General features: G+C 30.4%; 19 protein-coding genes and 1 non-coding gene across 32 annotated transcripts in view; 7 read left to right on the top strand and 13 right to left on the bottom strand.

Moving 5' to 3' along the window:
* Positions 1 to 1,180, bottom strand: part of LOC119609814 (nedd8-activating enzyme E1 regulatory subunit) — a 7,631-nt gene extending 6,451 nt beyond the window's left edge. The window contains exons 1-3 of the mRNA XM_037964767.1: positions 941 to 1,180; positions 721 to 885; positions 287 to 659 (exon numbers count right to left, since the gene is read on the bottom strand). Of these exons, the coding sequence (XP_037820695.1) occupies positions 287 to 659; positions 721 to 885; positions 941 to 1,008 (606 nt within the window). The 5' untranslated portion in view covers positions 1,009 to 1,180. The remainder of the gene's footprint in view (positions 1 to 286; positions 660 to 720; positions 886 to 940) is intronic.
* Positions 1,181 to 1,434: 254 nt separating this feature from the next.
* LOC119609815 (probable cytosolic Fe-S cluster assembly factor GI11683) lies at positions 1,435 to 3,413 on the bottom strand. The gene is made up of 6 exons (XM_037964768.1): positions 3,226 to 3,413; positions 2,960 to 3,052; positions 2,234 to 2,903; positions 1,957 to 2,170; positions 1,744 to 1,901; positions 1,435 to 1,684 (listed from the first exon to the last, which is right to left on the bottom strand). Exons 1-6 carry the CDS (start codon positions 3,286 to 3,288, stop codon positions 1,446 to 1,448), a joined length of 1,437 nt encoding a protein of 478 aa, XP_037820696.1. The 5' UTR covers positions 3,289 to 3,413; the 3' UTR covers positions 1,435 to 1,445.
* A 111-nt stretch (positions 3,414 to 3,524) lies between these two features.
* LOC119609812 lies at positions 3,525 to 7,581 on the top strand. 2 transcript variants are annotated; one of them, XM_037964766.1, is made up of 4 exons: positions 3,525 to 3,820; positions 3,875 to 4,446; positions 4,505 to 6,027; positions 7,290 to 7,581. In XM_037964766.1, the coding sequence occupies exons 1-4, from the start codon at positions 3,624 to 3,626 to the stop codon at positions 7,437 to 7,439; spliced, it is 2,442 nt and encodes an 813-aa protein (XP_037820694.1). In that variant the 5' UTR covers positions 3,525 to 3,623; the 3' UTR covers positions 7,440 to 7,581. The 2 variants fall into 2 exon arrangements, with proteins under 2 accessions (XP_037820694.1, XP_037820693.1); XM_037964765.1 differs by having other exon boundaries at positions 3,525 to 4,446.
* A 4,676-nt stretch (positions 7,582 to 12,257) lies between these two features.
* On the top strand, positions 12,258 to 21,566 carry LOC119609796 (CCR4-NOT transcription complex subunit 3). 6 transcript variants are annotated; one of them, XM_037964739.1, is made up of 14 exons: positions 12,258 to 12,506; positions 13,577 to 13,851; positions 15,452 to 15,549; positions 15,615 to 15,749; positions 15,837 to 16,172; positions 16,246 to 16,372; positions 17,454 to 17,743; positions 18,504 to 18,564; positions 18,794 to 19,216; positions 19,284 to 19,394; positions 19,459 to 19,701; positions 19,916 to 20,592; positions 20,656 to 20,865; positions 20,933 to 21,566. In XM_037964739.1, the coding sequence occupies exons 2-14, from the start codon at positions 13,827 to 13,829 to the stop codon at positions 21,029 to 21,031; spliced, it is 2,835 nt and encodes a 944-aa protein (XP_037820667.1). In that variant the 5' UTR covers positions 12,258 to 12,506; positions 13,577 to 13,826; the 3' UTR covers positions 21,032 to 21,566. The 6 variants fall into 6 exon arrangements, with proteins under 6 accessions (XP_037820667.1, XP_037820668.1, XP_037820662.1 ...); XM_037964740.1 differs by having other exon boundaries at positions 15,452 to 15,555; positions 17,481 to 17,743; XM_037964734.1 differs by having other exon boundaries at positions 15,452 to 15,555.
* Positions 21,567 to 25,020: 3,454 nt separating this feature from the next.
* LOC119609792 (protein-associating with the carboxyl-terminal domain of ezrin) lies at positions 25,021 to 27,980 on the bottom strand. The gene is made up of 3 exons (XM_037964730.1): positions 27,557 to 27,980; positions 27,309 to 27,494; positions 25,021 to 27,145 (listed from the first exon to the last, which is right to left on the bottom strand). The coding sequence occupies exons 1-3, from the start codon at positions 27,758 to 27,760 to the stop codon at positions 25,220 to 25,222; spliced, it is 2,316 nt and encodes a 771-aa protein (XP_037820658.1). The 5' UTR covers positions 27,761 to 27,980; the 3' UTR covers positions 25,021 to 25,219.
* Positions 27,981 to 28,186: 206 nt separating this feature from the next.
* Positions 28,187 to 30,276, top strand: LOC119609793 (60S ribosomal protein L5). Its single transcript, XM_037964731.1, has 4 exons — positions 28,187 to 28,367; positions 28,607 to 28,870; positions 28,957 to 29,394; positions 29,959 to 30,276. The coding sequence occupies exons 1-4, from the start codon at positions 28,365 to 28,367 to the stop codon at positions 30,145 to 30,147; spliced, it is 894 nt and encodes a 297-aa protein (XP_037820659.1). The 5' UTR covers positions 28,187 to 28,364; the 3' UTR covers positions 30,148 to 30,276.
* A 53-nt stretch (positions 30,277 to 30,329) lies between these two features.
* LOC119609794 lies at positions 30,330 to 33,401 on the bottom strand. Its single transcript, XM_037964732.1, has 6 exons — positions 33,141 to 33,401; positions 32,772 to 32,934; positions 32,537 to 32,686; positions 31,474 to 31,551; positions 31,316 to 31,402; positions 30,330 to 30,614 (listed from the first exon to the last, which is right to left on the bottom strand). Exons 1-6 carry the CDS (start codon positions 33,288 to 33,290, stop codon positions 30,424 to 30,426), a joined length of 819 nt encoding a protein of 272 aa, XP_037820660.1. The 5' UTR covers positions 33,291 to 33,401; the 3' UTR covers positions 30,330 to 30,423.
* A 2,345-nt stretch (positions 33,402 to 35,746) lies between these two features.
* Positions 35,747 to 41,069, bottom strand: LOC119609803. Of its 4 annotated transcripts, none has more exons than XM_037964755.1 (5): positions 40,894 to 41,069; positions 36,605 to 36,833; positions 36,343 to 36,498; positions 36,211 to 36,288; positions 35,747 to 36,151 (listed from the first exon to the last, which is right to left on the bottom strand). In XM_037964755.1, the coding sequence occupies exons 1-5, from the start codon at positions 41,038 to 41,040 to the stop codon at positions 35,859 to 35,861; spliced, it is 903 nt and encodes a 300-aa protein (XP_037820683.1). In that variant the 5' UTR covers positions 41,041 to 41,069; the 3' UTR covers positions 35,747 to 35,858. The 4 variants fall into 4 exon arrangements, with proteins under 4 accessions (XP_037820683.1, XP_037820681.1, XP_037820680.1 ...); XM_037964753.1 differs by lacking the exon at positions 40,894 to 41,069 and adding an exon at positions 40,363 to 40,618; XM_037964752.1 differs by lacking the exon at positions 40,894 to 41,069 and adding an exon at positions 37,839 to 38,078.
* An 890-nt stretch (positions 41,070 to 41,959) lies between these two features.
* On the top strand, positions 41,960 to 47,866 carry LOC119609798 (vacuolar protein sorting-associated protein 41 homolog). Its single transcript, XM_037964744.1, is given in 14 exon segments — positions 41,960 to 42,119; positions 42,202 to 42,321; positions 42,386 to 42,680; positions 42,757 to 42,955; positions 43,012 to 43,166; positions 43,222 to 43,408; positions 43,472 to 43,612; positions 45,995 to 46,057; positions 46,114 to 46,517; positions 46,520 to 46,701; positions 46,759 to 46,992; positions 47,122 to 47,248; positions 47,386 to 47,489; positions 47,547 to 47,866. Coding segments are annotated over 14 exon segments (2,514 nt in total). The 5' UTR covers positions 41,960 to 42,092; the 3' UTR covers positions 47,823 to 47,866.
* Positions 44,111 to 45,724, bottom strand: LOC119609799 (beta-1,3-galactosyltransferase 6). The gene is given in 2 exon segments (XM_037964746.1): positions 44,111 to 45,298; positions 45,300 to 45,724. Coding segments are annotated over 2 exon segments (1,161 nt in total). The 5' UTR covers positions 45,432 to 45,724; the 3' UTR covers positions 44,111 to 44,269.
* Positions 47,867 to 53,608: 5,742 nt separating the features above from the next.
* Positions 53,609 to 96,662, bottom strand: LOC119609797 (serine/threonine-protein kinase GL21140). 3 transcript variants are annotated; one of them, XM_037964741.1, is made up of 8 exons: positions 96,482 to 96,662; positions 95,691 to 95,899; positions 59,961 to 60,572; positions 59,786 to 59,885; positions 58,175 to 59,165; positions 57,957 to 58,102; positions 57,655 to 57,804; positions 53,609 to 54,794 (listed from the first exon to the last, which is right to left on the bottom strand). In XM_037964741.1, exons 2-8 carry the CDS (start codon positions 95,693 to 95,695, stop codon positions 54,519 to 54,521), a joined length of 2,280 nt encoding a protein of 759 aa, XP_037820669.1. In that variant the 5' UTR covers positions 95,696 to 95,899; positions 96,482 to 96,662; the 3' UTR covers positions 53,609 to 54,518. The 3 variants fall into 3 exon arrangements, with proteins under 3 accessions (XP_037820669.1, XP_037820670.1, XP_037820671.1); XM_037964742.1 differs by having other exon boundaries at positions 96,362 to 96,659; XM_037964743.1 differs by having other exon boundaries at positions 96,493 to 96,659.
* Positions 96,663 to 99,910: 3,248 nt separating this feature from the next.
* LOC119609791 (sarcolemmal membrane-associated protein) lies at positions 99,911 to 116,168 on the bottom strand. Of its 2 annotated transcripts, XM_037964728.1 has the most exons (5): positions 116,152 to 116,168; positions 115,921 to 115,939; positions 105,313 to 107,162; positions 104,077 to 104,787; positions 99,911 to 103,590 (listed from the first exon to the last, which is right to left on the bottom strand). In XM_037964728.1, the coding sequence occupies exons 3-5, from the start codon at positions 107,158 to 107,160 to the stop codon at positions 102,139 to 102,141; spliced, it is 4,011 nt and encodes a 1,336-aa protein (XP_037820656.1). In that variant the 5' UTR covers positions 107,161 to 107,162; positions 115,921 to 115,939; positions 116,152 to 116,168; the 3' UTR covers positions 99,911 to 102,138. The 2 variants fall into 2 exon arrangements, with proteins under 2 accessions (XP_037820656.1, XP_037820657.1); XM_037964729.1 differs by lacking the exons at positions 115,921 to 115,939; positions 116,152 to 116,168 and adding an exon at positions 114,688 to 114,982.
* A 3,860-nt stretch (positions 116,169 to 120,028) lies between these two features.
* On the top strand, positions 120,029 to 121,093 carry LOC119609809 (iron-sulfur protein NUBPL). Its single transcript, XM_037964761.1, has 2 exons — positions 120,029 to 120,127; positions 120,184 to 121,093. Exons 1-2 carry the CDS (start codon positions 120,095 to 120,097, stop codon positions 121,030 to 121,032), a joined length of 882 nt encoding a protein of 293 aa, XP_037820689.1. The 5' UTR covers positions 120,029 to 120,094; the 3' UTR covers positions 121,033 to 121,093.
* On the bottom strand, positions 121,037 to 122,715 carry LOC119609808 (deoxynucleotidyltransferase terminal-interacting protein 2). The gene is made up of 4 exons (XM_037964760.1): positions 122,384 to 122,715; positions 121,993 to 122,327; positions 121,326 to 121,490; positions 121,037 to 121,260 (listed from the first exon to the last, which is right to left on the bottom strand). The coding sequence occupies exons 1-4, from the start codon at positions 122,574 to 122,576 to the stop codon at positions 121,048 to 121,050; spliced, it is 906 nt and encodes a 301-aa protein (XP_037820688.1). The 5' UTR covers positions 122,577 to 122,715; the 3' UTR covers positions 121,037 to 121,047.
* LOC119609816 lies at positions 121,562 to 121,887 on the bottom strand. The gene has a single exon (XR_005231954.1). It is a non-coding gene; the product is annotated as a small nucleolar RNA U85 (small nucleolar RNA).
* Positions 122,716 to 123,489: 774 nt separating the features above from the next.
* Positions 123,490 to 127,207, top strand: LOC119609801 (RNA polymerase I-specific transcription initiation factor RRN3). Its single transcript, XM_037964749.1, has 8 exons — positions 123,490 to 124,151; positions 124,273 to 124,754; positions 124,825 to 124,946; positions 125,014 to 125,267; positions 125,327 to 125,460; positions 126,101 to 126,276; positions 126,341 to 126,590; positions 126,657 to 127,207. The coding sequence occupies exons 1-8, from the start codon at positions 123,909 to 123,911 to the stop codon at positions 126,889 to 126,891; spliced, it is 1,896 nt and encodes a 631-aa protein (XP_037820677.1). The 5' UTR covers positions 123,490 to 123,908; the 3' UTR covers positions 126,892 to 127,207.
* Positions 127,110 to 129,365, bottom strand: LOC119609802 (zinc finger protein 43-like). The gene is made up of 4 exons (XM_037964750.1): positions 128,966 to 129,365; positions 128,431 to 128,895; positions 128,175 to 128,372; positions 127,110 to 128,115 (listed from the first exon to the last, which is right to left on the bottom strand). Exons 1-4 carry the CDS (start codon positions 129,100 to 129,102, stop codon positions 127,212 to 127,214), a joined length of 1,704 nt encoding a protein of 567 aa, XP_037820678.1. The 5' UTR covers positions 129,103 to 129,365; the 3' UTR covers positions 127,110 to 127,211.
* Positions 129,366 to 131,221: 1,856 nt separating this feature from the next.
* On the bottom strand, positions 131,222 to 132,160 carry LOC119609805 (60S ribosomal protein L21). The gene is made up of 2 exons (XM_037964757.1): positions 132,069 to 132,160; positions 131,222 to 131,915 (listed from the first exon to the last, which is right to left on the bottom strand). The coding sequence occupies exon 2, from the start codon at positions 131,889 to 131,891 to the stop codon at positions 131,412 to 131,414; it is 480 nt and encodes a 159-aa protein (XP_037820685.1). The 5' UTR covers positions 131,892 to 131,915; positions 132,069 to 132,160; the 3' UTR covers positions 131,222 to 131,411.
* An 81-nt stretch (positions 132,161 to 132,241) lies between these two features.
* Positions 132,242 to 133,443, top strand: LOC119609804 (anamorsin homolog). The gene is made up of 4 exons (XM_037964756.1): positions 132,242 to 132,501; positions 132,582 to 132,965; positions 133,028 to 133,152; positions 133,227 to 133,443. The coding sequence occupies exons 1-4, from the start codon at positions 132,366 to 132,368 to the stop codon at positions 133,338 to 133,340; spliced, it is 759 nt and encodes a 252-aa protein (XP_037820684.1). The 5' UTR covers positions 132,242 to 132,365; the 3' UTR covers positions 133,341 to 133,443.
* Positions 133,444 to 137,545: 4,102 nt separating this feature from the next.
* On the bottom strand, positions 137,546 to 138,740 carry LOC119609795 (L-dopachrome tautomerase yellow-f2; the record flags this gene model as incomplete). Its single annotated transcript, XM_037964733.1, has 2 exons — positions 137,546 to 138,298; positions 138,358 to 138,740. Coding segments are annotated over 2 exons (1,061 nt in total), but the record flags the coding sequence as incomplete, so codon positions are not given.
* Between the last annotated feature and the right edge of the window lie 2,529 nt (positions 138,741 to 141,269).

Raw genomic sequence — 141,269 nt, 5'->3', positions numbered from 1 at the left:
TAATGTTGATAGGACTCCTCAACATTTGATTTTTGAATGTTCAAAATTTGACAACATTAGGAATAAATTTTCCATCTTCAAATCTTATGGCAATTTGCAAGTATTGCTCAAGACCAGGAATCTTGAAATTTTCAAACTGTTAATATCGTTTATAGATGAAGCTAAAATTGAGCTATGAATTTCTTACAGTGTGACAACCTGGCAATTTGAGTATCTACTCGCCAACCATCAGCAGAACCAAAAAAAAAAAAAAAAAAAAAAAAAAAAAAAAAAATCCGATTATTACCTCTAAATGTTTGCGTAGCGTGTCAAAAGGCTGTTCCAATCTTAAATCGTATTGTGCATTGTCTGGATGAGACTCTACTACACAATGCTCCTTAATTTGCAATCTAATTGAACCAAAAAATCCCAATGAACGACAGTAGACTAAGGGAACATTAGCTTCCCATAAACAATTGGATAATTGTAAAAGAGAATTTTCATTTAAATTTGAGGCAATAACCACATCAAAATTATCAAAAAAGGCAGGACGATTGGCTAATATATAGTCCACACTCTCCTCTACACAATCACCATTAACATCGCTATTTAATTCCTGTAACAACTGCATACAGGAGGCAGCACGCGATTGACCCACATTGCTGGCTTCCACAAAAAAGCTAAAAACAATACAATGCTATTAATGAACCCCATATGGTTATTACAAAAACAAAACCTTACTTTATACCCAAATCTTCTTCGGTTACCACATTGCCATCAACAATAGTAAAGCTGCCTATACCAGGCAGTACTAAACCTTTAAGCACTTCACAGCCCAAACCAGTGGCATTAACTAGGCATATTTTGGCACTCTCCAACAAGGACTGGCCATGTTCACCCCATAAACTAAAGAAATTTCAATTTATTAACTTGTTTTTCTACGAAATTTTCCATTAATTACCGTATCTGACGATCATATTTTTTATTTTTATCCGATTGTTCGGGAGATTTTGGCGCCGGTGATGACATGTTTTTAAAATCGTCTAAAATTTTGCTTTAAGCTGAAGTTATATGAGTAACGAAACCACTTTTTTAAGTAAAATTAACTTATTTGTATAAATATAACTTATGGCAAATAAAACATTAATGCACTCACAGCCGGCGAACTAAAAAACACAAATATTTCACAGCTGTGGTGAAATATAATAACAACATTTTGACATCTCTGACTAATCATTAATATGGGGAAGCATAGAAAACAAACAGATTCCAAAACTAAATAAAATATCCTGGCAAAATACCATTTTTGTTAAAAATATAGAATTTTTATTAAAAAAATAGTTTTTACCAAACAAATTCTACCAAAAATCTAAAATTTTAAACGAAAAATTATTAATTTCGAACAAATTAACCCAATTTTTTAATATTTTATTAAAACTTACAAAAAATAAAAACTATAAACAATTTCACCATTTAATATTTAAAGCAGTATTCATTTTTTCCACAGCATGATAATTTGTATGTAATAACATTTTTGCTTTATCAGTATGTGAGCCATCAAAGAAATTATTATATATTGACTTTGTACAAGCATTATTTGGATTTGACTGAGGCAATTGACGATAAAGTTGTTCCAATTGTACGGTTAAGTCTCTAACATGTTGGCCATTGGGTGGTCTAATTTGGGCGCCACCATTAATGCAACCTATAAAATTAAATTATTTTAGTCTATACGAAAAATAATTTAAAAAAATGTATACTCACCAGAAGGACAAGCCATAACTTCTACGAAATGATATTGTACCTTACCACGTTTAAGTTTTTGCACTAAATTTTGTATATTACGAAAACCATTGGCTATAGCAAATTTAAGCACACATTTTCCATCAATTTCTAAAGAGGCTTCACGAAAATCTGGATTCCTGGAAAAAAATTATTCATTTCTTTTCCTAATCTTTTTTCTAACACTTAAAATACCTTAAATTTTTATATTCCACTGTTATTAAATCCTGTTCAAATAATTCTTTTGCTGCATATTTAAAAATGTGTTCCGAGTAGCCACCAGAAGTACTACTTTCATGAGCCCATATATTAGTATCTGCCATTTCATTTGCTTCAGACCAAGGCCAGTCAAAATTAGAAATAGGAAAGCTTTGCAAAGGATCTTCATTTAGCATTTGTTCAATTTCAACTGAAGAAAATTTGATTTTTTTTTGTTTAGTAATAAATATAATATAAAATTAATATTACTTACTTGAAGTAATAACACAATCCACATCCCGGCAATTTAAAGCTTCATTATAGAAATCTTCTCTTGAGGCCTCCAATTTTTTATCATAACAGGGCATAATGGTGACATGATAAATTTTATCCGAAGAAATATTCAACTTTTCAGCCAACATTTGCTTAACCAAAACACCCATAATTTGTTGAGGTGAACGTGTTGTAGCTATATAGGGTAATATAAAAGTTCCATGTGTTTTTTCGGCATAACAAACCCAACCCGGGCAGGAGGATGACAACATAGGAAATGGTTTACTGGGGTCATTATCACGAAAACGTTCAATAAATTCATTACGACATTCTAGTAAAGCCATATCATCAGCTACTTTTGTGGTAAGAACATAATCAGCTCCCAATTGTCTTAGATAACCGCTTAAATGTTCGGCCGCCTTTTCCACTGTTAAGCCATAACGTTGTGCCAGACTTATTATAGGTTGTTGAGAAACAGTAAAAACTATTTTGCGTGCTTGTTCAATAGTAGTTTCATTTGCCTTTAACTCTTTATTTTCTTGTAATACTTTGAAAACCTCTTCCTGACTTTGTTGTGTGATCAGTACTCCTTCGGCTGAGGTTATACAACCAGAACATGCCAAACAATCTTGTAAAGTGATTTCTACTTTTTGCAATTTTTGTTTTCCTGCCTGTAATATTATATATCTTATATAGATTTAATGATTTTAATCTAATAATAACTTACTGCCGTTTCTTCATAGTAACCGTCTTCCTGGATTGATATTTTTGCCCCCGTCTTAGTTTTAGTTTTTTCGATAGTGACGGGTTTTATACATTCCTTAAAAAGATAAATTTATTGAATTAAAACATTGTATAGAATACTAGGTTTACCCAGTCCACTTTGCTGAAGTAACATTTTCATTAGGGAAACATTCCCTTAGTTAATACTATGCTGTATGTGCGTATAAAAAGTTAAATCCTTTAATAATCTTTAACTAAATTAAGTCTCACCTGCGAAGGTGTTATAAAATCATCAAGATCTGTTAGTTGTAATGCTCCACTAAAACGCGACATATTATACTTCTAATTCACAAATTTATTAAAAATTCTTAAATTATTAGAAAAACAAAATTTTTTTAACACTGTGTTTATAAAAACAACCAACACTTATCGATATTAAACTGACTGTCATATGGTCAAGAGAAAATGTTGCCAGCTTATTTTTAAACCATAGAGGTGAATATGTCAAACATAAGCGATGACACTTTTAGAAAAGTGGCTATCTTTGCATATCGATTAACAAACAATTATACAATTACCATCACTATGCCGCAAAAATGTAAACAAACTTTGTTTTTTTTTTTTGCAATTTTTAAGTAAATTTGTAGGTTTTTTAAATTTTATTAGAAATGTTAGAAACAACAGAACCTTGTACATCCAAAGCAGCTAGATTAAATACTTTAAGCAGTAATGTAGCGGATAATGACGTGGAAATGCAGGAATTGGAAGATAACCAAGATAGTTCCTCTTTGTGGTGCATAGAAGATGACAGCATGTTTTATGCCCAAGGTTTAAAACATCACAGTGCCGGCAAAGGAAAATCGGTGTATGTAACATGGAATGAAAATTATTTACTTAATTTTGTGTTCAAAACTTCCAGTAAATCGGGCGCTACTACACTAACAAAAGTACGTATTGCACTGCCAGAGCATGAGCAAGAATTGGAAGAAATAGCTAATATGTTAATATTAGAAATGAATACTTTACTTTGTATGAAAAGTGGTCGTGTCTACTATTTTAGTTCTGTTAAATCTATGCATAAAGTTGATTGGTTAACAGGGGTACGTTGTATGTCACCCTGTCCGGGCACACAGTTCAGTGTTATACGTTTAATAAAACAGGGAGAGGAAGCGGATGTTAAACAGCAAAGTCTACTTTGTTTAGAGGTTTATAAGGATGTGCCACAATTGGGTAAATGTTGCAGTGATCAACAGGTTTTATGCCATAGTTATGATATTAGTTTTGATGTGGACAATCTCTTCAATTGTGATTGGAGACAAGAAACCTATACCTTAACCTCTTTAATAACAGATAAAAGAAATATAGAATTCCTAAAACAGCTGGTATCTATTGGAAATATATTTCGTTCGAAAGAGGAAGTGATAGAATTGGAAATTAATCAAGAAGTGCATATTTTTACTGTATCTGGTAATCTGTTACTTTTGGCAGGAGGTAAGAGTTAATAAATTTAATAAAAACAGAATTAAATTGTAATAAAAATTTTCTTTAGCTTTAGTGGCAGAAAGTGATTCCTTGGAAGGCCATGCACAAGTGGAAGATTTTGGTATACGTCTGCTTAATACTTATGCTTGTCATATCGAATGTATACGTATTGATTGTGAAAAGAATTTGCTCATAGTTCTTTTACAATCAGGTCATCTGGATATATGGTACAAAAGCCAGCGAATGTTAGGAGCCATTTATCATCAACAACATCAACTGACACAGTTTTTATATTACGACTACTGGCCTGCAAAAAATATTTTCTACTTTACCACTCCTGATGAGGTAATACAATTGAAAATTCTAACCTCTCCACAAGAGACCAAAGAACAGGAGTGTATTATTAAAGAAACACGCAAGTCTATAGCTGGCATGATTGCTTGTACCTGGGTGGAAAGTTTACAACAATTAATATGTTTAAGTTTTAATAACATCTTTTATCGCATACATTTTACCTCAACCCCCGAAAGATTGGAGTATTCCGAAGCTAATGAAACAAACTATGAAAATTTAAATAATTTATATGCCTTAAATACAAAACGCGTTAAGGAACTTACTGCCAAAGCACAAATTGTTAATGACTTAATAGAACAACCCAAACAGCTGCACAATGGCATAGAAAAAGAATTTGAAAAACAACAACTTTTATCACTTTCCACAAAAAGTGAAATTTTTCAAAAATTATTTCAAACACATTTGGAATATCATGTGAATATACCGCATATTAGCTATTTCGGCAAAGACTGTATAACTATAAGAACTAACAGACATTACACACATCACTCGAATGAAAAAGCCACCATTTATAGCTTAATTTTTCTATCCTTAAAAAATAAACATAAATTTCTCTCTTCCATATTTATCTCTACCATATGGTATTTGCACATTACCAATTCACAGCAAAGTTTACAATTACATTTGCCCTTTGAACTAATAAACAAAAATCTTTGTTTTATACTCGACACACCTTCAAATCATCTCGATAAACCTATATTAACAAATTATTCTTTAAATCTCTTGTGTTTTGTTAGTCATCAGTCTCAACATATGGCTTTGAAATTTAAATTATGTTTGGAAACCAATGAGAGAACTTACATAAATTTATTTAGCTTTAACATACAAAATTTGCCAATATTTCATAATTTTTATGAAGATATTGAGAGATTACTTAAAAAACACTCTGATAACGCAAATAAAACGAATGCTGTAGAAGAAGAGTCTGGGAAAAATGTGTACAAACTTAAACATTTCTTTAAAATATCTAAAAATGTTTTACTAACTACTATGGAAAAACTTGAAGCTCAATGGACGTCTTTAGTCGGAGTGGCTTTTGAAATATACTATCTTCATGAACATTTAATTGAGTTGAATTATGATGATTCGAAGGAAATTTTACAAATATCTTCTAATTATCCGTTAGCAATATTTTATATTAAAATGTTGCTACTACATGCCCAACAGCAGCAGGAGTCTGCTAAGGACTTGGTTATGGTGGACACTTCTTTGCCAAAAATGCTAGAAATGATTATGGTGAGTTTTGAAACTGAATTTAAAACAAAAATATTTTTGGGGAGTATTCCAAAATTTTGGAGAAAATTTGAAATTTTTGTTAAAATTTTAATTTTAGTAAAAATTATTTTTTTATTTTTTTTTTTATTTATAAATTTATTATAAATTTATTTATTTTATTGATTGAAATTTGAAATTGTAGTGAAAATTCGACATTTTTGGTAAAATTTAAATTTTAGTAAAAATTATTTTTTTTTTTTATTGATAATTGATAAATTTTTAAGGAAAATTTGAGTTTTTTGTAAAATCTTAAATTTTCAGTGAAAACATGAATTTAAAAAAAAAATAAAAAATTAAGTGAAACATGAGTTTTTACTAAAAATTGGATTTTTTAGTGAAAAATTGAATTTTTAATGAATGTTTTGAAATTTTAATTTTTAATGAAAAATTTAATTTTTAATGAAAATTTTAATTTTTAATGAAAATTTTAATTTTTAATGAAAATTTTAATTTTTAACGAAAATTTTAATTTTTAATGAAAATTTTAATTTTCATTAAAAATTAAAATTTTTAGTGAAAATTTTAATTTTTAATGAAAATTTAAATTTTTGGAGAAAATTTTAATTTATAGAGAACATTTACAGTTAAAAATTTGAATTCTTATGAAAATTTTAATTTCTTGTTGAACATTTGAATTTTTGGTGAAAATATAAATTTTTAACGAAAATTTGAATTTTTGGTGAAAATTTGAATTGATTTGGGAAAAAATTCAGTTTTTGAAAAATTTCAATTTAATTTTTTTTTTTAGATTTAACCATTTTAAGTTTCTTAAAGAAAAGCTTATAGGAATATTGTTTTCTTATATAAATTTTATACAAATAAAGTTTTCTTACAGAAAAGTTTATTTAGATTATGTTTTCCTATAGGAAAGTTTATCCGGATAAAGTTTTATTATGGAAAAGGTTATCCGGATGAAGTTTTATTATGTACAAATTTATCTAGATAAAGTAAATATAGAAAGTATATGTATAGTGTTGAAAAGCTTATTGGGATAAAGTTTTCTTATGCGGATAAAGATTTCTTATACAAAATCTACGGATAAGGTTCAATTGTAGAAAAGTTTATCCATTAGATACATTTATACGGATAAAGGTTTTTATAGAAAAGCTTATAAAGATAAAAGGTTTTCTAGATAAAATTTTCTTATAGCGTAATATATCCGCATTTCCAACTTCTCTGTTCTAATTCTTAATTAACGTGTATTATTTAATTTTTATTTACAGAGTTACCAAAGCGATATAGAACAATTATATGGTTCATTAGTATCGCCAGAATCGGAGGAAATGAATTCCAATACGATTTCTATGCACTTAGAAAATTTACAAAATATTTATGCCAAAATACGTCAAGAATTTTACGATATATTTAGATAGCTAAAGTTAAGTTTATTATACCTAATGTTTAAGTGTAAATATAGTTATATTATTAGTTGCAAAAATCTTGTGAGATTATACATATATGTATTTATTAGATATTTAAGTTTATGTTTAGAATAAATTAATACGATTGGGTTAAGAGTTATTTGAAATACAATACTATTTTTATATTAACTTTTTAATTGTTTATTTTATTTTTTTTTATTATTAATCAGCCACAACCCTAATAAAGATTTGTAATGTTTTTAAAATTCCAAATATTTTAAAAAATATATATGAAGAGTTTAGACGGATAAAGTTTTTCTATAGAAAAGTTTAGTTTTTAGTTTGAGAAATCTCAATTTTCACGTTCCCTACTTAATTTACCAAAGAAACCCTATTTATAGTTACACATAAATACAACCCTGCACTGTTTGATATCACCAGCAGAGACTTGCGCCGATTCGGCTTAAGCCGACTAAGCCTAGCCGCCGAACAAAATGTCAAAGCCGCCGCCGCCGAAAATTTTTCAGCTTAATACGGCTTGAAAATTTCGCCATATTTTGTACAATTTACAGAATACTTTCGCTAAATTTGTGGAATTTTACAATATAAAATTAATTTGTTTTCATTTAAGCAAGTTTTCTTTTATCTAATAATAAGCCGCTCATTGAAATTTGGCCGGTGTAGAACTTTGCTCAACGTTCGATGTATATGCTTCGCCTCAGATATTTTCGTGTTTTCGCGCCTAATTCGAGTCGCTGCTTTGACTTCAAACCAGTTTCGTTGACGTCAACGGAGCTACACCTTTTTACATTGCTGGTATGTCATACCGTAAAGGGCTAGGGTATCGAACATGTGTAATTCAAATGGGAAGTGCAGTTGATGTCAATTCTGCCGACTGCGAAAAGAAATTCTGCTAGAATTTTTCGCGCCAAGCTGTTTTCTGCATTTTTTATTTGCCACAAAAAATCTGTTGTTGTGTGTGTGCGAAAATCTAAAATGACAGAAATGATATTCTTTAAATAAAAAATAATAATTGTGGGCTTTATGTCGACTTTAGATCCCTTATAGTTGTCACACTATACCAAATAAGCATTCTTGCTGGAATTAAAGTTTAAAACAAGTTTAATTCCAGTCAAACATTCAAATTTCAAGTGTTGAAATTCACTTTCATTACACTTTAATTCAATAGCATTCTCCAGTGAAAACGAAACTTGAATTCAAGTCGAACATTAGAATGTTTTTACAGTATAATTCAATGCACGAAATCTATATACATACATACGTACATATATAAAATTCTAACGTTACTGACTGACTGACTGATTCATCATCGTAGAGCCTAAACGGTTTTAGCTAAAGAGCTTGGTCTCCCACCAAATAGATCCACTTAGACGGGATTTTTGGAAATTCGAATGATTAGGGGGTTAAAAATGGTAAAAACGGGTAAATTCGGTAACCTCATATCTCCTAAACTATAAAAGATACAAAAACAGTTTAAAGCTTATCGTCGTTCATTTAAAAAATAAGCGGGCAGGTGTCTGGTACTTTTTTCAAATTCGGCCCCTTTGGGGAATTAACGGGTAGAAACTGTAATTTGGTACTTCTTTTGCACCCCATGTATCTTTTAAACCAGAGAACATTCAAAAAATATTTTTGAATCCTTCATAACTTGACGAACAAATAAAAATATAAATTTAGTACTTTTTGGATATTCGGACGTTTAAGGGGTGAAAATTGTACCTATTTTTGATACTTTTTTATAAAACATTGTTTTTGGTTTATTAACTTATACATATGAATACATAATAACGGGCTCCCAATACGATGTTGCAACTGGTACTTTTTTGACTTAGAACTTAGAAACATGTAATTAAGCACTTGAGAATCTATAAAAGTGGACTTTTTGGTACTTTTTCGTTCTTCAAAAGGTACTTTTTGAGTTTTCTATTTTTCGTTCTTCGACTGGTACTTTTTGAATTTTTTATAATATTGAACCTAGAAACATGAATTTAGGAATGTACAGCCCGGATTAAGTAATAACATATAAAAGGGAACTTTTTGGTACTTTTTCGTTCTTCAAAAGGTATTTTTTGAATTTTCTATAATATTGAACATGGAGTAAGTGAGAACATATAAAACGGGACTTTTTGGTACTTTTTCGTTCTTCAACTTGTACTATTTGGATTTTCTTTTATAATGAACCTAAAAACATAAAACTAAGCAATCAGGGACTTGAGTGAATGAAAATTTAAACTGGAGTATTTCTGGTAATTTTTCGTTCTTTAACTGGTACTTTTTGAATTTTCTAAAATATTGAATATATAAACATAAAATTAAACACGCAGTATCCTAATTGAACGAAAATTTATCTCGCTTACGTCCATTTTGCAAAAAGGGCTCGATATCAATCGAAATCTCTATAGGCCATAGTTGACCCTGCCCCCTTCAATAATTGATTTTAACGTTTTCTACGTACTTAATAATACCATAATAAAACAATTTTTGTTGGAACGTAAATATGTAATGAAATCTTCTTCAGAAAATGACTTAAACGCACATAAATGGCTTTCAAATGTCGATGTCGACGAAATAAACATTTTTAGGAACCGAAACCCACATTTATGAAAAATAAAATTATGAGGATCGGTCCGCCAATATAACCCTCTGACAGAAAATCAGTTTATAGCTAATACATCATTCCAAAAGTTATCATTATGATAGAATTATGGTAGAATTAAAAAAAAAATACTTTAGATTATATATATTATTGATCCAATTCCACATTTAAGTCCCTAATCCGAAAATCACGGTGACGTTCTTATTAATCTAATGATCGGACCACTTCCGAAATTTGCTTTTTTACGACATATGATTTGCCTTACTTATTTTAATCATAAAATACCACTAAAATAGGAATAGTCTTCCTTTAGAGTTGCGAGTTTTCATACATTCTAATAATGTTTTCAAAGTGAAACTTTTGGAATATTTTTCAATCTCTTTGTGATCCCTTTAAATGATGTTGTTCTCCCATATGAATTGAATACAAAAATTCGTTTATCTGGGAAACTAATATAACTAAATTCTTCAAATTTTGCACGAACAACTTTAATATTCATCTGAACATTTTGGAGAAAAAAGGGCGGACTTTCATCTGGGGGGCTTGGAGCTCCCATATGAATTAAATAGAAAAATTCGTATATCTGAGAAACTATTAGAGCTAGAATCTTCAAATTTTACTGAAGAACATTTAGAGAATAACGGGCGGACTTTCAATGGGGGGCTTGGCACTTCCCATATGAATTAAATACAAAATTTTGTATATCTGGAAACTATTAGATTATACAAATTTTTTATAGATTAAATTAAAATCTTAATTAACGTTCGGAATAATTGGCGAAATTGCAATAATTTGCGTGGAATCTCCCATATGTAACAAATTGTATATCTGGAAAACCATTGTAGTTAGAATCATCAAAATTATTAAGTAGGTTTCTTATTTATATTGCTTTTAGGGTAGCACAGCACACTGGGTATAGCTAGTAAATAAACAAATAAAATATCTTTGTTTTTACGTTATTGATCATTTTCTTAATGCAACATTTTTTAGAAACTGATTTTCTGCAAGATGTTTTATATGGAAGATAGGGTTAAATATCGGCAGATCCTAGTAAAACTTGGAGAAAGGATTTGTTTTTAATTTTTAAGAATTTTTTATTCATCCCTGCATAATTTCTCATGCAACTTTTGAGTTTGCTCTGTTTTGTTGTTATAAACAATATATTTGCTTCCAAAATCCTACTTTCTGATCTCTCGGATTCCGTTTTTATTTAAAATCGTTGAAAAATTAAAAACTAAACGTAGTTGAAAACAAAGCCGGCTTACAGTCGATTTTAAGCCGCCGCCGACATATTCAGTGTCAGTCGCCGCCGCCGTTAATATTTGTCGGCGCAGGGCTCTGATCACCAGTACATAACAGGATTACCAATATTAAGTAAAAGAAAAAATATAGCGGGAAATATGCTATAGTAGGGTTCTATAGTTGAAACGAAAAGTCGACTTTTCGACTTTTTCCGACTTTTCGACTTTTTCTGACTTTTCGATTTTTTTCGACTGTTCGACTTTTTTCGACTGTTCGACTTTTTTCGACTTTTCACCTTTTTTCGACTTCGAATTTTTTCGACTCTCCGATTTTTTGACTTTTCGACTATTTTCGACTTTTATTTACAAAGTCGACTTTTCTACTTTTTTCATAGACGATAGTCGAGTTATCGACTTTTTTGGAACAAAATAGTCGACTTCGACTTTTTTCGACAAAAAGTCGATTATTCGAAAGTCGATTTATAGAACCCTATGCTATAAGCAGCGCAAGTGGTTAATGCAGTTGTATGCATCAAAGTGGCGATTCACACAGAGAAACTTTTTTGGAAAACTTTTGATTTTGTTTGTGGGAGAAAGAAATGGTTGTTATTTCGTTCACAAAAGTTTTCCTGTGTGAATCTTTGTATATATCTCATTTTAAAACAAAGGGGACTCTATAAAATTTATTACATATTTATATGTATTAATTATCGTTGTATTTTGTTCTTTCTTAATTAGAAATTAAATTCATTTTTTCGATGAAAACATTCAACATGAATTAATAGCCAATAGTCGTATTTCTGTGTCCTAGACACTACGCAGTGTTGCATAAGAAAATCTTGATAGAAAATTGCATTTTTGACATATTTCAAGTTAAATCTAGTAGATTAAATAGATTTGGATCTATAAAAAATATATAGAAAATCTGATTTCAATTATTTTTGCCTAAACCAACTAGATTTGCCCAAAAAACGCCTCAGTTGAAACATAGCATTAGCCGTCTTACAATTGATTTTAAGACGCCGCCAACATTTATATTGTCAGACATCGTCATCGCCGTCGTAAATGTTTATCGGCACAGCTCTTTGACAGTCGCTTTGTAAGCGGAAAAGAAAATCGCTGAAAAATACAAGTTTTAATAAATATTTTCTACAAAATTTATTAAAAACATTAACAGTAAACATAAATCTTTAGCAGGAATATAAAAGTTCAATAGAAAAAGTGAGTTTTCAACAAAAATAAGAACGGGTAAAAAATACCTAATGGAAAAATAAAGAAATTGTGAATATAAGAAGAAGAAGAAGCAAAACGAACAGCAAGGAATAAAAAAGAAAGAAAAAGTAGCAAAAAAGTGGATTTTTTTCTTGTACATACCAAGAAAAAAAAATCGAAACAATTGACAGTCGCTGTAAGCGGAAAAGAAAATCACTGGAAAAAATACAAGTTTTAATAAATATTATCCATAAAATTTATTAAAAACATTAACAGTAAACAAAAATCTTTAGGCGAATTATAAAAGTTTAATAGAAAAAGTGAGTTTTTAACAAAAATATGAACGAGCAAAAAAATACCTAATGGAAAAATAAAGAATTTGTGAATATAAGAAGAAGAAGCAATACGAATGCAACCAAAAAGAAGAACAACGAAACGAACAACAAGGAATAAAAAAAATTAAAGAAAAAGTAGCAAAAAAGTGTATGGAAAAGAGCAAAGAAAGTTTAGTGATTGATTTGTTAAATGCCTTTTTGTGAGATTTCTTTTTTTTTTCTTTCTGGTGGTAAAATAAATTATAAAATATACAACATAAATATTTTGTGGGTAAATAATAATAAATGATTAAATTGTTAAAAATATATTTAACAAAAGGCAAATTATTTACTAAATTTGCTACTTCTGTATTAACTTTATTAATCGTTAAATAAACAAATCTACATGGGAAAGATTATACGCATATGTATGTAGTATATTTAATGCAGCTTTCCAAACTTTGTGTAAATCGTTAAATATTGCGGCCTTTTTTATTACTTTTTCAACTTGTATGCTTTGGGCTTTTTTGGATTTTTTTTCTTAACATTCGTGACGTTTTGTTTCTTTTTTTTTTGCCACCGATTACATTAGTAACAGTAACATAAAAAACAACACCATCAATAGCAACAAAAACAAAAGATGATGATCATCAGCATCATGATCACATTTGTTATTGTTGTTAATATTTAATTTTTAAAACTACTAACAAAGAATAAAATATACATATTTTAAAACAAATGTTTAAATTTTGTATATATTTACAGCAACAAAATAAACAAATAATCAGAGGAGTTTTACTGTAAAACAGTGTCAACTACTTGTTACCAGGAAGTTAAAAGGACATACAGACGAAGGAAAGGAAGGATAGAGGACCTAACTCGCTGCCTGGCTGCCTGCGTATTTGTGTGCGTGTGTACTAGAGAGTTTCGTCAGGAATTTTTTTTATTTGCTTTAGTTCCACTGGACTATGTCTAAGCATTTGTATCAACAGAATAAACTACAGTTAACATAGCCATGGCTGCGACGAGAAAGTTGCAAGGTTAGAATGAAAGAAAGGATATTACGAAAAAAAATCTGTAGAGCAAAACATTGTCAAAATTTTCTTCCAATTTTAAGCCTTTAATACTTTTCTTCTTCAAGTAACTACTTCAAATAGTATTTCTCTTTTTCACCTTTTTATTGAGATGTTTAAGGTGTTTTTTGTTTGTTTTGGGTTGAGATTTGTTTAGATTTTTATAATTTAGCTTAAAAATTAGTTTCTAACAAACAGCTAATTTGTTTTTCTAAGGGCGGGTTTTTCAGATAAAGATAATCTACATTCTTTGTTTAAACCTAGTTTAATATATGTTTTGTGTTTTTCAGTAAACAGTAACGTTACTTATTATCTTAGTTTAACTGAGTGTTATTGGCCAATTAAACTTAAGTTATAAGTGAGAAGACACAATTAACAAAAACAATAAAACAATGATTTCGGAAGAACAAAAACTTAATATTTTAAGTAAATTGCAATTTTCCGATTCGTTTTGTTTTATTTACTATTGTTTTAAATGTTTATTTAACATTTTTCCAAAAATTTTCATTTTACAAAAGTATTATTTGCAAAAAACAGCTGTTCATTGTTTATATTTTTGAGTGAAAAGTTGGCAATACTAACAAAGTTAACTGAACTTAAATCCATAACTGAAAAACACAATCATCGGTTAAAGTTCGCCTACATTTGTTCCGAGTTTAATCTAACAGCAAGTTAAGCCTAGTTTAACTGAGTAGTAAGAAACCCGCCCTAAATGATTTTGACAATCTTTGTTATTATGCACAACAAAAAAGCTTTATTTCGTATTATCAATAAAAAATATAGTGTATGTATGACCTTTTCGTTGAAAACTTTGCTGCAGTCATATTTTAAAAGTATAAATATTTATAGCTTCTAACAGCTAGGCATCAATGCATTCTGTTTATAATGAATGTTATATATATTTTTAAATTCAATATCGATCGTCTTTGGTCTATAACACATAACAGTACGAATAGGTACCAGCACCACTTTTAAGTTCAATTATTCTCTCTGTTGTCTTTGAAAATAAACCTTAGAATTCAAACTCGATTAAATGTAAACTGGACCTAACAGGTGACTGAACTAAAATTGAACTAGAACTGATCTATAACTAAACATTATCTGAACTAAAGCTTAACTAAAACTAAATTAGAATTGATCTAGAATATGATTAAAACTGGAATAGAAATGAATTAGGACAGAACAAGAATTTCAATAGAACTGATCTATAATTAAATTTGAACTGAATCCGCACTGACTTAAAACTGAATTATGATTGGACTACATTTGAACTATATCATAACTAGAATTAAACTAGAACTGAATTAGAATTATCTTAGAACTGAAGTAGACATGAAATTGAACAGTAAACTGCAGCATTGCCGAACTCAGACTTATTAAATAGAACTGAACCAAATAGAACTAAAAATTTACGAAAACTTAACATTTATATGAATTTCTAATAACCGCATAAAAAATTTTTACGATGAGGTCAAATATACATGAATATTTTCATTGATACTATTAGAATCCAACAGTAGCTTTTTCAGCAGATCAGTTTTATACATATTTTATAATTATTTCATAGGAGAAATTGATCGATGTCTGAAAAAAGTAGCTGAGGGAGTGGAAACGTTTGAGGATATATGGAAAAAAGTACACAATGCCACAAATAGCAATCAGAAAGTAATTGTACTTAATTTTTAACATTAACAATTAGACAGTTTTAATTACATTGCCCCTTTTGATAGGAAAAATATGAGGCCGATCTCAAAAAGGAAATCAAAAAGTTGCAACGGCTTCGCGATCAGATTAAATCATGGATTGCATCGGCAGAAATAAAAGATAAAAGTGCACTCTTGGAAAATCGCAGACTAATAGAAACGGTATTAAAAAGGGTTTTATTTAAAATTAATAGAAATCTATATACATATAAACTTTTTGGTTGTAATTGTTTTTTTTTTTATTTTTAGCAAATGGAACGCTTTAAAATAGTTGAACGAGAAACAAAAACTAAAGCGTATTCCAAAGAAGGTTTGGGTGCTGCACAAAAAATGGATCCTGCTCAACGTATTAAAGATGAAGCTAGCAATTGGTTAACGAACTCCATTAGTTCGCTGAAAATACAAATTGATCAGTATGAAAGTGAAATTGAATCACTGCTGGCGGGTAAGAAAAAACGTTTAGATCGTGATAAACAGGATCGTATGGATGAATTACGATCAAAATTGGATCGTCATAAATTCCATGTTACCAAACTAGAAACATTATTACGTCTACTCTACAACGATAATGTTGAGGCCGAACAAGTGAGTGCAAAATAGAATTATTTTGTAGCTTTTTTTTTTTTATTTTTTTTTATTTTAAACAAAATTTCTTAAGGTAAATAAAATCAAAGATGATGTTGAATATTATATTGATTCATCACAAGAGCCGGACTTTGAAGAAAATGAATTCATCTATGATGACATTATTGGCATTGATGTCGATGTCGAATATTCGGGTACAGGTAAGTTTTCGTTTATATTTACAATATTTATATTATATATTATTGTTTTTGCTTGTTAAATGTGTAGAATATGGCTTAAAATGGCTTTTTTTATATATATTTGTGTTACCCCGAATATCCCTTTATATAATAAATCGAAACAAAATAGTTTAGTTTATTTATAATTTTTGGTAAAACACACTCCCAAAATTTTTCAATCTAAACTTTCTCAATTCAATTAATGTTACCACAAAATTCCTCTCCAAATCCCAGTAACTGCATTTACAAGAATATTTGAGTGAAAAAATAGTTGGAAACTTTTAAGTAAAACTTAGTAAAACAAATTTCAATATAAAAAAAGTTAAAAATAATGTAAAGTTAGCACTTTTTGGAAAAATAACAATTCCTTTTTCTGCTCAAAAATTCTCTTCTAAATGTTTTCATTTTATACTTTTTTTTAAATAACTTATTTTCTATAACTTGCACTTACAACACACACTCTTTATAATGCTTACAATATTTACTATATAAATAAAAAAAAAAGACTGAAATAAATTCCCCTCTAATCGTACAAACTTTCTTCCACCAATTCCATACACCTCTCCCTCTATTAGTAAACATTCTTTTTTTTTTAAATTATCCATTTAAACAATAAAAAAACATAGATATTTACAAAAAATATTGGTTTAGAGAAATACTCTATGTGTGTTTTTATGTTTTTCTCTTTTTTGTTTTTTCTCTTTTCTCGAAATAATTTTCATAAATGTGCATATTATTTTTAAAAACAAATTAAATAATAAAAAACCAAAACAAACTATTGTTATATATCTGGTCCTGTTGTAACGAAAATAAAATCCCTGTGTCTTAAACAAAACAAACAAACAAATCTATATGTATGTGTGTACTTCAAAAAAAAAAAAAAAAAACTGATTTGACTTGAATTAAACTTTCTAAACCACCAATTAATCCAAAACAATTGAATTGAAATGATCAAATGAAACAAACTATCATTAAAAAAAAAAATAAAAACATTACCATAATTATACACGTACATGTAAAAAACAAACAAACAAACAAATTTGTATTGCCATCAATGGTAAAGGTGTCTCACTTGGTATTCCATCATCAGCAACTACAGACAGTAATAATAGTAATGAAACCAGCGGCTCACCAAGTAGTATAACATCAGGCGGTAGTCCTGTACAATCCCCATTGCCGGCTCAGCAACAACAAATGCAGCAGCAGCAGCAAGCCTCAAATACTAGTGGCAGTGGATCGGCAACACAGCAACAGCAAATTAATTTGAATTATTCAAGCGATTCTACAGCAGCAGATGGCACGGCCAAGGATAAGCATAATAAGAATGAAAGTAATGCCAATAGTAAAACAAAGGTAATAATTATAATTATAAGAACTCTAATATGAGATACTAGCATACCCTGGGTGCTTCGCTACCCTAACCAAAATTACATACATACTAAATTTTGTTTACTTTTAAAGAAAATTAAAATTGATTTAAACATTTTTTAATGTCTCAGTTTTTACGTTCATTATTACGTTTTACAGAATAAAGTCAAGACCTTGTATGTTAAAATGTATGTTCCTAGGTAGAATATTTTAGAAAATCCAAAAAGTACCATTTATGACATAAAAAGTACTAAAAAGTTCTCACTTAAAGAATCTTATTTAATGAGGAACGTGTATATTTAATAACCAGCAAGAAAAAGTATGGAAAAAGATGTAGAATTTTCATCACAACTAGTAACCGGAAGTGCTTCAAATTCAGATGAAAAACTTATGATGTTGTTCATTTTTGACAACTTTGAACTACATCTAATCTTATCTTTAGAAGCTGTAAAAATCCGATATTTGTATGTCAAAAATAAACCACATTCTTTCAAACGCATATGTCAATTTCATTGGTTTTTCATCAAAATTTGAAGTACTTTGAATATGTTGTTTGCAGTGACTTTTCTACATCTCTTTCCCCATTTTTAACTGTGTTTTCATTTGTAAAGATATGTTTGGTTTATAAAAGCGAAAAGTATGCAATCGCATTTTTAGATTTGATTAAGATGTCGTTTGTAAAGTATGACATCAATTACTTTTTTGCTGGATAGATTAAATAATATATTTGCTTTTGTTTGTCTAGCAACCTGTAAAGCCTACAGCGGTACGAGCGAATAATAAATCATCTAGTGGTTCAACTGAAGGTAAATTTTTTGTTCTAATGCATTTGCTTACTTACTTACTTACTTACTTACTTACTTACTTACTTACTTACTTACTTACTTACTTACTTACTTACTTACTTACTTACTTACTTACTTACTTACTTACTTACTTACTTACTTACTTACTTACTTACTTACTTACTTACTTACTTACTTACTTACTTACTTACTTACTTACTTACATTTAATTTTGTTTTATATGTTCTAGCGCCCACGAGTAAAATTATTAGCTCAACACCTAGTAAAAATAACCATCAGCCCCAAACGCAGCATCAACATCATCCTACACAACAGCAACAACAGACCGCAGCAGCAGTTGTGGCAGCCGCAACAGCTTCTTCTGCTGCTACTGGTAATCATACCTCGAACAACATTAATACATCGGGAGCGCCGACATTAGCAGCAGCAGTGGCGGCGGCAGCAGCGGCGGCATCTACAGTTACAGTTCACAACAATCCTGCCGTACAGCAACATGCACCAGCGCCTACGTTACAAGGTAATCCAACAATAGCATCCGTTACAGCGTCCTCAGCAAATTCCACCAACAATTCAACACAACAAATACAAGGCCAATCTGTGATTCAAGCTACACCGACAATTGCATTTTCAGCAGTTGCAAAACATAATACATGTAAGTTGAAAAACATATTTGATTTACTTCAAAGTTTGCTTTAATTTTTCTATATTTTCCTTTAAAGCACATCTTGAAAATGGCCCTGTGCATGGTGGCGCTTCTTATGCTATAGTTGGCGGCTCTCAGCAGCAACAATTATCAAATCTTCAAGCGAATTCCTCTCATTTACAAAATGGTATGATATTGTTTTTTTTTATTAACATTAAATTTTCAATAATTTTAAGATTGTATTTCTACAGCCCATAATACTTCCAATAACTCTACAGTAGGTAGCATTGCAAATGTAGTACAACAAGGAGCAAATCCTGCTAATGTTAATAATTTGGCAGCATCTGCGGTCAATTGCATTTCACCAAATGGTATTGCCGATTTACAACAAGCTCTGAACGCACAGCAACAAGTACTGGGTATGGGAGCAAACAATAATAATAATAACAATGCCCGTGCATCGCCAGGACTGCTATCACCTAAACATATGAATGGTAAGTGAGAAAAAACATTAGTTAAAAGTTTGAAAAAAGTTTTCTCGGTTTTTTATAATTTACTATTTTGTGGCAAATTTATGAAGTGGTGAACAAATATAATGTTTTTTTTTAAATTTCCAAAAAAAAATCGAAATTAATGCCAAACCTTGTAACTTAAAATTTTAATTAAAAAGTATTATAACAAAATGAAACTTCCCTTTTCCCCTCTTAGGTTTGCCTGTTACGAGTGTAGCTAATAATACCTCATCTGTAGATGCTATCTCATTGAAAACAATGGCACAAGAAGCCATTAATCGATCTGTGATCGATACGAATAATCTTTCACAACAACAACAACAACAAGCGTCTAGCCTCGATAACAGACAACAACAGCAGCAGCAGCAACAACAACAGCAACAAGTACTCCAACAGCATTTTTCATCAGATACAACTGCCAATACACATCAACAACAACAGCAGCAGCAACAAACAAATACCACAGCAGGTCTAGTTGCCGCCGTGACAGCATCCACAAATGGACCTACAACACTTGGTGGCAATTCGGCTGGTAATAATGGTGGCAATGTTGGTCCCATTGGTAGTAATATAAATGCATCAGCTTTAACAAATGCTGCCGGTCAGCAGCCCATAGGAGCAGGTGCATCATCTGCAGCAAATAAGCAACAACAACAATTATCGCAACAACAGCAGCAGCCAACAAATGAAGCCCACATACCACCACTGCTGGGAGTGGCTCCATTGGGTCCCTCGCCTCTGCAAAAGGATCATCAATTACAATTCCAAATGATGGAAGCAGCTTATTATCATTTACCAACACCTAGTGACTCGGAAAAACTAACAACATATTTTCATCGAACACCAGTGCAAACGCCAGCGCACTATCCTCAGGTAATTAACAAAAATTTCTCAACAATTACATTATTATTTATAGCATAAATTCCATTTCCATAGCAACAACTTCCAATTTACGATACAGTTGAATTTTATCAACGTCTCTCAACCGAAACACTATTCTTTGTGTTCTACTATATGGAAGGTTCAAAAGCTCAATACTTGGCAGCAAAGGCTCTGAAAAAACAAAGCTGGCGTTTTCACACAAAGTATATGATGTGGTTCCAAAGACATGAAGAACCAAAAATTATTAACGATGATTACGAACAAGTAGGCATTTTCACAATAATTTAGCTATATATTTTTTTTTGTTATTACTTAAATTTCCTTTCCCCAGGGTACGTACATCTATTTTGATTATGAGAAATGGAGTCAACGAAAAAAGGAAGGATTCACATTTGAATACAAGTACTTAGAAGATAAAGAATTGAATTGAACAAATCAATACGCGCTGTTGATATTGTCCTGGAACGATCTTCAACAACAACTACAACAATTGCATAAAAAACCAAGCGACTCCACCCCAAAACTCCCCATGTATAAAAAAGAAAATTGCTTAAACATACAATTTGCATACAATTTGCTTTTTTTCTTGTTTATTACTTCCACACAACCAATACCCCCCTTTACTTTTTTTTTGTTTCTTCCTAATTTTTATTATAACTTTATATATATATATTTGCGACTTTAAATGAAAAAGATATGAAAACATTAAAAAACTACATTTTTAAAAATGAAATCCGCCGAACCTTGTTCATAATTTTATTTTATTTTTGCTCTTTTATTTTGTTTCTGTAAACACACATACACACACAACTTTGTTGCATATAGGAACGAAGCAGTTTGTAAACAAAATTACTGCTTCTTGATTTTTTTTTCATTGTTCTCTTTAAACTCTCTTATTACTGAAGTAAGCAAAAACTTGAGAAAAGTTGAATTTTTATAAAAAAAAAAAAAAAAAAAAAAAATTACAAAAAAAAACTACTGAAATTTTTTGCAAATTCATATAATGTTAGTTGTACTCATTTTTCTTATTATTTTATTTTTCATTTTTTATTTTCTTAAAATTAAAAAAATTATATTATAAATATGATAAATTCGAAAAAAATTTAAACAAAAATGGGTTTTATTTTATAAACAAAAAACAATATAAACAATTTTAAATTAAGGGTCTTCTGGTGATTTCGAAATTATACACTAGGCCACAAAAGTGGTAAAAAATTAAAATCGGTAGCTTTTATATTCTCAATCTTCATTTAACCCCCAATTACATATTGAATTATTACATTATTCGCCATACAAAATTTCAGCTGCGAATTACCTACGGATTACGAATGTATGAGTGTCATCTCTAATTTATATCGGGTATTTATCATAATCAGCTGTTTGTTTTTATTGGTGGTAGACAAATTAAGAATATAATTACAAAAAAATACAGATAAATATAAAATATATTACTTAATCTGTTAAAATAATATAACAAACGTATTTTTGTATCATACACACACACACACAAATATTTCAAAAAATGACAAAATAATGAATAAAAAAAACAACATGGCGATGAACTATCAAAACGAATTACGAATGTGTCGTAGAAACGGTTTAATTGGCTATTGTCATTCAGAGGCCGAATTAAGTAATTCAACTGTGCGTGTGAACTTGTTAATGGTTGTTCAATATTTTTTAAAGATGTGTATTTTGGCGACGGCATTTCTGTTAGAGATGTGACAAAAACTTAACACATCAGTGTGGTAAAAAATTTTACCGTCAGTTTTTCAAAGTATTATTTGATAAGTTTGGACTTGAATTATGGTACAAATGAAATTTAAAAAGTTGTTTCTGTTAAATTTACTTATTCCGTTGACATTTTTTAAGGGGAAAGCTTTTTCTGCAGATATATTTTTCGTTGAAAATTTATTCCAAAGACAATTTTCGATAGAAAAGTTAATTTCTAATGAATTGTTGTTTCTGCAGATAATATTATTTATAACTTTTTATAAATTATTTATAGTTTTTTTATAACTTTGTTTTTCGTTTTATTTTATTTCTGTTTTTATAGAAAGAATTTCATCTGTTATATATTTTTGTAGAAAATTTATTCTAGAGATAATATTATAAAAAAAAATTCCTAAATACACAATTTTAGAACAATTTATTCTAGGGAAGATTTTCTATATAAATGTTTAAAACATCTCAAAGTGTATTCCAATCGTAAGAATTAGCATTACAATCGTAACTACTTTTTTTTTTAGTTCTTATTTAAGTTGTCAAAAGGAAAAAGTTTCGGTACGAATTAGGGATTTCGAATAGGGGATGATTTAAATAATATTGCACAATGCAAGCAAATCCAGCTATAGAAGAAGAATATACAGAGATACATACATATATGTATATGTAAAGAATTCATTGCATCTAGATTTATATTCCTGCTCAACTTTTGTGGATTAGTGTATAGAACTTATTATATATGTATGTATATATACCAGAATAGGATCGAAAACAAACATTTAAAAGAAAAATCTATGAATATAGTAGCTAAATACAGTTATTTTGTGATGATCTTCGAAAGTAAATACAAAATAACGGTCGGTCGTATTAAAAAAATAATTAATAAATAACCAAATAGTGGACTACTAACTATACTAACTTTTTGTTATATTGCCATACTAGCAATTTTTGTACAGGTTAGCTAGGTCCCAATTGTTGGTTCCCAAAACGGCTAATAAATAATATTTTTATTAGATTTCATAAACAAATAGCACATACCCCATCATATAAATAAATTAAAAGTTTTCTAAAAGATGCTTCAACTTTTCTTTTGTTTTCATTTTATAAAAAAAAAAAAACATTCCTACCACTCACTCTATATTCATAAACATAAATGTAATTACAGGCGTTATAAATTTATCTTAAATTTAAATAAAAACACACATAATATATTTCGCATAGTTTCTAAAAAAACACTCGTTATTTATAACTTATAATATTAGATACAATTTTCCAACAAAACATAAAAATAGTGTATGTATCTTCAGTTCTTTCGGTAAAATAGAAAATATTAAATATCTTCATTTTTAAGTTAAAAATCGTTAAAATATTGCTAAATACACAAAATTTTTTAATTTAACTTCACTTACAGTTTAAATTTAATAATAAATTTAATATATTACATATTAATTAATAAATACAAAATATTAATGTGTATTTAAAACGCTTTTAGCGTTTTTTGCTAAATCGTAAAATAATTATATATAAAAAAAATAATAATGGAAATCATGAAAAGTTATAGCGTGAAAATAAATAATATAATACATAATAATAATTAAAATATTATATTCCAGTGAATTAATATTTAATGAAAATTTTTAAAAAATATACACCCAACAAGAATAAAAAATAAAGTTTTTAAAAAAGTATATCATTAAAAAATTATAAAATATATACTTTAAATTATTATGTAATTATAAGGTAAGTAGAAAGTATTCTGTTTGTCTGTGCTTGGATTTATTTAACAATTGATTTGTTATATATGTATATATACATATAAACAATTCATTAAAAAGATATCGTTAAAAGGAAAACACTGCATTAGCATCATTGCGTTTACTTGTTGTTCAATATTTTTTAGAGATGTGTAGTTTGGCAAATCCATTTCTGTTAGAGATGTGACAAAAAAACATCAAACATCAGTATAATTAAAATTTTTACCGCAAGTTTTTCAAGGAATTACTTGTAAAATAAATTTGGAAGTAAAAAGCATAAATTTTGAATTAATATGATTGAAATTGCATTATTTATTGTGAAGTTACATTGCAAAGATAAAATAAATATTGGAATTAAAAAAAACTCTAGTATGAAATTAGTTTGACTTACCTTTTCGGCAGTGTTTTTTTTTTTTTGGATAAAAGCAACATCATTGTTCAAGTGTTAAAATGTGCTTAAGCTTTATGTGGAAAAGAATAAGAGCAATAATTTGCCATATTACATCTTGTAACCTTCACTTCATTTGAAGAAATATAATAATTTGGAATCTTTACAAAATCTAGTTTACGATTCAGATCCTAAATTGTACAATCCTTTTTTAGGTAAGTAAATGATCCATATTATATATAATCTGAAGCGGGTTAATACGGATATATGAATAAATAAAGAGATGAATAGCTATATAAAACAGGAGTACTCTTGTCAGATTATTAGCTCCTATCCCAAAATTTTAATGTTCATCTCTCCTATTAAATATAAAGATTTTAACCAGTATTTTAAAATATTTCTCATTGATTAGTGTTTGCTCCCAAAAACAAAATAAAGACACAATCAATTCTAAATACATACATTATATTATAGAATTTATTTAAAAGTATATAATAAATGAAATATTAAAAAATATTTTTATTTATTATAATAAATTTTGTTATATGTATGTTTGTTTCTAAACTCAATAAAGTAAATATTATTAAGTATCATTAACACTAAAATGCACATAATAATACAATACAATATAGTACATAATAAAAATGAAAGACTTTTAGTCTTAATAATTTGTATGATAAACGTTATTATTAATAACATAATGGAAATTCTAACTATTTAAAAAAAGAACGTACGAACAAACAAACAATTACTAAACATTATTAGAAGCGGAAGTTATAGATGAAGTTTTTAACAAATCGTCTAGTTTGGAGATATCAACATCATCGTCGTCTACTTGCCAACCATTATCGTCACCCAAGACATTTACATCTAGCTCATTGTCATTTACAGCTGTGGCAGCAAATCTTGCCGAATTCACTACAATATTTTCGGGTTCTAGCCAGTTAACGGTATTTGTAGTTATTTCATTTAGTTTTTGTTGTTTACTGCTGGTTTCTATGACCGGCTCCATATCCTTAAAGAAATCAAATTCTGATGATTCAGGATTTGTTAAAGATGCGGACGTTGTGGTTTGCACTTGTATATCCAGGCAAGATAAATCATCGTTTACGGTTATTAAAGCCGAAGGCTTTAAGGAGGAATGTGAGGAGGAATTGGTCGATTGTGCTGTGCGATAAGAATCTGTTAGGGATATTTGTGAAGGTAAGGTATTGGTAATGTTGTTGGTGGTGGGATAAGAAAGTTTATCCCTTAAATCATCAGTTAAAGTGTTGGTTTTTGCCATAAATTCGTTATTTACTGTGGTGTTTTCGACATTATTATCATCATTGTTGTCCCAATCAGACCAGGCATCATCATCATCATCCATGTTCTCTTCAACATCTGCCACATTGTTGTCGGTATCTGATATAACTATACTGTTGTCTTCTGGTACTAGTTCTTTCTTAATAAAATCCTGATTTTCCATTATTTTATTTTCATCTGGACTTTTATCCTCATCCTCATCATTATCGTTTGAATCTTGTATAGCCGTACATTTGACATCCTCACCACCATCTGGACTTAAACGTGGCGGCATATGATGTTCAAATATTTCTGAATTTATGGCTTGTGACAATGAAGAATAACTATTGCTTTTGCTAAGCAAATTTTCCGGTATGGGACTACCCGATACCATGGGACAATCATTACTTTCCCCTAAAACTGGAGTAATGGAACGGGGTTCCACCCAATGGGTATTGGTGTCTGAGACAGCAGCTTGAGGTCTGCCATCTGAAAATAAACGAGTTCTTTGTCCTCCCAAAACTGTAGTAGCCCCCAAAATAGGTATTAAATCGGCCATACATCTCAAAGTCTTGGCCACTAAAACATCATTTGTATCCTGCATGCCAGTCACCAAATAAGGTAATATATTTTCCTCTAATTCTTCTTTTGTCAAAAGTCTTACAAACTCCATAAAATACTCCAACAAAATCAAACGTATTTGAGCATCTCTTAAGCGAAACATTTTTAAAATATGAGGCATCAAATACTTGCAATAAGTGGGACTAGAAAATAGGGCAGACGAATGATCTGTTTTAGTTCTCAGCACATAGGGAGTAACACACAACTGAGCTGTGGGATCTAGCAAGACCATGCGCGACAGCAGATCACCAGCAAACTGTGACCCCACCACCTCTTCTTCGAAATAACGTAAACGATCTATAAGGGCGGTAAAAAATTCCTGCTTCTCCTGATTACTTTTCAACGGCAATTCGAACAGAAATGAGTGTATTAAAACAAATTCATGATTAAAGTACGGATGCAGTAGTACCGCCGATAGTTTCGGACGCATTTGGGCATTTTTATGTTTCAAATGTGTAGCACAATACTCGCGAAACTCTTGCACATGTGGTATGGGTGCGGAGGATATTGTTTGCTTTCTATTGTTTGTACATTTCGTTAAAATCTCTTCACATAAATTAGCAAAGGCATATTGTTCGATAGTTTCTATATTTAGTTCCTTTGATTCTTCAGGATCGACGGCAGCTTGATAACGATAGGCATTAGCGTAATCTAGCAAGGTTTTTGTTACCTCCTTTTGCTTCCAAACATATTCGAAACCCGCCAAACGCCAACTACCCGAATCGGTGATGTAAATTGATTGTGTACAAATGTTTAAATGACGAGCCATGGCCTAAAAAGAAACAAAATTATAATTAAAAGAGAGAAAGTTGAAAAATGAATTCTATAGAAGATTTCTATAAAACACTTTTTATTGAAAATTTAACTTTTATAAGCAAAAATCGCCTACGGATTTCTAGAAAACATTTCTTTTTGCCCAAAAAATTAAAAATTACCTTTTCTATTAAAAATATTAAACTGCATAAAATGGTGCGTAGACCCAAACAAACTTGTATATCGGACTGTTGACTTAAAACATTTTGTAAAGGACGTACTCTTTCGGTAGCCAAATGCTTTTGCCCACCCTGCTCCCAAGTGCAGACATATTTCAAGATATAGGGGTGTCTATAAATCATCAAATTCTAAAACAAATTAAACGTTAGCAGCTTCGAACATGTCATAATAAAAAAAGTGCAACTCTTACTCTAATGGCTCTTTCCATGGGACCTTGAGCCACCCATAGCTGGCCGGTGACGACAGGTTCTCCCTGGAATACTGATAAATATTGTTTACCCTCCTCATTAGTAGTAGTGGCAGCCACGGAATTAAATAAAGCCCAGAAATCATTGGCCTCTACAGCATTTTTATCGATTTCCAAACCTTTAAGTTTACTGCCTTCATTACCCATTTGTTGTTTAAATCTTTTAGTTTCTTAAAGTTCAATTAAGTTTATTTAAATAATGTTTATTTGTTATTAAGGCTTTTTGTTTAATTAATAATTTTCATAACTTTTGCTACAAATTGAGATCGTTTTTAATAATTTTCTTTAAAAATTTTTCTACAAATTTTTAATTCGTGTCATAATTTTTTTATTTTGTTTTTATTATCTGACAACTACAAGGCGTAAAGAGTTGTCATTATTTTGACGTTTGTTTTGCAAACATTTTCTTAAAATTTTAAAAGCCCGCTAAAGGTAGATATTAACATTTTTAAGGGTATATAATAAAACTAGCATAATTATTTGTTAGAAATTGAAATAATTATTAAAAAAAAAATATTATTTTTCTTTATTTTGTATGATAAACTTGTTTTTATTTTTAATAATACAAGTATCATCACTGTTTGTTTATTATTTATAGTGAAGTTGGCTGCAGTTGTTTTCGAGTCTCGAAATATTTCCTTTCAACTGTCAAAAGTCAAACAACTCCATCTTTCTTTTCTTTTTTCACCTACGTGTGAAGAACATCGCGTATTTTTTTAACGTCGGTGTTTTATAACTGAAATTGTGAAAAATGGTAATAATAAAAAGAAAATTTCAAAAATATCAAATGCCTAAACAATATCCAAACAAAAATAAACGATTTAACACAAGTTTCCATAAAAGATGTTAAAGAAACTTGATGATTTGTGAGGTGCAAAAATAAAACTAAATATTTTCGAAGTGTTACAAAAACAATGAAAAATGTGTGCAAATTGTGAGGAAATGAATAAAGTTTTTAATTGGAAATTTGTTTCTTTTTTTTGAAAATTTTAGGGTTTCGTTAAAGTAGTCAAGAACAAGCAGTACTTCAAGCGTTATCAAGTTAAGTTCCGCAGGCGTCGTGAGGGTAAAACCGATTACTATGCCCGTAAACGCTTGATCTTCCAAGACAAGAACAAGTACAACACACCCAAATACCGTTTGATTGTACGTTTGTCCAACAAGGACATCACCGTACAAATTGCCTTCTCCCGCATTGAAGGTGATCGCATTGTATGCGCTGCCTACTCCCATGAATTGCCCAAATACGGTGTTAAGGTAGGTTTGGAAACAAAAATGTGTTTGTTTTTTTTCTGTCATACTATTGGAGGTTATGTTTTATATTCATGTTTTTTTATTTTTAGGTTGGTTTGACCAACTACGCTGCCGCTTACTGTACTGGTTTGTTGGTTGCCCGCCGTATCTTGAACAAATTGGGCTTGGACTCTTTGTATAGTGGTTGCACTGAAGTCACCGGTGAAGAATACAACGTTGAACCCGTCAATGACGGTCCCGGTGCTTTCCGTTGTTACTTGGATGTTGGTTTGGCTCGTACCACCACTGGTGCCCGTGTTTTCGGTGCCATGAAGGGTGCGGTCGATGGTGGTTTGAACATCCCTCACTCTGTTAAGCGTTTCCCCGGTTACTCCGCTGAAACCAAGAGCTTCAACGCTGATGTTCACCGTGCCCATATCTTCGGTCAACATGTAGCCGATTACATGCGCACTTTGGAGGAGGATGATGAAGAAAGCTTCAAACGCCAATTCAGCCGTTACATCAAGTTGGGAATCCGTGCTGATGATGTAAGTATATAACTGAAAACTTTAAGTCATTTGTTAGTGACGTCCATTTCTAAAATTACCGCTGTGTCTTGAACCCATGATACTGGCTGTGCCAAAAGTGGACCACATTATATTCAGAACCTACTATGTTCGTAACTTAAGGCCTTTTCAATGGTTTACGTTGCCTGTTTGAGGTTGTACAATAACTTTTATTATTAATTTTAATGGTTTAATGTAGACGTCCATTTCTAAAATTACCGCTGTGTCTTGTACCCATGACGCTGGCTGTGCCAAAAGTGGACCACATTAAATTTACAACCTATGTTCGTAATTTAATCTCTTTTCAATGGATTACATTGTCTGTTTACGGTTGAACATTAACACATAAGGAAGATATTGAATGTTTTGTTTACATTGGGAATGCATATAAACAAAACATTTATATGGTCATATAATGATTTCTCATTGAGAGTGGGGGGAATGTGCTTTGTTTTTGTATAACATATGTGGCACTATTTTTCTTTTGTAAACAAATATATCTGTTTAAATTGTACTAATGTTTATTTTTTTCTTGTTTAATTTTAGCTTGAAGAAATCTACAAAAAAGCCCACCAATCTATTCGTGCCGATCCTACCCACAAGAAGGTAGCTAAGAGCGGTATCTCCAAGAAGAGGTGGAATGCTAAGAAACTCACAAATGAGCAACGTAAAACTAAGGTTGCCGAACACAAGGCTGCCTATGTTGCTAAACTTCAAGCTGAAGCTGATGCTTAAGTCATCCTTTGAAGTTTACGGTGTAACAACAACCATTTATTGCTGCTATCTAATAATGAAGATGGTTGAAAAAGAATTACTATTATTTTATTATAAAAATAATATAAACTTTAAAATAATAATATAAAATAAGATGTTTTTATTTTTTATCTAATGAAAAACAAAACAAGTTTCAATTCAATTTTTGTTTTTTTAATAATTTTGTTTTCAAACTCAAATAGAAAAAAAATACTATTTTATTAATATTAAGGGAATATTTGTATGTTTATCAGCTGCTCATTGAATTCCTCGTATATCTCGGGTGAATTTTGAAGAAGCTACCTTTAACAGTTGCTCCTTTTCATACAATTCCAATTTGTGTTTATAGTTACGCATTTCAAGTAATTCAATTTCCAATAGTTGAATTTTCTTTTTAGCCCATTGTACGAAATGATCGTTGTTAGTAGAGTTAGATTCGTCTAGGGGATCTGAAATGATTTGAATAAATAGGGAGGGGTGGTTGTTTGTTTGTTTAAACTACTGCAGGAGAAGTCTGGTTGGTATTATGTTTATTTTAAAAAATTTTGAATTTTTACTAAAAATTTCAATTTTTTTTTTTTCGAAAATTTTGAATTTTAACTAAAATTTCCAATTTAATGAAAAATTTTAATATCTTCGAATTGCACAAAAATTTAGAATTTTTACTAAATATTCGTTATAATTAAATATTTCACAAAAATTTCGAATTTTTATATGAAATCAAAATTTTTATTAAAAATTAAATTTTTTCAAATTTGAAAGTCTTAAAATTTCGATAAATTAAATTTTGAATTTTTATTAAAAATGCAAAATTTTACTAAAAACTTAAAACAATATATCGAAATTTTCACTAAAAATCAGATTTTTTGTCAAAAATTCAAATTTGTATTAAATTTTGAAGTTAAATTGACGAATTGTGATAAAACATTAACAATGTCGAATCTTTAATAAAAATGTAAAATTTTTTACAAAAATTTCAACATTTTTATAAAAATTTTATGCAAATTTTTTCAAAAATTTAAAATTTTTTGAAAATTAAATTGAAAATATTTACCAAAAATTCTTATTAACAATTAGAATTCGAATGTGTTAACTAAATATTTTTACTAAAAATTCGAATATTTACTAAAACTAATCAAACTCTGCTTACCATCGGCTATTACGTTGTCCCTTTTCTTCTTTAATTGTGGCTCAAATTTTGGTGTTTTCTTTGGGAGTATAGGTTCATTTAAGGGATCTGTAATCGAAGAAAAATTCAATATTAACATAAAAAAGTAAAAATATCATTTCATAAGATCATTAACATACCGCTCAAGACACGTTTGAGTTTGTTTAACTTTGGCAAAGGTATGGGTTCAACAAAAGTATCAGTTTGTAGAGCTTGTTCTGAAATTTTACAATAAAAAAGTTCAATATTAAACTTAAATCATGTAAAGGTTTTGTTTAAAAATTGTTTCCTTTATAGTAGGGTTCTATAAATCGACTTTCGAATAATCGAACAATCGACTTTTTGTCGAAAAAAGTCGAAAAGTCGAAGTCGACTATTTTGTTCCAAAAAAGTCGATAACTCGACTATCGTCTATTAAAAAGGTCGAAAAGTTGACTTTGTAAATAAAAGTCGAAAAAAGTCTAAAAATCGGAAAGTCGAAAAAAGTTGAAAAGTCGAAAAAAGTCGATAAGTCGAAAAAAGTCGAAAAGTCGAAAAAAGTCGAGAAGTCGGAAAAAGTCGAAAAAAGTCGAAAAGTCGAAAAGAGTCGAACATTTTAAAAAAGTGGAAAAGAGGTCAAAAACTCTAAAATAGTCGGAAAAACTCGAAAAAAGTAAAAAAAAAGTCGAAATAAATCGAAAATAGTCAAAAGTCGTAAAAAATCAAAAAGTCGAAAAGTCGGAAAAAGTCGAAAAATCGAAAAAAGTCGAAAAGTCGGAAAAAGTCGAAAATTTTAAAAAAGTGGAAAAGAGGTCAAAAACTCTAAAATAGTCGGAAAAACTCGAAAAAAGTAAAAAAAAAGTCGAAATAAATCGAAAATAGTCAAAAAGTCGTAAAAAATCAAAAAGTCGAAAAGTCGCAAAAAGTCGAAAAGTCGGAAAAAGTCGAAAAATCGAAAAAGTCGAAAAAAAGTCGAAAAGTCGAAAAAAGTCGGAAAAAGTCGAAAAGTCGGAAAAAGTCGAAAAGTCGACCATTTATAAAATACTAAAAGTCGAAAAGTCGACTTTTAAATAAATGAAAAAGGTCGAAAAGTCGAAAAATCGACTTTTCATAAAATGGAAAAAGTCGAAAGGTCGAAAAGTCGAATTTTAACTAAATGCAAAAAGTCGAAAAGTCGACTTTTCGTTTCAACTATAGAACCCTACTTTATAGTTTAACACTTACCGGAAACGTTTTGTGTAGAAGTTTCTGCATTATTCTCATCAAGATTTTCAATTTCATATGTTACACCCTGTTCCACGACTTCATTATTTGCTTTACCTTTTAAACGCATTTCTTGTACACGTACGGTTTTTACTTCTATACCCGAAGGAACTGTAAATAATATTATTTATATAGAAATATAACGAACACACCTATTATTTAGTCTTTTAGCAATAACTTGTTGTAATTAACATACGTGCTAAAGTATCTGAATCATTTGAGTCCATGGATTGAGAATTCATATCAAAGAAATTATCAGCATTATCCTCCGTACGACTTTCATCGATATCCGATGGTGCAATTTTTTTGGATTTTCTATCAACAGAACCATGTTTAACTTTACTGTTACCTGAACTAACCTAATAATTAATAAAACAAAAAATAATTATAGTTTTTTATTAAACTTGTAAGGGGGAAAAACACTCTTTACTTTTTGGGCTATATTAGTAGAATCTGCAATATTTTTCTTTTACACAGGGTACAAAAATTTCTACGCAAAATAAGTGCTTTCTATTTATAGCCCAACATTTGATAGTACTATCGTTTTTGTCATATTTTAGCTTACCTCTATTTTATGTGTTTGCTTTAAATGCTGTTTTAGGTTAAAACGTCTATTAGCCATAAGACTTTTATTGCAAAGTTTACAGCGTACTCGTTCACTATCATCGGTAGTGGTAAAATAAACAAAAAAATTTGCACCCACTAATGTTGCCATTGTAATAAAATATTGTAGTTATTTGTTGTTTTTTAATATTTAAATAATAATAAATATATTAGCTTAGCAATAATTAGTCCAATTTAGTGTTTGTGTTCTTATAGATCTGCTGCTGCTGCTGCTATAGTAGTTGTAATAAATACATACATATGTTGTTGTCGTGTTACATATTTAGAAAACGTAATATTTTGTTACGTTGACTACGTTATTTACTAAAACAGAGATGTTAAATAGTAGATAACGTTATCGGTAATATATGTATGTAATTTTAAACAAATTAAACTGAATTTTATACCTATTACTCTTTTGTTATTGCATATTAACAAATATAAAGTATTTGAATTAAATTTTCAATGACCTTAATAACACAAGCCAACAAAATTTGAAAAAAAAAACTATATATAAAAACAAGTAAGAAAGTATAGTCGGGCGAGGCCGACCATATGATACCCTACACCAGTTATGAATATTAAATGTGATTTATTTTTCATAGTAAAGCATTTATTTTCAATATTCCCTTGTTCCGATACATCTAAGCAATTTATGGATGAAAACTAATTTTCTGAAAGAGGCTTTATATGGGGGCTAGGGGCAAATATGGACCAAGCCCGATAAAATTTTGTGAATATATTTATATTTACATAATATTTTATTGTGCTGAATTTCATCGTAATATTTGTGTTTATAAGTTAATTTGGGACATTCAAGTAATTTTCTGAAGGGGACTTTATATGGGAGCTAGGGTCAAATGGGGCCCGATCTTTATGAAATTTGGCAGGGTCATCAAGAATTCTATAAAACTTAGTTGTGCCGTATTTTATCGATATATCTGTATATTTAATATAATTATGAGCTCAGAAGCCCTTTTCGGGGGGTTCTGTTCTATGGGGGCTAGGTGAAATAATGGACCGATTTTAACCATTTTCAATAGGCTTCGTCCTTGGGTCAAATAAAACGTGCATGCCAAATTTTATCCAATTATCTTGAAAATTGCGACCTGTACCTTGCGCACAAGGTTTACATGGACAGCCAGCCAGACGGACGGACGGACGGACATAGCTTAATCGACTCAGAAAACGATTCTAAGCCGATTGGTATACTTTAAGGTGGGTCTAGGACGAATATTTTTGTATGTTACAAACATCAGCACAAATCCAATATACCCTCCCCACTAAAGTGGTGTAGGGTATAAATATTATGCCAGGGTTAAATTCGAAGGGCAGATTCGGATTCAGCACTGCTCTATCCTTTAGTCAAGTATACATATGTATGTATATTGGTCTCAGTGTATGGACTTTTTTCATGCTTACTGTTCAGTCAATAATACTTTATTTTGACCAACGATGGAAGCATCTTGTTGTTCAGCTTCGTGGTAAGAGTGTACACAAGTTTGTCATTCCGTTTTTATTTTCTACTATATAATATTCCGACATTATAAATTACATATGTATATTACAAGTCCTTATAAATAGCGGAGTTGATTTAGCCATATCCGTCTGTCCGTTCGCATGTACATATAAGTCGAAGTGTTTTAGGTGAACATCCGCCATGACCTCCTTAGATGACTCACCGCTGACACCCTTACAAGCAGGTGGCAATTTTTGGAATGTTGTTCTCAATAAAGCAAGTTTGGCAATCGTTTCGAAGCGGTAAAAAGGTACCGTTATCGGTATTTGAACTTATTTCCGCAAAGGTTTTTTAGCGGTATCGATATTTTGGCTTAATTCGGTAAAGGAAAGGATGTTTTAACGGTAAAGGGTATTTTAACGGTAACTATAGCTTAGCGTTATCGGTATTTTTACTTTTTTCGGTAGCGGTATTTTAGCGGTAACGGAAGTAGTACTGATAAGGTATTTTAACGGTAACAGTTTGCCAATCTTGCATTTAAAACGGTTATTTAATGAAGTTGCAAGTTTGGCAACCGTTTAGAAGCGGTGAAAAGGTACCGGTATCGTTATTGAAACTTATTTCTGTAACGATATTTTAGCGTTATCGATATTTTGGCTTAATTCGGTAACGGTATCTTAGCATTATCGGTATTTTGACTTATTTCGGTATCGGTAACAGTATTGGTGCTGAAATGATATTTTAACGGTAGATATAGCTTAGCGGTAACGGTCTTTTATAAAAAACAATAACACCAAACAGCTGATAATGTATGTAGATAAATCAACATAAATCGGGTAAGGAAAAGTAGTCGCAGAATGAGTTCTTGTGACCAGATATTTATTAAAAGCTTCTTATTACCATACCAGAAGCATGTTTTCAAACTCAAGTCTTTCCTAATTCTTTTGGACTACAGCAAATTTGAAAATATGTAGATTTAAATCATCATTAAATAAAACATTTACATTACAAAAATCTGATATCTTTATTTTAAAGTTTAAAATACTAAAACTTATATATAACTTAAATAAATATAAAGAGTCAAATTAACAGCTTTCACAATGTGATTATCTCAATTTTTGGGATAATAAGTCAATTACAGCAAGAAATCATTTTTCTATTGTTAATTTCAACACTATGAAGCTTTTTTATATAAAAAGATACAATTTTTTTTTTTTAAATTTACTCTTCAGCACTTTTCAGTTTAATATCCTTGGTGAATTTTGAATTAGCGACCGTCAATTGTTGCTCCTTTTCCCATAGCTCTAATTTAAATTTATAATTTCTCATTTCAAGCATTTCTATTTCCAATAATTGTTTTTTCTTATTTGCCCACTGTTCAAAGTAATCAGTTTTACTTGAAGAGGTATTATCATCTAGAGGATCTAACGGCATTGTTTGCCTATTATCCGTTGAAGATATTGCAGTCTTTTTCTTCTTGCGGCGTGGTTCTTTAAATGTAAAGGGATAAGAATCTGAAATATTTAAATAATATTGTATTTTAGGTTTAAAATTAAAGATTTGTGGAATATACCATTAAAGCTGCTGCTGGCTAGTTTATTTGGTCTTATTGATGAAGGCTCAGCAAAGTTGTCCGTTTGTAAATGTTGAGCTGAAATGTTAATTTAAATTTTCTCTTTAAATTTTTATAATTTTTTTCGCTTACTTGAAAGATTTTGTAAAGCTGCATTCTGTGCAATGTTGTAAATAGTTTCATCGTCTGAATTATTGCCTTCAAACGTAGTTCCTGCTTCTTTCTCTGTAGTCATGTCATGTTCAAAATCTTCTTCCTCTACTTTTACTTTAATAGTATCGGGAACAACTATAATTAAAGTATAATTTTAAATAGTTTATATCAAAGTTTATCTTTAAAAATTGATGTTTAAATTAAAACGTTTTCTGTTCTCGTTTATGATCATCGTACTTACTCGTTGTTGTTGGTAGTATTGAAAATGAGTCCCTGCTTAAGGTTTCGTTTGAACCCAATGTTGTTGCATTTAGATCGGAAAAATTATTTCCACTTTCTGCTGTCCTATTCTCCAATGTAGTATGTTCGTCATATTTGAAAGAAGACGAGGCATTCTCAAGATCAATTGAAGGGACTGGTGGAGGTGGTTTTCTTGGGGTTTTTGTATATATGCGTTTTGTTGGACGAAACTGAAAGAATAAAAGAATAATCCATTATTTGTTTTAAAATCATGACTAATAGTTTTACGGCCAGAGATTTCTATTGCAAACGATAGTCTAACTATTTCAAAATTTTGACATATTTTTAGAATACAAAGATCTTTTCCTAGTAATATGGTATATGTGTACAAATTTGTAGAACTTCTTGTTGACATAGTTCTCTCTACTGTGAGAAATTAAAGCTTCCCTCAAAGATTGCCTTCTTTTTTTTCAGGCAAAAAGCTACCTACATTTTCATTTATGGCCCTGCGTCTTTGTTGTCGAATACGATCTTTTATTCTCTTTTCTTCAAGAACTTTGATGTCTTTTTTAGCAGCATCTGCCAACTTTCTACGATAAATACGCTGTCTTTCCGCCTCTTTTTTTCGATACTCCTTTAGTTTTGCCTCATCCTTTTTCAATTCCTCTCTCCATTTCTTAGTAGTATCATATTTACTTTTACCCATCTTAATAAAAAATCTATAATTATCAAGTGGACGCTATTAATCTGGTTTAGTTTGTACTAAGTACTTACTATGTCGTACGTGACAAATGTTAAATCTTTTAAATTAAAAGTTTATATAAATTTTTTTTAAATTTAGATATATTTTTTTGCGACAAATAACTATTTTGCTCTGAAATTGTATTTAAAAAACTTGCGTCTAATTAAATACAAGTAACGTTTGTAGATACATAATGTTTTTACAGCACGTACGTGACATTAGAATAGCATCCTAAATACTGCAAAAATTGCGTGCGGAGCTTGTTTTGTTTTATAAAAGTTTATTGCCCTAATATTCTTAAACAGAGTTGTCTATTAACCGTTATATTTTAAAACACAAAATATACAACCCTGAAAATTATCTACATTTAGTCTGAACAAAAAGATGTTCATCGTTACCCACTACTCGAATACTTTCGTCAACACTAAAATTGCTACCGTATTTTTGTAGTCAAACTCATAAATATTTCCAAAAAATTTGTTTTTTTGTTTACCTCTAGTTGATGCAACATTTTTAAATGTTTTCTCAAATTAAAAGAACGTTTCGATATGAGTGTGCTATTACAAAGTTTACATTTAACTTTGTTAGGTTCCGGCGTACTAGCGAAATAAATCCAAAAATTTTGACCTTTAATCGTAGTCATAGTAGTGGTGGTTGGAGTCCAAATTAATTTTAAGCTTGTTGTTGTGTGTAGTTTAAATTTTTGTTAACACTTATTAAAATTTATGAGAGGGAAGCAGGGAACGGAAGAGGGGGGCGGAAGAAAAAGGGAGCAAACAAGCGGGCGGGGGGGGGGGGGAGGAGAACCGCACAAGGGAGGGGGGGGACGGCGACAAACGACGACGACGGGGACGAGGGGGAAAAGGGGCAGGGAAGGGGGGAGAAACGGGCGAGAAGGAAAGAGAGAACGGGGAGACAAAAGCCAGGGGGACAAGAGGGGGAGGGAAGGGAGGGCAAAAGGCGCACAAGGGGAGGCAAACAAAAGGAGGGAAACAAAAACGAACGGGCGGAAGGCCGGGACGGCACCCAACGGACAAACGAAGGAGGGAGGGAGGAGGAGGGGGGAAAAGGGGAAGACCGACGGACGGAAGGACGGACGACGGACGGACGGACGGACGGACGGACGGACGGACGGACGGACGGACGGACGGACGGACGGACGGACGGACGGACGGACGGACGGACGGACGGACGGACGGACGGACGGACGGACGGAGACGACGGACGGACGGACGGGACGGACGGACGGAGGACGGACGGACGGACGGACGACGGAAGGACGGACGGACGGACGGACGACGGACGGACGGACGGACGGACGGACGGACGGACGGACGGACGGACGGACGGACGACGGACGGACGGACGGACGGGACGGACGGACGGAGGACGGACGACGGACGGACGGACGGAGGACGGACGGACGGACGGACGGACGACGGACGGACGGACGGACGGACGGACGGACGGACGGACGGACGGACGGACGACGGACGGACGGACGGACGGACGGACGGACGGACGGACGACGGACGGACGGACGGACGGACGGACGGACGGACGGACGGACGGACGGACGGACGGACGGACGGACGAGGACGGACGACGGACGGACGGACGGACGGACGGACGGACGGAGGACGGACGGACGGAGGACGGACGGACGGACGGACGGACGGACGGACGGAGGACGGACGGACGGACGGACGGACGGACGGACGGACGGACGGACGGACGGACGGACGGACGGACGGACGGACGGACGGACGGACGGACGGACGGACGGACGGACGGACGGACGGACGGACGACGGACGGACTGGACGGACGGACGGACGGACGGACGGACGGACGGACGGACGGACGGACGGACGGACGGACGGACGGACGGACGGACGGACGGACGGACGGACGGACGGACGGACGGACGGACGGACGGACGGACGGACGACGGACGGACGGACGGACGGACGACGGACGGACGGACGGACGGACGGACGACGGACGGACGGACGGACGGACGGACGGACGGACGGACGGACGGACGGACGGACGGACGGACGGACGGACGGACGGACGGACGGACGGACGGACGGACGGACGGACGGACGGACGGACGGACGGACGGACGGACGACGGACGGACGGACGGACGGACGGACGGACGGACGGACGGACGGACGGACGGACGGACGGACGGACGGACGGACGGACGGACGGACGGACGGACGGACGGACGGACGGACGGACGGACGGACGACGGACGGACGGACGGACGGACGGACGGAGGACGGAAGGACGGACGGACGGACGACGGACGGACGGAGGACGGACGGACGACGGACGGACGACGGACGGACGGACGGACGGACGGACGGGTACGTAAGGACGACTGACGGATACGAACGGACGGACGGACGGACGGACGGACGGACGAAAGACGGACGGACGGACGGACGGACGGACGGACGGACGGAACGACGTACGGACGACTGGACGACGACGGAACGACGACGGACGGACGGACGGACTACTGACGGAACGACGGACGGACTGACTACGGACTTACTTACTACGACTACTACGGACTTACGTACGACTACTTACTTACCTACTTACTTACTAACTACTACTTACTTACTTACTTACTTACTACTTACTTACTTACTACTTACTTACTACTACTTACTTACTTACTTACTTACTTACTTACTTACTTACGTACTTACTTACTTACTTACTACTTACTTACTTACTTACTTACTTACTTAACTTTCTATTTTTCTGTTGAAAATTTTCTTTTTTTTTAAAATACATTACTTACCCAGTCGTTTATGTTTACACCAAACTAAATTTTCCAATTGGACCTTTCACATTTTATCTGAGTATCTACGAATCTATACACGATTACCAACTATTACTACATATTATGACAGCACTAAAAACTAAGCATTTTTTGCTTGCTGAAAACAAAAATATAGTCGAACTATATACGATTTTCAACAGATATCTTATTTACCTCTAATTGATGTCTAACTAGTAAATGCTGCTTTAAATTGAAGAGTCGTTTTGACTTTAACTCTCTATTGCAAAGTTTACACTTGACTCTGTCTACTTCGGTAGTTTTAAGAAAATAAACCATAAAATTCGGTTTATTCAGAGTAGCCATTTTTGCCACTTTCTTGGTAGTTTTTCCACTTGCAAGTCAAATGTTTGTATGTATAACAATTTAATTTTTCCTTCGTTCGCTTACTATGACAGTTTTAGTTTCCAGTTTCACGAGTAGTTGATAACTAAATGCATATAGTAGTAAAAATGTTGCTGTTGCAGTCAAACCATACAAAACGTAGTGTGTGTTTTCATTTACTGCGTTATTAAAAGACGTAATTGTTTACGTTTTATATTAATGATAATTACTATGGGTATTATAAAAATGTATACACATTTACCAACCACTATTGCATACGCACTTTTACAACACTTTAAATTAATAATTGTTTTTTATTGAAAAATTCGTCGAACTGCTTCCGTTTAAAAAAAACATACATACCTCCAATTTATGTTTAAGTTGTAAATGTTGCCTTAAATTATAATTTCTTCCCGTCTTTATGAATCTGTTGCATAGTCTACACCTGAGTTTATCGGCTTCGGCAGTTTTAAGAAAATAAACCATAAAATTTGGTTGTAAAGTAGTCATTTTTTCAGCAGTCAGTTGGTAACAATAGTTTCATTAACCAGTTTCACAAGCTGTTGATAAATAACTAAATATTATTTTGTATAAAAGTTGCTGTTGCAGTCAAAGTATACAAAACGTAGCGTGTGTTTGCATTTACTGCGTTGTAAAAAGACGTAAGAATATGGAGTTATATTATTAATGATCTTTAGCAAAGAAAGCTAGAAGTGAAATTAAATTGTATTTCTGTACTTTTTATTCCTCTCAAATCAATGTTCAATATCGTGGTCTTAGGCTGAGGTTCCCAAATTGGGATTAAGGGTGCCTGAACAAAATTATGTATGTATAAGAATTTATTAATATAAGTTAAAATATTTATTTTATCCCCATTTTCACAATTATCAGCAACTGAATTAAGTTTAAACTTCGAATATTGCTTTTGATTTTATTTCTCATTTTATGCTAAAGTAAGTTCTATAAAGGTGGTTTAAACTTGGTCAAGAAACATCTGAGTTTGGACAGCTAATAAAACAAATTACATATCTACTTACTTCCCGACTGTCAAATGTTATGTCCATATTTGACCCTAAACCTCATTTTTGGCCTCTTTCAGAAAATCAGAAAATTCCTTTAATATACATTTTCGAAAAAATTATAAAAAATTTTAATATATGTACTACAAATTTTAAACTTCTACAAGTAAATTTTTAGATACCATTTCTAGCAATTTTTTTTTTTTGCCGAACATTTCTCTGGTAAAAAGTTGTCATAAAAAAGTTCAAAATCTAAATTATTTTGAATTTTTATCAATTAAACATAAAAGTAAGTGTTTTGTCGTCGGTGGTATCAATTGTAAACAAATCATAAGTTAAACATGTTTGACATTTTCCTTTTATTAAAAATTTTCTAAACAATGTACAAAAAAAACTGTCATCAAACAGCTGATGATGATAAATAATCAATCGAACAAAAACAATAAAAACATTCAGTCGTATTTATTGTATTTTTTTGTTTAGAGTTATTCTAACAGATAAAAAATCTTATATTAAACAGTATTTAGGAAAATATAAAAGATAATGGCTGAAAATGAGACATTGTGTAGTGTAAGTAGCAAAAAGTCATAAAATTGATACATGACATGTGTAATTGTTGTAAACGTTTGTGTGTGTGTGTGTGCTTTTCTAGGAGACAGAAGATAGCACAGAAGAGGAGATTGAACCAAAATTTAAGTATCAACGTTTAGCCCATGATCTAAAGGACATACTGAATAAGGATGTAGTCACGGCATGTGCTGTACACTCCAAGGTTTTTCAACTTTATTATGAAGTACTTTATGTTGAAAGGTTATTAATTGGAATTAAATTTTTAGTTTTTAATTTTTGGCACATTTTTGGGCGGTGTCTATCTTTTGGATCATCAAGGTAATACCGTAAATTCTCATTTAACTGGTGACCGCAAGGAATTTGCGCATACGGTAGCGGTAAATGAAGTGGATATAGATACCAAGGGTGAACATATCGTAACGTGTTCAGATGATGGCAGAGTTAATATTATTGGTCTATTTAGTGATGAACAAAATCAAACTATTAGCTTTGGCCATTCCATAAGATCGGTGGTATTGGATCCAGATCCTAAAGTTACGGAAGGTCGAAGATTTATAGTCGGTATGTTGAAAACAAAACGTTTATCTTTGGCAATTTGATAAATCTTGAGTTGTAAATGTTGTAACAATTTCTGTAGGCGATGATAAACTAACAATTTATGAGAAAAATTTTCTTAAGAAGCTAAAACCAAATGTTTTATCAACTGCCGAGGGCCATGTTATATCGGTGTGTTGGAATGGTCCCTTCGTGGCCTGGGCTAGTTGTTTAGGTGTTCGAGTGTATGATTTAAATGAGAAATGCTCATTGGGTCTTATGAAATGGGAGGAACCACCTAAGTATTAAACTTATTAATAAGTAATAAAAACATGTAAATAACTTTTTACATCTCCAGTGCGCGTCTAGAAAACTTTCGCTGCAATTTTCGTTGGGCTAATGCAAATACTCTACTAATTGGCTGGGTTGATACGATACGAATTTGTGTCATACGTAAACGTAATGCAGTGGAGGCCACCTTAAGAGCATTACCTGGTTTTATAGTAGATCCTAGTAAGTATTTAGTTCTATATGTTATAGATTTACTTTATTATTTCCTATTTTTTAGTATCTACATTTCAGACCACTTTTTATATAAGTGGTTTGGCTGCTTTAACTTCCAATCAATTGGTGGTTTTGGGCTATCCGAAGGAAAAGGATTCTGAACGCAAAGCTTTACGACCCGTCTTATCAGTGCTGGAATATAAGTTAAATAGCAGTGAGGAAATTTGCACTGATAGTTTATCTTTAAGAGGGTAACTATATTTATTGCAATTTGCTTTTATTACTGCAACTTATTGATTTTATTTTTATTACAGTTTTAAGGAATATTCCGTTAATGATTATATATTGGGTTGTTTACCAGAAGAGAATCGTTATTATCTTATTGCACCAAAGGATATTGTTGTGGCAACTTTACTTGATACTGAGGATCGTGTACAATGGTTGATAGAACACAAGTAAGAGAGAAAGTTTTTTATATACTAATCAAATGAATAGATAGATAGATAGATAGAGATAGATAGATAGATAGATAGATAGATAGATAGATAGATAGATAGATAGATAGATAGATAGATAGATAGATAGATAGATAGATAGATAGATAGATAGATAGATAGATAGATAGATAGATAGATAGATAGATAGATAGATAGATAGATAGATAGCTAGATAGATAGATAGCTAGATAGATAGATACATAGATAGATATATAGATAGATAGATAGATAGATAGATAGATAGATAGATAGATAGATAGATAGATAGATAGATATATAGATAGATAGATAGATAGATAGATAGATAGATAGATAGATAGATAGATAGATAGATAGATAGATAGATACATGGATATAGAGATAGATAAATAGCTATATAGAATTCGACTTTGGCAGTTATCCCCCGTTTCTTTTTACCTTACAGTTTATTAAAAAAAAACTTCTATTTTCGTTTTATATTTGACTAACTAGTTTATTTATTAATTTATTTGAGCTTTGGTTTTAATATCATATATTTTTTGACTAAATTTTAAGGCATTTTAAGATTTAATATTGCTACTAACTTTTGCTTAGTAGATTATCAACATAAACTAATCTGGCACATTAATAAAAGATTTATACGACTAAATTATCGCAACACTTATCGGCTGTTTTGCGCCAGTCGTAATAATACTCTGGTGGACGTTGCAACTGTTGTTCATTGACCACTTCAAAAGAGCAAAGTTTATTATTGTATAAATCTCGCATTAAAGTCTCATTACGTTTGTGCAATACCAAATGGTACTTTTTACATTTTCTAGCCATATAGGCGGTATCAAAGCGAGGATCATGACGACGATAAACATTTCTAAAGGGTGCCAACCAAGTGCCCATTGAAACATCTTCACTCACATATGTTGAGAGGGTGTGCGAGTTATTGGCCACATATTCACAAAGTTTACGTGAAATTATATAACCGCCACCCAAAGCATAAGTATTATAACGATAGGAGAGATAATAGTTGGGTTCACTCCATTGTCCTTTGGTCTTGATATTAGCTCTACCATTAAAGTAACCCCAATATAGATTCGGTAAAGGGTGTCCTTTATATTCGTGACTCTTGCGTATTAACTTGCGATCATAGGATACCAATTCATTTAATAGCAAATCTAATTTCACATAAGTGTCATCATCCACTTTAAGCAAATAACTAAAATAATAATGATGGGTTAAAGCATCCAAGGAATGTAGAAGTTTTTCGGTTAAATTAGCATAGGTATCCGTTAAACGTGGTAGTAATAATAAATCTAAATGTTTTTTCTGCTCCTTTTCCAATTGCGATCTAAGGGCGGCATCCAAACCTTGAGTGCCTATGGCAAAGAAATGTTTAACCTTTATATTTCTTACAGCATTAACAGCTTTTCTATGATTTTGATCTTCTAACCAATCTATAAAAATACGCAAACGATTGGCCTGCTCTGCTGGACCTTCTACTTCTAAATGTCCTCTTGCCCCATAATAGGGCAAATAAACAAATTCTTCGGGATAATAAGGCAACTGTAATGGTCGTCCTAATTTTAGCCAAGTCTCACGTATAGCATTACGTTTCTCCTCATAGCGGGGTGCACTTAAAACAAGCACCATTAAAAACAGTTCTGGATGCGGTTTCCAACTTATGAACTCCACTTTTTTGAGTGGGACATTTGTCTACGGTAGTCAAAAGTTTGGTAATAAAAAAGCCAAAGAAAAAGGCCACCATGGCCGTAAATAAAGTTAATAAGTTATTCATACGTCTCATGATGAGGGCTTATTGTTGTTAATATATCGCTGTACCAGAAAAGATGACCAAACTTTAATCAATAACTCATGTTAGCGGAGTATGATGACATACATAGCTTCAAGTTGTAGTTTTTCACTTAAAATTTAATGCTAGTTTAATTAATTTATATAATTATTAATTTATTTAATTTTTATCATTTAAAAATTATGTTTTTTGTGTCGATTTTATTAAATTTAAAGTATTATTTGTTACTTTTTAATTTATTCCTCCGGTGTAAACAAATTGTGAATTTTGACAGATGTTTTGATGCATTTTAATAGTGTTGGAAAATGTGGTAAAATATATCTTTTTACAAGGTAGTGATTTTTGTTCTAGTAAAAGCACTTATTTAGCAGCACTGTCATATGCTAGCAAGTTAAAGAGATGCCAGTATTAGAATTTTTAAGCGTTTTAGCAATTTCTTTAAATTATAATTTTGAAATATATTATGTTAAAGATATTTTTTATGAAAAAAAAATATCACTACTGGATGCCTGGGAAATTTTTTTTAAAAAAAATTAAAATTTTCATTACATTTTTAGAAAATTTGAGGAAGCTATGGAAATAACATCTTTACATGGTGGTAATATATTACCAGTTGCCAGGTAAGTTTTCTCTTAATATATAGTACATATATACCTAATCGTACGATTCCTTTTAGAACTTATATAAATTATTTAATAACAAAAAAAGATTTCGATACCGCTGGCAAGCTATGTCTACGTGTCTTGGGTAATAACAAATCCCTTTGGGAGGAAGAAGTCTTTAAGTTTGTCAAACACAATCAATTACGTTCGGTTAGTGCCTATTTACCCACATCGGATGATTGTAAACTAGATCCTCATGTTTACGAAATGGTTTTATACGAATATTTAAAATTCGATGTTAAAGGATTTTTAAATCTAATCAAAGAGTGGCCCTCAAATTTATACGATTGTTCCGCCGTTATAAATGCCATACATGATAATTTTCGCAAACAATATGCCAATGAATTACTCGAATCGTTAGCTTTGCTCTATACCTACCAGAGGGACTACGAGAATGCCTTGAGAATGTATTTGAAATTGGAAATAAAGATGTTTTCGATTTAATTAGACGTTATGATCTCTATAGTGTTATACACAAAATGATTGTACCGCTCATACAGCTGGATCAGGAACGTGCCTTTCAGATACTTTTGAATAAAAGTAAAATACCACCAGAGATAGTTGTTCAACAATTGGAGCCGTATCAGGAGTTTTTATATTTGGTATGAAAACTTTTTAAAATGTAAAATCATTTGTTTTGTAATTTACTATAATTTTAGTATTTGGATGCCTTAGATAAGGTGGATAATAGTGGTACATTCCATTGGAAGTTAGTGGGTTTATATGCAATATACAATCGTTCCAAATTGTTGCCATTTCTTAGACGTTCAAAACATTATCATATACAGGAAGCTTTGAATATATGCAAAAGTAAATCATTTCATCCGGAAATGGTGTATTTACTGGGGCAAATGGGTAATGTAACGGAAGCTTTAAATATCATAATACACAAGGTAAAGTGGAAAATATGCGATTATTTAGAGAAAGAAAATCCATTTCTCGATTTCCATCACATTCCAACCGGCTTAATATGATATTAACACTTATATAAATCTTAATACTTTTCCATTTAACATCTCCAGATAGAAGATATTGAAATGGCTATAGAGTTTTGTAAAGAACATGACGATTCCGATCTGTGGAACTTATTAATAGAAGAATCTGTAAAAAATCCCGAAATATTAACTAAACTTTTGGATGGTATAATAGGTAAGGAAAACAAAACAAAAGTCTATATTTAATTTTATCAATCATACATATATTTAAAGGTTAAAACTTAAAATCACAACAGAAATCAAATAAATTATCTTAAAATTTTAAATTATTTACTATTTATGCTCTTATAGGTTACATAAATCCTGAAAGATTAGTGAACAAAATAAAATTAGGACAAAAAATACCAGGTTTAAGAAAATCCTTATATAAAATGTTATGGGACTATCGTTTACAGGTAAGAGTCAATCAAATATAAACAAAAATTATTAATAATCACTTCTATTCTTTTCAGGTCGAAATCCAAAAAGGTTTCAATAAAATCCAATTAATTGATTACTTTGAGACACACTCACAGGTGGTGCGTCAACAGAATCGTGCATTAAGTATTAGCTATGATAATAAATGTTGCGAATGTAAGCGTAATATTTTATGTAAAGCCACTACTATACCGCTTAATAATGTCGTAGCATTCCGATGTGGTCATGTCTATCATGAAGATTGTGTTCCCGGTCGTTCGACAAATAAACATTGTGGTGTTTGCTCTGTTACCGATTCGGATGATGAATAAGACTTAGTTTTTAATCTCACTTACAAGAAAAATGATATATTTTATTTGTTTGTTTTTTATTTATAAAACATTTTTTTTTAATTTAATTTAAGGGTCTTGAGTTTAAGGTGGTTTAGAAAGGAAATTTTATTTTTAAAATATTTTATAAGAGAGAAATAGTTAAATACTTTTTTTGTTATAAAATATATAAAAATAATTTTCCTTTTTTAAATCGGCGTCGGGCCGGGCCCTAAGTTTTCATTTTATATTAAAAGGCAATTTATTTTTGATTACTGATAAAGTTTTTAGGTTTTAAACAATTTTAAGCTTAAACTATGTATGTAAATGTTTTTTTATACTTATGTATAATAAAGAATGATTATTATTTAGCTATATATAACTGAAATTATGTAAAGTTGAAAAATAGGATGTTTCCAACTTCCATCACCCTGAAAAACCCGTTAAAATAGCATTACAATAGCGTAAATCTTTACGTTATAAAATATATACTTGACATCACTAATTTATGACAAAACATTTTAATGACAGTGATGCCATATACTCAATATTAATAGTAAACAAACTGCAAAACTGTTCTTTAGCATAATTTACGGTTTTCTTAAAACAACGTTGCTTTTAAATAAAAAAAATATATTTGGTTTTTAGTAAAATATGATTCGTCGGCAAATTTGGTGCTGATTTCGAATTTAAAACGAAACCTTATTAATAAAGTAAGATTCCAGGGCTATACACCCCCAAAATTCACAGAAAAACTGTTAATACAAATTTTTAAAAATGTGCAGCCCCCAAAGTATGCTGTAGAAACAAAATGCAATAAAAAATCAAGCCAATTTCTATGAATTTTTAATTTTATTAATTATTTCCTTAATTATGCATAAAATTAAGCTAGAAAGTTACCCCCGCAGTAATTTTGCCTGCTGAATCTAAAAATGACCACCATTTTTTGATAGAACTTACCAATCGCCCACAAAACATCTGGTCTTTATATACAGCAAACTATAAGTCCTAGCTTAAAATAGTGCTGATTTTCGGATTCAGCACACGGAATTACTAAAAAGGTAAGTTTTCAGCTCATTTCCTCCAACAAATTCCGAGATAAAAGCTAAAAAATATAAAATTTTGTAAAATTTCTAACACGTATATGTCTGTTGGTATGTATGTGTATGTGCAAAAACAAATGAGCCCCCTAAATTAGGCTATAGAAACTATTTGCGAAAAATTTTGCCAAATTTCCTTGATTTTAAGTTTTTTTACGTTTTAACTTCTACATTAGTGGACGAATTTGGCTGGAAAGTGTGCTTTCTGGTAATTTCAACAGCTGAATCCAAAAATCTAGTCCAAAATTGTCTCCGACCTATATTTTGCGAGTTATTAGTTAGAGGTAAATTTCATGTATGTTTCTTAATGTGTTGTTTCTAGATAACGAGCGAGTAGTTTGAGCACAAATTTTACTTGTATTTTGTTATTGTAACAATAACAAAATACAAATAAAATTTTAACTCAAAGTGCTCGCATGCTATCTAGAAACAGCACATAAGTCTTTTGTGCTCAGAAATTGTAAGAGAAATCAAGTTTGTGACTTAAGTCTTTTGTTTTTAATGCAATTTTAGGCAGAATAAATTATAGAATACACTAGTTTATAAACTAGACTTTAGACAAGATTAATGACTAAACTATAGACTAGACTGTAGATAGCGTTATAGACTCCAATAAAGACTAGACTATATTATAAACTAAACTATATACCAGACTGTAGACTAAACAGTAGACTAGACTATAGACTAAATTATTGACTAGACTATAAGCTCTTGTGTAGAAGAGCTGAGGAGGCTCTGAATACGGCCTTGAGCTGGGCTCAACCGAGAGGCCTCAATGTTAACCCGGCGAAGACGGAAATCTGTCTTTTCACAAGAAAGACAAAAATTTCTACATATACTGAACGTTGCTTCTTGGGCAAGAAGATACCGGTGACAGACAAAGTTAAGTACTTAGGTGTAATACTTGACCGGAAATTAAAATGGAGACACCACATAGAGGATAGGATCAACAAGGCACATCGGTGCTGGGCGATATGTAGGAGAACCATAGGCATGAAATGGGGTCTTAGTCCTACTATGACAAATTGGCTTTATAAAAGTGTAATTAGACCAATTCTAGCTTATGCTTCAATAATTTGGTGGAGTGCTTTGGACAAAAAGTGTAATATCAAACTACTGCAGGGAGTTCAGCGTACATGCTGCTTGGGTATAAGTGGTGCCATGTGTACTACTTCAACCAAGGCTCTGGAAACGTTGCTAGATATTCCACCCATTGAAACATATATAAGATATGAGGCGGCGCTTACAGCCGAACGGCTCTTTACTTTAGGCGAACTGGCCAAAAACGGTTATAGGACACGTCATCAATGTATACTGGACACATTGGAAGGTTATACACATTCATCGGACGTGCCTGATCGCATACCAGACACTGAATATGTCGGAAACTTTGAAACGCTAATCCCAGATAGAATGTCTTGGTCAAGCGGAACATTAGAGCAAATACCAGTAGGAATCCGTTGCTACACGGATGGCTCTAAATTAGGGGACAAAGTGGGTCTGGGGTTCTATATTGAAGACCCAGAAACAGAAATATACCACCGTTTACCTAATCATAACACAAGCTTCCAGGCAGAAGTACGAGCAATAACGGAATGTGTAAATTGGATTAGAATAAATATGGCGCCCACAGGGCTTAATATATTTACCGACAGCCAGAAGGCAATTTGTGCGATATCAGGTGATAGAATTAAATCTAAGACTGTATTGGATTGTAAGAAAGCTTTAACTGAATACTCTCCCAGAGGTAAGGTTCACATCATATGGGTACCAGGCCACTCGGGAGTAGTCGGCAACGAAAGGGCGAATGTAATAGCTTTAAAGGGAAGGGAGCTCGATGTAGTTAACCTGACAAACGCAAAACCATTCGACGCAACAAAAGCTGAATTAAAAATATGGATGAGAGAATCCCATAAGGCCTCTTGGAATAATGAAACGGTGGGTAGAACCACAAAGATTCTATGGGGTGACCCTGATGAGAGCAAGACGAGAAATCTTCTCAAAATGAGCAAGTCTGAGGTTAGTATGATGGTACGTATTCTCAGTGGACACACAGGATTACGAGCACATCTATACAAAATTGGACGTGCGAATTCAGACGAATGTAGAGCATGTGGAGAGGACAGTGAAACTCTGGAGCACTTTCTTTGCCATTGTCAGGCATTCGTCGAAGTTAGATCCAAGTATCTTGGAAGTGATGTTATTCCAGAAATAACATTCTTAACCAACACCGATTGGAAGATTCTTAGGAATTACGTCCAGGAAACTGAGTTTCTGAACATGGAAAAATAATACATTCAGTGAACAATTTTTTTTTTTTTTTTTTTTTTTTTTTTTTTCTTGAATTGGAGCGCACAACAGGCCCGATAGTGGCCTAGGTGTATTTCTTCGGATTTGATGTAGTATACATCCTCCTATCAACCTACCTACCTACCTACCATAGGCAAGATTATAGACTAGACTATAGACTAAACTATTGATTTGACTATAGATTAGACTATAGGCAAGATTATAGACTTGATTATAGACTAGATTATAGAGTAGTTTGTAGAGTAGACTACAGACTAGATTACAGAGTAGACTATAGACTAGACCATAGACTAGATTATAGACTAGACTATATTATAGACCAGACTATAGATTAGATTATAGACTAGACTAAAGACCAGATTATATACCAGAATATAGGCTAGATTATAGACTAAACTATAGACTAGATTATAGATTAGATTATAGACTAGACAATAGACTAGATTATAGACTAGACTAATTATAGACAAGACTATACTCTAGACTATACAGTAGACTACAGACTAGATTATACAGTAGACTATTAGACTGTATACTGCATTCTAGACTAGAATAAAGACTAGACTGTACACTAGACTATAGACTAGATTATAAACTAGACTATAGACTAGATTGTAGAGTAGACTATATACTAATTCATAGATCAGATTTCAGAGTAGACTATAGACTAGATTTTAAACCAGATTATAGAATATATTATAGACTAGACTAGAGACTAGATTATAGACTAGACTATAGACTAGATTATAGAGCAGACTACAGACTAGATTATAGACTAGACTGCACTCTAGACTATTGAGTAGACTGCAGACTAGATTATAGACCAGATTATAGAATATACTATAGATTAGACTGTATACTGCATTATATGCACACTAGACTATAGAGTAGATTATAGACTAGATAATAGACTATACAATAGACTATATTATAGACTAGACTAGACTATAGAATATATTGTAGAGTAGACTATAGACTAGATTATAGACTAGACTAAAGACCAGATTATATAACAGACTATAGGCTAGATTATAGACTAAACTATAGACTAGATTATAGACTAGAATTTAGACTAGACTATAGACTAGATTATAGACTAGAGTATAGACTAGAGTATAGACTAGATTATAGACTAGACTAGAGACTAGATTATAGACTAATCTATAGACAAGACCTCACTCTAGACTATAGAGTAGACTACAGACTAGTTTATAGACCAGATTATAGAGTAGACTATAGATTAGACTGTATACTGGATTATAGACTAGAATAAAGACTAGACTGTACACTAGACTATAGACTAGATTATAGACTAGACTATAGGCTAGACTATAGACTAGACTAGAGACTAGATTATAGACTAGATTATAGAGCAGACTACAGACTAGACTATAAACCAGATTATAGAGTGGACTATAGACTAGATTATAGACTATACTATAAACTAGATTATAGACTAGACTATAGACTAGACTATAGAATAGATTATAGACTAGACTATAGACTAGATTAAATACCAGATTATAGACTAGACCATAGACTAGATTATAGACAAGACTATAGACCAGACTATAAATTAAACTATACACTAGACTTTAAACTAGACTATAGACTACACTATAAGCTAGACTTTAGATTGTTTTATTGACACATTGTTTTTTTTTTATCAAAATTTCTTCTTAAATATTGCAAAAAATTTCGTCTAAAATAATACCCACCTTTATTAAATTTCATTAAAACTTGTCATTAACATTTAAACAAATTTTACTATTACATACTACCTCTATTTGTTTATTACTTGTTGTTGTTTGTATATAATTTATAGCCGCAATTTTTATTTAAATTAATATTTCTTTTTTGTTTGTATTTATGTAAAATGTTGAAATATAATAATAAATAATATGTAATAATTATAATAATAATAATTGAGAAGAGTCAGGTTGTCTGTCTTCCTTTTTTGTGTTTTTTTTTTAATGATAATATATTTTAATCATTTATGGTGTTTTAAATTGTATTAATGTTTTATTTTGTTTTATAATAAATTGCATATAAATACTTGTTTTTTAATATATATTTCTAAAAAAAAAATGTTTTTGTTTTGTATGGAAATTTATGCCTGGTGTTGGAATCTTTTGTTATTGTTTATAAAAGAAACAATTTTTGTTTAAACAAACAAAGTCGTTGTTAAGAAATCTATTGAAGTTAGCAAAAGTTTAAGGTTAAATGTGTTTGTATGTGAGTAGTGAGTGTTTAAAATTAAAGTTTATTAATAACTAATAATAAAAGAGAAATTATAAACAAAAATAGTATATATATTTTCCATGATTTAAAAATATTTTAAATAAAAAAAAAAACATAAAATTATATTAACATTTTTCTTTTCTTTTGTTTTTTTTCGTTTTCATAAAATATATAAAAAGGAATACTAAAGTCTATAATATATAATTACAATTATTTATTTAAGGGGATAGTATTTTTAAATCTTTAACACAATCCTTAATACTTATTACTCTCTTTTCGTTTAAATAAAGAAAAGCTGTTGTGAAAAAAGGCTTTTAAAGGCATTTTCATATTTCAGGATTCGATTTCGTTTGGAATGCGTACAATAAATGCACAAATTGTTTTAAGAAATTTTATAAATTATTGTTATAAAGATTGTGTTTTGAAAAGTTTATAAATAAAAAAAAAACTGTTTTAAATTAAATAATTTTAAAATAATAATTAAAACCTTTAGGTAAAAGTTAAAAAAATAAAAGTTATTTTTTATAGTTTTTTTTTTTTTTTTTTGATTTTTTTTATAAAAAAAAGTAAAAATTAAATACTTAAATATATGTTATATATGTATAAGATAATTATAGAAATATTAATAATAAGAAACTATAAGTTTAAAGTTTTGTAATTTGTTTTTTTTTTCTCTTGACAATTTTACAAATTAAAATATATGTATTTGTAAGTTGTCGCATTATCTTTTTTTTTGAATTTTTGGTTGATTTTTTTTTATGAGATATTTTTAATAAATTACAAATTATAAAATAAAACAATCGAAATATAATCATTATTCAAACAATTTCTAAATAAGAATACTACACAGGTCCGTTCTTTATAAAATCAAAAAAGGGGAGGAAAAAAAAAAACAAAGACATAAAACTGACAGCAGCAAAAGCACAGCAGCTTTCAACCAACCAACCAACCAGCCAGCCAGCCATAATACAAAACGTGTAATAATGTGTGTAGCCAAGATACATCACTAATGTATAAATTGAAAAATGCGTTCGATTTGTTCCACCATTCAGCTGCTGTATTCGTTGATGTCATCATTGCCCATAGTCCAATAATGGTCGAGTATATCTTCGCTGGTGAAACGTACATCTGGATCGGATTGTAACATATTGGCAATGAGATCACGCACACCATTACCAATGCCCGACCAATAGGGATCGGGAAATTCGTAGATACCCGAGATTATGGCATCGAATAAAGGTTCCTGCTGATTGTCGGGCGAAACAAAGGGTGGGAAACCACAAAGTAATATGTATAATATAATACCGGCTGCCCAGACATCAATCTAGTTGGAGAAATGATACGAATAGAGAGAGGGGTTCAAATTATAAACAGTTGAATATATTAGACTATAGCAAATACTTAAGAATAGATTATAGATTAGACTATAGCCTAATCTATAGACCAGAACATAGATTATACTATAGAAAGCACTAAAGGCTAGACTGCAGACTCGATTACAGACGAGACTGTAGACTAGACTATAGACTAAACTATAGACTACACTGTAAACTAGACTATAGACTAAACTATAGACTAGACTATAGACTAGACTATAGACTAGACTATAGACTAGACTATAGACTAGACTATAGACTAGACTATAGACTAGACTATAGACTAGACTATAGACTAGACTATAGACTAGACTATAGACTAGACTATAGACTAGACTATAGACTAGACTATAGACTAGACTATAGACTAGACTATAGACTAGACTATAGACTAGACTAGAGCCTAGACTATAGACTAGACTATAGACTAGACTATAGACTAGACTATAGACTAGACTATAGACTAGACTATAGACTAGACTATAGACTAGACTATAGACTATACTATAGACACTAGACTATAGACTAGACTATAGACTAGACTATAGACTAGACTATAGACTAGACTATAGACTAGACTATAGACTAGACTATAGACTAGACTATAGACTATACTATAGACTAGACTATCGACTAGACTATAGACTAGACTATAGACTAGACTATAGACTAGACTATAGACGAGACTATAGACTAGACTATAGACTAGACTATAGACTAGACTATAGACCGAGACTATAGACTAGACTATAGACTAGACTATAGACTAGACTATAGACTAGACTATAGACTAGACTATAGACTAGACTATAGGACTAGACTATAGACTAGACTATAGACTAGACTATAGACTAGACTATAGACTAGACTATAGACTAGACTATAGACTAGACTATAGAACTAGACTATAGACTAGACTATAGACTAGACTATAGACTATACTAGACTAAACTAGTATACTAGACTATAGACTAGGCTATATACTAGACTATAGACTAACTATAGACTAAACTATAGACTAGGCTATAGACTAGACTATAGACTAGACTATAGACTAGGCTATAGACTAGACTATAGACTAGACTATAGCTAGACTATAGACTAGACTATAGACTAGACTATAGACTAGATTATAGACAGACTATAGACTAACTATAGACTAGACTATAGACTACACTAGACTACACTATAGACTACACTATAGACTAGGCTATAGACTAGACTATAGACTAAACTATAGACTAGACTATAGACTAGGCTATAGACTAGACTATAGACTAAACTATAGACTAGACTATAGACTAGGCTATGACTAGACTATAGACTAGACTATGACTAGGCTATAGACTAGGACTATAGACTAGACTATAGACTAGACTATAGACTAGACTATAGACTAGACTATAGACTAGACTATAGACTAGACTATAGACTAGACTATAGACTAGATTATAGACTAGACTAGACTATATTATAGACTAGACTAGACTATAGACTAGACTATAAACTAGACTATAAACTAGACTATAACTAGACTATAAACTAGACTATAAACTAGACTATCGACTAGACTATAACTAGACTATCGACTAGACTATAGACTAGACTATAGACTAGACTATAGATTAGACTATAGATTAGACTATAGACTAGACTATAGGCTAGACTGTAGACTATAGACTAGACTATAGACTAGACTATAGACTAGACTATAGACTAGACTATATACTAGACTATAGACTAGACTATAGACTAGACTTTAGACTAGACTATATACTAGACTATAGACTAGACTATAGACTAGACTTTAGACTATAGACTACTATAGACTAGACTATAGACTAGACTATAGACTAGACTATAGACTAGACTATAGACTAGACTATGACTAGAGACTATAGACTAGACTATAGACTAGACTATAGACTAGACTAGACTAGACTAGACTATAGACTAGACTATAGACTAGACTATAGACTAGACTATAGACTAGACTATAGACTAGACTATAGACTAGACTATAGACTAGACTATAGACTAGACTATAGACTAGACTATAGACTAGACTATAGACTAGACTATAGACTAGACTATAGACTAGACTATAGACTAGACTATAGACTAGACTATAGGACTAGACTAAAGACTAGACTATAGACTAGACTATAGATTAGACTATAGACTAGACTATAGACTAGACTATAGACTAGACTATAGACTAAACTATAGACTAGACTATAGACTACACTGTAAACTAGACTAGACTATAGACTAGACTATAGTCTTAACTATAGACTGGACTATAGACTAGACTATAGACTAGGACTATAGACTAGACTGTAGACTAGACTATAGACTAGACTATAGACTAGACTATAGACTAGACTATAGACTAGACTATAGACTAGACTATAGACTAGACTATAGACTAGACTACAGACTAGACTATAGACTAGACTATAGACTAGACTATAAACTAGACTATAGACTAGACTATAGACTAGACTATAGACTAGACTATAGACTAGACTATAGACTAGACTATAGACTAGACTATAGACTAGACTATAGACTAGACTATAGACTAGACTATAGACTAGACTATAGACTAGACTATAGACTAGACTATAGACTAGACTATAGACTAGACTATAGACTAGACTATAGACTAGACTATAGACTAGACTATAGACTAGACTATAGACTAGAATATATACTAGAATATAGACTAGACTAGACTATAAACTAGATTGTAGACTGTACTATAGCTTAGACAGTAGATTAATCATATTAATTTTATAAACATACCTTTAAACCGTAACCAGTTTCCATCAAAATTTCGGGAGCCACATATGTTGGTGTACCGCAGACAGCAAATAGTGGCTCATTAACCTCGCAAGCCAAACCAAAGTCGGCCAATTTCAGTTCAATGACATTTCCCTTGTCATCTAATTCAACCTGTTTTATAAAAAAAAGAAATAAAAAGAAAAGTTCAAAATAATCTACATAAAAACAAACGCTAATTCACCCTACGAAATAAAATTTGACTTAAATTTTGAGACTTCCGTACAAAAGCATATTTTCTTGTTAAATTTTCAAATAATACTTACCAATAAATTTTCTGGTTTAATGTCACGATGTACAATACTCATGGAATGTAAATAAGCCATAGCTGAGGCTAAATGTTTAATCATAACACGCGATTGATCCTCGGAGAAACGTGTAACACGTGTAATAGCATCAAATAAATCACCACCTAAACGACAAGAATTAAAAAAACAAATTGATAATTATTATGAATTGAAAAATATTCAACGCCAATACTCACCACTAACATATTCCAGCACCAAATACATATTCGCCTGTTGATCAACATCCATTATTAACGAAATAATATGTGGATGTGACAATTTCTTCATAACACGCACCTCATCATCGATATAATGTTCTTTGCCCTTGCACTTACTCTTATCAATGATCTTCAAAGCATAAGGTAAACCATTCTGGCGATCTTTGCACTTGAGTACAATGGCAAAATTGCCATCGCCTATAATCTGTCCTAAAACATAACGTTCTCGTATAACGGCTGGTAGTTCGTTGGCATCAATGCCACTGTCATTGAGTAGTTTCTCTTCATCGATAGCTGAAGTGTCATAGGTTTTCTTACTCTTAACAGGCATTTTTGGTTTAGGACCCTTGCAAGTAGTACCAGCTGTACGTAAATTTTTACGTATATTCTGTAAAGATTTCTGTTCATCGGTTTCCAAGCGAAAATCATCTGGATTATTGACGCGCTCAGTGCCATAGGCAAAGAAAACATCGTCTGGACCAAAAAAGTCAGCCAATTGTGTTACTGGTGTTCCCGACAAGGTGAAAACTTTGCGTACATAACCCGTATCCAGTTTAACCTTTTGTGTGATGGCTGTTAAGACATGATCAAAACTGGGACTGTTGCGTTTATTTAGCAGCAGGCGCATAAGTTTACGAGGTTTCGTGCCATTGCGTATGAGTGTTACAATGCGTGGATGAACAACACTATCACGTTCACTTAATTTCACCAATACGGGACTGCCATTGGTGTTGCCAGTTATGACAGCATTTGACGATGCACCATTGCCAACATTGGGATTATTGGTAGAACCATTCTTTAAAGGCGATGAGGGACGATAGTATTTCGATAGACGATTTGAGGTCTTGTTCGATATCGATAGATTAGTGAGGGGTTGTGAGGTCGTATTATATTCGACTTTTTTGAAATTTTCATTATTACAGGAACACACGTAACTCTGACCATCTTCCAGCTCTTCCAAAGTTGTTATCTAAATTGAGAGGGAGGGAGATTTTAAAAATCCTTTTCGTTAGATAAAATATAAGACTATAAGCTGGACTATAGGTTAAATTAGATTGTAGACTAGACTATAGAATAGACTATAGACTAGACCATAAACTTGACTATAGATTAGACTGTAATTCAGACTATATAGTATACTATGGGCTAGATTGTTGACTAGACTATAGTCTAGTCCACAATATAATCATTAGTTTACTATATAGTCTAGACTAGACTTGAATATAAAAGAGGCTACAGACTGGAATATAGACTAAACTATAGACTGGATTATAGACTGCACTTGAGACTGGACTATAGACTGGACTATAGACTGGACTATAGACTAAACTATAGATTGGACTATAGACTGGACTATAGACTGGACTATAGACTAGACTATAGACTTAACTATAGACTAGGCTAAATAGACTGGACTATAGACTAAACTATAGACTGGACTATAGTCGGGTCTATAGACTGGACTATAGACTGGACTATAGACTAGACTATAGACTAAACTATAGACTGGACTATAGACTAGACTATTGAAAGACTGAAAAATAACCAAAATTTTACAATGAAAACAATTCAAATTATTTACTAACATACCTTCTTGCCACACATGGTATAAATGGTGCGTACAGCACCTGGAATTTTAACATTTTCTTCTAAAAGTCTAGTAAGATCTTCAAATAAGCTTTCAAATGATCTATAAAAACAAAAAAAATAAAATAAACAAATTAGTTAAAGAAAATATTTCCCTCAACTAATAAACAATTCCTACCTATAACGTTCATTTGAAACTGGAATGGTTATGCCTGGATAAAAACGATCACCATTGCGATAAAATTTTATTCGTCTCGCCTTTCGTGTCGGTGTTCGACTTGAGGAAATTCTTTTCTTTATATTCGCCGCAGCTCCGCCAATAGTGGCACTATTATTTAAACCATTTGCCGATTGGCTGCCATTGGTTAAAGATGCCGCTCCACTATTGCTCTCTTTAGCGACATTTGTTGACGATGTAAGGCCTTGGGTGGATGTTGAAGAGGCACCACTTAATGAACCATTCGATTTACAATTTAATTCGGCACCTAAACTAATACTGCCACTATTCATGGAACTATTCAAATCCAATTCTTGTAATTCTTTTTCTATTTCGGAATTTGAACTGGCCGGACTGTTGCTGCGACTTAATTGGGCTGTTAGACTTTCGTTTAATTGTATGGAGGCGGCCTGCTGTAAGTGAGCTAATTGTGGTGGCGGCGGCGACGTTGCTGACGCTGAAGTGTTTGTGTTTGCTGATGTTTTATTGTTGAGTGTTTGAGAATTTGAGGTGGCAGATAACGGTGATATCAGAGCATTGTTTAAATGATTATTAACAGTTTGAACCTCCATTCTAAAAGAAGAAGCAATGAAAGATTATTGGTTTATTTAGAAACTTCAATTTTTTGTTTTAAAAATTTTAGTTTTTTATAATTATGTAAATATTTTCCCTTTTCTTAATGTGTTCGTTGGTGTTATGCAAAAGTTTAATAATCCACTGTAAATTTTATACCAGTAATAACAAAAAAAAAAAAAAAATAATTAAAATAATAAAAAATAGTGGTTTACAATTAGTAAATGTTGAATTACTTTAAAACACGAGCATGTGCAACACCTTAATTGAAATTTTTATAAAAACCAAGTAATAATAAAGAAAAAAAAAAAGTAAAGATGATAATAATTTGGCAAAAAACTAACATTTTATTTGCTAATTACCAAACAACATACACACATATAAAAAGAAAGTACTTTGTAATTAATTTTAAAATAAAAATTTAAATAAATATGCAAAAATGTTAGTTTATTAAAGTTTCTGTTTTTACTAAAATTTAAGATGATATGTATAAATATAATAATATTTGTTAAAATATAAATATTAATAATTCAAAAGTATAATTGGGGAAGAAAACAGAAACAATGAAAATAGAACTGGTTTTGAAAGTAAATTTATTGTGAAAATTTTATAAGCTTTAAAAACAATGGTATTAACAATACTATACTTTTTTGTACATTTTTTGCTGCTGTTTTTTTTCAGTAGTTTAAAACGGGTTTGAAATATAAACAAAATTAAAGATAATTAAGAATATTTGTTGAAAATAGCACAAATGTTGAAACCAAAAAGAAATACAACTAATGACATGGTTTTAAATTAAAGAAAAAAAATTCTTAAAAAAATAAATAAACGTTATATTAAAACTTTGACCCTTTTAGTGCTAACTTTTTAAAAGAAACATTAAACAGGAATACAGATAGATAGATAGATAGATAGATAGATAGATAGATAGATAGATAGATAGATAGATAGATAGATAGATAGATAGATAGATAGATAGATAGATAGATAGATAGATAGATAGATAGTAGGTAGATAGATGATAGATAGATTAGATAGATAGATAGATAGATAGATAGATCGATAGTAGATGATAGATAGATAGATAGATAGATAGATAGATAGATAGATAGATAGATAGATAGATAAGATAGATAGATAGATAGATAGATAGATAGATAGATAGATAGATAGATAGATAGATAGATAGATAGATAGATAGATAGATAGATAGATAGATAGATAGATAGATAGATAGATAGATAGATAGATAGATAGATAGATAGATAGATAGATAGATAGATAGATAGATAGATAGATAGATAGATAGATAGATAGATAGATAGATAGATAGATAGATAGATAGATAGATAGATAGATAGATAGATAGATAGATAGATAGATAGATAGATAGATAGATAGATAGATAGATAGATAGATAGATAGATAGATAGATAGATAGATAGATAGATAGATAGATAGATAGATAGATAGATAGATAGATAGATAGATAGATAGATAGATAGATAGATAGATAGATAGATAGATAGATAGATAGATAGATAGATAGATAGATAGATAGATAGATAGATAGATAGATAGATAGATAGATAGATAGATAGATAGATAGATAGATAGATAGATAGATAGATAGATAGATAGATAGATAGATAGATAGATAGATAGATAGATAGATAGATAGATAGATAGATAGATAGTAGATAGATAGATAGATAGATAGATAGATAGATAGATAGATAGATAGATAGATAGAGATAGATAGATAGATAGATAGATAGATAGATAGATAGATAGATAGATAGATAGATAGATAGATAGATAGATAGATAGATAGATAGATAGATAGATAGATAGATAGATAGATAGATAGATAGATAGATAGATAGATAGATAGATAGATAGATAGATAGATAGATAGATAAATATATAGATAGTTGAATGTCGTATTTTGAAATAGTTCAGAATCTATATGTTCAGAATATCTATATCTATCTAGATAGATAGATAGATAGATATAGATAGATAGATAGATAGATAGATAGATAGATAGATAGATAGATAGATGTAGATAGATAGATATATAGATAGATAGATAGATAGATAGATAGATAGATAGATAGATAGATAGATAGATAGATAGATAGATAGATAGATAGATAGATAGATAGATAGATAGATAGATAGATAGATAGATAGATAGATAAGATAGATAGATAGATAGATAGATAGATAGATAGATAGATAGATAGATAGATAGATAGATAGATAGATAGATAGATAGATAGATAGATAGATAGATAGATAGATAGATAGATAGATAGATAGATAGATAGATAGATAAATATATAGATAGTTGAATGTCGTATTTTGAAATATGTTCAGAATTTTTTTTTATAATTTTTCCAACAATTATAAATTCCCAAATACCTCCGCTTTTAAAAAATAATTATACTAAAAGAAAGACAACTTTTAATCAACAATTTTCTAGCCAAGCCCATCTCATCATTAACTTTTTGCTCCTAAGGTTATTACACATCACCAACACCACCACCACCTAAATAATTAAGTCTATAATAAAAATTGTCTCATGGCACATATGCCTTTTTCATATACATATTCTTACATATAATATATTATTTTACGGTCTACATTTTTTTATAAAACATTTTCCTTTTTTCACACTTTATTTGGCTAAACAAACCGCACCTGCCTAGATCATCGTCATGATGATGATGAAAAACATGGTGATACAAATTTTTCTGTTTGCTACTTACCTTTAGGGTTTTCATAGGAACCCCACTTAAAAAAACAAACAAACTTTTTTTCTGTATAAAAAATGAATCTAACAAATTGCTTAGTTTCCCTGCTTGCCTAGTATATAGCTTACAGGTATATAATATTCATTAGATATTGTTGTTCCACTATTGCCATTTTTAAGTTCTGTTCAGTTTAGTTTAGCTGGTAACCTATTTAATTTTTTATATAGTACTTTTTTACTCTTTTTTTTTTGGTAGCAGGCATGTTTGTTTGTTTTTTTTTTAGTAGAAAATTTTGATTTGTAACATGGTAAAAATCAAGCAGTTTTTGTATATATTGAGTTTTTTGCTCTTTTATTTTAGGTCATTAAGTGATTTCCTTAAAAGTTTGCGTGTTAAAACAGCAAACACTCCTAAATATATTACGAGAAAGGGATGGTTATGTTTAGAAGGGACCTAGCACTTAATTTTGTCTTTATTTTTGTTTTGCTCAAATATTAACTAGACTTTTAGGCGTTTTTGATGCAAATTCATTTAATAATAAATTATTTTATGAATATAAATTAGAAAATTATGAACTTTAGAGACTTAGATATTACATTTTTTGCACTTTTATACATGGTTTACTTGCTGCTTTAGTCCAAGTAAGAAAAATAGCAAATTTCTATATTAATATAATTAAATTATTTTCAATTATGTTTTCAACTTTTATTTGTGTGTACTTTTGTAGTTAACATATTATATTCGACGAATATTTATGTATTCGCCAGTCTTTGTACATTTCACTTTAAGCTTAAACATTTTGAAAGTATTTACTTGGATTTGTTAAAGAATTTTAATAAGGTTAACCCATTGTGAGACATTTCTAAGATCTATTTCAAAAATCACCCTAACTTTTTCTATTTAAATCATTATTTAAACTTACTTTTTTTTTCTATTCACCATAAAATGTTAACACACTTCTTTCAATTAATCTCTAGCATGTTTACATTTCTAATTGAAAAAAAGAAAACAAAAAAACTTTTTTCTCTTTATGTAGTACATATTATTTTGGCAAGTGTTGTCAATAATGTTATCTACATTCAATATGCAGTGCATGTTTTGAAAAAAAGTTGTTGGTATTAAATATGTTTTGTGAAATCGTAAACTTTTTTTTAGAATATCTAGCATAAGTAAAAGTATATTATTGTGTTAGGTCAACGCATAAGTTTGCTGTCGAAAAATATTTTATAAAAAAAATTGTTATGATATTCATGCCAATTTTGCTTTTTATTTAAAATTTATGTTAAAACAGAAGCTTTGCTGTTTATTTATCATATGAGATATTAAGGTCGAGGTTTGTTTTTTTTAATTCTGTTAAGAAATTCAAAAAGAAGAAAGTTATTTTATCAAAAAATTTAACATTCATATCGTATAATTTGTCTGTATGTTAAATTATAACCCAAGCTAATTTTAATTTAGATTTAAAGATTGCTAAAGAAGTCGAATTGAAATATTATTCCGGGAGTAAAAAGATATGTTAGAGCGTTTTTATTGAATTACTTTTTACGACAAGAAAAATAACTGTTATACTGGAATAATTTTGATTATAAAGCCCTTGACTATTTAAGGCAGATTTATTGATTAAATAACTAGTTCTATAACTGGCCCTTAGGAAAAGTGTTTTGTAAATCTTTTGTAGAATTATATATCTACCTATCCATCTCTCTATCTATCTATCTATCTATCTATCTATCTATCTATCTATCTATCTACTATCTATCTATCTATCTATCTATCTATCTATCTATCTATCTATCTATCTATCTATCTATCTATCTATCTATCTATCTATCTATCTATCTATCTATCTATCTATTCTATCTATCTATCTATCTATCTATCTATCTATCTATCTATCTATCTATCTATCTATCTATCTATCTATCTACTATCTATCTATCTATCTATCTATCTATCTATCTACTATCTATCTATCTATCTATCTATCTATCTATCTATCTATCATCTATCTATCTATCTATCTATCTATCTATCTATCTATCTATCTATCTATCTATCTATCTATCTTCTATCTATCTATCTATCTATCTATCTATCTATCTATCTATCTATCTATCTATCTATCTATCTATCTATCTATCTATCTATCTATCTATCTATCTATCTATCTATCTATCTATCTATCTATCTATCTATCTATCTATCTATCTATCTATCTATCTATCTATCTATCTATCTATCTATCTATCTATCTATCTATCTATCTATCTATCTATCTATCTATCTATCTATCTATCTATCTGTCTATCTACTATCTATCTATCTATCTATCTATCTATCTATCTATCTATCTATCTATCTATCTATCTATCTATCTATCTATCTATCTATCTATCTATCTATCTATCTATCTATCTATCTATCTATCTATCTATCTATCTATCTATCTATCTACTATCTATCTATCTATCTATCTATCTATCTATCTATCTATCTATCTATCTATCTATCTATCTATCCATCTAACTATCTACATAATAATCTAACGTCTTGTTGAAATTACACTTCTGGATACAGTAAACCGCAAAATCGAAGCCATTATTAGGTTAGTTTGCGTCGCATTTATGCATTGCTTTTGTAATGAAATCATAAAAACTGATTCTTAACTTAATCTCTTACATCAGACCAGTTCTACCTAATGCTAACTGACCCACAAAAGTGCGTGTTCTTTAATTTTAATCCTTTTTTATTAATCTAAAGAGTAAATAAAACCCATTCTAAAAAAGTTTATTGATTTTTTTAAATACACATTTTCATTACACATTTATTTAACCAAAAACCAAACAAAATGTTCGCCTTTACAAAAAAATATTAATAACTAAAAAATTTCATGTTTTCATGCCATTAGTATAAAAAAAAGAACCAGCCAACAAACAATCAAATCATACTAAAAAGCTAACTAAAAGTCAAAGTTGACAAGTGTAAGCAAGTAAATTAATCTTCTTACCTAATATTTAAATTAAAATGAAAATAAAAAAAAAATAATACAATTTTAAGTTTTTACCTTAAAATTAATAAAACAAGCAGCATGAGAGCACTTCAAAATTTTAACTACCAGAAGGTGAAGAAATTAAGGGTAAAAACGTAAATTATTAAAGAAAAAAAAAATAGAAAATAGAAAAAAGCTCTTGACCGACATTTGTTAAGTTTTAAGTTTTATGTTTGTTTATTTATTTTCTTTAAACGTCGAGATTTTAATTGAAGATAACTTAGGCGAACATTTTTTAAAATATGTTTTAAATGAAATTTAATAAATTATAATTTAGAAAACCTTAAACGGAAAATTTTGTTTTATATAAAAGTATATGCGATAAAGTTTCTATCTATCTATCTATCTATCTATCTATCTATCTATCTATCTATCATCTATCTACTATCTATCTATCTATCTATCTATCTATCTATCTATCTTCTATCTATCATCTATCTATCTATCTATCTATCTATCTCTATCTATCTATCTATCTATCTATCTATCTATCTATCTATCTATCTATCTATCTAGCTATCTATCTATCTTCTATCTATCTATCTATCTATCTATCTATCTATCTATCTATCTATCTATCTATCTATCTATCTATCTATCTATCTATCTACTATCTATCTATATCTATCTATCTATCTATCTATCTATCTATCTATCTATCTATCTATCTATCTATCTATCTATCTATCTATCTATCTTATCTATCTATTATCTATCTATTCTATCTATCTATCTATCTATCTATCTATCTATCTATCTATCTATCTATCTATCTATCTAAGCTATCTATCTATCTATCTATCTATCTATCTATCTATCTATCTATCTATCTATCTATCTCTATCTATCTATCTAATCTACTATCTATCTATCTATCTATCTATCTATCTATCTATCTATCTATCTATCTATCTATCTATCTATCTATCTATCTATCTATCTATTATCTATCTATCTATCTATCTATCTATCTATCTAATCTATCTATCATCTATCTATCTACCGACCTATAAAGTTTTCTTATAAAAAAAGTTTATCCGAATAAGGTATATAGTTTATTACTTATATGGATACGGTTTTTTCAAGATTTCTTACAGAAAAGTTTATCCAGATAAAGTTTTCTTATAGAAAAGTTTACCCCGGCCAAATTTCTTACAGATAGGTTTATCCCTTTGAAGTGTTCTCATTGAAAAGTTTATTCGTTTAAAGATCTCTTATAGAGAATTTTATCCATTTAAAGTTTTTTCTTTCCATTTTAAATCATTTAATTCTATACTTTTTAATTCCTGTTCAAATTATCCACGTTTATTTTACTAAAAATGTTTAAGAATTTATTAATTCTTTCAAAAATACTTTTTCAAGACTTTGCGGTTTTTAACTGTTACACATGTAGTAAAGTAGTAGTTATCAACAAAAAATATGAATGTGTGGACTTCGAAATGTATGATGCTGGTTGTGTATTCGGAAATCCATTAAAAACAATTTAAATGAAAAAAACAGCCAAGTAAAAAAAGCATTAATAGTATGTAGTATAGTTTTCTATGTATGTAAGTGAATGTATAAAAATATCTATAAGTTTGTATATACATTGAACCGAGAACAAGAACCCATTTAATGTTACCAATCAAAATATCAACATATGAACTCAAAAGAGAAGGGGAACCGATTAAATGAGTTTGGAATACAAAAAAAAAAAAAAAAAAACTGTAAACAAAACAAAATACGGCTTCATATTTCATTGAACTTTGTTCGGATTTTTGCATGTGGAAATCAACAATAAAATGCTTAGATATGCAACTTTGTTTTTTCCACAATGCATTTGTTTTCTTAGTAAAATATTGAAAAAAAAAAACACGAACTAAAAAATTAACAATAGAAAATAATACTTGAAAGTAAAGCAGTCTTTTACTACTTTTATATAGTTTTTTTATTCTTTATAGAAAAAAAAGAAAACATTAAAGACATTAATGAAGAAAAGAGCTTCTTCAGTGAAGTATTGTAAGTCATTGAGACTTTGTTTCTTAGACTTCCTTAGAAAAATCGGCAAATCTAATGGGTTTAATTTAATAACGAATTGAAGATTGTTTATTTCTCCGAGAGATTAAAGGGGTTTTTATTATTGCAGCAGAAACTCAAGAATATTTATTAAATTTTTAATCCTCTTAATCCACCATAATAAATTCACCTTTTAATTTAATTTTCTTTTATAATTAAAATCAGGTTTTCGTTTTTATTAATCATTAATAATTGTTACTTTTCTCGTGTGTCATTCATTATTTTCCCTTTTTTCAACCTTAAAGGTCAAAAGTAATAAAACTGAAAATTCAATTGTCATTGTTTACATTATTTAGTTCACATAACCCACTTACTTACATCTTTATATCCGTGCGCACAGCGTATTGAAATGGTTAACGAATTCATTTTGACAACTTAAACATGCAATGAATGAATATGTGTGGTTTATAGTAAAAATATAACTTTACAGCTGAAAAGACTCGTTTAAAACTTTCTGATTTCAATTTAATTTTCGTAACAATATGCGTATTCTCGCCATTCGACCCAGCAAGCTTTGCAAGGAGTCAAGGGGAACATTTTAGTTCTGGTTCAGTTCTAGTTCAGTTCTAGTACAGTTCTAGTACAGTTCTAGTTCTAGTTCAGTTCTAGTTCAATTCTAGTTCAGTTCTAGTTCAGTTCTAGTTCAGTTCTAGTTCAGTTCTAGTTCAGTTCTAGTTCAGTTCTAGTTCAGTTCTAGTTCAGTTCTAGTTCAGTTCTAGTTCAGTTCTAGTTCAGTTCTAGTTCAGTTCTAGTTCAGTTCTAGTTCAGTTCTAGTTCAGTTCTAGTTCAGTTCTAGTTCAGTTCTAGTTCAGTTCTAGTTCAGTTCTAGTTCAATTCTAGTTCAGTTCTAGTTCAGTTCTAGTTCAGTTCTAGTTCAGTTCTAGTTCAGTTCTAGTTCAGTTCTAGTTCAGTTCTAGTTCAGTTCTAGTTCAGTTCTAGTTCAGTTCTAGTTCAGTTCTAGTTCAGTTCTAGTTCAGTTCTAGTTCAGTTCTAGTTCAGTTCTAGTTCAGTTCTAGTTCAGTTCTAGTTCAGTTCTAGTTCAGTTCTAGTTCAGTTCTAGTTCAGTTCTAGTTCAGTTCTAGTTCAGTTCTAGTTCAGTTCTAGTTCTAGTTCAGTTCTAGTTCAGTTCTAGTTCAGTTCTAGTTCAGTTTAGTTCAGTTCTTTCAGTTCTAGTTCTAGTTCAGTTCTAGTTCAGTTCTAGTTCAGTTCTAGTTCAGTTCTAGTTCAGTTCTAGTTCAGTTCTAGTTCAGTCTAGTTCAGTTCTAGTTCAGTTCTAGTTCAGTTCTAGTTCAGTTCTAGTTCAGTTCTAGTCAGTTCTAGTTCAGTTCTAGTTCAGTTCTAGTTCAGTTCTAGTTCAGTTCTAGTTCGTTCTAGTTAAGTTCTAGTTGCAGTTCTAGTTCAGTTCTAGTTCAGTTCTAGTTCAGTTCTAGTTCAGTTCTAGTTCAGTTCTAGTTCAGTTCTAGTTCAGTTCTAGTTCAGTTCTAGTTCAGTTCTAGTTCAGTTCTAGTTCAGTTCTAGTTCAGTTCTAGTTCAGTTCTAGTTCAGTTCTAGTTCAGTTCTAGTTCAGTTCTAGTTCAGTTCTAGTTCAGTTCTAGTTCAGTTCTAGTTCAGTTCTAGTTCAGTTCTAGTTCAGTTCTAGTTCAGTTCTAGTTCAGTTCTAGTTCAGTTCTAGTTCAGTTCTAGTTCAGTTAGTTCTAGTTCAGTTCTAGTTCAGTTCTAGTTCAGTTCTAGTTCAGTTCTAGTTCAGTTCTAGTTCAGTTCTAGTTCAGTTCTAGTTCAGTTCAAGTTCAGTTCTAGTTCAGTTCTAGTTCAGTTCTAGTTCAGTTCTAGTTCAGTTCTAGTTCAGTTCTAGTTCAGTTCTAGTTCAGTTCTAGTTCAGTTCTAGTTCAGTTCTAGTTCAGTTCTAGTTCAGTTCTAGTTCAGTTCTAGTTCAGTTCTAGTTCAGTTCTAGTTCAGTTCTAGTTCAGTTCTAGTTCAGTTCTAGTTCAGTTCTAGTTCAGTTCTAGTTCAGTTCTAGTTCAGTTCTAGTTCAGTTCTAGTTCAGTTCTAGTTCAGTTCTAGTTCAGTTCTAGTTCAGTTCTAGTTCAGTTCTAGTTCAGTTCTAGTTCAGTTCTAGTTCAGTTCTAGTTCAGTTCTAGTTCAGTTCTAGTTCAGTTCTAGTTCAGTTCTAGTTCAGTTCTAGTTCAGTTCTAGTTCAGTTCTAGTTCAGTTCTAGTTCAGTTCTAGTTCAGTTCTAGTTCAGTTCTAGTTCAATTCTAGTTCAGTTCTAGTTCAGTTCTAGTTCAGTTCTAGTTCTAGTTCTAGTTCTAGTTCAGTTCTAGTTCAGTTCTAGTTCTAGTTCAGTTCTAGTTCAGTTCTAGTTCAGTTCTAGTTCAGTTCTAGTTCAGTTCTAGTTCAGTTCTAGTTCAGTTCTAGTTCAGTTCTAGTTCAGTTCTAGTTCAGTTCTAGTTCAGTTCTAGTTCAGTTCTAGTAACCTCGAACCTGCGGGGGTTTGAATACATTTACACACACAGATATACCATGCCCAGGTGAACAAGTCCTTGAACTTTTTTCTTCTTTTTTAAATACACATACAGTTATTAGTCTGCATCTGATAAATTAATCTAAATTCATTTGTACAATATACTTAATTTTGTTTAAAGTTGATCAGCAAGATTTCACTATTCTTGAACTACATATCCTCTCGAGAGCCTATTCCGTAAGATGTGAAATATTTTTAAAATTTAGTTTTTTAGGTTTAGTGTACTATTTACTATATTTATATAACAATGAATATATTTTAATAACAATGAACATTTTTCATATTTTCGTATTTCAAATGGAAACACATAGAAATAGGCATTAAAATGCTGTTATATAATATGAAACAATATTAAAAAAAGAAAAAAAGAAAAAATAATTAATTAATGATATTTACTAAGCTCAACCTTTTAAACTGTAATATGCTTTTTTTTATTGATTTTGTTCAATAAAATAAAATCTCCCATAAAATGGTTTATCAAAATTTTGCCCAGTGTATTTTTTTTTTTTTAACAACAATAATAGAAGGCCAGCTAAATTGGCAACACTAATTGACATACACTGTTAAGAGGCGAGGGGAAAAAAGTCGAGCCACTTAAACAAAAATTTAGACTTCTTTGTAAATGTGCTAAAATTTGTGGCTTGCATTTTCTTTATGTTACATTTATCATATTTCTAATCGCCTCATCCGTCGCAATGTCAAATAAACAGTTATATATGAAAGTCTAAGACATAAAGAGCGAAAGAAAAAGTAAACTGGGGGGAATGAGAAAGACTTAACAAAATGTCAACAATATTTGCAATCAAAGCCAACAATCAACATTCATTGGCCAAAATTACAAATAAAAATTACAGAAATCTTGTTTTTATTATTTCTATTTTTTTATGGTTAAATAACCACCATAAAATAACAAATAGATCTAAGGCAAATAGAGCTAAAAGAAGAACAGCAAAAAAAGAGGGAAGAAACACATCCAATGGTTGGCTGCATTGCTTGAAGGGTAACACGTACAGGTTGATGGAGATATAAACAAATCCCTGTAGTTCATTGTAATTGCCTCCAACTTAACTAGAACTGAAATATAATAGAACTGAACCAGAACTGAACTGGAACTGAACTAGAACTGAAATAGAACTGAACAAGAACTGATCTAGAACTAAACTAGAACTAAACTAGAACTGAACTAGAACTGAACTAGAACTGAACTAGAACTGCACTAGAACTGAACTAGAACTGAAAGATCTGAACTAGAACTGAATTAGAACTGAATTAGATCTGAACTAGAACTGAACTCGAACTGAACTAGAACTGAACTAGAACTGAACTAGAACTGAACTAGAACTGAACTAGAACTGAACTAGAACTGAACTAGAACTGAACTAGAACTGAACTAGAACTGAACTAGAACTGAACTAGAACTGAACTAGAACTGAACTAGAACTGAACTAGAACTGAACTAGAACTGAACTAGAACTGAACTAGAACTGAACTAGAACTGAACTAGAACTGAACTAGAACTGAATTAGAACTGAACTAGAACTGAACTAGAACTGAACTAGAACTGAACTAGAACTGAACTAGAACTGAACTAGAACTGAACTAGAACTGAACTAGAACTGAACTAGAACTGAACTAGAACTGAATTAGAACTGAACTAGAACTGAACTAGAACTGAACTAGAACTGAACTAGAACTGAACTAGAACTGAACTGAACTAGAACTAGAACTAGAACTGAACTAGAACTGACTAGAACTGAACTGAAACTGAACTAGAACTGAACTAGAACTGAACTAGAACTGAACTAGAACTGAACTGAACTAGAACTAGACTGAACTAGAACTGAACTAGAACTGAACTAGAACTGAACTAGAACTGAACTAGAACTGAATTAGAACTGAACTAGAACTGAACTAGAACTGAACTAGAACTGAACTAGAACTGAACTAGAACTGAACTGAACTAGAACTAGAACTGAACTAGAACTGAACTAGAACTGAACTAGAACTGAACTAGAACTGAACTAGAACTGAACTAGAACAGAACTAGAACAGAACTAGAACTGAACTAGAACTAAACTAGAACTGAACTAGAAACTGAACTAGAAATGAAGTAGAACTGATCTAGAACTGAACTAGAACTGAACTAGAACTGAACTAGAACTGAACTAGAACTGAACTAGAACTGAACTAGAACTGAACTAGAACTGAACTAGAACTGAACTAGAACTGAACTAGAACTGAACTAGAACTGATCTAGAACTGAACTAGAACTGAACTAGAACTGAACTAGAACTGAACTAAAACTTAACTAGAACTGTACTAAAACTGAAAGGAATACACTTCTTCCATCAAAAACTGCTGGAATATTTTAAAGCTTTAGCACATATTTACAATATGTATCTTAATTATTATGTATATACTCGAAAGGTGGAGGAGTAGTAAGTAAATGTTAAAAAGGAATACGATAAAACAGATAGAAAGAAATTGTCATGGCTTATGAACATTATCAATGGTTGAGTGCAGCAGCAAAAGTCACGGGTAGAAACAAAAAAAAAAAAAAATATCGTAACAGCTGCTGAGTAGCTGAGACAAAATAATAATAATGGTTAAACACATATACTGGATGTTTGTTTGTTGGTAATAGCGGTAAATTGTGTAAGCTTCTATGTCTTCGTCTGTCTGGCCTGGTCTACAGAATTACCATGTGCAAATTGAAGAAGATATAAAAATATGTACATATGTACGTAAAACAAAAACATTTCAATTGTAAGTGCTGTAATTTTTTTGTTCAGTACAAGTATGTGTGTTTATATTTATCTGAGAGTATGTATGTATGTCTGTCTTTAGCTTTAATTCAAGTTGTTTTTTGATGTTTTATTTTCTTCTACATACTTCGGCTCAATTCTTAAAGTTGTGGAAATAAAAAAATTATACATTACATTTATTAAATGTTAAAGAATCCAGCAAACAAATGTATAGAAAATAATAGAATGTATACCAGAAATGAACTAGAATCGCACTAGAACTGAATGAGAAATGAACTAGAATTGAACTGCATCTGAACTAGAACTGAACTAGATTTTGAACTAGAACTGAAGTACAACTGAACTAGAACTAGAACTGAACTAGAACTGAACTAGAACTGAACTAGAACTGAACTAGAACTGAACTAGAACTGAACTAGAACTGAACTAGAACTGAACTAGAACTGAACCAGAACTGAACTAGAACTGAACTAGAACTGAACTAGAACTGAACTAGAACTGAACTAGAACTGAACTAGAACTGAACTAGAACTGAACTAGAACTGAACTAGAACTGAACTAGAACTGAACTAGAACTGAACTAGAATTGAACTAGAACTGAACTAACTAGAACTGAACTAGAACTGAACTAGAACTGAACTAGAACTGAACTAGAACTGAACTAGAACTGAACTAGAACTGAACTAGAACTGAACTAGAACTGAACTAGAACTGAACTAGAACTGAACTAGAACTGAACTAGAACTGAACTAGAACTGAACTAGAACTGAACTAGAACTGAACTAGAACTGAACTAGAACTGAACTAGAACTGAACTAGAACTGAATAGAACTAGAACTGAACTAGAACTGAACTAGAACTGAAACTAGAACTAACTAGAACTGAACTAGAACTGAACTAGAACTGAACTAGAACTGAACTAGAACTGAACTAGAACTGAACTAGAACTGAACTAGAACTGAACTAGAACTGAACTAGAACTGAACTAGAACTGAACTAGAACTGACTAGAACTGAACTAGAACTGAACTAGAACTAGCACTAATGAATGCACTAGAACTGCACTCGAACGGAACTAGAAACTGAACTCGAACTGAACTAGAACTGAACTAGAACTGAAACTAGAACTGAACTAGAACTTGAACTAGAACTGAACTAGCACTGGAACTAGAACTGAACTAGAACTGACCTAAGAACTAACTGAAACTAGAACTGAACTAGGAACTGAACTAGAACTTGAACTAGAACTGAACTCGAACTGAACTAGAACTGAACTAGAACTGAACTAGACTGAACTAGAACTGAACATAGAACTGAACTAGAGCTGAACTAAAGCTGAACTAGAACTGAACTAGAACTGAACTAGAACTGAGCTAGAACTAAACTAGAACTTTTTTTATATATTTGAATTGCAGGTATTCTAAGATTTATGATATTAATAAACTTATTAATTATATTCCTAAACATTTAAATAATCTATTTACAGTTTTTATTATTTATAACAATGTCTGATAATATTGACTTAATTTATTATAACATTTAAATTCTATTTTCGTCTTTGACATTTAATTTATCTCCAAATATTCCAACAGACTGCTGACTGTCTGTAGGAATCTTTTCAAAAATTTTTAAAATCACTTTAATAAAATTTGCCAACTGAAGTGAAAATAAATAAAATTCCAAAATAATTTTTTAAAACAATGAAATAAATTCTTTAAATTTGCAAAAATTTAGTCTTTTGTCTGACATTTAAGAAAATATGTTAATAAAGTTTTTAATCTAAATATGTATGGATGTATGTATGTATGTATGTAATGTAATTGGAGGAAATTATTATTATAATAGTTTATTAACAATTTGCGTATTACGAATGTTAAATTTTTGGGGCGAAAATTAATTATAAATGTTTGGTAGATAAATATTAAATATTTAATCTGTGTTTTTGTAGGAGGTTTTATCAATGATAAGATAAAAAATATATTAGAAAAAACAATTAGCTGTTAAATATAAATATGTATAAAAAATAGATATAGGATTGTAATAAAACTGCGAAAACTTTATTTAAAATTGTATTAAACAGCTTTTATTTTTTGCAGACAACTACATATATAATTTTCTTCAAGGTTGGTGCTTGTAGGCCTAACTAAAGTATAATATCGATTTTTTTTATAACAAGTATTTTTAAACAATTGTAACTGAAAATGTTTTCTCAAATTGTTCACATAATAATAATAATGAAAAGAAAGTATAAGTATGTATATTTAATATTTAGTATAGTATGTCAGTATGTAATTGTTGTTTTTTTTATATTATTATTACATATTTATATAAAATATACACCAACGCATCTTTTGATATTTTTTCATTATTTTTTGTTATATGACACTTCATTCCGTTGTGTGAAGAGTGTCATATTTCATATGCAAACCTTGTTATCGTTGTTTTTACTATTTTGCATTGAATGAGGTGATTTATATCATTTGCATACATATAAAAATGTTTTAATTAATGAGCAAAGTAAATTGTAACGCCCTAAAATTTGTTTGATCTAAGGGCATATTGTATTGGTATTTTTAATTCTACATAGCATTTAAAAAAGGGTTTAAACTAAGCTTAACTTAAACTAAACTTGTCCTTAAACCAATCTTAACTTTAGTTCAATGTAAACCTTACCTTACCTTAACTCCAACCTATACAAAAATTTCTCTTACCTAACCTTTTAAAACACCCTGTTTTAAAGCTTATTCTGCTCACTAAACTAACAGCTGTTTAAATCTAAGTTTTATTTTAAAGAAATTTTAAGTATAAACAGCAAAAAAAAAATGCAATCAAAGCTCTTTACTATATCATAACACATGCTACTCAAATTGCAAATAATAAAAAAAAACCCAAGGAAGGCTTATACAATGACGACGACTAAGAAATAACAGAAGTGCAACATGCCAGAAAAACACGTCACGCAAGCAAAAGTTTAAACTATTAAAAATAAGCAGTAAAAGTAAAAAAAAAAAATATATGTATAATAAAAAATAAATAAAACTTTAGCTGTGTATTGGCAAAACGTGTTGCTAATTTTAATGGCATGTTTTGAAAAAAAAAAAAAAAAAACAAAACTCATTAATATTTTTTCTAAGTGTATACAAGTAAATAAGTATGGCTTATTAGGCGATGATGATGATCATCATCAGCTTTATAATAATGAAAAAGATAATGACGCCAACGCTTTTGCAAAATAAAATGAAAAAAAAAAATAAAGCATCAACAGACATTTTTGATTTTTATTTGGAGAGTCTGAGACAGACAGAAAAAGGGGTAGAGTGAATTTTAAGACTTCAGATTTAAGCGGACTGTTACATTCATTCGATTTTTAATGAAACCAAAAACTGAACTAGAACTGACTTAAAACTGAACTGCAACAGAACTAGAACTGAACTTGAACTTAAACTAGAACTGAACTATAACTGAACTGAACTAGAATTGAACTAGAACTGAACTAGAACTGAACTAGAACTAAACTAGAACTGAACTAGAACTGAACTAGAACTAGAACTGAACTAGAACTGAACTAGAACTGAACTAGAATTGAACTAGAACTGAACTAGAACTGAACTAGAACTGAACTAGAACTAAACTAGAGCTGAACTAGAACTGAACTAGAACTAAACTAGAGCTGAACTAGAACTGAACTAGAACTGAACTAGAACTGAACTAGAACTGAACTAGAACTGAACTAGAACTAGAACTGTACTAGAACTGTACTAGAACTAAACTGCACTAGAACTGAACTAGAACTGAACTAGAACTGAACTAGAACTGAACTAGAACTGAACTAGAACTGAACTAGAACTGAACTAGAACTGAACTAGAACTGAACTAGAACTGAACTAGAACTGAACTAGAACTGAACTAGAACTGAACTAGAACTGAACTAGAACTGAACTAGAACTGAACTAGAACTGAACTAGAACTGAACTAGAACTGAACTAGAACTGAACTAGAACTGAACTAGAACTGAACTAGAACTGAACTAGAACTGAACTAGAACTGAACTAGAACTGAACTAGAACTGAACTAGAACTGAACTAGAACTGAACTAGAACTGAACTAGAACTGAACTAGAACTGAACTAGAACTGAACTAGAACTGAACTAGAACTGAACTAGAACTGAACTAGAACTGAACAAGAACTGAACTAGAACTGAACTAGAACTGAACTAGAACTGAACTAGAACGGAACTAGAACGGAACTAGAACTGAACTAGAACTGAACTAGAACTGAACTAGAACTGAACTAGAACTGAACTAGAACTGAACTAGAACTGAACTAGAACTGAACTAGAACTGAACTAGAACTGAACTAGAACTGAACTAGAACTGAACTAGAACTGAACTAGAACTGAACTAGAACTGAACTAGAACTGAACTAGAACTGAACTAGAACTGAACTAGAACTAGAACTGTACTAGAACTAAACTGCACTAGAACTGAACTAGAACTGAACTAGAACTGAACTAGAACTAGAACTGAACTAGAACTGAACTAGAACTGAACTAGAACTGAACTAGAACTGAACTAGAACTGAACTAGAACTGAACTAGAACTGAACTAGAACTGAACTAGAACTGAACTAGAACTGAACTAGAACTGAACTAGAACTGAACTAGAACTGAACTAGAACTGAACTAGAACTGAACTAGAACTGAACTAGAACTGAACTAGAACTGAACTAGAACTGAACTAGAACTGAACTAGAAACTGAACTAGAACTGAACTAGAACTGAACTAGAACTGAACTAGAACTGAACTAGAACTGAACTAGAACTGAACTAGAACTGAACTAGAACTGAACTAGAACTGAACTAGAACTGAACTAGAACTGAACTAGAACTGAACTAGAACTGAACTAGAACTGAACTAGAACTGAACTAGAACTGAACTAGAACTGAACTAGAACTGAACTAGAACTGAACTAGAACTGAACTAGAACTGACTAGAACTGAACTAGAACTGAACTAGAATTGAACTAGAATTGAACTAGAACTGAACTAGAACTGAACTAGAATTGAACTAGAACTGAACTAGAACTGAACTAGAACTGAACTAGAACTGAACTAGAACTGAACTAGAACTGAACTAGAACTGAACTAGAATTGAACTAGAACTGAACTAAATTTATTGCATTAACCCTCGTATATGTTTGCGTTGTATGCAAAAAAAACAAACTAAAAACACAACTGATTATTTTGTTGATGGTCGTTCATTGTCGTCTGGCATTTCCAAGCGTTGGTTGTTGCAAGCAGCAATATCATTTAAATACTTTTTTTTTTCTGCTATTGCTCTTTCTGCTGTCGCTGATGTTTTCCATTGCACCTTTGCATTTTGCAATAAAAAAAAAGAAAATTAAACTGTAAAAATAATTGTACAGTGGACGTCCAATAGTACGTACACTCTTTATTACGAATATCCAATAATACGAATGGCAAAATTGTTGCATTGTCTACTCTATAGTACGAATAAAGTCACAATTTTTCTGTTCGATAGTACGAATAACTCTTTTTTTATGGGAATTTTGGTTTTATTTACGTATGAATGAAGTTTTTATTATGTTTTTATTTTATTATTTTGGTATCATTCACCTTAAGCTCAGTAATTTTGAAGTTTTTTTGTATTTATTACAAGTGTTTTGTATTTTTAAAAATCCTATACACACAATTTACTCCATGTATATTTACAAATCAACAATTATTTAGTGTTATTAATTTATTTTATTGGAATTTTGATGACCCAAGAGAAGAAATTAAATTGGATGATAACGCCAATGAGGAAAGTATTTTATTAGTTCCCGACAATAACTCTGCTGAGAACAATATTGAAGCCTCAAAAGCGCTGTTATTGAAAAAGCCATAAGAATCATTTTACAATGTAGTAAACATCGATGTTAAATGATGGATTTTTTAATAAGTAAAATGATATTGATATACATACATATGTATGTATGAACTGTTAATTTTGAAAGTAGTGTGACTCCACATTCCAAACAATGGGTTTAAGGATAACTATTGTAATTTTTAAGAGAAAATTATAAATTAGAGAATTGTGGTATATTCCATTCAAGTTTCTAATAAAAGTTTTATGTAATCTGAACATTTTAATACATTTTAGAACACATATGTAAATTGCAAATTGTCTTTGGCACACATCTTTTTAAAAACATTAAAATTTAAAACCTTCTACATATATCTCATTTCAACCATTGGACTCACAATACTTTCAAAATTAACAATTCATATACGTAAATATGTCCCTTTTATGCCTGTTTATGTACAAGAAATTTATTTAAAATAATACATATTTATTATATTTTGTTCCGTTATGTAATTTTTCATGAAAAATAAAACAAAAATAAATAAAATCCAATATTTTATGTGTATTATTTGAATTTAAACATACAAAATGTGTTGTTCAATAATACGAATTTTTCGGTATTACGAAAGGGCCTGACACTATATAATTCGTACTAGTGGACGTCCACTGTATTTGCAGTTTAGTATTGAAAAAGTGATGGTGTATGAGTCATTTTTATATGTTTATAAAATAAAAGATATTACATAAAAGGAATAATGGTGTGGCCAGTTGTGAACATTGCATAAAACTCTACAATAAATCCAAGATATTTTTAGTTTTTTTTTTAATACTGAATAATAATTTAATATGTTTTAAATTAAAAAATCTTTAAATTGATTTATTGGCTTTAGCAATACAATACAATACATATTTCCAAATTTCTTTATATAGTATTTGTCATGGGCTTGGTGAATGTCACACGCTAATAAAGCTTGAAAACAAAGACCCTGCAGTTTTACAATGACTCCGGTTCCTTTAAAAATGTATTTGTTATTCGTTTTTTATTATTTAGATTACTTGTATTGAAGTATTTTGTAGCAGTTACTTTAGAGTCCCTAAGTGAACTAGCAGGAAGTCAATGGTCAATTTAGTGTCCCTTGGTAATCTAACGAGTGGTAGATTTAATTCTTTTTTTTCTATATTTGGTTGAAATCTGGTGTTGTGAATTTGCAGACTTTAATGTGTAAACTGACCTGTATTGGTCTAGAAGTTGATTTTAAAACTATCTCCCCGTAATGCAGGGCTGAATTCCTATGGTATTTATGTATACAAAAGAAAGAGTCATTGTACTTTTAATATTGTCTGGATTTTTGATTAACAACAATGAAAATTTTAACATTTTAATATTGAAAAACAAAAGGAATTCAATTACTGACATTAACATGCTAATAACTAATTAAAGTTGGAGTAAACTATAAATTTAATTTTAGTAAAATATAAACTAAACATGAAACAGCAGAATTAAAAAGATTTTAAATAAAGTTTTATAAATTTATTACGGCAGTAACTTTAAAATCGAAACATGCTAAGAAATGTAGTTATAGTTGTGGCAATCAAAGCTGTGCAAGCAAAAGGTTTAGTTAGTTGTTACAAAAGTCGTTTGAACTAGTACTGAACTAGAACTGAACTAGAACTGAACTAGAACTGAACTAGAACTGAACTAGAACTGAACTAGAACTGAACTAGAACTGAACTAGAACTGAACTAGAACTGAACTAGAACTGAACTAGAACTGAACTAGAACTGAACTAGAACTGAACTAGAACTGAACTAGAACTGAACTAGAACTGAACTAGAACTGAACAAGACTGAACTAGAACTGAACTAGAACTGAACTAGAACTGAACTAGAACTGAACTAGAACTGAACTAGAACTGAACTAGAACTGAACTAGAACTGAACAGAACTGAACTAGAACTGAACTAGAACTGAACTAGAACTGAACTAGAACTGAACTAGAACTGAACTAGAACTGAACTAGAACTGAACCAGAACTGAACTAGAACTGAACTAGAACTGAACTAGAACTGAACTAGAACTGTAATAGAAGGAACTAGAACTGAACTAGAACTGAACTAGAACTGAACTAGAACTGAACTAGAACTGAACTAAATGAACTGAACTAGAACTGAACTAGAACTGAACTAGAACTGAACTAGAACTGAACTAGAACTGAACTAGAACTGAACTAGAACTGAACTAGAACTGAACTAGAACTGAACTAGAACTGAACTAGAACTGAACTAGAACTGAACTAGAACTGAACTAGAACTGAACTAGAACTGAACTAGAACTGAACTAGAACTGAACTAGAACTGAACTAGAACTGAACTAGAACTGAACTAGAACTGAACTAGAAACTGAACTAGAACTGAACTAGAACTGAACTAGAACTGAACTAGAACTGAACTAGAAACTGAACTAGAACTGAACTAGAACTGAACTAGAACTGAACTAGAACTGAACTAGAACTGATCTAGAACTGAAATAGAACTGAAATAGAACTGAAATAGGAACTGAACTAGAACTGAACTAGAACTGAACTAGAACTGAACTAGAACTGAACTAGAACTGAACTAGAACTGAACTAGAACTGAACTAGAACTGAACTAGAACTGAACTAGAACTGAACTAGAACTGAACTAGAACTGAACTAGAACTGAACTAGAACTGAACTAGAACTGAACTAGAACTGAACTAGAACTGAACTAGAACTAAACTAGAACTAAACTAGAACTGAACTAGAACTGAAATAGAACTGAAATAGAACTGAAATAGAACTGAACTAGAACTGAACTAGAACTGAACTAGAACTGAACTAGAACTGAACCAGAACTGAACCAGAACTGAACCAGAACTGAACTAGAACTGAACGAGAACTGAACTAGAACTGAACCAGAACTGAACTAGAACTGTAATAGAAATGAACTAGAACTGAACTAAAACTGAACTAGAACTGATCTAGAACTGAACTAGAACTGAACTAGAACTGAACTAGAACTGAACTAGAACTGAACTAGAACTGAACTAGAACTGAACTAGAACTGAACTAGAACTGAACTAGAACTGAACTAGAACTGCAATAAAACTACAATATAACTGCAATATAACTGCAATATAACTGCAATAGAACTGAACTAGAATTGGGGCAATCAGAGCTTTTGCAAAAGATTTAATTAGTTGCTGTTACAAAATTCGTTTGCAACAACTAATATTTTCAGATTTCATTGTAATCAATAAAATTACTTTAATTTTGCCAATGAAAACTATTTAGTTATAAAAATTTTGTTTGTGAAAAATTGGTAATTGGTTGCTGTAACAAAATTCGTTTGTAACAACTAATATTTCAACTTTATTTACATTACAATCAATGAAAATACTTCAAATTTGTCAAAGATATTTATGTAGTTATGGCAATTATAACTATTGAAAAAGTGATAATTGGTTGCTGTTACTAAAAATCGTTTGCAACAACTAAAATTACGAATTTATTGAAATTTATTTCTTTTATTATGTTGATTTACTTTAACATTTTTTTATAATATTTTTTCATTTACTTCATGTTATTTGAACTTTTTTTTTAAAAAACCATATGTTTACCCCAGTTGAAAAGTATTTTTATTTTTCAAAAGTTGTTTACACATATTTTGACATCATCATTATCAACATCATCATCATCGTTTTTATTATTATGGTAATCTTAAAATAAACTTTTAAGAGTTGTTATTTTATTTATTATCTCTTTTTTTGTTTTAAACTTTTTATATTGTTTTCTTTAATGTTCAATGCGTAAATATTGCAAAAATATTTATAAATATTTTTATATAATCAAAGAAATTGACCTATTTTTATAAAATAAAATGTTATAAAAAATCTTTAAAAGAGAAATGACCACACCAAGAACTAATAATGTAATTAGTTACCTTGGAACACTAATAATAATTTTATATTATAAGAAATTAAATGTTAAATAAAATTTCTTAGAAACGAAATCGGACTAAATTTTGTTATCGTTTAATATTTCTAAATAATTCGTATTTAAACTTTTTTATAAAAAAGGTGTTAATTGAAATTTGTTTGGCAAAAATTTTCTATTAACAATTTTTGTAAATTTTAACAATATACCTAAAATATTAAATCATCTTATTAGCAGCACACCTATTTGGGAAAATTTAAATTGTACACTAAATTCCATGAATCATTGAGGTTTGGCCTAATTTTCAACGAATCTTTAATGACAAATAGGATAAATGACGTTTGAAAATTGCAATAAAAGTAATAAATTTTCCATAATAAATTTAATAAAATATTTAATTATAAGAAGTAGATTGACTCTGCGTCAAAAGATCTACTCATCGTTTGAAAGCAAGGTGAGGTGTAACCTAGAGAGAGAGCGTTCTGCAACAATCGAAAGAAATAGTAGTCAGACGAAGCAAGGTTTGGACTATAGGGCGGGTAAGACAAAATTTTCCAACCGAAAATTGCACTTTTTACCGAAAATTGCACTCTTTACTAAAATTGCACTTTTTACTAAAATTGCACTTTTTACTAAAATTGCACTTTTTACTAAAATTGCATATTTTACTAAAATTTACAAATTTCCTTCAAAAATATGCACTTTTTGCCAAATTCTTACCAATAATATTACTTTTCACTGAAAATTGCACTTTTTAACAAAACTTTTATTTTTAACAAAAAAATTATTTTTAACGAAAAATGCACTTTTTCCCCCCCAAAAAAAAGCAATTTTCGCCTAAAATTACACTTTCAATTAAAATTTATTTTATTTAAATTGCATTTTTTTAATAAAATTAAACCTTTTAGGAAAAATTACACTTTCATTTTATTCAAATTGCTTTTTTTAAATAAAATTGAACTTTTTAGGAAAAATGTAACTTTTAAATAATGCACTTTTTATCAAAACTGTACTTTTTTCTAGAAAATACATTTTCTTCGAAAAATGCCGCATTTTTTTTTCACATAAAATTGCACTTTTCACTAAAATTTTCACTTTTCTCCATAAAATGCAATTTCGCCATGGAAAAATTACACTTTTCATTAAAAATTGCCAAGAAGAACCAAGAAATGTAATCATTATTAATCAAAAATCTTCATTCACTAAAAATTTCACTTTCCTTGGATTGAATTTCTCATTAAATTTGCACTTTTTTAAGAAAATTTAACTTTTAAATGATGCACTTTTTATCAAAAACTGCACTATTTCTAGAAAATGTATTTTTATCAAAAATGTTGCATTTTCTCACAGAAAATTGCACTTTTCTCCAAAAAATGCAATTTCGGCAGGCAAAAATAACACTTTTCATTAAAAATTTTCATTTTTAACCCAGAAATGCAATCATTATTCGTTAAATTACTTTTTCACTAAAAATTGTACTTTTCTTGGATTGAATTTTTCATTAAAATTGCATTTTTTTAATTAAAAATCTTAATTTTTACTAAAAAAATGCATTTTTTTGCCAAAAAATACATATTTTTTCATTAAAAATTGAATTTTTAGCCAAGAAATGCAATCATTATTCGTCAAAAATTGCCCTTTCACTAAAATTTGCAATTTCCTTAAATTGAATTTTTCTTTAAAACTGAACTTTTTAGGAAAAAATTAACTGATTAAAAAATGCACTTTTCATAAAAAATTGCACTTTTTACTAAAAAAATGAATTTTTTTCAAAAATTCTGCATTTTTCAAAGAATATTACACTCTTTACTAAAATTTGTACTTTTCCCCATAAAATGCAATTTTCGCCAAAAATTCCACTTTTCACTAAAAATTGCCCTTTCCTTGGATTGAATTTTTCATTAAAATTACACTTTTTAAGAAAACTTTGACATTTTAAAGAATACAATTTTCATCTAAAATTGCACTTTTTTCTAGAAAATGCATTTTCATAAAAAATCCTGCAGAAAATTGCAAAAAATGCAATTTCGGCAGGCAAAAATAACACTTTTCATTCAAAATTTGCATTTTTAACCAAGAAATGCAATTATTATTCGTCAAAAATTGCTCTATCACTAAAAATTGCACTTTCCTTAAATTGAAAATGCACTTTATAGGAAAAATTTGCACTTTCCTTGGATTGAATTTTTCATTAAAATTGCACTTTTTAAGAAAAATTTTACATTTTAATTAATACAATTTTCATCTAAAATTGCACTTTTTTCTAGAAAATGCATTTTCATAAAAAATCCTGCAGAAAATTGCAAAAAATGCAATTTCGGCAGGCAAAAATAACACTTTTCATTCAAAATTTGCATTTTTAACCAAAAAATTGCTCTATCACTAAAAATTGCACTTTTCTTAAATTGAAAATGCACTTTTTAGGAAAAATTTGCACTTTCCTTGGATTGAATTTTTCATTAAAATTGCACTTTTTAAGAAAAATTTAACATTTTAAAGAATACAATTTTCATCTAAAATTGCACTTTTTTCTAGAAAATGCATTTTCATAAAAAATCCTGCAGAAAATTGCAAAAAATGCAATTTCGGCAGGCAAAAATAACACTTTTCATTCAAAATTTGCATTTTTAACCAAGAAATGCAATTATTATTTATCAAAAATTGCTCTTTCACTAAAAATTGCACTTTCCTTTAATTGAAATTGCACTTTTTAGGAAAAATTTGCACTTTCCTTGGATTGAATTTTTCATTAAAATTGCACTTTTTAAGAAAAATTTTACATTTTAATGAATACAATTTTCATCTAAAATTGCACTTTTTTCTAGAAAATGCATTTTCATAAAAAATCCTTCGGCAGGCAAAAATAACACTTTTCATTCAAAATTTGCATTTTTAACCAAGAAATGCAATAATTATTCGTCAAAAATTGCTCTATCACTAAAAATTGCACTTTTTAGGAAAAATTTGCACTTTCCTTGGATTGAATTTTTCATTAAAATTGCACTTTTTAAGAAAAATTTAACATTTTAAAGAATACAATTTTCATCTAAAATTGCACTTTTTTCTAGAAAATGCATTTTCATAAAAAATCCTGCAGAAAATTGCAAAAAATGCAATTTCGGCAGGCAAAAATAACACTTTTCATTCAAAATTTGCATTTTTAACCAAAAAATTGCTCTATCACTAAAAATTGCACTTTCCTTAAATTGAAAATGCACTTTTTAGGAAAAATTTGCACTTTTTTTGGATTGAATTTTTTATTAAAATTGCACTTTTTAAGAAAAATTTTACATTTTAAAGAATACAATTTTCATCTAAAATTGCACTTTTTTCTAGAAAATGCATTTTCATAAAAAATCCTGCAGAAAATTGCAAAAAATGCAATTTCGACAGGCAAAAATAACACTTTTCATTAATAATTCGCATTTTTAACCAAGAAATGCAATTATTATTCGTCAAAAATTGCTCTATCACTAAAAATTGCACTTTCCTTAAATTGAAAATGCACTTTTTAGAAAAAATTTGCACTTTCCTTGGATTGAATTTTTCATTAAAATTGCACTTTTTAAGAAAAATTTTACATTTTAAAGAATACAATTTTCATCTAAAATTGCACTTTTTTCTAGAAAATGCTTTTTCATAAAAAATCATGCAGAAAATTGCAAAAATGCAATTTCGGCAGGCAAAAATAACACTTTTCATTCAAAATTTGCATTTTTAACCAAGAAATGCAATTATTATTCGTCAAAAATTGCTCTATCACTAAGAATTGCACTTTCCTTAAATTGAAAATGCACTTTTTAGGAAAAATTTGCACTTTCCTTGGATTGAATTTTTCATTAAAATTGCACTTTTTAAGAAAAATTTTACATTTTAAAGAATACAATTTTCATCTAAAATTGCACTTTTTTCTAGAAAATGCATTTTCATAAAAAATCCTGCAGAAAATTGCAAAAAATGCAATTTCGACAGGCAAAAATAACACTCTTCATTCAAAATTTGCATTTTTAACCAAGAAATGCAATTATTACTCGTCAAAAATTGCTCTATCACTAAAAATTGCACTTTCCTTTAATTGAAATTTGCACTTTTTAGGAAAAATTTTATATTTCAATAAATGAACTTTTAATAAAAAATTGCACTTTTACTAGAAAATGCACTTTTAATAAAAAAAAATGCACTTTTACTAGAAAATGCACTCTTAACATAAATGCTGCACTTTTCACTAAAATTTGCACTTTTCTCCAAAAAAATGCAATTTTCGTCAAAAAAAAAACTACACTTTTCACTAGAAAATTTCACTTTCATCAAAAAATATATATTTTTTCATTTAAATTGCACTTTTTAGTAAAAAATGTAACTTTAAAATGCACTTTTTACTAGAAAATGCAATTTTATCAAAAATAGTGCATTTTATATAACAAAAATTTAATTTTTAAACCTAAATTACAATAAAATTTACATTTTAAATCTAAAAATCTTTTCATTTAACCCTCGTAGTAATTAGTAGTAATCTATCTAATAATAATTAAGCAATATTTATACATAAACAATTATTTCTTGCAAATATTTAACGAACCCCTGATGATGACGCATTTTATTAATGTTATATTTGTTTTTCTTCTCTCTTCTATAAAGTTGTCAAGGTAAGAAATGAAATAATACACCACAAACACAACAAATATTAATAAAAAATATTGAAAAATTGTTAAAAAAAAAGAGAAATAATAAAAATAAAAACAAAGACTTAAAGGCAAGCAGACAGACAGACGGACGTACCATGCTATAGAAGACAACGTGTTTTGAGGAATCTTATGTTGAGGGTATTACGAAAAACAGATATGAACAATATTTTATGAGTAAACACAAAATAATGAAGAAAAAAAAAAAAAAAGAAATAAATACGGAAAAATTACTAAAGATAAGAAGAAAAAACAAAAACAAATTGTTTTATTTTTTTTCTATAGAAAACAATAATTATGATAAGAGAGGAAATGCTAGAGGAACATGTTTTTTTATTATTTACTATTTATTGTTGAAAAAAAGAAATAATTTACTATATTTTTTAAAATATTTTAGTTTTTAATAAGAAACATTAAAATTTTTAAACCGGAAAGTTGCAGTTTATGTGTTTGGCATTTTAATTAGCTTAATATTTAAAGATTTTTGGGGAAAAGAAAAAGGTTTGTGTCTAGACTAGTAAACCTTTAACAGTTAACATTTTGAGGAAAGTAAACAAATTAGGAAATTATAGTTATTGGTTAAGTGTAATTGTAATTTCCCTTTTTAGAGTTTATTTACTCAAAAATGTCTACTATTTTGTTAATGTGTTATTTAAGCCAATTTATTTTTGTTTCTTTTCGTGTGTGCAAATCTTAAAAAACAAAAACAAAAGCCATTGAACTATTGCTGGCGAATCAATAAACTTTCTCTCTAAATAAGTTTTTCTGTTAGCTGGCAAAAATGCTTAACAAAACTTAAAGCAAATTGCTCAATATTAAAACAGTTTAGTTTAAATAAATAGCACTTTAATGTGTTAAAGTTTTCAATACTATTAGATGATGTTTTTGTTAAAAAAAAAAAATCCTTTTTAATCATAAATTTTGCACATTTTATGAAAAATTTGCACTTTTTATTGCATATTTCAACGAAAATTGTATTCTTCAGCAAAATTTAATTTTTAACAAAATGACACTTTTTTACAAAAATGCAAGTTTTTTCAAAAAATTGCACTTTTTTTGCAAAATATTGCACTTTTTTTTGCAAAATATTGCACTTTCTTGCAAAATATTGCACTTTTTTGTTGAAAATCCTTTTTACCAGAAAATTGCACATTTTACCCATTGCATTTTTACATAAAATTTACATTTTTGCAAATTAAAATTGCATTTTTCATCAAAAAATTTCAAATTTAACCGACATTTTTACTGAAAAATTGAATTTTTTACCAAAAATCTTACTTTTCATCGAAAATTTCATTTCTCAGCAAAAAATGCACTTTTTATCAATATGCACTTTCCACCAAAAAATGCACTTTTCATCAAAAATTGCACTTTAGCAAAAAAAAAAATGCCCTTTTACATAAAATTTAAATTTTAGCAAAAAAATGCACTTTTCATCAAAAAATTCCACCTTTAACCTTTTATCGAAACTTTTTTATCGAAAAATTGCAATTTTTACCAACAATTTTGCTTTTCAAAGAAAATTTCACAAAAAAATGCACTTTTTTTATTAAAACCTGCACTTTTACCAAAAAACTGCACTTTTCATCGAAAATCGCACTTTTCACCAAAAAATGCACTTTTCATCAAAAATTGCACTTGTTCCAAAAAAAATTAACTACTCCCCAAAAAAAAATGCACTTTTTATCTTTTACCAACCATTGCACTTTTTATCGAATATTGCACTTTTAATAAAAAAAAAATGCACTATTACCAAAAACTACACTTTTCACCGAAAATCGCATTTTCATCAAAAAATGCACTTTTTACCAAAAAATGTACTTTTAACCAAAAAATGCACTTTTTACCAAAAGCTGCACTTTTTACCGAAAATTGCAATTTTCATCGAAAACTGTATATTTCACCAAAAAATGCTCTTTATTACCTTTTTAATAGTAAAAACTAGGACTTTTCACTAAAAAAGGGCATTTTTTTGCCTTTTTAATCGTAAATTTGGAAAATTGCACTTTTTATAGACATTTTTCACCGAAAATTGCAAAATTGCATTTTTTCCAAAAAATTTTACTTTTTTACAAAAATGCACTTTTCTTTACAAAATTGCACTTTTACCAAAAAGTGCCTTTTCGCCAGATATTTCCCTTTTACCAAAAAACCACAAATTTAAAACCAAAATTTGAGGTAAAACCTGATATGAATTCCCATAAGTTTTAAATAAAAAAATTTTATTTAAAATAAAAAATTTTCAATTTTTTCAGCTTAATATTAAAACAGTAAACCTGTGCTAATCATTTCAACAAAATTGTAGAAATTATTAAAAGAAAGCCAATTATTAAACAATTTTTTTCAATATTTATTTGAAAACAAAACATATGAAAATGTTAATTATCACAAAATCTATGAGAAAACCACTTGAAAACAATCTTAAAATAATTTATTTTCTTGTATATAATTTAAAAATAAAAACTTATTGTATTTTATAAAAATAATTTTACGTCGTGTGCCACTTAATCTTAGAAAAGTTTAAAATAATAAAAAAAAACTTTTAGCAAAAGTAGAGAAAAAAAAACACCACAATCTGCACACACCCACTCAACTGATCTTGCAATTATTTTTGGATTGCTCAATATTTAATAATGAAAAAACTAACAGACAGATAGACTGTTATTAACCACACAGTTTTTATATATTACTTTAAATATCTTGTATATATTTTTTTTTATTTATTATATTATTGGTTTGGCAAAATGCCGGCAAACCAAACATCAAGTTAATGTGTTAAATGAGTCAACATTTTTTATTATTTAATATTTTAAGTAAAAATTTACAATTTGTTTATGGTTTTTTTATACCCTACACCACTTTAGTGGGGAGGGTATATTGGATTTGTGCTGATGTTTGTAACATACAAAAATATTCGTCCTAGACCCACCTTATACCAATCGGCTTAGAATCGTTTTCTGAGTCGATTAAGCTATGTCCGTCCGTCCGTCTGGCTGGCTGGCTGTCCATGTAAACCTTGTGCGCAAGCTACAGGTCGCAATTTTCAAGATAATTGGATGAAATTTGGCACGCACGTTTTATTTGACCCAAGGACGAAGCCTATTGAAAATGGTTAAAATCGGTCCATTATTTCACCTAGCCCCCATAGAACAGAACCCCCCGAAAAGGGCTTCTGAGCTCATAATTATGTTAAATATACAGATATATCGATAAAATACGGCACAACTAAGTTTTATAGAAATCTTGATAACCCTGCCAAATTTCATAAAGATCGGGCCCCATTTGACCCTAGCTCCCATACAAAGTCCCCTTCAGAAAATTACTTGAATGTCCCAAATTAACTTATAAACACAAATATCGCGATGAAATTCAGCACAATAAAATATTATGTAAATATAAATATATTCACAATGTTTTATCGGGCTTGGTCCATATTTGCCCCTAGCCCCCATATAAATCCTCTTTCAGAAAATTAGTTTTTCATCCATAAATTGCTTAAATGTATCGGAACAAGGGAATATTGAAGATAAATGCGATATTATCAAAAATAAATCACATTTAATATTCATAACTGGTGTAGGGTATCATATGGTCAGCCACGCCCGACTATACTTTCTTACTTGTTTTAGCTTGAGAATATTTCGTCATTGTTTGTATACAAAAACAAAACAACAATATAAAATTGCAATAAATTTTGAAAAATAATTTGAAAATGTTTAGGCATTACTTCAACATTGGGGAGGTAAAATTTAACATTTACCTAAAATGCCTTTAACAGCTCTACTAACATCTTTTTCCAAATTTAATTTTTTATCACAAAAATAGCTATTTGATATAATATTGAAATCTATATTTGTTTATAACTATTATAAACCGTGTTATTTAGCTGTGTAGTAAAATAATTTTTAACCACATTTTTGTTTTTTTTCTATAACAATAAATAAGCAATTAGAAAAATGTTTGTAATTTTTGTAATAAATATTATTTGTTTAAATATTAATTACCTATAAATTATTAGGAATTAAATGTCAATAGGTATTTGGTTAAACTGTGTATCTAACTTTAAAAAATTAAAAATTATTTAATGTTTTTTTTGCGTTTTAAAAATTAACACAGCAAAAACTTTGCTAATGACTAGTAAATATACTACAACTTACTTTTCAATAGCTACTAACTATATAATGTCCGCATTACTCTTAAGTTGGAAAACTGGAGGTTCACACTATGCGTCTTAGCGGCAAAGCATTTCGTGCTTTTCATACATTCTTTGCATCCTACGCATCTAGTTATATGCTACACTTCTTAAGCGTCAAATGTTTGCTTTATTTACAAAGAACTTCATGTTTTTTTAAGTTTTTGTTTATATTTTCACAATTTAACTCGTTTTAGTTATTAAAATTGATAAATACACATTAAAAACAGAATATTAATTGTCAAAATCAGCTGATATATACGTGCGCCGCTTACGAAGCTTACAAAAGTAGAAAGTAGATCTACTTTAAGCATTCTACGCGTCAAGGCATCCTACGCTTTTGTGCTTGTAACTTTTAGCACACAATAACATTGATTCTACTTTTTTGACAACCGCTTAGAATGCGAAGAAGCGTAGAACGTTTTGTGTGGACCTCCAGCTAAAGTATACAACACGCGTTGAGATGGCAACGCATTTCACGCCTTTATAACTTTTCGCGCTTTATAAACTGCAAGTTACACAATGCGCCAAGCTTTTGAATATTTTTTTTTTATTTCTATACCAACACTGACCGACAAGTTGAAAGTTGCTAAACTTTTAGCTGCAGATGCGTTACAAACTACAGTGTGTAACTTGTTAAATGAAAATATCCAGTTTCCAGTTTTTTTGACAGAAGCCTAAAACGCGTGTTGTGTACATGCCCTTTAAGCACTGTAATATTGAGTTCCATATAATCATATTAAAGAAGGTTTTAACTATTTATCTATTTATCTATCTATCTATCTATCTATCTATCTATCTATCTATCTATCTATCTATCTATCTATCTATCTATCTATCTATCTATCTATCTATCTATCTATCTATCTATCTATCTATCTATCTATCTATCTATCTATCTATCTATCTATCTATCTATCTATCTATCTATCTATCTATCTATCTATCTATCTATCTATCTATCTATCTATCTATCTATCTATCTATCTATCTATCTATCTATCTATCTATCTATCTATCTATCTATCTATCTATCTATCTATCTATCTATCTATCTATCTATCTATCTATCTATCTATCTATCTATCTATCTATCTATCTATCTATCTATCTATCTATCTATCTATCTATCTATCTATCTATCTATCTATCTATCTATCTATCCTATCTATCTATCTATCTATCTATCTATCATCTATCTATCTATCTATCTATCTATCTATCTATCTATCTATCTATCTATCTATCTATCTATCTATCTATCTATCTATCTATCTATCTATCTATCTATCTATCGATCTATCTATCTATCTATCTATCTATCTATCTATCTATCTATCTATCTATCTATCTATCTATCTATCTATCTATCTATCTATCTATCTATCTATCTATCTATCTATCTATCTATCTATCTATCTATCTATCTATCTATCTATCTATCTATCTATCTATCTATCTATCTATCTATCTATCTATCTATCTATCTATCTATCTATCTATCTATCTATCTATCTATCTATCTATCTATCTATCTATTCTATCTATCTATCTATCTATCTATCTATCTATCTATCTATCTATCTATCTATCTATCTATCTATCTATCTATCTATCTATCTATCTATCTATCTATCTATCTATCTATCTATCTATCTATCCTATCTATCTATCTATCTATCTATCTATCTATCTATCTATCTATCTATCTATCTATCTATCTATCTATCTATCTATCTATCTATCTATCTATCTATCTATCTATCTATCTATCTATCTATCTATCTATCTATCTATCTATCTATCTATCTATCTATCTATCTATCTATCTATCTATCTATCTATCTATCTATCTATCTATCTATCTATCTATCTATCTATCTATCTATCTATCTCTATCTATCTATCTATCTATCTATCTATCTATCTATCTATCTATCTATCTATCTATCTATCTATCTATCTATCTATCTATCTATCTATCTATCTATCTATCTATCTATCTATCTATCTATCTATCTATCTATCTATCTATCTATCTATCTATCTATCTATCTATCTATCTATCTATCTATCTATCCTATCTATCTATCTATCTATCTATCTATCTATCTATCTATCTATCTATCTATCTATCTATCTATCTATCTATCTATCTATCTATCTATCTATCTATCTATCTATCTATCTATCTATCTATCTATCTATCTATCTATCTATCTATCTATCTATCTATCTATCTATCTATCTATCTATCTATCTATCTATCTATCTATCTATCTATCTATCTATCTATCTATCTATCTATCTATCTATCTATCTATCTATCTATCTATCTATCTATCTATCTATCTATCTATCTATCTATCTATCTATCTATCTATCTATCTATCTATCTATCTATCTATCTATCTATCTATCTATCTATCTATCTATCTATCTATCTATCTATCTATCTATCTATCTATCTATCTATCTATCTATCTATCTATCTATCTATCTATCTATCTATCTATCTATCTATCTATCTATCTATCTATCTATCTATCTATTCTATCTATCTATCTATCTATCTATCTATCTATCTATCTATCTATCTATCTATCTATCTATCTATCTATCTATCTATCTACTATCTATCTATCTATCTATCTATCTATCTATCTATCTATCTATCTATCTATCTATCTATCTATCTATCTATCTATCTATCTATCTATCTATCTATCTATCTATCTATCTATCTATCTACTATCTATCACTATCTATCTATCTATCTTCTATCTATCTATCTATCTATCTATCTATCTATCTATCTATCTATCCTATCTATCTATCTATCTATCTATCTATCTATCTATCTATCTATCTATCTATCTATCTATCTATCTATCTATCTATCTATCTATCTATCTATCTATCTATCTATCTATCTATCTATCTATCTATCTATCTATCTATCTATCTATCTATCTATCTATCTATCTATCTATCTATATCTATACTCCGGGACACCACGAACTTTTTTTCTACTAAAATTTAAATTTTTCATTTCATATTTAAATTAACATTCATTATGCAAAGTTTTATAAATACCACATACCAAAATAAATATTCCTTGGAAACCAAGAACGACTTGAAACAAAAAATTACAGCCGGTTGCAAAACATTTTCAATTATACATTATCACCTTTCCATTTATAGGTATACATTTCATTTTATTACATTACATAAAATAAATGTAAAAATATATATAAAATAACAAATAAAACTTACCTCATTGATTATTTTCCTAAATCCTCGTCGTAAAAATGTTTGCTTCTATTGTTTTGACAACCACACGAAACCAAAAATCAACAACAATGTAGAGACAATTAGTTAAAAACAATTGTCGTTGTTATAAATAAATCGTTAAGTTTTTTTTTTGTTGTAAAAATTAATTGAATTTTTTTCGTTTTTCATTAAATATGTTTCACATATGTAGGCTATATAAGGCAAAAAACAAACATAAAAATTATTAATTAATAAACACCAAAAAGGCTATTTATTATTAAAAAAAATTTTAAATTCTTTATAATTAACGCTTTGGCAACACTTTTTCTTTTTATTTTTCTTGTTTTTATTTTTTCTTTCCAAATCCCTACTTTAACATTCGTTAAAATGTCATAGATTTTTTTTACTTCGTTATAATTTTTCTTTCTTTTTTTTTTTTTTTGCATAAAATTTTTTTCTCACTATAGTCGGCTTTTTGCTACCACCCAACCCATTTTAACACAAAAACATAAAGCTAGCTTTTGGTATGTTTAAATTATAAATTTTTAATTAATATACAATACTAGTGCTATATTTTATTTAATAAAGAGCAATATACTATTAAAAATTTCCTTATTTTAATTTTATTTGCCCAAATAAAAAGAAAGAAAAAAACACTATTCACACACACGCACCAACACTTAAAATTTGAGTTTAGTAAGAATTCTTTTATTTGTCATGGAGACATTTGTATTTGTTGTTTTTTTTTTTTTTCTTTTAAACACGAGTTTTCTTTTGTTAAATAATTAAATTACTTTTTTATTACTGCTTTTGTAATTTCGCTAATAAATTTTTCTTTTTTTATATCCAGATCTTTAAGATTTAATATTTTTTAAATGTTAAAAGAAAACATTCTCTCTGAAATTCTATTTTACTATATTTCCGCTTTTACACGACCACTCGTTTTGCCAGCACTCGTTGCACTGAAAAAGACAAAGAAGAATATCGTTGAAAAAGTGCTGTCTAATTTGCTTTTTAAGTTAGAAGAAAGAAATAAAATGAAATAGAACAAAAAAAGTAATGTCAATAACATGGCATACTTAACTAGGGGAATTTTCCAAAAATTTTTCCTGTATTTTGTTTCTTACATATCTTTTGCATAGATGTCAAAAACAGCAAGTATTATTTTATATATTATTAAAAAATAAACATAAAATTATTAATATTCATAATAACAACATATACAAAACTTTGACAGCTACGTAAACCAAGCGAACGTAAAATATTATCAGCTGATTGAATAACACCACCTTATGTGAATTCAATTTGAAGAAAATCGTTGAAAAAGTGCTGCCTAATTTAAAAGAATGTTTCGTTAAATTGAGAGTTACCGTATTCTTTGATATAAAAAGGAAAATGAAGAAAGCGTTAAAAAATATGTTTGTGGTGAAAACAAGAATTTTTAATTCACGTCTACGTACAAAATTATTTCATTACATTGTGATTAACAGCAATTTCTTAAATTAATGAATTTTTAACTGACAAATAAAAAGGCAAAGGTTTATTTTTAATTATTTATATGGCAGCTTTACACTAATGTTATTTTTATATGACACAAACTTAAGGGCCTTATTACACGATCACACATTACGTACGTAAAGTATAATGAATTTCTTCCGTATGAGAAAAAAGAGAATAAAGTCGTTAGTAAGTAAGTAAGTTAAGTAAGTCAGTACGTAAGTATAAGTAAGTAAGTAGTCAGTACAGTACGTAATCAGTAAGTAAGTAAGTAAGTAAGTAAGTAGTAAGTAAGTAAGTAGTAAGTAAGTATAGTAGCCGTCAGTCAGTAAGTCGTCCGTGTAAGTAAGTAAGTAAGTAAGTAAGTCCGGTAAGTAGTACTAGTAAGTTTAGTAAGTAGTACGTACGTAGTAAGTCGTCGTAAGTAAGTCAGGTAAGTAAGTAAGTAAGTAAGTAAGTAAGTAAGTAAGTAAGTAAGTAAGTAAGTAAGTAAGTAAGTAAGTAAGTAAGTAAGTAAGTAAGTAAGTAAGTAAGTAAGTAAGTAAGTAAGTAAGTAAGTAAGTAAGTAAGTAAGTAAGTAAGTAAGTAAGTAAGTAGTAAGTAAGTAAGTAAGTAAGTAAGTAAGTAAGTAAGTAAGTAAGTAAGTAAGTAAGTAAGTAAGTAAGTAAGTAAGTAAGTAAGTAAGTAAGTAAGTAAGTAAGTAAGTAAGTAAGTAAGTAAGTAAGTAAGTAAGTAAGTAAGTAAGTAAGTAAGTAAGTAAGTAAGTAAGTAAGGAAGTAAGTAAGTAAGTAAGTAAGTAAGTAAGTAAGTAAGTAAGTAAGTAAGTAAGTAAGTAAGTAAGTAAGAGTAAGTAAGTAAGTAAGTAAGTAAGTAAGTAAGTAAGTAAGTAAGTAAGTAAGTAAGTAAGTAAGTAAGTAAGTAAGTAAGTAAGTAAGTAAGTAAGTAGAAGTAAGTAAGTAAGTAAGTAAGTAAGTAAGTAAGTAGAAGTAAGTAAGTAAGTAAGTAAGTAAGTAAGTAAGTAAGTAAGTAAGTAAGTAAGTAAGTAAGTAGTAAGTAGTAAGTAAGTAAGTAAGTAAGTAAGTAAGTAAGTAAGTAAGTAAGTAAGTAAGTAAGTAAGTAAGTAAGTAAGTAAGTAAAAGTAAGTAAGTAGTAAGTAAGTAAGTAAGTAAGTAAGTAAGTAAGTAAGTAAGTAAGTAAGTAAGTAAGTAAGTAAGTAAGTAAGTAAGTAAGTAAGTAAGTAAGTAAGTAAGTAAGTAAGTAAGTAAGTAAGTAAGTAAGTAAGTAAGTAAGTAGTAAGTAAGTAAGTAAGTAAGTAAGTAAGTAAGTAAGTAAGTAAGTAAGTAGTAAGTAAAGTAAGTAAGTAAGTAAGTAAGTAAGTAAGTTTCTTTCAATTAAGTACAAAAACTACAGCTGTAATAATTTCCTACAATCTACTTACAACTATTGAAATTTAAAAAAATTCGATATTATTAAAAAGTCTTAAAAGCTATAATAGTTTTTGTTGTTTAAAAAAATTGCCTAATTCTCATGTAATAAGTTTGTTCTTAACAATCATCCACATGTTTTCATCTGTTACACTAATAATTTCAAACAATAAATTGTTTACAAAATGCCATACATTTAACAATAACAATATTAAATTATTATTCTACATAAAGTATGACACATGTTAACGTATTACCCACTCTTCCCCTTTTTTTACCCCTTCTATACACTCTTATTGTATTAATTTTTGTTCGATTACATGGATATTGCAATTTATGAAAACAAAATTCTTACTATTTATAAACAAATCAATGGCGGATAGAGTTTTTAATAAACAATTATACATGTATAGAAAAAAAAAGTCGTTCAAGATAAAGAATGTCTTGTAGAGTTATATAAATGTACAGTGAAGAAAAATAGTTTGTACAAACACAATTAATAAACAATAACAAAATTATTAAAATAATTTTTAGGGGAGGAAAGTTTATTATATAAAACAAATGCAAACAATTTGTTTGGAGCAATAAATCAAACAATTGCTGCAAACACATAATCATTTGTATAAGGTGTGGTGTCAAATAAAATATTGACAAAATTGATTTATTTTTAAAAATACTGAGTTAGAAGTTAAGTTTTTTATATTTCAAGTCCATTACTTACTGTTTATTTTGGGGTTTTTAGGAACGTTGAAGAAAATATCTTTAAAAATTATATGTTTTTCGTTTATAATAATTATTTATCTTTCATTTTATTATAATTACTTATTATTTGTTTGTTTTTTTGTTTGTATATGTATGTATATTTATTTCATGGTAATTAAATATTAATAATAATTGATTTTTCTGTTTGTTTTATATGCATATAATTTACAATAATTTAGCATTTATTTATTTTATTTTTGTTGTTGTTGCTAATTATTATTTTTCAGCAAAATTTTTCTTTAAATATTTTGTTTTTTTTTTATCATTCTGGCAAATGGTTTGCATATCTAAAAAAAAATTGTGGATTAAAAAAATTTAATGATTTGTTTAACAAAATTATAATAAACACAACAAAAAACATAAAAAAATTTAAATTAAATTAGAAAAAAAGTAGCTTTTTTAAAACCATACAATGATTTTTTACAAAAAGAAATAAAGTTTAAAAATAAATTTATAACTAATAAAATAAAGAATTAACTATAAATAAAAAAAGAAAAACTTAAAATAATTAACAAAATTCAATTAATAAGGTTTTCTTAGTTTTTCTGTTTTTTTTTTTTTTTTTTGTTTCTCTTTTTTTCTACAAATGCAAATTTATGTGGTAGTTGTTATTTCTATATTGTTTCTGGTGTTTTGTTTTGTAATATTTTGTTTAAATAGAGCTTTTTAATAAACAATTAGCTTATATAGCGTTTGAAATTTATAAAAATACAATAGACATAATGTGTTAATAACTTATATAGATTGGGTTGCTTTTATATAAAAGTTAAAAAAGTTAATTTTTAAAAAAATGTTTAACAATTTAAAGCTTGAAAGAAGAAAATTGCATTTTTTTTTTTTGAAATCTCTTTCAAATAGAAGAAGTTTTTGTAAATATTGAACAAGAAATTCTAATATTTTTTTATTTTTTTATAAAATTTCAAAAATTTCCTAAACATAACGTTGTAGAATTAAATTAACTAGAGACCAAGCGTAACTGCAAATATTCAGCCTGAAAAGGATTAAATTTTCATCCTAAATCGTAACAAAGTCTTGCTGTTTATAGTCTGGTATATAACTAGATAATAGTCAAGTCTATTACCATATTCAGGCTATAGTTCAGACTTTAAGCTATTGTCATAACTGTAATCCAGACAAGAAAGAAAGCATGAATAAAGTTGTTCAGACTTTAGTGTAGACAATAGTCAAAACGTTAGTCAAGACAATAACCATGACAATAGATAAGACAATAGTGCAGACTGTAGTCAAGACAATAGTCCAGACTGTAGTCAAGACAATAGTCCAGACTGTAGTCAAGACAATAGTCCTGACTATAGTCAAGACAATAGTCCAGACTGTAGTCAAGACAATAGTCCAGACTGTAGTCAAGACAATAGTCCTGACTATAGTCAAGACTTATAGTCTGCTAGACAAAAGTCTGGACTATATATGTAGGACAATAGTTTAATCTTTAACCAAGATTGTATTTTAGACTTTAGTCATGACTATAGTCAATACTTTAGTCATGAATATATTCAAGACTTTAATCATGACTATAGTCAAGACTTTAGTTTAGGCAGTAGCCTAGATTATAGTAGTAATAGTTTAGATTTTTGGACAAGACAATAGGCCAGATTATATATCAAATTTTAGATAAAACAATTATCCCATTCACAACTCTCTTGTATCTACGTAACATGTTCATTTAGTTTATTGTGTAAAAATGTTGTTGGTAATTTCCATTAAAACTCGTTTGTTTATTTATTTTGTTTTCAATGTCAAACTATCATTCTCATGTGAGTGCCCAATTTATAAGAAGTTAAAACAGCAAAAGAATAATTTCATAAAGTAAACTTTAAAAAAAGTAAAATAAAATGAAAAATAATTCATATTAGTGGCATAATTAATTAAGTTTTTTCAATTTAATTGTATTTTTATAAATATTTAAGATGTTTTTTCTTAGTTTTTAAACAACATGACTTTTTAAAAACAATATAAAAATACAATGGAAAAAATACACAAAAAAGCAAGCCAGATATCGGAATTCTGCAATTTAATAAACAATACGAAATACAAGACCAGTTGTGAATTGGACAAATTAAAACAATATTAAAATTTAAACTTTTCCCCTTTATCCTCTCCAATATAAAAACATAAACAAATGCTTTAATTTGTGATGCTTTAAATAAAAGTAAAACCCAAACTAAAAAGTTAATTAAGACAAATTTAATAAAATAAAATACATATAAACAAAATAAAGTATTTGTTGCTAGTTTTTTGCAAAATACATAATAATAAAAATAAAAATAATGTTAATAATATGATTATAATAATAAGTATAATAATTAAAGATCATATTATACAGGCCTTGTTTTTGTTATTGTTTTTAGTTGTATATAAGATGTTAAATGTTAAATAGATCTTTTTTATTAGCTTTACTTTTGTTAATAATTGAAAATTGAGTTGTATTTTTTTATTATATATATTTATGTTTATGTATTTTATTATAACATATATATGCAATATATTAATTTTATTTTTTTTTGTTGTTTTTTTATTTATTTGTTAATAAAATATTTATAAAAGTAAGCAAAATAATAATAATGATTACATTAAAACAAATTAAAAAAAAAGAAGAAAAACATATAATTAAAACGTTAATATGGAGGGTTTTTAGGTGTTATTATGTATTATTAGAAAAATTGAAAATTTGGAAAAATTTGTTAAGAGAAATAATTGCAATGGAAGCTAGAGCAGGGTATGATTAGTTACAAAAAAAAAAGATTTATTTAATAATAAGTGGTTAAAAAATAGATGATAATTGCTAAAATTACAAAACTACAAGGTAGATATTGTTTAAGCAATACATCTTTTGTAGTTCCAGTTAAATTATTAGCTTTTAGCTTGAGTAACGCAATTTCATTGCGTAAATCAATATTTTCCCTTTGCTGTTGATCTAAGCGTTCCTTGTAAGTGATTAACTCTTCCTCACGTTCTAAGGCGGTTACATTGATGGCATTCAAGACAGCATCCTCTTCTAGCTCCAATTCCTTGGCCAGTTGAGCATCGATTTCCGGGCAGGGTGGTTTTGAAGCGTTTGTTTCCAATTTTTCACTATCACTGTTATTTTTATTGTTTTCAGTGATAACTTGTTCTAAGGCCTTTTTATCATTCTTTAAGGCTTCTATGATTTTATTAAGATTTTCCATTTTAAGCTTAACATCATCACATTCCACTTGCATGATTTCCAAAGTGTGTTGGGCTTCTAATTCGGTCTGTTGCAGCTTTTCATTTAAGGCTCCCACTTGCAGTTGATATTCTTTGAGTTGTTGTAATAATAACTCATCATTAGAGGTTTCAGTTTTCACATTTATAACCGTACCGCTGTGAGAACTATCTATAGGGGAGGATAACGTTAGACTTTCAACCTCTGAGTCGGATTCAGTGATATCCGAGGCAGAGGATTGTATTGCTGTTTGACTGTCGAACTTTTTGCTGGCCACTCTTGTGGGTCTAGTGGCATAGGTAGGGAATTGTGTTTTAACTTTGATATTGGGAGGCGGTGACTTTTCTTTATCACCTTCGGGCTGTTGTTCATTATATTTGTGTTGGTGTGTCACTTCCTGGTCCCTTACACTATCCCATATTTCATTGTAAGCTTCTCTTAGCATATTAACACTTGATTTTAATAATAAATATTTTTTATTTTCCTTAGAAAGCACCTGTTTAACAGATGATGTGCTTGATTTGCCATTACGTTTAATAATGAACTCTTGCTCAGCACAAGCACCTTGTTCTTCATCAGCATCCTCCTCATCGCTGCTATCCATTTCATCCTGCTCCTCCTCCTCCTTAATCTCCGGTTTAACTTTAGCACTTGTTTCAGTTGCAGTTTCGGTTTCATTTTCAATTTCCGCTTCTAATTGTTTTAAATTTTTTTGTACATTTTTTAATTTACTGGTGAAATTATTAAATAATTCTTCAGGCATTTGTGTGGGTTTAGCTAGTTTTAACTTTGTTTCCGTTAAAATGCCAGCCTCACTTTCACCCTCATTATGACCATCGATATCGACGTCTCCGTCCTCATTTTCGTTTTCATTACAGATGGCTTTGAATATATCAAAAGAGCCTTCGTTTTTATTTAAATCGGAATTTTGTAACCACTTCATAATGGTCGTTTCTTTGACACGTTTTGGTGATGTTTTCTCTTTCGTAGCATCAAATGCTTTGGCTTTTTTAAGCTTTGAGGATTTAAGAATAAAAGATTTTGACTAAATATTTTGTATTTATATTTCTTCTACTTCGTCGAGACTTTAGTCAAGACAATAGCCAAGATTATAGTTCAGACTCTAGACCGGACTATAGTCAAGACAAATGTTCAAACTATAGAAAGTTATGGTTTAGACTTTAGTCTAGACAATAGCCAAGTCAACAATTAATACTTAAGACAATCGTCAAAACAATAATCAAACCTTTAGTCAAGAGTATAAGCAAGACTTTAGTCAAAACAATAGTCTGATTCAAACTCTAGGCCAGACTATAGTCAGAACAACAGTCCAAACTATAGAAGGCTATAGTTTAGACTTTAGTCAAGACCATACCCAAGATTATAGTTCAGACTATAGGCCCAACTATAGTCATGACAAAAGTCTTGCTAGTTAATAAATATCTTACTAAATTCTATGGCCTGTTTAAGAAATAAATAATAATAGAATAAAACAACTAACCTCGGCTTTATCCTGCTCCTCATCGACACCATTTAATTGTTCACCAAATATGGAAGTTAAATGTGGTCTGGCTTTTGATTTTTTTCTATTTATGACAAATTTGGACTGGGTGTCATCCTCTTCTTTAGCCTCAATTTCTGCATTATTACCATTACGTTTATTTTCACTCTTCTCCACAGCTAAAGCATCATTTTCATCTTCGTTCTCATTATCATCCTCATCATCATCATCACTGCTATCTTCATCATCGCCCAAATCCATATCTGCTATAGCGGCATCCAATTTCTCTATGGCCTGCTTTTCCAATAATTGCTCCTCATTTTCTAGTAGTTCGGCTCTTTTAATTAACAATTCTGAAATTTTCTTTTTTAAATCTTCACATTCTAATTCACGTTCACGCAGTTTTTCGCTAAGCTCTACAATACGCTGTTCTTCACGTTCTTTGGCCTCTTGCTGCAGACGAGCAGTCTCATCTTTATACTCATTGTATTCGGTTTCGAGGCGCAGCAGACGTGTGTTGACCTCCTGTAAGGTTTGTTTGGAGTTCATTATTTGATCGCGCAGTAGAGAGCATTCGTTATCGGATTGTGTATAGGCAGATTCCATTTTTGCTAGCATTTGCATGGCATCACAACGTTCTTGATAGACTTTGCGTAAGGCCTCTTTGGCGGTATGTTGATATGAAGTTTTATCATCGAGTAATTTAAGAACCTAGAAGTGGAGTCGAAAAGGAAACGTTAGAATGAAGTTGAATTTGTAAATGAACTAGTATGTGAACTAGTCTATGAACTAGACTATGAACTAGTCTATGAACTAGTCTATGGACTAGAGTATGAACTAGTTTATTTACTAGTCTATGAACTAATCCGTGGACTAGTCTATTGATTAGTCTATGGACTAGTCTTTGAAGTATTCTATTGACTAGTCTATTGAATTGTCTATAGATTAGTCTATGGACTAGTCTATTGACTAATCTTAGGACTAGTCTTTGGACTACTCTATGAACTAGTTTACGGACAAGTCTATGAACTAGTTTACGGACTAATCTATGGACTAGTTTATGAACTAGTCTATGGACTAGTCTATTGAATTGCCTATAGATTAGACTATTGAATTGTCTATAGAATAGTCTATTGACTAATCTATAGACTAGTCTATGGACTAGCCTATTTACTAGTCTATGGACTAATCTATTGACTAGCCTATGGACTAGTCTATTGATCTTTAAATATCTACCTCATTTCTTAATAAATTTTCGGGTACATTTTTCTCCATGAACTGCAGTTTCTTCTCCAACGAGTGTATACGATGCAATAGCTGATCTTCAGTGATCATTGATTGCCAACATAACGCTGAATTCTTGCGTGTAGCGTCTAAGACATTTTGTATATTACACAATTTGGAAGTTAAAACCTTTTCACGTTGTGAGGTTTCCTGTATGTAAAGATTTAAACGATGCAGCTCATCGTAACTAATGCGTCCCTCACCCGAATATTGACTACGATGGGCATTCGTATCAATCGATATGGCTTCACGGCCATCAGGTAAATACAATTTAACACAGGCTATTATACAGCCATGAACTTCTTTGCGGGAATTTTCCAAAACATCCACACCGAATTTGACAATATCCCCAAAATGCAGTTCAGCCTCTTCGTCGCCCAACTTATTGTCATTTATAAAGGTGCCATTCGATGATTTGGTATCTTTGACCCAGAATTTGCCATCGGGTGTATACCAAATGACAGCATGTTTACGCGATAATACTTTACAATCGAAAATGGCATTATTTTCGCTGGCTTTACTCTTGGCTATTAAGCGTCCCACCATGCACTCGACGTTGGGGGTCAGACTGATGGTACGTGTTTGAAATGGATGCGAATTGCCCTCACAGATCAAAACAATCTTTGCTAGACCATTATTATCGTAAGTTGCGGCAGGTACTGTTGCTGTGTTGGACGTTGTAGTGCCTTCCAGCAGATTACTATCACTTTTGTTTTGATTTATTTGATTTGAATCCAACATATTAAACGATTGATTTAGTTGTTTGGCAGTTAGACTGTTGTTATTGTTGGCGGCTATGGTTGTCGTGGGTTTTTGCAGACTAGCTACATTTGCCGTTAATGCCAATTGACTGAGAAAGTTAGGCTGCAAACCAGCTGCTGCCACTGAATTATTAGCATTATTGGTGGCATTCAAAGCTGTCTGTAAAGCACTGCTCAGAGCCTGAGGCGTTATGGGACAACTAAGTGGCACCTGTTGTTGTTGTTGTGTTATAATATTCTGTTGCTGATTATTTTGTTGTATTTTTATAGTTTGTATGGGGGCTGTGGTTAGAGTGTTGGTATTGGAATTTGGATATGAGTTAGATTCTTCTAGATCCTTATTATTGCCCGTATGATTTAGATTATTGATAAGTGCAGTCTGCTGCTGTTGCTGTGACTCCTCCAATTCTTTTTCCTCTTTTAGCGGTGACTCTTTTGTATTCTCAGCCATTATTTTTATACTATTATTATAGTTTAAAACAGATTCATTCAAATTATTATGCTCTTCTTTTAGCTGCTGTTTGGTTGTGGCTGCTGCAGTGGATATCTTTCCAATTTCAGCGATTTTACATTCGTTTATATCGACATCGACTTCGTTTAATTCATTATTATATACGATTTCTATAGAATTTTTATCTTTTATTATTTCATTTAATTTTTGTTGTTGTTCGTTGTTGGCGTTATCGTTTGCTAATGTTTTATTTATTGTTTTTGTTGCTGTTGTTGCTGCCGTTGTTTCTGGTTTTGCTATTTCGGTTGCTATTTCTCTTGATGATATTACTGTTGTTTCCGTAGTTATGGAATTTATAGAATCTCCTGCTACAGTTTCTGTTTGTTTACTATTTGTTGCATTACTATTTGCATTAACAATTGCTCCTCCTGTTGCTGATATTGATTCTGTGAGTGGATGCTCAGCAATATTGGCTGTTGCTGCTGTGCTTGACGTTGTTGCTGCTGTACCGGCTGTGGTTGTTGTATTAGCAGTCGTTTTTGGTACATCTTCACTTTTATTTTGCCATTCGTTGCTGACTAAAACCATAACTAGAAAATTAAAAAAGTTATATATTTATTTAAAATTTTCTATATAGTTTTTATTGACAGAAAGAAAAGGTTTATTCATTGCATTTAAATTTCAACTAAGATTTGCATAAAGTAGTTGTTTGTGCAATCATACAAGAAACAAAATATCTAGAAAATATGGAATATTACATTTAAAAGAAAATTTTAAAAGAAAAATGTTTGTATTTAGTTTACAGACGTGTGTTTTTATTGTAAAACGTTTATAGTAAAAGTAATACAGTGAATTAAGATTACATACATTTCTATTAAATTTTTATTTAGAATTGTACACTTTTTGTGAAAAGTATAAAATGTGCAGGTTCTTTAATTAAAATTAATAGACATATTATATTTATTAATCCTGAGAACTATTTCTCTAGTAATATAGTTCAAAGAAAATGTTAATAATAGTTTTGTTAAATAATTAAGAAAACCGCAAATTGTATAAGAAAATATAAATAAAAATAACGATACTATGCATATTGTGACCACAGTTATCATTAGAAAAGTTGAATTAAAATAATTAGAAAAATTAAAAATAAAATACATAATTTAATAAATCAGTTCAGTTCTAGTTTAATTTAAGTTGAGTTCTAGTTCAGTTCTAGTTCAGTTCTAGTTCAGTTCTAGTTCAGTTCTAGTTCAGTTCTAGCTCAGTTCTAGCTCAGTTCTAGTTCAGTTCTAGTTCAGTTCTAGTTCTAGTTCATATCTAGTTCAGTTCTAGTTCAGTTCTAGTTCAGTTCTAGTTCAGTTCTAGTTCAGTTCTAGTTCAGTTCTAGTTCAGTTCTAGTTCAGTTCTAGTTCAGTTCTAGTTCAGTTCTAACTCAGTTCTAGTTCAGTTCTAGTTCAGTTCTAGTTCAGTTCTAGTTCGGTTCTAGTTCAGTTCTAGTTCAGTTCTATTCAGTTCTAGTTCAGTCCTAGTTCAGTTCTAGTTCAGTTTTAGTTCAGTCTAGTTCAGTTCTAGTTCAGTTCTAGTTCAGTTCTAGTTCAGTTCTAGTTCAGTTCTAGTTCAGTTCTAGTTCAGTTCTAGTTCAGTTCTAGTTCAGTTCTAGTTCAGTTCTAGTTCAGTTCTAGTTCAGTTGCTAGTTCAGTTCTAGTTCAGTTCTAGTTCAGTTCTAGTTCTAGTTCTAGTTCTAGTTCAGTTCTAGTTCAGTTCTAGTTCAGTTCTAGTTCAGTTCTAGTTCAGTTCTAGTTCAGTTCTAGTTCAGTCTAGTTCAGTTCTAGTTCAGTTCAGTTCATTCTAGTTCAGTTCAGTTCTAGTTCATTCAGTTAGTTCTAGTTCAGTTCTAGTTCAGTTCTAGTTCAGTTCTAGTTCAGTTCTAGTTCAGATTCTAGTTCAGTTCTAGTTCAGTTCTACGTTCAGTTTCTAGTTCAGTTCTAGTTCAGTTCTAGTTCAGTTCTAGTTCAGTTCTAGTTCAGTTCTAGTTCAGTTCTAGTTCAGTTCTAGTTCAGTTCTAGTTCAGTTCTAGTTCAGTTCTAGTTCAGTTCTAGTTCAGTTCTAGTTCAGTTCTAGTTCAGTTCTAGTTCAGTTCTAGTTCAGTTCTAGTTCAGTTCTAGTTCAGTTCTAGTTCAGTTCTAGTTCAGTTCTAGTTCAGTTCTAGTTCAGTTCTAGTTCAGTTCTAGTTCAGTTCTAGTTCAGTTCTAGTTCAGTTCTAGTTCAGTTCTAGTTCAGTTCTAGTTCAGTTCTAGTTCAGTTCTAGTTCAGTTCTAGTTCAGTTCTAGTTCAGTTCTAGTTCAGTTCTAGTTCAGTTCTAGTTCAGTTCAGTTCTAGTTCAGTTCAGTTCTAGTTCAGTTCTAGTTCAGTTCTAGTTCAGTTCTAGTTCAGTTCTAGTTCAGTTCTAGTTCAGTTCTAGTTCAGTTCTAGTTCAGTTCTAGTTCAGTTCTAGTTCAGTTCTAGTTCAGTTCTAGTTCAGTTCTAGTTCAGTTCTAGTTCAGTTCTAGTTCAGTTCTAGTTCAGTTCTAGTTCAGTTCTAGCTCAGTTCTAGTTCAGTTCTAGTTCAGTTCTAGTTCAGTTCTAGTTCAGTTCTAGTTCAGTTCTAGTTCAGTTCTAGTTCAGTTCTAGTTCAGTTCTATAGTTCAGTTCTAGTTCAGTTCTAGTTCAGTTCAGTTCTACTTTCAGTTCTAGTTCAGTTTCTAGTTCAGTTCTAGTTCAGTTCTAGTTCAGTTCTAGTTCAGTTCTAGTTCAGTTCTAGTTCAGTTCTAGTTCAGTTCTAGTTCAGTCTAGTTCAGTTCTAGTTCGTTCTAGTTTCAGTTCTAGTTCAGTTCTAGTTCAGTTCTAGCTTCAGTTCTAGTTCAGTTCTAGTTCAGTTCTAGTTCAGTTCTAGTTCAGTTCTAGTTCAGTTCTAGTTCAGTTCTAGTTCAGTTCTAGTTCTAGTATTCTAGTTCAGTTCTAGTTCAGTTCTAGTTCAGTTCTAGTTCAGTTCTAGTTCAGTTCTAGTTCAGTTCTAGTTCAGTTCTAGTTCAGTTCTAGTTCAGTTCTAGTTCAGTTCTAGTTCAGTTCTAGTTCAGTTCTAGTTCAGTTCTAGTTCAGTTCTAGTTCAGTTCTAGTTCAGTTCTAGTTCAGTTCTAGTTCAGTTCTAGTTCAGTTCTAGTTCAGTTCTAGTTCAGTTCTAGTTCAGTTCTAGTTCAGTTCTAGTTCAGTTCTAGTTCAGTTCTAGTTCAGTTCTAGTTCAGTTCTAGTTCAGTTCTAGTTCAGTTTTAGTTCACTTCTTGTTTAATTCTAGTTCAGTTCTAATTCAGTTCCTTTTTCGTTTCTAATTCAATTCCTTTTTCAGTTCAGTTCTAGTTCAGTTCTAGTTCAGTTCTAGTTCAGTTCTAGTTCAGTTCTAGTTCAGTTCTAGTTCAGTTCTAGTTCAGTTCTAGTTCAGTTCTAGTTCAGTTCTAGTTCAGTTCTAGTTCAGTTTTAGTTCACTTCTTGTTTAATTCTAGTTCAGTTCTAATTCAGTTCCTTTTTCGTTTCTAATTCAATTCCTTTTTCAGTTCAGTTCTGTTCAGTTCTAGTTCAGTTCTAGTTCAGTTCTAGTTCAGTTCTTTCAGTTCTAGTTCAGTTCTAGTTCAGTTTTAGTTCACTTCTTGTTTAATTCTAGTTCAGTTCTAATTCAGTTCCTTTTTCGTTTCTAATTCAATTCCTTTTTCAGTTCAGTTCTAGTTCAGTTCTAGTTCAGTTCTAGTTCAGTTCTAGTTCAGTTCTAGTTCAGTTCTAGTTCAGTTCTAGTTCAGTTCTAGTTCAGTTCTAGTTCAGTTCTAGTTCAGTTCTAGTTCAGTTCTAGTTCAGTTCTAGTTCAGTTCTAGTTCAGTTCTAGTTCAGTTCTAGTTCAGTTCTAGTTCAGTTCTAGTTCAGTTCTAGTTCAGTTCTAGTTCAGTTCTAGTTCAGTTCTAGTTCAGTTCTAGTTCAGTTCTAGTTCAGTTCTAGTTCAGTTCTAGTTCAGTTCTAGTTCAGTTCTAGTTCAGTTTTAGTTCACTTCTTGTTTAATTCTAGTTCAGTTCTAATTCAGTTCCTTTTTCGTTTCTAATTCAATTCCTTTTTCGGTTCTAGTTCAGTTTTAAATTATTTTGTATTTAAATATTTTTTAAATGATTACATTAACCGATTATATGACATGACCGGATGATAGAAAAGCCATTGGCATGGTCCCACAAATACGACTCACTACACAATAAGATTTGTTTATAAGAACAAAATTAAATCCCCTAAGTAAGCAAAGTAAAAGTTTATTAACCTTTTTCAATGTATGCAACAAGAAAAAGAATAAATATAAACTTTATAAACTTCACTTAATGCGAATTTGATATAACTGTAAAATTTGAATATTACAAAAATGATTCTTTAAATAAAATTTTACAAATTTTTAGCAAAATATTCATTATATGGAATATCTTTAATACTGTTCCTCTCGTTGCCATTTTGTCTTTAATAAGAGACCGGCTATTTTTTTTTTTTTTTTAATATTTTCAATAAGATAAATCTAAATAATTATAAATTGCGAAACAATAACATTAAACATACAGACAAGTAGATTCATAAAACAGAATACGAAAAAACCCAAACGAAAATTATTCCCTGGCCAAAAAAAAATGTTTTTAAAGTACTAACTTGAAAGTTGGAAAAAAATTTTAAAAATAAACTTAATATAGAACAAAATGTATAGAGAATTATTGGGCAAACCATACAAATAACAAAAACAAAACAAACAAAAAACAACAACTGTCTGAAATGCGTGCATATGAAGCCAAGAAAAATCATTTAAACAGTTGCGTTGTATATAGAAGAGGAAAGTGTGTGTGTATGTTTATTTGCTTTATTATTGAGTAATTGTGGTGTTATTTTTGTAAACAGACAAAACCACCAACAAACAGCCCAAGACTGCAAAAGAAATTAAATGAAATGATATAGACCAACGACTAAACACATATTCCTATATGTATGTATATCTTTGCTATAATATAAACAAACACACAACAAAAAAAACTAAATTTTAATAAGATTTAATATTTAAAAGAAATAAAAAGCAATAAGAACAAAAATTTAAAGTGTTTTAAAGAGAAATTTAAATGTAAAAAATTTAAAGTTTGTAAAATAAATAATATTTAAACAAGATCTCAATTTTTTTAATTGATTTTAATAAAACCATGTTTTACAAGATTATTCTAAAAGATTTTCTAGATATAATTTTAAAAACTGTAAGAAAATGAAAAATTACCCGATATAAATAATTTTTCTTAAGTAAACTATATCAAATATATAATTTAGTTTTAATATCAAAATTCAGAATTTAATTTACGAATACAAATTTGTATCCTTTTAGCTGAAATATGTTTGTTGCCCGGCAACCTGCTAGGCATACATACATAACTTGCAACATAATTAAACGGTATTAATAATATTTGGTTTAAGGGTTGTTTTTTTTTTTGCTAGATAACTTTAAAAATTATCGTTTCAAACTTTTTTTTAGTTAAAAAATACTTTGTCTCTGATAAACTAACTAAAATGTTCATCTGTTTCAAAAGTATTATTATAGTATAACTCATCATACCCATAACAATTTCATCTCTTTTATTTTAGGTCATTGTCCCACTATTTTCTTTATCACAAAATGTTTTAAAAATAAATGTGTGATTGTAACCGCTAACAACAAAACAAAAAATAATAATAAACATAAAACACAATAGAATACTTAATGGTCAATAATAAATTTAATTTTTAAATATTTCGTATTGTTTCCAGTTACAGTGGTGGGGAAAAATATCACAACATTCTAATTCTAATACTACATAATACTAGAAATAGTTCAGTTCTAGTTCCGTTCTAGTTCACTTCTAGTTCCGTTCTAGTTCAGTTCTAGTTCAGTTCTAGTTCAGTTCCAGTTCTAGTTCAGTTCTAGTTCATTTAGTCAGTCTAGTCAGTTCTAGTTCAGTTCTAGTTCAGTTGCTAGTTCAGTTCTAGTTTCAGTTCTAGTTCAGTTCTAGTTCAGTTCTAGTTCAGTTTCTAGTTCAGTTCTTAGTTCAGTTCTAGTTCAGTTCTAGTTCAGTTCTAGTTATTCTAGTCAAGTTCTAGTTTCAGTTCCTAGTTCTAGTTTCTAGTTCTAGTCAGTTCATAGTTCAGTTCTAGTTCAGTCTAGGTCAGTTCTAGGTTCAGTTCTAGTTCCAGTCTAGTGCAGTTTCTAGTTCAGTTCTAGTTCAGTTCTATTTCAGTTCTAGTTAGTTCATAGTTCAGTTCCTAGTTCAGTGCTAGTTCAGTCTAGTTCAGTTCTAGTGCAGTTTCTAGTTCAGTTCTAGTTCAGTTCTATGCAGTTCAGTTCTAGTTCAGTTCTAGTTCAGTTCTAGTTCAGTTCTAGTTCAGTTCTAGTTCAGTTCTAGTTCAGTTCTAGTTCAGTTCTAGTTCAGTTCTAGTTCAGTTCTAGTTCAGTTCTAGTTCAGTTCTAGTTCAGTTCTAGTTCAGTTCTAGTTCAGTTCTAGTTCAGTTCTAGTTCAGTTCTAGTTCAGTTCTAGTTCAGTTCTAGTTCAGTTCTAGTTCAGTTCTAGTTCAGTTCTAGTTCAGTTCTAGTTCAGTTCTAGTTCAGTTCTAGTTCAGTTCTAGTTCAGTTCTAGTTCAGTTCTAGTTCAGTTCTAGTTCAGTTCTAGTTCAGTTCTAGTTCAGTTCTAGTTCAGTTCTAGTTCAGTTCTAGTTCAGTTCTAGTTCAGTTCTAGTTCAGTTCTAGTTCAGTTCTAGTTCAGTTCTAGTTCAGTTCTAGTTCAGTTCTAGTTCAGTTCTAGTTCAGTTGTAGTTCAGTTGTAGTTCAGTTGTAGTTCAGTTCTAGTTCAGTTCTAGTTCAGTTCTAGTTCAGTTCTAGTTCAGTTCTAGTTCAGTTCTAGTTCAGTTCTAGTTCAGTTCTAGTTCAGTTCTAGTTCAGTTCTAGTTCAGTTCTAGTTCAGTGCTAGTTCAGTTATAGTTCAGTTATAGTTCAGTTATAGTTCAGTTCTAGTTCAGTTCTAGTTCAGTTCTAGTTCAGTTCTAGTTCAGTTCTAGTTCAGTTCTAGTTCAGTTCTAGTTCAGTTTCTAGTTCAGTTCTAGTTCAGTTCTAGTTCAGTTCTAGTTCAGTTCTAGTTCAGTTCTAGTTCAGTTCTAGTTCAGTTCTAGTTCAGTTCTAGTTCAGTTCTAGTTCAGTTTCTAGTTCAGTTCTAGTTCAGTTCTAGTTCAGTTCTAGTTCAGTTCTAGTTCAGTTCTAGTTCAGTTCTAGTTCAGTTCTAGTTCAGTTCTAGTTCAGTTTAATTCAGTCATAGTTCCTATTTATGAAAAAAAAACTAATGATTTTCAATTGTTACTATAACTTTACCCACAACTCTACACATATAGAAATACAGTGGAACTAGTAATAGTGCGATCAATTCATACAAAATATTATAAATTCTATATTAGTTTATATTAAAAATCAGATTTCAATACTAATAGGTACATAATAATAAAACTCTAGCAATAAAATCAAATCAAACCCAGCTTGTTAGTGGTTTTTTAAAATCATATGTATGTATATAAACCACAAATCCACATTTAAAATATTGTATATTATAAACAACGTTACATGGTACTGAATATACATAATTGTATAAATACAATGAATAAATAATAAAATCCAAAATTAACATTTCTATTGTTTTACAGGGAGAGAAAAAAAAGAAACTGTAACTAAACTCAACATGAAATTTAGGAATTTCTCTAAAAATTCAAAACTAAAATCATAATAAATCTGAGACAATAACAAAATAAATTTAAAAATTTAAAAAAACAAAATTTATGCAAAATTGAACGACGAGTGCATAGAGAAAAAATAGGTAAAAAACGTTAACAGAATTTTAATTTTTGAGTTTTTTTTTCAAAAAAGTAAAGAGCTTAAGTTTTATATACAACAGATTGGAGTGAAAAGTAATTTGCAAAAACAAATTTGACATAATTAAAGTGTTGAAAATATTAAATAGTAGTAAAAGTAGAATAAAATATTTTATTTATAATAGTTTTGACTACTTTACTGACCAGCTGCTAGACTAGCGGGCAACAAATCTATACAACAACATGTTGTTAACGTAGATGATGATGTTGTTGATGATGACGACGAGGATTCTTCAGGCGGAGACGACGTCAATGTGTTTGATTTAAGAAAATGTTTATAAAATATGAGATAATCAACACTTTTGTTTGGGAATAACAATAAAAGAGAGAAAAAACACCCTTTAGAAATTTGATTAGTTGGTAGTCATTTAGTTAATAATGTTAGTTATGATGGCTGATGACGTGATTCGGTTGGTAACATTTTTTTATATAGAATTTTGTTTACTTAGCTAAAATTTTAAGGATAGAAAATAGATATGTTAAATTTTGGGATCTTCGCGTAGTATTAGATGAATAAATTATAAAAGGTATAAATGACATGGTCCGTTCGCAAGATGCTGCATGACTGTCGAACATAAAGGTCGCCACTATGTTTAGAAGAAAACCCACAGTGAACAATTTTGGAAAACATAACTAAAGTAATTCTATTACAGTAATGCCGCAGAATATTCACCAATTACTATCCGGGTCATTAGAATATGCAATTTTAGCTTTAAATTATATGGAATTTTTTATAATATTTACTTGCTTACACAGTACAATAATGATTATTTTAATAAAAACTTATCAACCAAAAAAAAAACTCTAATTGGAATTCCGTGTGATGACGAGAAATGAACTCAATTGTAAGTTCACTCGCACACAAATGGGCAGATTCTTGACCAATTTTTTTATATTTTAATATTTTTATTATTGTTGTCTTGTTGTCTCGTCAACTTTATTTAACTGTATTGTAATTGTATGCACGACAAACTGACTGTCAGACTCGTTAGACTCATTTGGTTGACTGGCAGTTTTTTTTTTTTTTTTCTTTTTTTTTGTTTTATTGTTGTTGTTGGTGTTGTGTCAGCTAGTTTTTATTGTTGTTGTTGTTATTGTGTGCATATATTATTAATTCCAATAAATTAACTCTCTACTTTAATTTCTTTAATTGAATTTAATTGCACATTTTTTTATTCACATCATACTTTGCTTTACTTTTTCTTTCAAAATATCTACAAAATTTTTTCAGCCTTTTTTATTACTTTTTTTTGTTTTTCACTCTGTATCTTTAATACTTTTTGCTGTAAATTTAATCGATTTACTTTTGTATTTTTTCAGCATATTTTTTATGCATTTTCTTCCTTTTCTTTTAGACAATAATTTTTTTATACGCACCTTTTTCTTATTTGCTTCTCTTTTTCGTTTCAATATAATTTTTTTGCAAAAAAAAAGGAAAAGAAAAAAGAACTTATTATATCGTATTATCTTCAAGAATTTTGTTTTTATACATTTGAGTAAATTGTTATTTTAATAAATAAATCGATTTTTATAGATTTTCGTAATTTCGTTTTTATTAATTTAATTTTTTTTCAATTATTTTTTTTCTTTTATATTATATTATTTCACCAAAAAATTTTTCTCGTTTTGCACAAAGAAATCATTAGAAAAAAACTTGTACACTGAGAGCAAAACGTCAAATAAAACTAAAGAAAAAATGGAGAGACAGGGTTGCATGTGTAGGGAACGCTGGTAAACACAACAAACCACAGTAAAAATTTTTGTGAGTGGTGAATATATATTTTTTTTTGAAGTGGTGTATTATAAAAAATTAGAATTTTAATAATATTTTCAATGAATTGTTAAACTTCTAGACAAAGTGCTTTATTTTTTGATTTATTTATAGAAGAGAAGTAAAACTTTCAGTAGAATATCTTTAAGCAACAGTGACCAGAAGTGGACCAAATTCCGAATACATTGATTATTATATTTTTCATCACTTAAATTCATTTGTAATATCAATGAAATCAGTCAATGATGTCGAAGAAATCAAAAGATATGTTCCTTCAAATTGTATTTAAATATCTAAAAATAAGTTCAGAATGTAATCAGAAAATGAAAATTTTAAATCATTTTTCCTTTACAGGACATAAATTTTGGTCAGAAAGTCGATTAAGACTAATCAGATGGAAAGTGATTTTGAGTCGAACGGTATAGTTGTAGGACCTATATTTATATGTGTTAGAGACTCATAATACCCTCCCCATTATAGTGGTGTAGGGTATAAAAACTTGGCAATGCTTTTGTTTACATTTCTACTGTGAATTATACTCTTCAAGTTGTGAATTAAATATTAATTTTCGTCGTTAACGTTACCGCACACACAATCAGAGACTTGCGCCGATTCGGCTTAAGCCGACTAAGTCTAGCCGCCGAACAAAATGTCAAAGCCGCCGAAAATTTTTCAGCTTAATACGGCTTGAAAATTTCGCCATATTTTGTACAATTTACAGAATACTTTCGCTAAATTTGTGGAATTTTACAATATAAAATTAATTTGTTTTCATTTAAGCAAGTTTTCTTTTATCTAATAATAAGCCGCTCATTGAAATTTGGCCGGTGTAGAACTTTGCTATAAGGCTTCGCCTCAGATATTTTCGTGTTTTCGCGCCTAATTCGAGTCGCTGCTTTGACATCAAACCAGCTTCGTTGACGTCAACGGAGCTACACCTTTTTACATTGCTGGTATGTCATACCGTAAAGGGCTAGGGTACCGAACATGTGTATTTCAAATGGGAAGTGCAGTTGATGTCAATTCTGCCGACTGCGAAAAGAAATTCTGCTAGAATTTTTCGCGCCAAGCTGTTTTCTGCATTTTTTATTTGCCACAAAAAATCTGTTGTTGTGTGTGTGCGAAAATCTAAAATGACAGAAATGATATTCTTTAAATAAAAAATAATAATTGTGGGCTTTATGTCGACTTTAGATCCCTTATAGTTGTCACACTATACCAAATAAGCATTCTTGCTGGAATTAAAGTTTAAAACAAGTTTAATTTCAGTCAAACATTCAAATTTCAAGTGTTGAAATTCACTTTCATTACACTTTAATTCAATAGCATTCTCCAGTGAAACGAAACTTGAATTCAAGTCGAACATTAGAATGTTTTTACAGTATAATTCAATGCACGAAATCTATATACATACATACGTACATATATAAAATTCTAACGTTACTGACTGACTGACTGACTGATTCATCATCGTAGAGCCTAAACGGTTTTAGCTAAAGAGCTTGGTCTCCCACCAAATAGATCCACTTAGACGGGATTTTTGGAAATTCGAATGATTAGGGGGTTAAAATGGTAAAAACGGGTAAATTCGGTAACCTCATATCTCCTAAACTATAAAAGATACAAAAACAGTTTAAAGCTTATCGTCGTTCATTTAAAAAATAAGCGGGCAGGTGTCTGGTACTTTTTTCAAATTCGGCCCCTTTGGGGAATTAACGGGTAGAAACTGTAATTTGGTACTTCTTTTGCACCCCATGTATCTTTTAAACCAGAGAACATTCAAAAAATATTTTTGAATCCTTCATAACTTGACGAACAAATAAAAATATAAATTTAGTACTTTTTGGATATTCGGACGTTTAAGGGGTGAAAATTGTACCTATTTTTGATACTTTTTTATAAAACATTGTTTTTGGTTTATTAACTTATACATATGAATACATAATAACGGGCTCCCAATACGATGTTGCAACTGGTACTTTTTTGACTTAGAACTAAGAAACATGTAATTAAGCACTTGAGAATCTATAAAAGTGGACTTTTTGGTACTTTTTCGTTCTTCAAAAGGTACTTTTTGAGTTTTCTATTTTTCGTTCTTCGACTGTTACTTTTTGAATTTTTTATAATATTGAACCTAGAAACATGAATTTAGGAATGTACAGCCCGGATTAAGTAATAACATATAAAAGGGAACTTTTTGGTACTTTTTCGTTCTTCAAAAGGTATTTTTTGAATTTTCTATAATATTGAACATGGAGTAAGTGAGAACATATAAAACGGGACTTTTTGGTACTTTTTCGTTCTTCAACTTGTACTATTTGGATTTTCTTTTATAATGAACCTAAAAACATAAAACTAAGCAATCAGGGACTTGAGTGAATGAAAATTTAAACTGGAGTATTTCTGGTAAATTTTCGTTCTTTAACTGGTACTTTTTGAATTTTCTAAAATATTGAATATATAAACATAAAATTAAACACGCAGTATCCTAATTGAACGAAAATTTATCTCGCTTACGTCCATTTTGCAAAAAGGGCTCGATATCAATCGAAATCTCTATAGGCCATAGTTGACACTGCGCCCGTCAATAATTGATTTTAACGTTTTCTAAGTACTTAATAATACCATAATAAAACAATTTTTGTTGGAACGAAAATATGTAATGAAATCTTCAGAAAATGACTTAAACGCACATAAATGGCTTTCAAATGCCGATGTCGACGAAATAAACATTTTTAGGAACCGAAACCCACATTTATGAAAAATAAAATTATGAGGATCGGTCCGCCAATATAACCCTCTTACAGAAAATCAGTTTATATATATATATCATTCCAAAAGTTATCATTATGATAGAATTATGGTAGAATTAAAAAAAAATACTTTAAATTATATATATTATTGATCCAATTCCACATTTAAGTCCCTAATCCGAAAATCACGGTGTCGTTCTTATTAATCTAATGATCGGACCACTTCCGAAATTTGTTTTTTTTTACGACATATGATTTGCCGAATATAACTCTTACTTCTTACTTATTTTAATCATAAAATACCACTAAAATAGGAATAGTCTTCCTTTAGAGTTGCGAGTTTTCATACATTCTAATAATGTTTTCAAAGTGAAACTTTTGGAATATTTTTCAATCTCTTTGTGATCACTTTAAATGATGTTGTTCTGGAAGAACTTTAACATCCATGTAAACATTTTGGGTAATAAACTGGGGACTACCATTGAGGGGAGCGGAACCTCCCATATGAATTAAATACAAAAATTCGTTTATCTGGGAAACTAAATTCTTCAAATTTTCCACGAACAACTTTAATATTCATCTGAACATTTTGGAGAAAAAAGGGTGGACTTTCATCTGGGGGGCTTGGAGCTCCCATATGAATTAAATAGAAAAATTCGTATATCTGAGAGACTATTAGAGCTAGAATCTTCAAATTTTACTGAAGAACATTTAGAGAATAACGGGCGGACTTTCAATGGGGGGCTTGGCACTTCCCATATGAATTAAATACAAAATTTTGTATATCTGGAAACTATTAGATTATTCAAATGTTTCATAGATTAAATTAAAATCTTAATTAACGTTCGGAATAATTGGCGTCATCTATGCATAATTTCTCATGCAACTAAAAAAAAACTAAACGTAGTTGAAAACTTAGCCGGCTTACAGTCGATTTTAAGCCGCCGCCGACATATTTAGTGTCAGTAGCCGCCGCCGTTAGTATTTGTCGGCGCAGGGCTCTGCACACAATACTATCCCATTAAAAATGTTAAGAAATTCGATTTATCATATAACAAAGGTAATCTGCTAAAAGATGTAAACACTTTCAACAACTATACAAAAATAAACTTTCAGCGTTTTTTAGCTTCCAAAACTACCGCCCACCAGGAAGCTCTAATGGCAAGAGGTTTGCCCAAAAGAGCACCCTTGCCTGGAGTTGCTAACATTGTAGTAGTAGCTTCGGGCAAGGGAGGTGTAGGTAAATCTACAGTAGCCGTTAATTTGGCAGCAACTTTAGCTAATATGGGCAAAAGGGTAGGATTATTAGATGCGGACATTTTTGGTCCCTCCATACCGCTAATGATGAATGTACATGAGGAGCCTTTGGTGGATGAACGCAATCTTATGATACCACCTATTAACTATGGCGTGAAGTGTCTATCAATGGGTCTTATCACACAACAAGGTGGCGCTATAATATGGAGGGGCCCTTTAGTAATGTCTGCTTTACAGAGACTCTTAAAAGGAGCCATTTGGGCCCCTTTGGATATTTTAATAGTGGATACTCCCCCCGGAACAGGTGATGTACATTTGTCTTTAACACAAAATGTGCCTATTGATGGTGTGTTGCTGGTAAGCACGCCACAAACAGCAGCTTTAGAAGTTACCCTAAGAGGTGCCCAAATGTATAAAACTTTACAAGTGCCCATATTTGGTTTGGCAGAAAATATGGGTCATGCTATTTGCGGCAATTGCCAACATAAAATGGAAATATTTAAAAACACCACCCAGAAATATGTGCAGGAAATGCAAACAGAAATTTTAGCCTCAATACCCCTAGACGGCAATATAACTGACTGTTGTGATGAGGGTATACCCATGGTGTTAAAATTTAAAGATTCTCAATACGCTAAAAGTTTCCACAACTTAGCGGAACAAATTTTACAAAAATTACAAGCCAAAGATTTAAAAGAAAAGTTGTGATAAATAAAGTTAAAATTATTTTTTATTTTTCTTTAGTTTCTTCATCTTATTCATGGCTTTACGATGGGCATACTTTTGTTTTGTTATCATAATTTCCTTATGTTTACGCTTAATATATTTTTGGGCCTCCGTATCGGCCAGCAGTTCATCAACAAGTGTATGTTTCTTATTACGACGTGTATCACGCTCATTATAGTAATCCAAGGGAGAATGTTGTACAGTACCAACCTAAAAACAAACAAGGAAATGTTTAATATTTCTTTATAGGTATAAAGATAAGAGAAAATAATTACCTGAAAGTATTTGGGCAAAACTTTTAAATCGTTTTTCTTGTAGAAATGTTTGGGATCCAATACAGAACGCATTTGTAAGATTTTTAAATCATTTTCCATTTCTTCGGTCATTTCAGTGGCTGGCATATTAAACCAGTTCTTGCCCTTAGTTTTAGAACGCTCCACCTTGAATTAATAGGAAAATAATATAAATTTTAATGATATATTTTTAAATAAATAAATTTGCAATATTTTCCTACTAGCTCAGATTACTAAAGATGTCATCAATCTGCCTTAAACCAATATCTAAACATTTTACATCTTGTTATTATTAAGTGTAAAGCAAAGAGTTTCATTGCGTTTTTGAAATATAAAACCCCAATTAAATTGCTTGCCAAATACTCTACAACAAACAACAGTCTAATGGAGGTTTTTTGTAGATTTTACTATACCGCTGGCCTTACAGCAATTGCTTGACACTTCTATAACAATCACTAAGATTACAACGGCTGAAACTATATTTTTCCACTTTGCTTTAACTTAATTAAGAGTCTTTTAAGATGTGTTAAATGCCTCAAACAATATTGGTCAAGGACTAAACTTATTTTTCGATAAAAATAAGCTTAAGATGTCGAATATTTCATCATTGTCTCCAAATGAATGTTATATATTAATGACGAGGACTTACCCTATTCAATTCTCTTTGCTTCTTTTTTGTTATACTTGGCAGTTCCTTAAGTTGTTCTAAATTAGGCACCATTTCCGAATTGGCCAATACTTTTTCGATACTAGGCTTAAAGGCTTGCACATCATCTCGTTTCCCGGTCATTTCATTAAAATCTGAGTGATCCAAATCTATCAGGCGCTTTATTTTAGGTTTAGGCTGTCCCTTTTTTAATAAAGCTTCATCTGACTTTTGTACCACATAGTCCATTTCTTGTTCCACTTTAGAGGGTATTTTACGTGTTGCCGCCAAAGTGCTTTCAATGATATTCGAAACGTCCACAGTGGGTGGCGGTAGTCCTAAAAGAATCAACATTTTTATTTCAAATTTATATATTAACATTTCAAGAATTTACCAAAGAAATCATATTCTTTCTTTTCCTCCTCCTTTACCTCTGTTTGAAGTTCAGCAGCAAAGTCTCCTAGACCCAAACCTGAGGACTCGTTTAACAATTTGCGCTTTCGGGAATTGTCATATTTTGGCTTGGCTAGACTATCTGCAGCTAGCAAATCTTGATTACCTGAAGTATCAAGCACAAATAAGGACATTTTCTTTGTATTTGATTAAAAATAAAGCGTATTTTATTATATTTTCAGGTACAAAAACGTGCTCAAAGATAAGAGACGCTAAAAAATAAACAGCTGCATCCGATGCTGCCAGATTGGACGATTTATTTTCATTTTAATGTTTCAAAAATAGCAGAGACTGTCGATTTTTTAAAATATTAAGCGACATGGCCACACATCAAATTTTTGGACTCAAACGGTAGGTTTTTACTGTGTTAGTGAAAAAAACTCACATGTACTATATATGCGGTGTGAGTTTTTTTACTAACACAGTCAAAAAACTTACCGTTTGAGTCAAACAATTTGATGTGTCGCCAAGGCGCTTTAAAAATAATTAGAGAATATTACTCAAAATCCAAAGTGGTTTCATTTTGAGTAATATAATTCAGCATTTTTCGAATTTTACATAAATATGTTTAACTTTGTTATGTTTTTCTTCTTACATTATTAAAAGATACTATTTAGTGATAAAATTTGAATTAAAATTTTAAGAATTTATTATTATCTATTTTTTTTAGAATTAAAATAAATATTTTAAAATTTCTCGTGAAATTGTTGATTTTTTGAAAATTTATCTGGTAGCATGGCAGACAAAGTTCTCTTTATTGTGTTATCATTCTATGTTGAATAGCAAATAGTGATGTCAATTTGTTTTACCGTTTTTCGATAAATTTTGAGAAAAAGGTTTTGGTAAATCTTTAATTTTGAAAAAATTTTGGATAATTATTGCTTTTACTAATGTGCTTCATCAATATTATCAACGTTTAGCAATGGAATTTTACAAAGCATCTCTTCATTATTCAATTGCGTTGAAAAATAAAAATAAACACCTAAAAACTTAGCCGGCTTAGGAAAACGCCGTAATTTTTATTGCTAGCCACCGACGTTGTTATTGTTTGCCGTCACCGATCTCTGCTTCTTATTAGAGAAAAATGAAAAAAACGTGCGCGATTGAATCACACGTTTACAAATTAATAAAAATTAAATCTTTTCGATATACAAATTAATATAAAATAAAAATTGCAACGTAGTAAAACTATTTTGCAATATAAAACATATGCTGTTTTAAGTAAAATTCTTAAATTTATGTAATAAGGAAACATTTTGTAACCTCGTCTGGCAGAGCAGCAGCAAAACAATCTACGCAAATAGCTGCGGAACCAAATCAGCTGTGAGCCCATTGTAAACCCTTGAGGGGGAGATAAAATTTAACAAGTTCATGAAATAAAGTTGGAAAGTTTAAGTGCAACAATTTGTGAAATTATAAAAAAAGCTTTTGCCTTTATAAAAGTTTATATTTTGCTGGTCAAGAAGATGGCTTTAAATTCGGATATGTCGGTGTATAGTGCCAAAACTTCGCGGACCGCTTTATCTTCAATTTTGAAGACATATTCACCTTCTGAAAGAGATAAAGCTAAAAATGCCATTATAAATAAAGTAAGATTTGAAATGCCACAACAGAAGGGACTTTTACAAGTGGTGATCGCTGTAGAAGAGAGAAAAAATTTTGATCAAATGGAGGAATTTGTTGCATTTCTAACTGAAACTAATTTGGAGGTAAGTACAGGAAATGAAGTAAACAAAACAAACAGATTCTTTATGGGATATTTTAATTTTTTATTCTGTAATTTTATATTACTTAAGTTTTTTAAACTAAATTTTAAATAACTTTTTTTAGGACAGAGAGTTCTTGCGTATTTTTAATGATGCCTACACTGTAATTCATCAATTAAGTCCCAAATTTTCACCACTAGTCGAAGCACTACTATCTATAACATGGACTAAAAGGTCAGCAGAATGTCGAAAAGCTTATGGCGATTTTTGTTTGGGTATGGTGGTGGCACACAATAAATATCTGGAATTTGCCATAGAAAAGTTAATAAAATTATGGATACCTGTGGAAAGCAACAGTGACCATTGGTATAATGATAAACCTAGCAAAGAAATGCAAGTAGAATTGCAGGCAGTTCATCTTATACTAGAGCGTATTTTGAATGCTATACCCATGGCTTTTGATGCTACTCTAACAGCCATTGAAGCCCTGTTTCCGTATTACAAAAGGCCTACCTACTCAGTGGTAGGTTATGTGTATAATTTATTGAAATTATTAGAATATAAACCCATATTTTCGGAATATGTCATACAATTAATAATGCAAAGGTAAGAGAAGTGTTAAAATGGTAAAAATAATCCGACGTTTTTAAAAAAAAAATTTCTCAATTTCTTAAAGATTCGTTATTTTGGATGTTCATGCTCCACGTTCAGAAATTGAAGAGCTGGACAGTGATGATGATGAGAGTGAAGATGAGGAGGAAGAGCCCGAAATGTTTGAAATGGATGATTGTGAAAAACGTAATTAGCTATATTCAACACTAACGTTATACATTTGTTAATAATTTTGCCTTTTTTATAACTGTAGAGACCGCTAAAACTGATGAACCCATGAAACACGCCATTGCCCATACTTTAGATGTTTGCATGTTGAAATTATTTGAATTTTTAGAACAGAAAAGTAAACAAACTCTAAATGCTACGGATAATGAACGACAGCAAAAGCTAGCTGATTCTTTGAAGTTTTTAAAAATTTTAATTAAAGCTTTTGACGAAGTTATTTTACCCATACACAATACTCATCATGCACAATTTGTTATATTCTATTTTTGTAGTTTAAAGGTTAGTGTTAATGCAACAATAATGTTCTGTTAATGTTTTTAATTATTATTTTTTTATAGCAAAATTTGGCGGAAACCTTCTTAGCCTCGCTGTGGGATAAAATTAGAAATCCAAATTGTTCGTCTGTTATACGTCAAACAGCTGTGGGTTATATGGCCAGTTTTTTGGCTCGTGCAAAGTTTATAAGTATAAAGTAAGTATTTTAACTCAAAAGATTATTTAATAGATAGATAGAAAGATAGATAGATAGATAGATAGATAGATAGATAGATAGATAGATAGATAGATAGATAGATAGATAGATAGATAGATAGATATATAGATAGATAGATAGATAGATAGATAGATAGATAGATAGATAGATAGATAGATAGATAGATAGATAGATAGATAGATAGATAGATAGATAGATAGATAGATAGATAGATAGATAGATAGATAGATAGATAGATAGATAGATAGATAGATAGATAGATAGATGATGGATAGATGGATAGATAGATAGATAGATAGATAGATAGATAGATAGATAGATAGATAGATAGATAGATAGATAGATAGATAGATAGATAGATAGATAGATAGATAGATAGATAGATAGATAGATAGATAGATAGATAGATAGATAGATAGATAGATAGATAGATAGATAGATAGATAGATAGATAGATAGATAGATAGATAGATAGATAGATAGATAGATAGATAGATAGATAGATAGATAGATAGATAGATAGATAGATAGATAGATAGATAGATAGATAGATAGATAGATAGATATACTTATGGTTTGTTTTTACGAAAATAAAAAACGTTTTAATTATTATTTTCAGCATTTTAAAACACTACCTAAAAGAACTGTGCTCTTGGGCTCATCAATACATACAAGGTTGTGATCAATACCGTTCGAATGGTTCTCTCAAAGCAAATATTGTATTTTTCTCTGTATGTCAAGCTATATTCTATGTAATAGCTTTTCGATCAAAAGATTTAACCAGTGATAAGAAAAGTAAGTACAATAAAACTTTAACATTAACAAAAAGTCGAATCCCTATAATCTCTTACAATTGCAGGTTTATTATTTTTACAATCATTACATTTATCGGCCATGGTAACGTGTAATTTCAATCCTCTAAGAGTTTGCTTACCGGCTGTGGCCACTGCTTTTGCTGGCGTAACAAGAGCCTATCAATTGGCCTATTGTCATACGATATTGGAACGCAATGCTCGTCGTAAATTGGCTACAGTATATGCCAATGATACCGCCACACCCGAAGAAACCTTGGATACTTTCTTTCCCTTTGATCCCTATTTATTGAAAATGTAAGTTAATATTTCTCACAACAAAAGTAATTAAAATTATTAATTTTGTTTAATTGTTAATGTTAGGTCCAGCAAATACATAACACCCATCTATTTGGTATATCAAGCTGGTGACTGTGATGATGATCTACCCGAAACTAATAATAAATCACGCAAACGTGGTGATTCCGAAATGATGGATGATCATGATATTGATGATTTTATTTTAAGTGATAAACGTCAAAGATTAGCCAGTTTAGCCAAAAGTCAAGAGAGAGAAGCCCAATTTAGTTATGGTTTATCGCCCGGTTTTCATATATAATCAAGAGAATGCTGATTTTTTTAGCTTTTTGTGTATAAAGTAAAATCAAACCTAAATTCCTATATATATATATTTCTAAATTGAACTGTCGTTAATTTATCTTCCTGTATTGAAATATTTAAAACGGATTCTCTTTTATTTTTAGCTTTTAAGTAATGCATACATATTTCAAAGAAATGAATTTTATAATTTTGAACATTTTTTTTAATTATTTATTTTATAAAATAAATAATTAGTTTAATTACTTTATGTAGTGAAATCAAAAATTATGAATAAATCAATATTTATATATTTTAAAATAAAAAGATTACGATTTACCTTTATTCCTTGTGATTTGATTTACAATGTTGTATAAAATGACCAGAAGTACGAAACTGTTTGGAACATTTATTACATTTGAAGGGTTTTTCTTGTGTATGAATTCTCAAATGCAATTTTAGAGATTTATTAGAGGCATATAGACGACCACACACTTGGCAAGTATGTTTGACGCGCTGTGTTGCATGCACCAACTGATGGTTGTCTAAAGATTGTTTTGAACGAAACTTGTGCCTACAAGTTTCGCATTCATAGGGCTTTTCCTTAGAGTGTTTATAGTTGAAATGTTTTTTCAACCAGGCATTATAACGAAATGTCTTATCACATTTGGAACATTTATATTTGAATTCTACCTTTGCGTTAAAAAGTTTTGGCTCTATTTGTGAAATCTTTGATTTCTGTTTTTTTATTATACACATTTGTTCGTTTTGTGTTTGTTCATTTCCTATAAATATGGGATATTTTAACAAGTTTTCCTTTTGCTCCTTAGTGTTTATTAACATTTTCAAATGTGTTATCATATGTTGGCGGCAATTTTGTTTTGTTTTAAATGTTTTGCTACAATAAAGACATTTGAAACTTGTATACTTTAAATGAGTTTTAGTGTGTATCCTTAAAGCCGCTTGCGTGGCATATGTTTGTTGGCATTCCAAGCATTGATGTTTAAATAGATTTGCATGTCTGTTTTCATGTTGTTTTAAGACAATTTGACTACTTAACGTTAAACCACACAAATTGCAGTCATATTCCCCCGAGACCGGCTCAGGGATGGGTAATATTTTCTTGAGTAAATCTATTTCATTATCCTTTTCGCCATGTTTATGGTTTATTAAAGTTTTCAAAGTTTTAAAGGTTTTACCACAGTGTGGACATTTGAATGTTAACTGGCTACAGGTTAAAGAGGAGCTGTAGAAAAATTGTTATTGTAATATATTTTTATATGAATAATTTGCTAAATAGCCCACCTTAAATGTTTATCGAATTGTTGTCTGGCACTAAAACCTTCTTTACACTTGGGGCATTGATAAAATTTCCTTATTAATCCAAAACTTTCATGTAAACGATGAATGGAACAATGTGTTTTTAACTGAGCGGTAGTGGGAAATGATTTCTTACATAAAACGCAAATAAAAGGTCGTATTTTGGTGTGAGTTCTGAGATGTCTGAAAACCAAAACCAAACTCAATTTAAAATCTAATTTCCTAACCCAGCTTTCCTTACCTTAAGAAATTATATAATTTTTTAAATTCCTTTTTACAGAATTCACAAATTAAATAGGAAAATCCATCGAAACGTTTAATACTTTGTACTTTTAATTGTTTAAACTGTCCTGAGGGATATAAATTATCTTTAACAACAATGTTCCTTATTCCAAAGTCTGTGGCAGTTGTTAAATTCTCTTCTGCCGCTTCTATTGGTTGTATATCTTTTTGTAATTCTTTCAATTCCTTTAAAACAGTTGCTGCCAACGTTTGAGCATCTGGTTCTAGTACATCTTCCTCTTGAGGATTGGAAGATTTAATTAATTCAATATTATTATATGACTCTTTGTTGTGAGCTTTTAAATTAGACAAATTTGTAAATTCTCGTTTGCCATCTGAACTTTTAAAGTATTTATTAGTTTTTTGCAAAGTTTTTGTGTGAATGTTTTTAATATGCATTTGCAGATTGTATTTTTTGGAAAATCTATTAAAATTAAGTTCATTTTTAAATTTTTGTAATAAAATTTAAATGATTTATATAACTTGCAAATCACCTTAAACCACATTGTTTGCACTGGTATAAGCCTGGTTGTAAATGTTGCTCCCTAACGTGGCGATTGAGAGAAGATTTTTGGACAAAATTTTTGTGACACAATTCACAGTTAAAGGATGGTGATATTGCACTTTCCATATTGATAATTATTTAAAAAATTCCACAAATATCTTGTAATTTTATTAATTATGCGCCGCCATTGATGTTTGTATTATAAATAACTAATTTTTAAAGGCGAGTAATTTCTCTAACACGTTTTGTATTTAGTTAGAAATTAACATTGCAGTTAAATAAAACTTTAATTATTTATTAAATGCCTCAAATTTGTTAATAATAATCAAAATAATAAGTTTGTTTACAAAAAGAACTTCAACATTTGTTTTTGTTCTGTCAATTCAATCATTCACTGCAAAATGATACCACAACGGAAATTTCAATAACCGTTTTTTTTTTTATATGAACTTTGCAACTTGCTGAGGTGGTACTGAAAGGCGGGGTATCTCAGCAAAATTGACCGGTAAGAAATGTACGTGTTTGTGTGTCGATCCCAGCAAATTTGCCGAGCTCAGCAAGAATTTCCATTTGAAAATGTAAATGACGCTACGACGCCGACGTGGAATTGATACATTTGAATTTTTTTCATTCAAAGATTGAACCAGAAGTATAATTTGTGATTGAACTTTTTTCCGAACTACAAGCAGATTGCATATTGAAATTTGTCTTATTAAATGTGTTGAATTATAAGTGTTTATATAATTAACATATTATATACATTTTAATTATTTTGTAAACAAACTGATTATAACGGTAAACTAATAATAATAAAACACATAGATTTTAGGTTATCAGCAAAATTTGGATTTTATTTATTATTACAAAAAGAGATTTTGCTACAGAATTGATATTTATATTCATATGTATATAAAAAATGCTTTTTTTTTGCACTCCAAATCAACAAATCCTTAAAAAACACCTATTCACAATAGATATCTATGCGATATTTTTCCAGAGAATAGGTATATTTATATCCTACACCACTTCTTTAGTGGGGAGGGTATATGGGGTTTGTGCTGATGTTTGTAACGCATAACAATATTGGTCCTATACCCACCTTAAAGTATACCAATCGCCTTAGAATCATTTTCTGAGTCGATTTAGCTATGCCCGTCTGTGTCAATGTAAACCTTGTGTGCACTCTACAGGTCGCAATTTTTGAGATAATTTGATGAAATTTGAAACATGAACTTCACTTGGTCCAAGGATGAATTGAAAATGGTTGAAATCGGTCCATTATTTCACCCAGCCCCCATACAACCGGACCCCCGAATAGGGCTTTTGACCTCAAAAATTGGAAAAATTTAGTTTTATATACATATGTCTTAATAACTCTAGAAACTTTCTATAGAAAAAATAATATTAATTTTCTGGTTAAAAGTTTTTACAGAAAATTTGTTAGATTTAGTGTTCTATTAGCTCCTAACTTCATTTTTATTGAAACTGGAACATTCAAAATTTTTTTCTGACCTTTTTTGAGAAAATTTGCCATATTTTCTATAGAAATTTTGTTAATTTTTTTTGGAAAAAAACTGATTGTTTTGAATTTTTTTATAAAATAATTTTCAGACTGAGGTTCTGTCCAAGTTTCTTTGAAAAACTTCAAAGTTTTTGCTTACTTAAAGAATTTCTATGTAAAACGGGAACAATATCAACAAATCTTAGTTTCGATTTAATGGATTTGGAGTCCGATCAACATTTCATATAAAAGCCCACCAAATCTAACGATAATATCAATCTCCAACTCCCATATTCATATATTGAATTAAAAATTATGAAATAAAAAAACTTTTAATCAAAAAGGTACACGTTATGTTATAGAATCGGGCAAATAGGATTCTAGATTAAACAAAATCAAGATGGACAAACAATTTCTATATTTTTTACAAGGCTGATAACTAAGCTGGATTCCAGCATGCGAATTACTGGCGAAATTTCTTTATCAAAATGTTCTAAAATGTTGATTCATTTGAATTACCGGCATGGAATAGTTTATCTTCAACTCCGGCGAAGTTACTAATTCTCCATCTAATTAGGTATTTATCCAGCAACTAAATTTATTTTTTAGCATTTCTGATGAACTTCCTCCAAACTTTTAAAATTAAACTAAATATTTGCTCCAGTTTTACTTAAATTTATTAGCCTATTGCATTTAATGGCCGGTGAAATAAGCCACTTTCCAAATAACGTGCCACAACTATTGTTTTGTTGTTTTTTGTCATTCCAAATAGAATTCAATTCTATTTTTCATTCACTGTTTATTTTTTTGTTTAAAATTTTTTTTTTACAAGAGAATTTTCATAGAAAAAAAGCTCCATGTGTGTAATATAAAAAAACACCCAACAAATACATCATCATCATTCCGTATGTTGTAACTAAAGTAGTAGATTAACTTAGGCAACGAATTCGTAAGGAATGGGAGCCAATACAATGGGTTCTTCGATCTTCTTGACGAAGTGAGCCTTCTTGGGTTGGGCAGGTTGACGTTTCAAGTTGACCCAGGTACCCTTAGCCTTGGCGTCCTTCAACAAACGTTCGTTTTCCTTGACGCGACGCAAGAAATCTTCACGGCACTTGGAGTGGTGGACGTGTTCAATGCGGACATTGATGCGCTTGGGTAGGATCTTACCGCGTACACGTTTGTTTACAATAACACCGACAGCATGAGGGGTGACATTGTAGACACGGCCAGTTTTGCCGTGGTAGGCCTTGTAGGGCATACCCTTTTGGACGGCACCATGACCCTTGATGTCAACAATATCTCCAATTTTGAAGACACGCATGTAGGTGGACAAGGGGATGACACCATGCTTGCGGAAGGGGCGAGAGAACATGTCTCTGGTGCCGCGACGATAACCCTTGGAATTAGTCATTTTGTTAAGGTAGTTTGTTGTTCCCTATAAAAAATTGGCAGAAAAAACACAAATTAAAACACTTTTTCCTTGGAAAACTCTCACACATATTCATATGCTTTAGATTTAAACAATATTTAAAATTTATATTCATTTTTTTAGCATTTTTTCACATTTTTTTTAGAAATTTCCACTAACCTTTCAGAAAATACCGTCCACGCGGTCGTGTAGTTGGGAAAAAAGAAAGATGGCGACGGTACAGTATTGCCAAATTCAAATTTTTACACATTTTCGAATATTTTGACATTTAACTTCGAAAGGAGCCGTGTTTAGTTAACATAATGACTAAGCTGTGTTTATTATATTGAAAGCTGGCAATGCTGTTAGTTGAAAGTCAGCTGTTTGTCAAAAATTCTATATGTATTTCAAAAGTTTACAAAAAATTTACATGATTTGCTAAAATTTTAACAAAAAAAGTGAAAGGATTTAATAAAAATGCAACAATTTAAGGGTTTACAAAAAAGTTTATTCATTTGGTCTCACTCTGATAACTTGGAAAAACAGGTGGACCAGCTGAAAGCAGCTACAGGAGGTGAAGTTGTAGTGGAAAATATTAATCGCCTAACATTTGGTGAGTAATTTGTCTTGTCAAAAAAAGTTCCAGAATAATTTGTATTAACTATTACTGCATATAATGCCGTTTATGTAAAGCCTCTCATGCTAATGCCTCCTTCGATTTAATTGTGGTGGAAAATGCCCAACTAACGGATGCTTTTGGTAAATTATTACAATTATTAAAACCTAAAGGCAAATTACACCTTTTAACATTTGTGGGCTCCAGCGAAAGTTTATCACAGGAGCTAAAGTTGTCAGGATTTATAAATACACAAGTAACAGATGCTACTATAACCACTGAGAAACCTGGCTATGAGACGGGTTCGGCGGTAAAATTGTCATTTGCCAAGAAGCCCACTACAAAACCGGCAGCTGTTTGGAAAATTGATGGCGATGAGGAAGTGGAAGAAGACTTAATCAATGAAGATGATTTACTAGATGAAGAAGATAAAAAGAAACCAGATCCAGAGTCTTTAAGAGGTAAATTTATCTTAAATGATCATTAAATCCCAAAATCGATTGTAATATTATTCTATTCATAGTTTGTGGCACTACTGGCAAACGTAAGGCCTGTAAAGATTGTTCCTGCGGCTTGGCTGAAGAATTAGAAGCTGAAAAATCTAAAACTAAAGTTGAAACACAAAACGCCAAATCCAGTTGTGGCAGTGTAGGTTTTTTTTATTTGATTCTCCAGTATTTGGAATAGTATTTAAAGTATTTTTATATTCCCTATTATTTTAGTGTTATTTGGGCGATGCTTTCCGCTGTTCCACTTGCCCCTATCTGGGTATGCCCGCTTTTAAACCAGGCGAGAAAGTACAATTGGCCGGAAATCTTTTGAACTCTGATATTTGATTTGATGCTAGACTTATTAATGTTTATACTTAAAAAATTTTCTAAAAATAATTCCCACTACATTTAAAAGAAACATAAACTAAATTTTACAAATCTATTGAGATTTTTATATAATTTTTCATATAAAGAACTAAAGTCGATACAGCCAAAAATCGATTTTTGGTGGAAGATATGAGTGATCACAGATTTTCACTATTTTCTCAATTGGAGCGTTGTTTAAGAAACTACAGCCGATTTTAAGTTTTTCATATAAAAATCGATTTTTGGTGGGAAATATGAGTGATCACAGATTTTCACTATTTTCTCAATTGGAGCGTTATTTAAGAAACTACAGCCGTTTTTAGGTTTTTCATATAAAAATCGATTTTTGATGGGAAATATGAGTGATCACAGATTTTCATTATTTTCTCAATTGGAGCGTTATTTAAGAAACTACAGCCGATTTTAAGATTTCTTATATAAAAATCGATTTTTGATGGGAAATATGAGTGATCACAGATTTTCACTATTTTTTCAATTGGAGCGTTATTTAAGGAACTACAGCCGATTTAAGATTTCTTATATAAAAATCGATTTTTGATGGGAAATATGAGTGATCACAGATTTTCACTATTTTCTCAATTGGAGCGTTATTTAAGACTCTACAGCCGATTTTAAGTTTCTTATATAAAAATCGATTTTTAGTGGGAAATATGAGTGATCACAGATTTTCTCTTTTTTCTCAATTAGAGCGTTATTTAAGAAACTACAGCCGATTTTAGGTTTTTCATATAAAAATCGATTTTTGATGCGAAATATGAGTGATCACAGATTATCACTATTTTCTTGATTAGATCGTTATTTAAGAAACTACAGCCGTTTTTAAGTTTTTCATATAAAAATCGATTTTTGGTGGCAAATATGAGTGATCACAGATTATCACTATTTTCTTGATTAGATCGTTATTTAAGAAACTACAGCCGATTTTAGGTTTTTCATATAAAACTCGATTTTTCATGGGAAATATGAGTGATCACAGATTTTCACTATTTTCTCAATTGGAGCGTTATTTAAAAAACTACAGCCGTTTTTAGATTTTTCATATAAAAATCGATTTTTGGTGGGAAATATGAGTGATCACAGATTATCACTATTTTCTTGATTAGATCGTTATTTAAGAAACTACAGCCAATTTTAGGTTTTTCATATAAAAATCGATTTTTGGTGGGAAATATGAGTGATCATAGATTTTCACTACTTTCTCAATTGGAGCGTTATTTAAGGAACTACAGCCGATTTAAGGTTTTTCATATAAAAATCGATTTTTGGTGGGAAATATGAGTGATCATAGATTTTCACTACTTTCTCAATTGGAGCGTTATTTAAGGAACTACAGCCGTTTTTAGGTTTTTCATATAAAAATCGATTTTTGATGCGAAATATGAGTGATCACAGATTATCACTATTTTCTTGATTAGATCGTTATTTAAGAAACTACAGCCAATTTTAGGTTTTTCATATAAAAATCGATTTTTGGTGGGAAATATGAGTGATCATAGATTTTCACTATTTTCTCAATTGGAGCGTTATTTAAGAAACTACAGCCGTTTTTAGGTTTTTCATATAAAAATCGATTTTTTGTGGGAAATATGAGTGATCATAGATTTTCACTACTTTCTCAATTGGAGCGTTATTTAAGGAACTACAGCCGATTTAAGGTTTTTCATATAAAAATCGATTTTTGGTGGGAAATATGAGTGATCACAGATTTTCACTATTTTCTCAATTGGAGCGTTATTAAAGAAACTACAGCCGTTTTTAGGTTTTTCTTATAAAAATCGATTTTTGGTGGGAAATATGAGTGATCACAGATTGTCACTATTTTCTCAATTGGAGCGTTATTTAAGGAACTACAGCCGATTTAAGATTACTTATATAAAAATCGATTTTTGATGGGAAATATGAGTGATCTCAGATTTTCACTATTTTTTCAATTGGAGCGTTATTTAAGAAACTACTGCCGTTTTTAAGTTTTTCATATAAAAATCGATTTTTGGTGGGAAATATGAGTGATCACAGATTATCACTATTTTCTTGATTAGATCATTATTTAAGAAACTACAGCCGATTTTAGGTTTTTCATATAAAAATCGATTTTTGGTGGAAAATATGAGTGATCACAGATTGTCACTATTTTCTCAATTGGAGCGTTATTTAAGGAACTACAGCCGATTTAAGATTTCTTATATAAAACTCGGTTTTTAGTGGGAATTAAGAGTGATCACAGATTTTCACTATTTTCTCAATTGGAGCGTTATTTAAGAAACTACAGCCCATTTTAAGTTTCTTATATAAGAATCGATGTTTTTTGGGAAATATGAGTGATCACAGATTATCACTATTTTCTCGATTGGAGCGTTATTTATGAAACTACAGCCGATTATAGATTTCTTATATAAAAATCGATTTTTGGTGGGAAATATGAGTGATCACAGATTTTCACTATTTTCTCAATTGGAGCGTTATTTAAGGAACTACAGCTGATTTAAGGTTTTTCATATAAAAATCGATTTTTGGTGGTAAATATGAGTGATCACAGATTATCACTATTTTATCAATTGGAGCGTTATTTAAGAAACTACAGCCGTTTTTAGGTTTTTCATATAAAACTCGATTTTTGGTGGGTGAGTGATCACAGATTTTCACTATTTTCTCAATTGGAGCGTTATTTAAAAAACTACAGCCGTTTTTAGATTTTTCATATAAAAATCGATTTTTGGTGGGAAATATGAGTGATCACAGATTTTCACTATTTTCTTAATTGGAGCGTTATTTAAGGAACTACAGCCGATTTTAGGTTTCTTATACAAAAATCGATTTTTGGTGGGAAATATGAGTGATCACAGATTTTCACTATTTTCTTGATTGGAGCGTTATTTAAGAAACTACAGCCGATTGTAGGTTTTTCATATAAAAATCGATTTTTGGTGGGAAATATGAGTGATCACAGATTTTCACTATTTTCTCAATTGGAGCGTTATTTAAGAAACTACAGCCGTTTTTAGGTTTTTCATATAAAAATCGATTTTTTGTGGGAAATATGAGTGATCATAGATTTTCACTACTTTCTCAATTGGAGCGTTATTAAAGAAACTACAGCCGGTTTTCGATTTTTGATGCGAAATATGAGTGATCACAGATTTTCACTATTTTCTCAATTGTAGCGTTATTTAAGAAACTACAGCCGATTTTAAGTTTTTCATATAAAAATCGATTTTTGGTGGGAAATATGAGTGATCACAGATTTTCACTATTTTCTCAATTGTAGCGTTATTTAAGAAACTACAGCCGATTTTAAGTTTTTCATATAAAAATCGATTTTTGGTGGGAAATATGAGTGATCACAGATTTTCACTATTTTCTCAATTGGAGCGTTATTTAAGAAACTACAGCCGATTTTAGGTTTTCTATATGAAAATCGATTTTTAGTGGGAAATATGAGTGATCACAGATTTTCACTATTTTCTCAATTGGAGCGTTATTTAAGGAACTACAGCTGATTTAAGGTTTTTCATATAAAAATCGATTTTTGGTGGTAAATATGAGTGATCACAGATTATCACTATTTTATCAATTGGAGCGTTATTTAAGAAACTACAGCCGTTTTTAGGTTTTTCATATAAAACTCGATTTTTGGTGGGTGAGTGATCACAGATTTTCACTATTTTCTCAATTGGAGCGTTATTTAAAAAACTACAGCCGTTTTTAGATTTTTCATATAAAAATCGATTTTTGGTGGGAAATATGAGTGATCACAGATTTTCACTATTTTCTCAATTGGAGCGCTATTTAAGAAACTACAGCCGTTTTTTAGGTTTTTCATATAAAAATCGATTTTTGGTGGGAAATATGAGTGACAGATTTTCACTATTTTCTCAATTGTAGCGTTATTTAAGAAACTACTGCCGATTTTAAGTTTTTCATATAAAAATCGATTTTTGGTGGGAAATATGAGTGATCACAGATTTTCACTATTTTCTCAATTGGAGCGTTATTAAAGAATCTACCACCGATATTCTAGAAATGAATTTAATTTTTTCCATTTTATTTCCTCCCTTAACAATTTATTGTAAAACCTAAAAATTATATCCTTATTTTATAATTTCTTTTGTATAATTCACAATAGTTTATATAAATCACAATAATTTATTTTTATAAAAGAAGAATTTAAAAATCCCTTAAAACTAAATACGTTTATTTCGATTTCTTAAAAAATAAAAATCATTAGCATCCTTTAGATTTTACATTTGACATGTAGTTCCCTTAATTAATTCCTTATTATTACCCATCAATACACGATAATTGACTGCAGCAGGATCCAATTCCTTATACAAATATGTGGGCATTTTATCGGATAAAACCCAGATAGTGCCTTCAGCATCGATTTTCAAATCATTGGGAAATACCAAAGTATGAGAATCAGAATCTATCAGACCCTGATTATCGGGTGTATAGGGTTTCTTAACATTCCAACAGGCTATGGCATCCTTATTGACTTGGGTATAGAAAATAACACCAGTTTCCTTGTCATAAACCTCAGCAGTAGATTGACCATTCATGCCACGATCGCCTACATATTTGAAATCGTAATATGAATTGGGACTGGTGGCTAGAGTTTCGTTTTGCAAAACATGATTAGACACCTTAAATTCTTTAGTACTGGCCAAAGCATGGAAATAGATATCCTTAGAATGATCTGGATTCATGGGACCCACCGCCAAGCCGAAAACGCCATCAGTCCATTGGAAATTAACACCACCCACATTAAAGTCACCTTGTAAAGGATCGAAATGGAAGAAATTATGTTTGACACGATAAGAATGGTCATTGCGGAAGGAGTAAACTACCACACCATAAGCACCCAAATCGGGAACGTAAGCATAAGCATTATTGCACTCCGAACGATCAGAATCTACAATCTGTTAAGGAAATATACTTTAATTAATATAGTTTTGATTAAATTGTTAAGATCACTTACAATATTGGCAAAAAATGAATCCTGTTTAATTTGCTCTTTGGGTATGTTAAATCTACGTATCAATTTGTCTGTTTTCAAATCAAATATTACTATAGCATTGCCGGTTACTTGCTTGCCTTCGCCCAAAATATCGGCCAAACCGGTGTCTAATACCCACAAACGATCGCAATGATCTGCGTGAATACGGAAGGTAGAAATTATGGTTGAATTGTCTTTTAGTTTATAGCCATCTTCAATTTTTTCTTTGGGCACCTTGTTAGCCTCCCAACTGGGATAGGGCATTAGTTTGGGAGATTTATCGTTCGAATTTAGATCTACATAATTAAGAGTGGATGCAACTCCAGCCTTCCATCTGAAAAAGAAAAGAGGGAAAATATTTAATGCTTGTTTAAAATTTGATCATATTTGGATTATAGTTTGAGTCTAATATGGATTATAGTTTAGACTATAGTCAGGTCCATAGTCTGGTTTTCAGTCTACTTCATAGTCTAGTCTATAGTGTACTCCCTAGTAGGGACTATAGTCTATAGTTTAGTACGGTCTTTAGTCTGGACAATAATCTAATCTATCGTTTGAAATATAATTTGATCTATAGTCTGAACTATAGTATAGGCTATAATCCGAACTATAATCTAGTATATAGTATAGTCTATAGTCTGGACTTTGGTATAGTCTATAATCTGTACTATAGTCTCATCTATAGTCTGGACTATAGTGTAGTCTACAGTCTGGACTATAGTTTAGTCTATAGTCTGGACTATAGTCTAGTCTATATTCTGGTCTATATTCTGGATTATAGTCTAGTATATAGTCTGGACTATAGTCTAGTCTATAGTCTGGACTATAGGCTAGTCTATAGTCTAGACTATAGTCTAGACTATAGTCTGGACTATAGTCTAGTCTAGTCTAGTCTATAGTCTGGACTATAGTCTAGTCTATAGTCTGGACTATAGTCTAGTCTGGACTATTAAGACAATAATCTAGTCTATCGTTTGAAATATAATTTGATCTATAGACTGAACTATAGTATAGGCTATAATCCGAACTATAATCTAGTATATAGTATAGTCTATAGTCTGGATTTTGGTATAGTCTATAATCTGTACTATAGTCTAGTCTATAGTCTGGACTATAGTCTAATCTATAGTCTGGACTATAGTGTAGTCTACAGTCTGGACTATAGTCTAGTCTATAGTCTGGACTATAGTTTAGTCTATAGTCTGGACTATAGTCTAGTCTAGTCTATATTCTGGTCTATATTCTGGATTATAGTCTAGTATATAGTCTAGTCTATTGTCTGGACTATAGTCTAGTCTATAGTCTGGACTATAGACTAGTCTATAGTCTAGACTATAGTCTAGTCTAGTCTATAGTCTGGACTATAGTCTAGTCTATAGTCTGGACTATAGTCTAGTCTATAGTAGGGACTATAGGCTAGTCTATAGTCTGAACTATAGTCTAGTCTATGGTCTGGACTATAGTCTAGTCTATAGTCTGGACTATAGTCTATAGTCTGGGCTATAGTCTAGTCTATAGTCTGGATAATAGTCTAGTCTATAGTCTGGACTATAGTCTAGTCTATAGTCTGGACTATAGTCTAGTCTATAGTCTGGACTATAGTCTAGTCTATAGTTTGGACTATAGTCTAGTCTATAGTTTGGACTATACTATAGACTATAGTACAGTCTATAGTCTGGACTATAATCTAGTTTATAGCCTGGACTATAGTCTAGTCAATAGTCTGGACTATAGTCTAGTCTACAGTCTGGACTATAGTCTAGACTATAGTCCACACTATAGTCTGGACTATAGTCTAGTCTATAGTCTGGACTATAGTCTAGTCTATAGTCTGGACTATAGTCTAGTCTATAGTCTGCACTATAGTCTAGTCTATAGTCTGGACTATAGTCTAGTCTATAGTCTGGACTATAGTCTAGTCTATAGTCTGGACTATAGTCTAGTCTATAGTCTGGACTATAGTCTAGTCTATAGTCTGGACTATAGTCTAGTCTATAGTTTGGACTATAGTCTAGTCTATAGTTTGGACTATAGTCTAGTCTATAGTCAGGACTATAGTCTATTCTATAGTCTGGACTATAGTCTAGTCTATAGTCTGGACTATAGTCTAGTCTATAGTCTGGACTATGGTTAAGTCTATAGTCTGGACTATAGTCTAGTCTATAGTCTGGACTATAGTCTAGTCTATAGTCTGGACTATAGTCTAGTCTATAGTCTGTACTATAGTCTAGTCTATAGTCTGGACTATAGTGTAGTCTATAGTCTAGTCTATAGTCTGGACTATAGTCTAGTCTATAGTCTGGACTATAGTCTAGTCTATAGTCTAGTCTATAGTCTGGACTTATAGTCTAGTCTATAGTCTGGACTTATAGTCTAGTCTATAGTCTGGTCTATAGTTCTATAGTCTGGACTATAGTCTAGTCTATAGTCTGGACTATAGTCTAGTCTATAGTCTGGACTATAGTCTAGTCTATAGTCTGGACTATAGTCTAGTGTACAGTTTGGAATTTAGTATACTCTATAGTCTATCATATAGTCTGGAATATAGTCTAGTATATAGTATTGCCTATAGTTTAGTTTATAGTATGGGCTATGGTCTAGTAGTCTGTACTATATTATAGTCTATAGTCTGGAGTATAGTCCTATAGTCTGGATTATAAACTATAATATAGTCCAGACTATAAATTAGACTATAGGCAAGACTATATACTAGACTATATTCTGGACTATAGTCTAGTATGTAGTATAGACTATAGCCTAATCTATACCATAATCTAGTCTACAGTCTAATTTTTGTAGTAATTGCTATTGTTCTCAGTAAAACAGGTTAGAGAAATATTAGAGCAAACATTGTTATAGAATCTGTTTTGGGAATTTCCTGATAAAACATTTAT

The sequence above is a fragment of the Lucilia sericata genome, unplaced genomic scaffold, assembly GCF_015586225.1.
Source record: "Lucilia sericata isolate MDLA Ls3-8-SP2 unplaced genomic scaffold, ASM1558622v1 Contig001062F_arrow, whole genome shotgun sequence".
Taxonomy (NCBI): Eukaryota; Metazoa; Arthropoda; class Insecta; order Diptera; family Calliphoridae; genus Lucilia; species Lucilia sericata.
The sequence above is the reverse complement of the archived record's forward strand: the minus strand, read 5'-3'. Positions and strand labels throughout refer to the sequence as shown.

Excerpts from the sequence above, each read along its gene's own strand:
- LOC119609815 (XM_037964768.1), bottom strand. The coding sequence starts at position 3,288 with ATGTCGCGTTTTAGTGGAGCATTACAACTAACAGATCTTGATGATTTT. Across the intron at positions 3,053-3,225 it reads ATTTTATAACACCTTCGCAG|GAATGTATAAAACCCGTCAC; the intron begins GTGAGACTTAAT and ends TATCTTTTTAAG. Across the intron at positions 1,902-1,956 it reads GTGGAATATAAAAATTTAAG|GAATCCAGATTTTCGTGAAG; the intron begins GTATTTTAAGTG and ends ATTTTTTTCCAG.
- LOC119609812 (XM_037964765.1), top strand. The coding sequence starts at position 3,624 with ATGTTAGAAACAACAGAACCTTGTACATCCAAAGCAGCTAGATTAAAT. Across the intron at positions 4,447-4,504 it reads TCTGTTACTTTTGGCAGGAG|CTTTAGTGGCAGAAAGTGAT; the intron begins GTAAGAGTTAAT and ends AATTTTCTTTAG. Across the intron at positions 6,028-7,289 it reads AAATGCTAGAAATGATTATG|AGTTACCAAAGCGATATAGA; the intron begins GTGAGTTTTGAA and ends TTTTATTTACAG.
- LOC119609796 (XM_037964734.1), top strand. The coding sequence starts at position 13,827 with ATGGCTGCGACGAGAAAGTTGCAAG. Across the intron at positions 15,750-15,836 it reads ATCGCAGACTAATAGAAACG|CAAATGGAACGCTTTAAAAT; the intron begins GTATTAAAAAGG and ends TTTTATTTTTAG. Across the intron at positions 16,373-17,453 it reads TGTCGAATATTCGGGTACAG|GTGTCTCACTTGGTATTCCA; the intron begins GTAAGTTTTCGT and ends TCAATGGTAAAG.
- LOC119609792 (XM_037964730.1), bottom strand. The coding sequence starts at position 27,760 with ATGGGTAATGAAGGCAGTAAACTTAAAGGTTTGGAAATCGATAAAAAT. Across the intron at positions 27,495-27,556 it reads CCATGGAAAGAGCCATTAGA|AATTTGATGATTTATAGACA; the intron begins GTAAGAGTTGCA and ends AATTTGTTTTAG. Across the intron at positions 27,146-27,308 it reads TAATATTTTTAATAGAAAAG|GCCATGGCTCGTCATTTAAA; the intron begins GTAATTTTTAAT and ends GTTTCTTTTTAG.
- LOC119609793 (XM_037964731.1), top strand. Across the intron at positions 28,871-28,956 it reads TGCCCAAATACGGTGTTAAG|GTTGGTTTGACCAACTACGC; the intron begins GTAGGTTTGGAA and ends TTTTATTTTTAG. Across the intron at positions 29,395-29,958 it reads TGGGAATCCGTGCTGATGAT|CTTGAAGAAATCTACAAAAA; the intron begins GTAAGTATATAA and ends GTTTAATTTTAG.
- LOC119609794 (XM_037964732.1), bottom strand. The coding sequence starts at position 33,290 with ATGGCAACATTAGTGGGTGCAAATTTTTTTGTTTATTTTACCACTACC. Across the intron at positions 31,552-32,536 it reads TTCTACACAAAACGTTTCCG|AACAAGCTCTACAAACTGAT; the intron begins GTAAGTGTTAAA and ends GTAAAATTTCAG. Across the intron at positions 31,403-31,473 it reads ACTCAAACGTGTCTTGAGCG|ATCCCTTAAATGAACCTATA; the intron begins GTATGTTAATGA and ends CTTCGATTACAG.
- LOC119609803 (XM_037964751.1), bottom strand. The coding sequence starts at position 37,309 with ATGGGTAAAAGTAAATATGATACTACTAAGAAATGGAGAGAGGAATTG. Across the intron at positions 36,499-36,604 it reads AATACTACCAACAACAACGA|TTGTTCCCGATACTATTAAA; the intron begins GTAAGTACGATG and ends CTTTAATTATAG. Across the intron at positions 36,289-36,342 it reads AGCTTTACAAAATCTTTCAA|CTCAACATTTACAAACGGAC; the intron begins GTAAGCGAAAAA and ends TTAACATTTCAG.
- LOC119609797 (XM_037964741.1), bottom strand. Across the intron at positions 59,166-59,785 it reads ATACCATGTGTGGCAAGAAG|ATAACAACTTTGGAAGAGCT; the intron begins GTATGTTAGTAA and ends CTCTCAATTTAG. Across the intron at positions 57,805-57,956 it reads TTAAACCAGAAAATTTATTG|GTTGAATTAGATGACAAGGG; the intron begins GTAAGTATTATT and ends TTTATAAAACAG.
- LOC119609791 (XM_037964728.1), bottom strand. The coding sequence starts at position 107,160 with ATGGTTTTAGTCAGCAACGAATGGCAAAATAAAAGTGAAGATGTACCA. Across the intron at positions 104,788-105,312 it reads AAAATTTATTAAGAAATGAG|GTTCTTAAATTACTCGATGA; the intron begins GTAGATATTTAA and ends CTCCACTTCTAG. Across the intron at positions 103,591-104,076 it reads AGGAGCAGGATAAAGCCGAG|CTTAAAAAAGCCAAAGCATT; the intron begins GTTAGTTGTTTT and ends AAATCCTCAAAG.
- LOC119609809 (XM_037964761.1), top strand. The coding sequence starts at position 120,095 with ATGTTAAGAAATTCGATTTATCATATAACAAAG. Across the intron at positions 120,128-120,183 it reads CGATTTATCATATAACAAAG|CGTTTTTTAGCTTCCAAAAC; the intron begins GTAATCTGCTAA and ends ATAAACTTTCAG.
- LOC119609808 (XM_037964760.1), bottom strand. The coding sequence starts at position 122,576 with ATGTCCTTATTTGTGCTTGATACTTCAGGTAATCAAGATTTGCTAGCT. Across the intron at positions 122,328-122,383 it reads GAAAGAATATGATTTCTTTG|GACTACCGCCACCCACTGTG; the intron begins GTAAATTCTTGA and ends TGATTCTTTTAG. Across the intron at positions 121,491-121,992 it reads AGCAAAGAGAATTGAATAGG|GTGGAGCGTTCTAAAACTAA; the intron begins GTAAGTCCTCGT and ends TATTAATTCAAG.
- LOC119609801 (XM_037964749.1), top strand. The coding sequence starts at position 123,909 with ATGGCTTTAAATTCGGATATGTCGGTGTATAGTGCCAAAACTTCGCGG. Across the intron at positions 124,755-124,824 it reads ATACAATTAATAATGCAAAG|ATTCGTTATTTTGGATGTTC; the intron begins GTAAGAGAAGTG and ends AATTTCTTAAAG. Across the intron at positions 126,591-126,656 it reads GATCCCTATTTATTGAAAAT|GTCCAGCAAATACATAACAC; the intron begins GTAAGTTAATAT and ends TGTTAATGTTAG.
- LOC119609802 (XM_037964750.1), bottom strand. The coding sequence starts at position 129,102 with ATGGAAAGTGCAATATCACCATCCTTTAACTGTGAATTGTGTCACAAA. Across the intron at positions 128,896-128,965 it reads TGCAAACAATGTGGTTTAAG|ATTTTCCAAAAAATACAATC; the intron begins GTGATTTGCAAG and ends TAATTTTAATAG. Across the intron at positions 128,116-128,174 it reads CAATTCGATAAACATTTAAG|CTCCTCTTTAACCTGTAGCC; the intron begins GTGGGCTATTTA and ends ATTTTTCTACAG.
- LOC119609805 (XM_037964757.1), bottom strand. The coding sequence starts at position 131,891 with ATGACTAATTCCAAGGGTTATCGTCGCGGCACCAGAGACATGTTCTCT.
- LOC119609804 (XM_037964756.1), top strand. The coding sequence starts at position 132,366 with ATGCAACAATTTAAGGGTTTACAAAAAAGTTTATTCATTTGGTCTCAC. Across the intron at positions 132,502-132,581 it reads TATTAATCGCCTAACATTTG|CCTCTCATGCTAATGCCTCC; the intron begins GTGAGTAATTTG and ends GTTTATGTAAAG. Across the intron at positions 132,966-133,027 it reads AGATCCAGAGTCTTTAAGAG|TTTGTGGCACTACTGGCAAA; the intron begins GTAAATTTATCT and ends TTCTATTCATAG.